Raw genomic sequence first — 144,179 nt, 5'->3', positions numbered from 1 at the left:
TTTTTAAACGAATGTGTTAATGTCTTTAATCTTCGTTTCAGGCAAATGCGAACCAGTAGTGACTTGGAACACTTACAGACTAATCACTCAAGATTAAAAGAACAGCATGAACAGATACAAAGAGAGAATATATCTCAAGGGGAGAGAGAAAGGCAGCTGACATTACAACTCAAGAGCTCCCAGTCCAAGCTTAAAAGCCAGAAAGATGAGGTGAGACATCCATTGAACTGCCATTCAGATGAGCAAAATTCATTGTTTTTATTTTCAATGTGAACATAGCCTAATGGTTTTTCATTTGCAACGAGGTTTGAAATGGAGGAACAAGTGGTGTTCACACTAAATCATTAGTTTGTAGATTGGACCATGCTGAAATGGCCATGGTCTAATACACTTGTGTAAAATTATGGGAAGCCAAAAATGTCAAGATTTTGTTAACTTTGTATGCCTCTTACAATATTGAAGTAAATTGATTCAGTTTTTTATTCCCAGACAGTTATGAATGACCTGAGTATGAGATGAGTTGATAATTAAAACTTTGCAATTGGCTATCCATAGTTAAATCATAATTTCAAACCAGAGTTCAAATTACATCTGAGTTCAGAATACAGGCCATATTCTTTAATGTTCACCAAATTACCTGCCAAGAAGCAAATTATGCAAAAAAAAGTCTTTATACATGTATACCAGGGGTTCTCAAACTACGGCCCGCGGGCCGGATCCGGCCCATGGAGCTTCACAATCCCGCCACGCGAGACTCTGCTGGGTTTTTTTAAATCACTTTTAAGTCATACTACGAAACATAGCTCAATATGATTACATTGTGTATTTATGTAGACCTAACCGTAATAAAAGTAAAGTGGAGTCTTTTCTGTCTGTGAGATATACTTTCTTATTAGATGACCTGCGCTGCTCTCACCATGTTTGGATCTACACACCTGTGCGAAAGTGCATTTTCCACAATGAGCATTTTAAAGAACTATCTCATATGGAAGTACCTTGACAGGGGCCCTGGTTGGTGGGGGGGGGGGGGCTGGCAATGCAAACAATTACACAATCATAATATGATCATTTTTACGTTTTTGCACATGGTTTTGGAAAAAGCCCCCCTTCCCGCTTCCGTGGCCCCTGCTTGACCAGTGAACATTTTCACCACTGCCTTCGTCTAGCAATTACACCTTTTAATTGTGCCAAGGTTCAAGTAACTTGTTGCTTACAGACTGTCACGTTTCCCATAGGAGACTGACACCCTTGTCGGAGTATACAACAGACATGCTCCATTATTCATTCTACTTTGACTACAAAAAATATTGATACCTCAAGACATTATCTGTCTCCCCCATACCAGATATGTATAGGTACAATCTAGACTCCTTTCAACAAAGTGCAACAATTTTGTTATCATTAATATTGACTCGTTGTATTTTGAAATCTTTTCTAATTTTGCCTGCGTTCTGTATGAAACTGGTATAAATTTGTTGGATTAAATGCTCCCAAAGTAAGGGCCAGATTGCACAAGAGAGCATCTAGGACCCCGACCGCAAGGTTCTCTGCGCTTCGTGCACATTTTTTTCTAAGTATCCACATCACCCTGGCCCTTTCAGGTTTACTTGGAGTCTCATCTGGCCCTTCAAGGAAAAAGTTTGAGAACCCCTGATGTACAGGTGTATACCTTTATTTTCAGGGAGTTTACACTGTTGTGAGTTTTATTTGATTTTTTCCTGGTGAGAATGGACCTAGTTTATACTTTCATGCACAGTCATGTTTGGTCTGTAATTAACATTGAATACACCTGTACTTGTGTGCCACAAAGCCACAGGGAATGAAAATAAAAACTCATCCTTATGGGTACTACATTAACAGCTTTAGGAGTCTAATGCATGTAGGCTTGGGAGAAATTGAATGCAAGTTAATATGAAAAATTTTTCAGTTGAGAAAAGCATACATGTAGATGCATGATGTGCAAAAAATACTGAATGTCATGATTAGTATTGAGAGGGTGAAAGAGAGTCTCTGACTGATAAATTAACTTTTTCTTGTACAGAATTTAGCTTTTAGATAGAGATAGTTAGAATTCAGGGGTGGTATTCTGGAACACTGTCATAAATTTTGTCATTTCTTTCCGAGATGTGACACCGCTATGATTGTCACAAATCGGTATTCTGAATCTTGTCTTTTCCCTGTCATATCTCTCAAAGTTCCCGCCCATCTTTTCGGAAGTTCCAAGTGGGAGCCCTTTTAGCCAATAGGAATGCCCCGTGGCAGGTAGGGCTTATCCCCAAAACAGTTTCTGGCATCGCGCAACTACGCGAATATTGATGCGCTTAATTACAAAGAGAGACAGGGAGCTGTGAAGGATTTTAGAGGAGAAGTAGAAAAATAAGGAAAACAGAGAAAAAAAGGAGAAATTAATATGTAGGGCCTAACTATAAATTGTAGCATGAAAAAATAATTTCAAAAATTGTCGTGGATGATGAGTGAAACTAATACCACAATCTAATCTAAATGATATCGTTATATGCTTGACATTCAGTCGGCAGGGTATCGGGATATTTGGTGCTAAAAGATATGACAAAATTTATGACTGCTACCCCCTGTCATAACTTTTCTCATATCTTTTGCTTGTATAAAAGGATTACGCGCATTAAAGCAGCGTATTTTTGGTGCGCGCCAAACAGATAAGACAAAATTTATGACAATTTTTGTGACAAAAGTTATGACATCCACCAGGATACCGATTTTGTCATATCTCTGAGATAAGATAAAATATGGAGATAAGACAATGTTCAGAATACCGCCCCTGTATTTCAAATCATAGCAATAGGACACACAGCACATAGGGGAATCATTTTGAGAGACATTCACACAGACATCCGAACAAAAAATGACTAACAAATCAGAAGTAATAGGAACCTGCAATGATGGAACAATAGACCAGGTCTGACTGGAGCAGAATTATTTTCAAACTTCATTTCATGAATATGATGGAAGCTTGGAGTAAATTGTATCATTGAAAAGAGCTCTTTCATTAGATTTACATCATCTCTTTTGTTTTCATTTACTTGTTCATCTTAATAATAAATTCAATGTTGGATCTACTAAGATTTTAAACAAATAGGCACAGTGATAGCTTAAGTCTCTGTTGCTTGTCAATACATCAAGGGGACCATGCATTGCGATGAGCAATGCATAAAACGCATGGCCGTTCTGCAACATTAGCATTAGACTTCCTGTGATCTCCTAGTATCTCCCATCATGCCCCCCTCCCGCTGTTACAAACCTGTTAGATGGGACATCAGCTGTGAGTGACTCAGGGTGCGTTTATTCGACACTTTTTTACCCTAGAATCATGATTAGAATCATGATTCAAATCACGATTCTGCAGAATCACGATTGCGTTTAGTCGAAAGTGGAAATAAACGTCTTTCAAATCACGAACATGAAACACGGAAAAAGGGGCGTTTGGAAAGACGTTTCTGTAGAATCACGAACGAAAAGGGTCGTATAAACGATATCGTGATTTGAATCATGATTCTATGACGTCATTGTGTCGTGCTTCTTCCGGGTTCGACTCAAAGGCGCGCGCTGTGTTTCGTGCAGGTTAATTTTCGTGTAGCAGATTGCCAGTGTACTAGTACCGGTATATGCCAATTGTCATGTGCATTTAGGAATTATCATTCTGTGTATTGTACCCCGGGGTTGTACTGTAGCGTCATTTGTATATTTCACTCAGGGTGACCAGATTTCACAAAATGAAATACGGGACAATTGACAAACGAAGATCAACAAAGAAGCCCACACAAAGTGTGGGCTTCGAATCCATAGTATAATAATAAGACTTTTGAAAAAAAAGTATAAAGAATCAGAAGGGAAGGTGAACGAAAGAATGAAGGAGAGAAAGAAAATAGATGATTGGGAAGGAAAGAAAATAAAGGAAAACAGAAAAAATAACAGAAAGTTAGAATAAAAGGATGAAAGAAATAATAAAAGAGATAAAAAAAGGTTTCCGTCATTCTTTGAAATGAATATAGAAAGAAAGAAAGGAAGGAAGGGAAGATTAATAAATGTCTCGCAAAATAAAGGAGACAATTAAAGGGGGAAAGGTGAGAAAAAGAAGGAGGAAAGAAAGAATGAAGGAAATAAACATGTTTCCTTCATTCTTTGAAAGAAAGAAACAAAAGAAAGACAATAAAAATAAGGGAAAAGAATAAGGGAAAAATTAAGAAAGGAATGAAAAATGGAAGGGAGGAATGAAGGGGAAGAGAACGAAAAAATAGAAAATAATGGAAGGAGAGAAAGAACGAAAAGAAACAGGAGACGAAGAGAGAAGGAAGCCAAGGTAATTAAGGAAAGAAAGAATGAAGGAAATAAAAAAGTATATTGGATAAAGAAGGAAAGAAAGAAAAATGAACAGAGAGAGAGAGAGAGAGAAAAGAAAATGTCGAGGAAAGAAAGATAGGAAATAAAGATAGATGGAACAAAAAAGGGCAAGCAGAAAGGATAGGGTATATATAAAATAAAGAAAAGGGAAAAGTTCAAACTTTTCCAAAACAAAAAATCCAATCATCTAATAAAAATCATAACTTTATTTGGTGTTTTTTTAAATGTATTTTTAAAATTTTAAACATAAAATGTTTTAGAAATGAATAAAATTTCAAAGTGAAACATATTGTCAAACTTAAAAATTAGATGAAACATCGTGGCATCGTGCACACCAAGACTCAAAACGAAAGCTGAAACAACTAGATCTATGAAAAGTCAATAACATTTTCCTCCGATTACATCTCCAAATCATTAAACTGAGAATCCATAGTATAATTATAAGAATTTCCCGCCGATTTTGCGATTATTTTTATTGGAAAAACTGTTTATCAGGTGAGGTGTTTGCACCATTGAGAATTTGCTTCGATCCTCCATGCCTAGCTAGTAGCCTGCCACACACAGGCAGGAGGCCAGTTCGTTTGCAATGTATTAGCAAGAAATCATCGCAGAACTTGCAAAAGTTTACAGTTATCGATTTAATTGTTGTCCCTGCTTCGTCAGCTGTTGGTTATTTAATGAAAATTCGTCACTTTTAAATGTATTAACTACATTTTGTTCAATATTCTGAAATACGGGACAATCCCGGGAAATACGGGACGTCTGGTCACCCTGATTCCCTGATTTCACTGTTTTCATCAATCATGTGTTCAAGTTCCAAAGGCACAAATTGGACTGACGACGAACTCAGGGCTCTGCTTGTGCTTTGAGCTCAGCCTGAAGCACAAGCATCCCTTACCGGGATTCACAGAAATATAAGACGATCTACGAGTCCCTTTCAGCGGCGCTTGCAAGGGAGGGATTTCAACGGAGATGTGGCACCGCCTGTCGAGACAAAATTAACAGAATTCGTGCCCAGTACTACGGCTACCGAACACCGTTTTTGATGAACCGACAAGATTGAATACAAGTAAACAAAAACAATACGAGGAACAATACACGGAATTCTGGAAGTAAAAGATTTATTTTTCGGAAGCCGAGTTGCACTTGCACAAACGATCGCGCCTTAGCTCCGGTGGCAGCAAAAATCTAGCAGCCGACGTGAAGTTAGAAACACGCGCGAAAATGTTGACCTATACTTCCTGGGTCAAACTGCGCACTGTGATGCGCACTGGATCGGCCCGAATTCAGGGAGAAACAGCGTTAGAAAGATGGTCGTATAAACGCTGATTCTGTCGGATCGTGATTCATGTTGCTGTTTTGAATCATGATTCAAATCGTGATTCCAATCATGATTCTGGGTTGAGGTCGCATAAACGCAGACTCAGTCCCCCCAGAGCAGTGGGGGTTGACCACAAGGGAATGGTGCTCTGTTTTAACCCCTTCATTACATCATGGGGTATTGAATGTTCCCATTGTTGCTGCTCCTTCGTCTCACATTCGGTGTAGTATTTATGTAATAATTGTACCTAATGATGGTTGATTGAATAAATTGAAAGTGAAATTGAATAGTGTATAGAAACATCCTGGCCCGTATTCTGAACTTGGGTTTGAATTTAACCCTGGTTTAAAGGTGTGGTTTACATGTAAGTATGGAAAGCCAATTGGAGCACAAATCCCTGACATTACACATTCAGTTTATTAAATGTAAATGCTAGTTTTGGTAACGATATCAAAATGAGTTCGTACAGAATCCAATGAAAGTGTCTGTTTGTAATGAAACGCATGTGCCAAAGGATTCTGGAAGAAATTGTGTAATTGCTGAGAAATCAGCAAATAAGCACAGGATTTGGGTAGAGCGTCGGGCCCAACGCTCTTAGCAATAATTACAATGTACAATGTATACATTGTCCCACGTGCGCTTATCTGTGTAGGGGATCTTCTGTGCGAACATTTTTCAGCGTAGATATCAAGATTTCACAAAGTTCAGTTAATGTAACTGTACATACCAGATCTAGATCCTCGATGATATACTGACAATTAAGCCTTGTTTTACAGACTTTCTCATGAAATCAGTGTTTACTGCAACTACATGTACTGGAATTTCTCTTTAACTCATATGACACCCAAATTGTTCATAATTGTCTGGGAATGATATTTGAAGTATTTTTCTTCATTATGAAAGCAAAAGAAAACAAAATAGTAAACATAAGAAATATACAATACAAACAGAATTTTTTAACTTTTGGCTCCCCATAATTTTAGCACAGACTTAGACCGTGGTCTAAGTTTAACCTGACTTCAGAATATGGGCCTCTGTATATTGAAAGTGAAGCTTTTAAACTTTCCATTGATTTCACTTTATGGATTGTACAATGCACAGAAAATCTTTTTAAAAACGTAAAATGTGAATGGATGATTTGGTTCCCCAAATGAGACTACAAGGGAATAAGTAATACTTACATGTAGATATGGTTTTCTCCATTGTGCATGTAACTTTATTTTTCTTACACATAAATAGGTACATACATGTAGTGTACAGTACAACTGTACAAGCATACTGTAGTTCAGAAGTTTCGGAAGTTATACTTTCAAGTACATAATTCTCAGAAATACACTGTATGTATACAGGTTTCACAGAGGGAAATGTACATCAGTTTTATAATGTACAATTACTTTTTATTTTTTTGGTAACATTGATACTGTTTGTAGCAAGTAGTTTGAAGGATTTGGCTCACTATTAAAACTCATGCTGATATGTCTCAACTCCCAAGTGCTCGCGAAGCAGAGCAATATTAGTTAATGGACAAAATTGTTCAGAAATGGAAGTTTTAACAGCTTCTACAGTGTATGTCTCTTGGAAGATATGAGCGTTGTGGGAGCTTTTCATGGACATCTTTATCTGAAAAGTTGCCAGATCTGACACTTTTCCTTGATTTAGATTGGCTTAGAATTAGAGGCACTGATGCTATGGGAAATGTGAGATAAAACAGGACTTGTAAAAGTGTGAGAAGTCCTTTCATGAAACGCTCCCCAGGTTACCTTTGATACAAGAACTATTTTGAGCTTTATATACCAACCATTCAGAGTGCATCATTTAGAGGTCATTAATTGTAATATGTTTTTTTACTCTGCCATGCTCTGGTTAATTTACCTGTGTTGCTGCTGCCATGGTAACAGGGCTTACACTCGGTGCTTTGCAGGTGCTTGTACTCTGTAACACCTACCTGATTGTCTAGGAATGTTTTATGATATATGTTCCAACAATCCACTTCAAAAATTCTAGTTTGACAGCTTTGACTATCATAGTTCATACTACATGTATAATCAAAGCTTGACCTCTCCCCCTGGATAAATTGACAAGATTATTACAGGGCTAAAATGAGTTTTGGTTTTGGTAGAGATGGTTAAAATTACATTGCATGAACTTGTATGATTTGTAGATTATAGAAAGAGATTTCAACTTTAGTTGAAAAATTGATATAAAAGTGATAATTTTTTTTGCACTTTAATCTCAATTCTCGAACTGATAGCAGGAAAATGATTGCAAAATGGATTGTGCATATTTACTTTTGTTTGAATGTTGAGGTTTAGCAGCACTTTTATACTGTGCCTGTAAGTCTTCTGCATTGAAACAGTTACTGTAAATTATGAAATGTAATGAATGACTTCATATAAACATGTATTTTTGTTTAATATTTGACAGATGAGGAAACTTGAGGGAATCTTAAAACACAGAGATGTTCAATTCAAGCATGATCTGAAGAAGAAGGAAAGAGAAGTAAATAGATTAAAAGAGCGTATTCATCAGTTACTAGTCGATAAGAACCAGGAAAGAAGGATAGGTAAGTTTTTCAAAGAAACGTAAAATCCATTATCAACCTAATAAATTTTGTTGAAATATATCATGCTGATATAAATTTTGTAAAGTAGGTTAATATCTGTTCTTAATTTTACTAATTTGCTTGATTTTATTGGCATTATAATTTAGCTTTTTTTTTGTAGAAAATGGATTACATGTCAGAGTTTCAGGCCCATATTCTAAAGTCCAGTTTGACATGATAGACCATGGTCTAACTCTGTGCTAAACTTTAATGTGATGCAGAAAATGTGAACAAATTTGTTTAGGTTGTTATTTTCACTCTATCCTTTCCTCATGTTTTAAAGATGAAGAAAAAATATCATGGTTATTATTCCTAGTCATGAGTGAATTGAAATTGAATTGGGCACAAAATGTACCAATGAATTGAAATTGTACTTTTAGAGTTTGGTGTTGCGTTTGGCTATCCAAAGTTAAACCACAACTTTAACCGGAGTTAAAACTAAACTACATTTTAGGAATATGGACCTATGTCTACTGTTTGTGTTTGTCTAGTAACTACAGTTTTAATAGAAAATAACACCAATGTTGTCAAAAGCAGTCTAAGCCATCAAAACCAGTGAGGCAAGTTATTGCCATATTTGATTTACAGCCATTCCCTTGTTTACTAAATGCTGTAACATCTGTCAAATTCATTGAAATTCCTTTTTAATCTGCGCAATGAAACGAGATAAGCAGCATACTGTTAGGAGTAGCAAGTGAGCTTATCTACTGTTTTAATCTTCATGATTAAATTCAATATGTTAATATGTCACACCCTGTCCAAACTCTTTCGAGGTCAATGTTGTAATCTTATCCCACTCCACCCTTCAATGTGTATGTTATGTTTTAAAAATTCTTTTTTACTAATTCTAATCTCCTTTCTATATTTCATCTTTTCCCCTCTCTCTCTCTTCTGAATTAGTACTGTTTATTTTGATTTTTCTTCTTTGTCTTCTGTTTCAAATCATTTGCTGTTTACTTTTTTCTGTTCCTATGTTTGTGTCTCTTTCTTTGTATGGTCTCTTTGTTTTTCTTGTTTTTTCACTCTCATTATCTTTCCCTCTTTTCTCACCCCTATATCTCTCTCCCTGCCTCTCTATAATCTTTCCTCTTTCCAAGCGAATATATTCTTTTATTTTTGAGGGCTACTTTTCACAACTTATTGCATGTTTGATGAGCAGTGAACAGGGGTTTTCCAGGTTTTTTTTCAGGGCTCTTTTGAGCGTTCCGGGGCCCCTAGTGAATATTTACCCTGCCTCCCTCTCCCATCCCCTCCCCTTTTATCTCTATCTCGTTTTATCTGAGCATTTTATAAGATCTCATTGATTATCATTTTTCCATTTTCACTCTGTCCATGAGGCATGAAGTCCTTTCTTGAATGTCTTTCCATTGTAACACTTTTTCCAATCCCTTTTTTCGTTATTTATACTCATAGATACTCATACTAATTACTATGACATAAATTCGTGAACCTCTTTGCGTGTTTTATAACTGAGCTACGACTATATCATTTAAATTCATTGGACAATTTGGAGTGGTGACCTCTGCTGATAAAATCATGAATTTTTAGAGAAAATTGTTTCCCCAAGGATGTTGTCTTGCTTTTTTAACAAACAAATGAATTCTGATTGTCATCACACTTTGATGAAATTGTATTATTCATGATACCTCTATATGATTGTACAGGGATTGCTTCACATTCTGGGGTGTAGCATCTTTTCATTTGTTTTCATTTGTTTCATTTTGTTTATCAAAAGTGATCATGCACTTCATGAACTAACAGTGTGATCCACACCCATTTCTTAACTTAGCCTTCATGGAAAAAAAGTTTTGGTGATCAGGAATGCCACTATTTTAACAGAAGCCTGAATTATGATCAGCAAATAAATTTATGTAAAAAAATTTTTTCTTTCTTTTCTTAAGGATTACAGCCTTCTGACTTCAAATGGCACCCTGAATGAAACTAGTGTTGTCAATTCTTAATCTACAGTTAACTAAATTTGGAATGTTTTGTATTCAAACAATAACTCTTTAATGTGAGTTTGGGACAAGTACATGTACATCATTTTGTCATAATCATTTCATTATAATGCTCTCACCCCCCCCCCAAAAAAAAAAAAAAAATCTCAGGGCATCATTGTGCATGTATTTCCAAGTCTCATATTTCAATCATAATTGTCATCGTTCATTTCAATTTAAATTCTGTGAAACATTTGCATCATCACACACACATGCTTCTATCATTCAAAACAGACATTAGTAATGGAATTTATTTTCATACTCTGATTGTGCAGGAATGGATATACTCAATTCATTACAGAGGACAGATGGTAAAAGAGGGACGTGGAAAACCGATAAAAGTGGTATCAAGTAAGTGACGATGCATGCTGTATGGCGAGGGTGTGATATATTTAGCAGGATGTTTAACAGGGAAGGGCAATATCGAGAGAAGGTTTTGCTTTGGATTTTTATGTAGAGTTGGGGACAGAAGGAAGGCACTGACAAATATTTTTTGTTGTTTGACAATGTTTGTTGAGTGATGTGGTGGATGATGTATTTTATGGATATGATGGTGCTGAGAAATTAGTACAAATGACACAAGTATGAAAGGTGATTTCAACAAGGTACACTCTAAAGCGCATGGATTTGAAATAAATCTGAGTGTACTGTAGGGACCAATCAAATCAGGGATTCAGTTTGAATCCTATTTCTTTTTTTAATATCGAGGGATTCAAATATAAATCCTTTGAAATTAAAAAATGAATCTTTAGAATTAAAACTAAATTCACAATTTGATTGTTAGACATACCTGAATTTATTTTATATCCCTGCAATTTACATGTAGAATGTTGGTGATTGTAGTGACATGTGTTTTGTTGATCATTATTGTTTGACAGATAAATTTGAGCTGAATTCATATAGAACTCAAGATTTTATAGATATTCCTTATTAATAAGAAAGAAGAGAATTTGAAGATGATGTTAAAAGAAGGAAATCATGGGTTTTATTGAACAAGACATAAATGTTTATTGCTGCATCTATATTGGAAATGTCAAAGTGGCTTAAAAAAATAGACCTCAATCTATTCATCTCACCATATATCACTTCACAGTTTGCTCCAACTTGTGTTTTTTTTTAGAAATTTTCAACATATTTGATGTGATTCTATTCCCCTGATCTGAAAATATATGTTCCTGTATGGAAAGGTTAATGGCATTCTCCCCTGTTGTCATGGAAATCAACTAACAACATTTGGGAGGCGAAACATACAATTTCACTGCAAAAATAGGCCAGCCACTGCAGTGTATATTCCCCAAGTTGCCTCAAAAAATGCCATTATGAACAACCATTCATCTGTTGACATATAACTATGTATGTCTCAAATTGTAAATTTGATCAATTTTTTTTATTAATAAGTAATTACAGTACAAAAGATTTTTGGGAAAGGCTGTTGGTATTTCCAACTCGATACTTTTGCTACAGTTTACTTTTGAAATGTCAATTTCCAGCAAAGTTGAAAGAATATAAACACATCCTTTTCCGTTTACGCGTTAAGTTACCCAACAATAGCTCCACATCCACACTCTATCTACTCTTGTAGATGGAAATATCTGAAGTAAAATTAGTAGTAATCAACCAACAAGTTTGGGCTGTTGCACTACACTTGAGAATTCAGAACAAACCAAAAGGAAGTGACAGAGTTCATTCAGGAAATTCTTGATGGACATCTGACACAAAGTGATTTGAACACTATTCGTAGCAAAACAAAAGCTTTCCTACATCGTATAATCTTAATGAGAGTTGTACTTTAACCTTTTAGGATACTGTACACTCTATACACATGTAGGCTTTAATATGATTATGGAAGTGATTTTTGTTTGTAAAAGTTTAATAGACAGTATCTGTACTTGTTCCAATAGATTGTTTCATTTAATTTGTGAAGGATTAGCTTCCACGATCTTGAATGATGTATGATGGAAATGAAAAAAAATAAGAAGAATAGGGTTCTTGTGGCAGCAAAGAGGAACTTTTTTGCACAAAACACCTCAAATCCATTTCCATTTCTTTTTCATACAGATCATTCCTATCACAGGATAATTCTTGTTTTATTTTGACTTTCAATTTGTAATCTGATTTATACATTGAATAATACATATATGTAGACTAGATGTAGGGGAATGCAGGTTCTCACAATCTATTCATCAGCAAGTCTAATTTTCATATTCCTACATGTATTCCCAAAGGGGAATGCTGGTGATGCCTGAACAATTTACTCCAGGGACCAAAACACATCCCATCTTGTGCAGAACTTATGCAGATTGAACTGTGCGCGTCATTATCATTCCAGCTCGTTGACAGACAGATGTGAATTTTGACACCCGTTTTATTGGTGTTGGCTAGGGCAAAAGTGCACAGAACAATGAACTTTTAGGGTCCAGTCCCTCTGGGTTGTTGACGTATCTTAGGTTCACACCATTACCTGAGGGGATGGGTATTCGCTGCACCTCTGATACACCCCCCTACAATCTTAATGTGGAAAGTCATGGTCTCATAGAGAACTCTATTCCTTTAAGCCCCCCCCCGGCCATTATGTATTCATTTGTTTATACTGTATATTTGATATAATACTTCTTTGTCCTACAAATGCAAGCATATGCATGTAGGCCTATTGCAAAAGGAAAATCACATAAACAAATTCCCTTTCCATCTCGAATATGAGGGGCTCGGAGACAAACTTTGGAGAAGAGAGAGACTTTTAATTTAAATAGATGCACCTTGGTTGTTTTTCATTGAATGCTGTGTAAGGAAAATATTCTGTTCACACCCATTAACTTGTCACATGACCACCATGTCCACAATTTGCTTATTCTCTTTGCTGTTCAGAGTTCATTGTGTGAACATTAGGTGAGAAGGTTGGTAGTAGTATTGGTAGTAGATTGTCGGAGACTCCACGGACCCCTTGGACATCAGTCTGAACGTGGGGTAGGTTACCCTGATGTTATGAGAGTACAATGTAACTCCTGAAGTAGGTGTCTGTGTTTGTGTTGAGGGACCCAAGGTGTGTTGGTTTTACTAAACAATTGTTAAAGTCACTTCCATTCATTGTATCGAAAATGTCAAATACGGGGCACAATGTACAATTACATCTATACATAGAACAAATGCAATAACGATTTCCTGTTTAGGTTGTCATTGTCTGTTTGCAGGCTTGCATCAAATATTCAAGTTACTCATAAAATTGATTCAACTGGTTTGTTGTTTTAAACTGATTGTGCAGTGTCCCTTGTAGAAACAGAATCAAGAGCATGCACATCATGTATACCTAGTCTTGAGGATGCAATGATGACTTTTAAAATAATGAAATATACTTAAGAAGTGTATTTCATTATTTTAAAAGTCATCATCATTGCATCCTGAAGACTAATGTATACCTACATGTACATGTATAGTATAGTCACACAGGCAGGTAGGCCTACGTGTTAATTTATAAAAGGTTTTAGCTTCCTATTAAACCTTTTAAAAGTATACTACAATTACAATGTAATTGACAGGCCTGATAATCAAGAAATTATTGAAAAGTACTAATTCTATTCACACTCTGAATTTCATATATAATTTAAAAAAAAGGAACTTTTTCAGCAATAATTATTCGTAATTTAGAAATTAAAATAGAGATTTGGGACAAGAGGGTGACCCAGAAAGACAGAAAAACGAAACGGTCAACGAAAGAAAAGAAAAAGAGGGGGGTTATATGTAGAATATCAAGGAGGAGAGAGTGAGACATTGATGAGGTATTATTCTAAATGAAGGAAGAATTTCATTTCGGTCCATGATGACATCACCTCAAATAATGCATCCTTGTATAGAGCAATTTCAGGTAAAGAGCTTTATCAAGGAGCTGCCAGTGCTGGTAACTCCTTTGCTTTATGAAGATGGAGCCAAGAAGAAATTGATTGAAATTCTCCATCCTCTCCTCTCATCATCAATGAATCATCTCTTCTTGCTCACCTCCCCTCTGTCCTCCATTCAAGGGAGCAATCACATTCAAAAGTTCAGACTAGTACTCCATAGTGTGTGAAATGGGTCATGTTTGCATTCTAATGATATGTATTTTGCAGGGAAAGTTGTAACAGAAGGATTTTTTTCCTGTATATTTTTTTTACTGAAAAGGAAGCATATGATTAACAAATTGTACTTGTACAGGGATGAAATAAATAAAAACACCCAAAAAGAGATACAGCACAAATCTTTAAAACCCATTTTTGTCAAGAGTAGACCATCCTCTTCACTTCAGTTAATCACCAAAATCAACTTTGAAGTGATATGAATCTTTATGTAGATAGTAAATTTTCATCAGGTAGGCCTATGCCTATATCTTCCAGTATCCATTTGCCGACGGCGATGAAGGTAATAAATTTGTAATCATGCTTGACTTAAAATAATGCCCTAAAAGGCAGAGAAGTTAGACCAAGATCACGAATGTTAACTTTAATATTCACTTTTGACTGAAAATGAGACTGGGGGTTCACAACAGGTGATTTTGGGGATCAATACAAATGTGATTTGGGTTGTTTTGGCTCACATATTCAAGCTTTCATTTTAATTAACTGACAGGGATGTATCAAATCGCTTCACACAAAGTTGTCTGTCTATGGAATGCTACGTGTATAGGTCTTTTGTAGCAGTGATGAATAAAGAGCTTAATGAGGAAGTTATCTATCTCCTCTTCATCATGACTCATCCACTGTTGAGCGAGCTACGTCATAGATGTCATTTAGGTTCTAGCCTTGCTACACTGGCCCAGTCAGAGATAACGATTATCAATTTTCATTCATCTTTTTGGCTTCCCTCTAATGGAATTTCGCCCCCTTTTCACACTTAACAATGACCATGCTGTAAAATTTATCGAGAATTCTGGTATGCATTACTTACGTTCATTTAAAGCCAGGGTAATTATTACTGCATTACTGTAGAGAGTTTAAGGACTGAACTAATAAAGTTTTGTGTCAAGTGCTAAGCAAGTACAATAATCATTAATTGATCAATACTCATAATATTTTCAAGGTTCACGGTAGAAGTGGTGGGTTTCGGTTGGGAAATTAAAGGGGGGGGGGACATTCAAGTTTTAAAAAAATATGCCCCAAACTTTTCAATAATTGATGAAATATTTTTGGCATAATGTGCTCTCACTGATAGGGTGCCAGGGTGAAGGGCTATTTTATAAGCTTTTACAAGTTTAATATAGGAAGGAAATTGCTGTATCTTTCTTACTGCCCCCCCCCCTTCAGAAATACTCTTTCCTCTCCATCTCCTTGCTACCCAAGTAAAATCTCTTCATCCTTCCCAATAAAGAGAGCCACTTCCCAATCAAGTCTAGCATTCAAGGAGGAAGGAATAGATGCCTTCAAACTTCAATGAATCATAGGCCATCAAATCCAAGACTGTCCAAAGGATTGGTCACCTTTATATCATATCAGATCATCGTCTGTCATCACCAGTAATTGCTTTGCCGTGAATAATGTTCCCTTCCATAATATACCTTCAGGATGCTACTTTCCTAGGTCCATTTCTCCATCCTTTGATTTTGAATTGGACAGTAATAGACCAATTGTCAAGAGAGAAAGCCTACATGTATTTTCATCCTAAGAGTATATTTTCAATGGGTTTTTTTTTTACCTGCAAATACCTTCCAATATTGGGTGATTTTTGCCAGATATACAGAGTAATAAAAATTGTAACAATACGAACAACATGATTTGGTAAACACTTCAGAGGCAGATGATCATTTGTGATCTGGGGCCTGTTTCATAAAACTTGTTATAATCAATTTGCAGTTAAAAGCTACTGAAATCCTTCAATCTGATTGGCTGACAGTAAATTTGTTACAGAAACTGTGCATTTGTAATACTTTAATAAGTCTTTATCATGAAACAGGACCAATACGAATCTGAGATGTGCAGGAATGTTGTCTCTGCTACTCTGATGTAAACTGTACACCAGCCATAACAAATTATAGTGCAATGATAGGAATGATAAAAGCAAGATTGTATCACTTAGGCCTACCATGGACTAAAATAGCAGGAAAGTAAATGTACATACATGTACTACAATGTACCTGTAGTGCAACATGTTGTCAGCATGAATGTGTACATGCATGTATCTATAGTATGGCACTGTTGTATCATGGGGCTACTTATCATTTATTGTTCATCAATATATTGTGTAGCATACACCTGTCATTTCCGATTACCCATACAGTGCTCTACCCATTAATCCCATCTACTTCATTTATAAACTTCTTTTCATCCTATTAAGTTGTGCTTTTCACACTTGCATGAATTTATCTCATTATGGTGAGTAGGGGTGAACTTTCACAACCAATCCATCAATCCCTCACTAGGCCGATTTTGTGAATAGTGGAGCCAGTTTTCACAAAACATCATACATGTATATCAAGTATAAATTCCTTCCTGTGCATAAATATGGAAATTAATGTTTTGTTTACTTCCTTGAGAATTTACCCTTACAGATATTTTGGCTAATGCCGATATGTACATGTATGCCTACAAACATGGATATTAACTTTTTGTAGAGTGATATGTCAAAGTGCCACCAAAGATTGCCTGTTTCTACTTGAATATCTGAAAATTATGAATTGAGTTTTTTTTGTTGTTGTTAAACCCGTATTGAATCAACTGAAATTCATACTCTGTTGACAATGACATCAAGTGTTTTGATGTGTATGCTTTACAATATGAGTCACCAGTCAATTCTCTATGTGCCACAGGTACAGTCCCAAGTGTTTTCATCTTTTTTTACCTTGTTCTACTTGCCTCATTAATATTATTCCATCCTCACAGTCTTCTTCATGCCCTTGTGATTCCAGATCAACCAATATCACATTGATCAAGTGTTTAAATCTTACGACTATGAGTCACTATGCTAAACTCTATGACTTCTACAGGTACGATTCCTATCATTTTCTAAGTACTCTCATGTTTCTCAAGCCATCCTTCATGCATCTGCTTCATTTACTTTCCAATGCATTCCTCGCTAGCCATTTCTTCACACCTTAATGAATCCCAGTCATCTATTCATCAACTCTTTTGCAGTCAGTCATGCACCCACACCTGAAGATGTGTGCTGTCTTGTTTTAACGATGATATATTTTAGAAGTGCATTCAAAGTTCAAGCAAGGATCATTCTTAGTCTCGCCTTGATGAATTTAGGTGAATGAACTTTGATTGTAATCAAATGGGAAAATATTGCCCTTTTTACACAGGATTTTCTTAACCCTGGACTATCGCTAACCCCGTACTATTTTTAACCCCGTACTATTTTTTTCCTTTTTACACATGCCAAATTGTTATTGGTAACCCCGGATAAGGAATGCTTGCTTTTCACACACGAAACTCGCTAACCCCGGACTAGTGGTTTTTGTCGATCATTCGTAGTACAAGTACTTCACTCATACACTTTTTACACACGCTACAATTTCCTTAACCCCGTACTATAGGTGGGGCCAAATTGCCATTTAGCCCCACCTATAGTACGGGGTTAAGCTTAGCCCACTTTCGTTTTACACATGCCATCTTAACCCCGTACTATTGCTCTTAGCACCGCAATTGGTGGGATAACCCTGCTTTTTTGCAGGGCCAAATAATCCCGTACTATAGGTGGGGTTAGCCCACTTTGCAAAAATGCTGTGTAAAAAGAAAGTGGGCTAAGCTTAACCCTGTACTATAGGTGGGGCTAAATTGCCATTTAGCCCCACCTAAAGTACGGGGTTAAGGAAATTTTAGCCTGTGTAAAAAGGGTATATATGTTGCAATAGACTAGCCACATCAATAGTTCCAACAATATGCAAACCAGTCACCAACTTTGCTTTAAAAAAATTTGATGGATCCAAATAACCAATCTCTCAACTGATATTGTGTCCGGCCCAAAATATTGATGTTAAGAAGAAAAAAAGGAAATACTGATATAATTAAGTTCACATTTGTCTTTGATAAGTTTGGGGGTCAAACCCATATTTACCAACACATTGACCAGTTATTTTGACCAATAAAGAATATGGCCTGTATTCTGAAGTTGGGTTTCAAATTCAAACTCTGGTTTAAAGTTGCGACTCAACTATGGATAGCCAAATGTGACATAAATATCTTAACAATAGAAGTTCAATGTATCAGCTCATTTGACTCTCAAATCATTCTTACCTGACTGGGAATTATTAATAAGATAATTGTCTTCACCATTCAAGAACAAGGGAAGTTCATGGTAAACAAAAGAAAGATGCAAATTGCAATGTAAACCAATTTGTTTACATTTTTGGCTTCCCATAATTTCAGCACAGAGTTTGACCATGGCCTAGTTAACCTGACTTCAGAATACTGAACTTCAGTTGAAAATCTGTTTGGCTTTCTGTACAGGATCATGTCTCTATGCTGCATTTTATGAATATTAATGATTTTATCTTTATAATTGTAGAGTTTTGTTTGTCTCTATGGCATCGCTATACAACTTCATCAAAGTAGAAAGAGGAAGTCCCGGTATACACTTTCAGATAAGAATCCTTTTGATCATTAAATCTGACAGTTTGATTGCATCTACGTGTGAAATATACAAGATTGGATGATTAGGACTCAAATATTGGATTTTCTTTCAGTTGTTTGATTCTATTAGATAGAAATCTGGTATTAAAAATAGTTTGTATAAATATCAGATGTATACATTGCAGGCTTCTCAACATTAAACTGCAATTGAGTTCTTCACAACATCAATTCTTTTTCATTGACATTCTTCCATCTATGCCTACTTGTAATATGTGAATTCTCTCAGTATGTGAAGCCTCTGCATTATAATAGAAAGCCTTCAAAGTGTATTCATGAATAGACAACCTTGGACTTCCTCTTTCCTTTTCCTCCTCCAGAAAAGATCTCTACTTACCAATGTGTGATTTGCGCATTGCAAATGACTGGATTCACCATGGTGAATGAAAAAGATGAAATACTCTTCAATCTATAGAAATGGAACAGGCTTTGCATTTGAATATATTTGTTATAAGTCACACTAAAGCATCACATTTTTTACCTTTAAAACAAGGCTTTTCATTTTTTTTTAAATTGTGTTTATTATTGATACATTTGATTTATTTAATGTATTCTTTTTCATTTACCTTTTATATTTTAAGATACATGTACATAGATCTATATAAATTCACAATTTTTGTTATGTTTGTTCCTTAGTCATTCCTATACTATTAACACGTATTTAGTACCATTGGGTATACAGTTGTATTAAACTTGCTTGAATATAAACATACTTTTGTATATAGGCCTACATGTATGTCAAGTATGAATACTCTCAATTCAGTGTTGCTCCCAATTTTCTTTTTGAACTTTCGTGTTTTGATTTTCTGTTACCTACATGTTACCTACATAATGTGATATGACAACCATAACTCAATGTCACAGTTCACTATGTGGACTTGACATACCAACATTGTCCCTTAATCCCTAAGGTCATGAAACATAGTCCCCAAGATGATGGAAATATAACTGAATTTATGAGAGTCGACCTGGATATATAGAAATGTTGCCTGGGAATGACTCTGAGCTGAGCAGCAGGGAAATGTTGTCAGAAAAAAGTTTATTGCCATGGTTGCAAGAGCTTATTTACAAAATTTGTTTTGAAAAAAAAAATAGGAATAGGCCTATATATTATTATTTTACCATCATTCTATATAACCCATGAAAGTTTCCTGATTTTTTTTGTGTTATACACATAGTAGTGATAAATCCAGGGGGCACTTATGTATCAAGTAGTTCTGTCTGGTCAAAGTCAGAAGTATTCATTGGTATAAGCCTGGAGATCCGTCCTTCTCCCTCTCATGTCCATGTTCTGACTTTTTATGAAAGTTCCATTGTGCTGACATTCATGTACTACCTCTATTGTTACAGTTGAAAACATGTAAGAGCAAGGATTGATTGATGAACTAGCTCTGAAAATCTTAGAAGGGATCATTGGGAAAATACATACAAAATCTGATCTTTAGGGCAGATATATAATCCACCTCAAAATTTACTTTGACGCCGCTCTCATCTACTTTCTTGATTTGATTTCCCTTAACCACGTCAAAAATAAAAAAGAGCTTGAAAAATTTATAATTTCAGTAAATTTTTGTTAATCTTATGAAAATAATGATATGGTCTAAATATGTCTGCTTCACTTTTTTGACAAATTTTCCCCACTACATTTAACCATAGAGCTATCTCTGCTATCCATGATTTAACTGTTTTTTTTTTAAATCTGGTATGCGCACAACCTTAGGAGAGGAAAGGAAACAGATTGAATGGAGGGAAAATGCAGACATTCGGATTAATTTCTCTGTATGGAGGTCAACAAAAAGGGCAAAATAATTGAATTGCTCTTTCAAGAACAGTCAACAAACAGAAGGAATGAATGAAAAATACTTTTTGCGGTTTTTCACCAAAGGTCTTTTTGAATGACTGGCCTATGGGTTTTGAATATAACTGTTGGTGGAGTCAATATGATTGGCGACTGTTTGAATACACACCTTGAAGTGTACCATACACGCACTTTACTGGTGAATGGCATGAGATCAACTTACAGTTTTTATCTTTGCATGTCCATTTTTTCGTGAAATTGAACCTTGGACACTAATTATTGTATTATTTTTTACTGCCTTTCTATTATGTATAAATTAGGATTATTGAATATTGATATTGAATTCATAAGATTCATGAAAAACTTATGGAACTGGTAATTCTTTTATTTTGGTCTTTTGTCTTTACATGTATATCTTTATTTTCCTGTTGACTAAAATACAAAGTTCCAGCTCATATTTCCAATCCACTTTAATCCTCAGAAATAAATACATTGTTTTGAAACATTTAGATTTGAGATTTAAGATTCTGTGTTTCTCCTTAATTTTCAATTTTATATTTCCCAATAACTAGTAATACTCTATACAGTAACAGGTTGACAGTTACAGTCATTGTAAATGTTACGCTATTAATTTTCATGTTGATGGTCCATTGCTCAGCAAATAATTGGCAGAATGAGTACATATTTGTCAAACATACCACAAACTTAGTGTGGTATGTGTTTTGTGGAACTTAAACGGGAAGTTCACCACATCTATATTAAGTAGGTTCTAATATAAGCAGAAAAGTTTGAGGAAAAGTTGAAAGGTTTGATAACAATCCATCAAAGAATAAGAGAGTTATGAAATTTTAAGTTTTTTTTAATTTGTAATGTCATAATTATGCAAGCAGCTCCCCCTATACATGTTTATCATGTGATATCAACTCAATGAGTTCCATTTTTTAACGGAACTTGATGAATAAATAATATTATTCTTAGAATAGAAGGGGGTATGAAATTATGAGTCTGGTGATATTTTAAACACACAAATGAAAAAACTTCACACTATTTTTTGAGAGAGAACAGCATCTTTCAGAACTTACATACGTACATCACACAATATATAGTGAAGCTGGTTGTTTGTGATGTCTTGAAACCAAACCTTTAACAGTTCATTACTCCATTATTCTATAATGGATTTCCATCAAACTTTCACCAATCTAACTTTTCTGCACAATCAAAATCAATTTATTTATCAGGATGAAATTCCCCTTTAAATATTGTTGTCTGTAATGTACCTGTTCATGTCACCTTAGGAAGTTAGTTAATAATAATTTTGGACCACTGAATGTAACCTATCCTAGGTGTTACCCTCTTTTTTGATTAGTCACAGATGACTTTGCAAATGGGTGATCACTGTCAAAACTGCAAGTACATCAAGTATGCAAATTGGCAGCTTTAGGTCGATATGTTTCTGTCTGCTGAGGGTAGCTCAAACAGGATTGCACAGCTTTCCTTTTCATGTGAATTAGGGCATCGATCAACCTTCTTTTTAACATGTTTGAAAAGATAAAGAGCCTGTAGTCTTGAAATAAACGAATAAGAATTTATGTGGGCTAATACATAGTACTCCAAAAAGAGAGATCATGTTAGAACTTGTGAAAAACTACAATCCATATTAATAATCACCAACATGTTCCCTGAACACATATTTTTTTTATCCACAAAATTGCATATCTCTTCTAAGTCAATCTTTTTTCCCAAATTTATTCTTGAAATTTCTCTGGTCCTAAGAATTTCAATTGCAGAGTTACCTGTATCTGAACTGAATTTTTTTTAGAATATAAATAGCACAATACAGATTTAAATGATATACATTACAGCATTTCATGATAAATAGTTAAAAATATATTGATAAAAATTATAGCCTGTTATCAAGTTTTAGGACAATAATTTTCAGAAATTCATAATTTCTAACACCATAAGTTGCTCAGTACCATACAAGCATTGATTCAATACAGTCGTGACTCTTGAGACAATCATAAAGCAAAAAAGCATAACATGGGGGGGGGTGCTCAGGGTGATTTGGCCCCCGAAATAATTTGGCTTACAGACATCCCTGCTATAGATTGTGAAAAGTAGACCCTGAATTTTGTTTTCAAATATAAATTTTCCCTGCTGATCATGTGTGTACCCTAAACAATCACCTTTGCTGTGCAAACCTGGAACCTTTTAATGGTTGTTCCAACATGAAAACATAATTGACAGTATCTTAGATGTCATAACCAGAAGACCGTCTCCTGTTATAATTGAACTAGTTAAAAGTTTATTATCGATTCCTTGCCAGGTTTGTTCCAGTACATAACAATTCAGAGACAGGTTTTACAAACTGTAAAGTAAGGTTCAGATGACAGTTTAAAAAAAAGTCGAGTCTACCCAACATTAACTTGACTGAAATGAAAAGGGAAAAAAAAACATATACAATGTACATATTGTCTGAACATTTCATCAAAAATTTTAGTTCACATAAGAGATTTATGGCATTTAAAATTTCACTTAATATTACAAAACAATAAATAGGCATAGCACAGTGACATGGAAAATAAGAGAGACAATGAAGACACACACCCAATATTTCTTATTTTTATGTAAAATGATAAATTAATTGATATGTTACAGAAATCCATGCAGTCAAGTAGAGGTCAATCTCCTTTTTTACATTTGATGCAGTATTTGGTACCCTGGGGTACCAAATGATAATCCGCCATTTTGTTGAATTATTTATTTTATTTTTTGCGCTGTACCCTGGGTTACCAAAAATGTGTACAAGTATATTTAAATGTTTTGTACAGATTTTTTTTTCTTTTTAGTGATCTTATGTAACAATTAATGCATGCAAATGATAACTTTATTCTATTTGTTTACTATTATTGGCATAAGATTGTATCAAAGAAAGGAAATAGGCTTTGTGATCATTGCCGGGATCATTGTCCCCATCATTGTCATGATTGTCGCACCGATCGTACGACCGTGATCACAATGACAACAATGTAACTGTACACTATTACAACACAAGATGGCGCTGCACAACGCCGTACCCCGGGGTACTACGGTACCCCGGTGTACGGCGTGGTGCATCATTTGAGAAAAAAATAAATATTTATTATGTTTGAAATAAATGTGTACGATGTGTTACTTCATTTTCATGTTTCACGTAAATTGTGATCTGCATTCAAAGTTCTTGCAGTAAAATTTCTGAACTTTATGAGAGTGTGTCAGATTTCATTTTAGCTCACGTGATAAGTTTATGGTTTCATCATCACCAACTTCGAGTTCGAAATTGGTTTCATTGATTTCCATGTGAACATAGCTGGATAGCCTGTAACAAAGTAGCCAGACTGATGACTTCATTCCAACAAGTTCCTTCTTGTAGTAGAATCAGGAAATCACTCAAGTTTGCTTCCAGTCCACATCGACCAGATTAGATCCATTACAGCCAATAGTCTCATTGTTTTTCTTTTCAACTGACACTTTTTTGTGCCCCTGGACCCCACCCTGTTCGTAATTGGTATAATTAACATTGATCCATTCATTTTGGAGAACTTTCATCATATTTTTGGCCAAAGAATCTATATACTGACACAGGATTACCTGAAACGCAGTGTATCCACTTCAGTGCATGTTTACAAGAGTATACTTGATTTTGCACATAAGATAGCTCTTGAAAAATACAGAAATATTGGAAATTAAGCTCTGAAATTTGTTAGTGGCATCATAATTCTGAGAAGACTGACCATTATGAGCCACAATATGTTCCATGGTCCATCCCTGGTCAGAGGATGTGCATGGTCTGTGGACAGAGAGTATGTGACAAAAGTTCAATGACTTTTGACCTTTCACTCAGAGTAAAATTCACTCCAAAGTTTATGAAATACTTTTTCTAGTATAACATAAAACTAGAATTGAAAATCAATTGACTATTTGGTCATTCTTTTTCCAAATAGAGGTGAGTTTACTGAATTCAAATCTCTTTGGACCACTCTGTTTAACTTAATAAGCAGCACTAGGTCTATACAGTATCTATTCTTTAAACAATGAGAATGGAAATGAAAATTGCTTGGACGATTATTTGATTTATAGAAGATCTGCTTTTGAGCGCAGCCTTACAATACTGGACCAATTTTATTTGATTTTTACAGCTCTAGACAAAATAGGGTAGTTCACCAATAATTATTGGTTGCTTTGGGGTTCTTGATCAGAATTTCATTTTGTGTAGGTGATATTTTATTCAGGACAACGTTGATATATGGCATTAATTACTGAAATGTCACTACCTAAATGAACTTTTATTTTAGCACTGAAAATGAAAACCGAAACTGTGTTTATGTAGGTATTGCATATCACTATATGCAATACTAGCGTTATATTGCTAGTATGCTGACATTTCCTTGGAGGAAATAGTGTTTTGGCTAATGTAACGTCTAGGTGGCTTTATATAGGTTCATATTTGATATTTTGATGAAACTGTGCATTTAAACCTGATAGGCTGTCAGGAAGACAGACTTAGGGGGTATGATATGGGGATAAGACTCTCTTTGATATGGAGGTTAGCTTTAATATTTCCCTGAAAGCTTATTTTGAGAAAGGATTGGTTTGAGCATGGACCTACTACTCTGTCAGAGTAGTATCTAGTAGTAGTAGTATGTAGGTCCATGGTTCGAGGGAAGGGTTTAAGGAGGGGATGTTTAGGGAAGAAGGTGAAGGAGGAGGTGGAGAAGAGGAAGAGGAGGTGTGAGAAAATGAAAAGTACAAATTCTGTAGGACCGAGTACAGGTACATGAGGAGGAATTGTGAAGAACTGAGTGGGGAATATAGGGGGAAGAGGACTGAGGGAGGATGGGACAGGTACTTGAAATTCAGCAGTCATTCATTTGTTATCATATTCTACATAAGTAAATGTGTGTGTCAGAAGTTACATTCTATTATATTATGGAAAAAACCCAACAGATATAATATTGTACTACCATAATGAAACAATTTGATGGTATTCACCAATCATTCACTTTGGGTGTTTTTATTATTCATAACTGATGTACATCATCTTTCCTTGAATTTTGATTGATTTGTAGATGAAATCCATCGCACTTGCAACTCAGTTCTTGCTTTTGATCTTGTAAAGATAATGTCCATGTTTATGAAGGTTGGTTTGAGGAAAGACTTGCTCAAAATCCAATGCCAGATTCAGAGTAAAACAACTGATATGACCCATAAAACAGGACGGAACTGACTTCCTGACAATTATTGACAGTCGGTGGTCTTTGGTATGCAGTCAAACTGTACAATGAGAAGCATACATATGTGGATTTTGTGATGCATATTATGAAATATTTCATTATCGAGAGAAGCATCAGTCTATACAGAGTTTGAAAGATAACACACATTTTTGCATGGAGAAAAAAATCATGGTTTGTATCTCAAGTGGCCTTGCACTGTTGATTGCAATGCGATGAGTACCTCCCCCCCCCACACACACACACATGTTTCTCCCATTTCATGTTTCTAAACATGAATGCATTCTTTTGGGGACATGGGAGGGGTCAGCCTAGCATCACAAAGCATCTTGTTTACAAACATGACACACCTCATCAAATTTTTATAATTGAGGTGTAAACAATCATTGAATTGGAAAGGATTGTGATATTGATACATTCCTATTAATTCAGGGCCTTTTCTTAGTATTCAACATTAAATCATTCACCATCATCTAAGTCTTTGAATTTTCCTTTTAAATGATCTATTGTAATTGTTTTCATTTTGAATATCTGGATATAGTTTTTGTCCTTGTATTTTTTAGTCAGTATTGCTGGAAAGCAGTTTTGTAGAAGAATGAATAGCCATTTTCTTTCTTATCAAGAAAAGAGAAATATGCAAGATGCGAAAAGCATTTTCTTGTTGCTTAAAGTTAGAAATTTGGAGCAAACAATTATTTCATGAGAAAGTATTTTAAAGCAAGGTTAGATGTCACCATGTTATCATATATCTACATCTAGATCTGATACATTAATGTAAACGTACAATTCATGCCAAAAGTTGGTGGCCTCCCTCAGATTTAATAGATAATCATACAGAATGCTACATTCTGTAAAAGCAAATGTATTTCTGAAGGGGCTATTCAAATTGCCTTGTATTTCTACACAATTAATAAAAGTCAGTTTAGTATTAGCCTATTCATGTGTTGCGAAACTTTGGAAAGTTATTGACACCTTTAATTAATCAAAGTTAATGACACTGCTGTCCACTTTCAAGCCCTTGCTTTTAATACACACATGGCAAATAGATAAGCAAGCACTTCAGAAACATACAATAGTACATTACATGAAACATACTATACTTGCATAACATCTTGAACATTCCACATGGGCCACTCAAATGTGAGTGGCTGAGGGCACATTCATTTACAGGGTAGTTGTGTTGATGCCTGGGATAACTGTTATATCATGATGTCTCAGGGGCGGATCCAGGATTTTCCATAAGGGGGGGGGGGCAACATTTCCCGGGAAAATTTGACATGCTTAAAACATGAATGGTTTTCACCCCAAATTTAAGGTAGTTTCATTCACAGAAAATTTGACAAGCCTAAAGAAGAGTTTGACAAGCAAAAAAAAAGTCCTCCAGAGATGAGGGCCACATTCATGTAAGAATGGCAAATTTACATTACAAATTTTGATTAAGCCTCTCAAAAGGGGGGCACAGGCCGGATATGCCCCCCCCCCTTGGATCCGCCAGTGTGATGACTGCATAAACATTAAAAGGCCAAATGCGAGGGTACCGTCTCGTTCATTTTATCACTGCACATGGATTTAACATTTAAGCTGCTCTACATCTACGAGTGATTATTGATTACATTTAGTTTGTACAGAAGGCACATGTGATCTGTGTGATGTTTGGGGAGTCTGTGTTTGTTGTTTTAATGACGTCTGTGGTCTAGTTCTTTGCCAAGAGTTTGGCAATGAGAGAGATAGATGATGATTGATTTGTAAAGATTAGTGATGATGGTCGCATATGAATGCTTCATAATGATAATTAAGTTAGTTTCACTGTGGTAATGGTTGCCATGCAGTTAATGCAGTGTGCATTGTATGATAATTATAACAGTGATTACCAAATTTGGTTTTAAACTTGAACAGCCATCTCACACAGATTCATACGCAGTGATTGAAAAAAACATTATGCAATCTAAAATATATATATATATTTTTATTCTAAAGAAATTTTATTTCACCACTATTTTCTTAAATAATTTTATTACTTCTCTTAAAGAATAAGTGGTGCTCTTCCTTTTTCAAGTAGGATTTGGAGGATTTCTGATTTTACCGAAAATGTCCTGCATACTCTATATGTAAACAACAGGACTGTCCCTTTTCTATGTAGTATTGCATTGTGATTCCAAACTAAATAAGTTTGTTTATACCTAAACATATAGAAAAGTAGAAAAATGGTTTCAAAAGTATAGGTAGATATATAGTTTATTGCTAATGCCAGTTGATTTGAAAATATTCTAGACAGATACACAATACATAAAACAGCTTTATGAATTTTCAACCTCCAATTAATGAATAATTTGTCTCGAACTCATTCTTTCTTGATATGTTTGTAGGCATGAGGAAGACATGTACCGAGTGATCATCACTAACTATGAGGAGAGACAGAAGGAGGTTATGATGGAGAATCAAGTCTTGAGAGAATCTCTTAGCAACATGCAACAAGAACTGGTTAATCTACTCAACAGACAGGCAGGAGAAGGTGGAGGAGGAGTAGGAGGAGGAACCCCAAACAATGTTAGTATAAAGAACGGGGGTGGGGGGGAGGGATTTGGGGCAATTACACCCCCAAAATGCTCAAAAGAGCCCTGAAAATTAAAAATGAGCCCCAGAAAAATTCCCTTTCACTGTCATGTTAATGTTTATCCAATGTAGCAAGTTCAGGCAGTAGGCTGTAAAAAGTAGCCCTTGAAAATAGAAAAAGAAATAAAGATTTTTTTTTTTTGCATGGGGGTGTTTCACAAATTTTTCTAAGTTTGACTTAAAGTCATGTTGAGGTGCCAGGATTTTTAGTGAGTTGCTGTTTGTCATTTTAATGGCGTCTGTGGTCTAGTCCTTTGCCAATGCACACATGATACGTAATCTTGTTGAAATGGGAGAGTATGTCTCATGATCATAATCTGACCAATGTGGTGATGTGTTGCAGACGACATGTATCTGGGAATTCAAGTGTGATTTTTAGTCATACTTAACCTTTGTGAAACACCCCTCAGACCTATAGTATATACACTTTCTGCTCATTGTCTCTTGTTCACAAAGTTATCAGGGCCCTGTGTCATGAAACTTGACTTCATTAACAAAAAGCTACTGGTAATCATAGTATTTGCTTTGTTATGTGAATAACAAATTATGATAACTGTTAAAAGCTATTGAAATCATAGTTATTGATTTGTAGATTTCATTAACGAATTTTGATAACTGATAAAGTTGCTGAAATCATATTATTTTACTTATCTGATTTCATTTACAAATTATGATAATTTTCTTGAAAGCTACTGAAATCATGGTATATGGTTAGCTCATAGCAAATTTTCTTGGGAATTTTGCATTGTTATTGAAAACAGTGTTTATGAAACATAAACTTGTGTGAAGATTGCAATAGTTTTGTTAGCTGCTTTTATACTAACTTCTTGGAGGAAGGCATTTCTCTTGGCAATCATATGCTTACCAGAGGAATGTCGGACATAGCAACAGTGTCTGTAAAGAGTATCACATCGAAGGAGCCATCACCATTTTAAGCATTTCAAAGAATAGAAGTGTTCTTTATATGAGAACTGTGTGTGAAATCACATCATTTTAATTATCATCATTGCTTTTCTCTTAAATTTCTTTTCCTTTTTTTTTGGGGGGGAGGGGGGTTCTCCTTCATGAGATTGATGAAAAATACTTTAGCTGATACAGCAGTATACGGTATTGTAGAAAGCCTAAACATCTTGGCGGAGTGTAACAAGCTAGTACTGTGGAGGTCTGAATCCTAAAGAAAATAGATCCCTACTTTGGTTTAGGATTGAGTGGTATAATATTACTTTTTGACGTGGTCCCCTGATGAATTTCCTTCGCACAATGCTTCAGGAGCTTTACCTAGCTGCATGAGTCATATTGTAAATATTGGTTCCTTGATAATCAAATGACCCTCTATTTTTGTCCCTCTCAATTTGCTTCTTCTTTCACTCTGTATGTCTCTCTCCATCTCTCCCCCTCTGTTTCCATCTCTCCCATCTTTCTGTCACCCCCTTTCTCTCACCCCTCCCCCATATCCCCTCCGCATGGCTTTCTTCATATTAATCTTTCCTTTTCATCACCTCTCTCCATCTTTGTTCTGTATTTTTCTTCTCCATTCTTATTTCTCACTTTGTCTCTCATTCTCTATATTTCTTCCCCCTTCCTGTCTTCTGTCTGTCTATTATTTTATCTTTCTCCCCCCCCCCCTTCCACCCTCTTTTTATCTCCTCTCTTTCTTCCTCTTTCTCCAACATTGTAACATCATTAATTTTTCCACCCATCTACATTTAAATGATATTTTCCCCCTACCATTATTAATACAGTTTTTTTCCAGGACTTAAAAATATTATTTTTGTCCATGAATGGGTAAAGTTTTCCCCAATGTTTGAATTATCCTGCTCCTACATACATATTAACTTTCCCTGCAAGTTTTTCTTTTAACAGGAGAGTCTTAGAGACCATAACTTGTATTGTAAGCTTATAGTCAAAGATTAACTTCTTGTAGGCAGCCCTAATTATTTTATCAATAAAAACTGAACAAAATGTTTTTTTATATTATGATATGATCAACAGTTGCCAGTTTTTGTAGGAGTTAGCATTGGTCATAGGATGTCATTTATTCATATTTTGATCCTCTCTAGGAAATAGAAATTAAGTCGAAGGGAAGTAGTTGTGGAAATATGTAAAGAAATATTCTGCCAAAAGTAGGCAGCATGAGGGGAGGCAAGAAATGACCAAGTTAAGATTATATTCAGGGTTCGAATGATTATTCTTTGGATTCATTATTTGCTTGTTCTCTCATTTAACATTACTGATCTTCCTAGAAGTTTAGATTATCACAGCTGCTGTTATAGTCAAAACTGCTGGAAATTTTGAAATCATGAAGTCAGTGCCAAGTAACATAAGATATATAACTGTTTGTGTCATTAAACATAACTGTACGTCTATTTCAAACTATATGCAGAACCTTCCATTCATTTGTAAATAGTAATCTTATCTTGTTTTGTGTGTGTAATTCCCCTCTCTTGGTGAATATTATGAAATTTTGATCATGTATTAACATTCAGGATTATTATTACTTTTGATGATGACATAATGAAATGACTTGTCAGTTTTAAATCTTTTAATCATGGCCATTGATAGGGGTACAGCTGTATATGATAAAAAAGAAGGTACATGGAGGGGGAGTTATGTTGTTTTAAAACAATCATAATTTTATAACAAGCCAATCAAATTGATGGATTTTAGTAGCTTTTAACTGTTATTGCAAACTGGTTATTGTAACAAGTTTTATGAAACAGGCCCCTGGTTTGACAGGAGGAGGGCATGAGTTTGATAGAGAAAGGATATGATGAAGATGGCAGCATTAATATGTCTGCTTGGTAATCCCGTAGTGAGCTCTAAAATACTCTTGAAAAGATCGTTAGTCAGCCGTCTTTGTCAAATATTTCCAGGAGTGTGGCTGGGGGTGGTCGGAGTGTAAAACCAGACTTGTGTCTTTTAAAGGGAGGTGTAGAAATGTCTTGAAAGTTGAATATGAAATTCTTAATATTCAGTGCTGAATTCCATGAATGAGACAAAGTTTAATTTTCTTGAATGTATTTGAATTGTTGTAATTCTGTCTTTACATATCTCACAAAACATGCATATTTGTGTCAGTGATAGCTTCATGAATCAGGACAGACAGATTCCAAGATAAGTGCATTACAAAAAAAAAAATCTTCCACATCCAGGCTTTAAAGTTCAGTAGTTTTGGGGCAAACCGCTATTCTTTAGGGCACATTTCTATATTACAGCACTTATAGAATTGTTTTGTTAATGGCATAATATTGAATCTGCAAGGCCAAATAAGAGAGGAACATTGAGGTCAATCTAAAGGGAATCCACTTTATGGCCTCATATTAGTTTCAGCTCGGATTTGTCATTTCCACTACTGTTCAATTCAATTCCATTCATTTTATTCATTTCAGATGTTATAATACAAAACGTACAAAGATTAAACAACAAAAAACAGGGAACACCTCAAAAAGCTTACGCTTGTCGAGCAAGGTGCTCCCTTACAAAGAACATCAAGAATAAAAATATATCAACATAACATGAATAAGATAATTACATTGAACATAGACACATGAGACATTTATATTTTAAACCAAACTTGGAATAGATAGTAGTGGATAGGATCAAATGAAGCCTGGATATCTTGAAGCATTTCCCTCTACCTATTGGTACTACAGTCACTGCTGGAATTAATTGCATATAAAATATGCTGCTGTTAAACATAAACAATCCATTTCCTGTAACTGATGCCTGTCAGTGGATCATTTAAATGTGAACAAACACCTCAAAGTATTGTTGTGACCAGACCTACTTGAGAAATCTAGAACTGTCTTTCTACTGGAATAATATACAGGAAACAGTTCTTTACTTGTTATTCATGTCATCAAACTGGTAATTTCTCTCCTGCAATTTATCTCTGAAGTAATGAATAACTAAATAAATGAAAATAGTTGCTCTTACAAATCTTATTTTATATAACTCAACTGAGTCAAAAACCAGGGCGCGACAAACCCGCTTGCCCGATTGCCCGGGGCAAGTGAAAATGACGTGCGGGCAAGCACCTCTCAAAGTCAATTGCCCGATCGGGCAAGTGGTTGTTGCGTCTTTTTTTTCTGTACCGTACCTCGTTTTTCCACAAATCATCCAAAATCCACACTCAAAATCATGAATAAGCCTTAAAAAATAGGAGTAGCGCCGTTTCAAATTCCGAAATTGCGTTATTTTTTCTGTACCACGTATTTCCATACATGGTACGGTGTGGTACCAGGTATGAAAAAAATCAACGCAATGGCCGGGAAACAGTTGAATGTAGTATAGGGGTCCATTATGACTACCACCATGTGCAATTTCTAATGCACATTTTCCACCTTCCGATATCACAATTCTGTGATAAAATAATTAGAACTACACAGGAAATAAATCACAGAGTCTAGTAACTTCGCATTGGTGAGTTGTCATGTCATTCGGCTTTGCTTTTCAAAACGGCCTATATTAACATCCAAAATAACTTGCCGTATTTGTTAATTATAACTTAAAATTCATTTGTTTCCCTTTTTGAGGGGATGAGGTAAATATCAGACAATAAATCATCAAACAAAGCTCCATCTATTTTACAAGGCCGGCGGGAGGCTCACACACGTGCGCATACTAGCTAGCCAGTCTGAGCTCTGTCTCTCTGCCAGAGCTCTGGGGGACAATTCGCTCAGTAAAGGCCACAATGATGGTGATTTTCTGTTTCAGACAGAGTTTACATTTCGGGTATATTATTCAAAACTTCCAATAAAGTTTGATGATTTCTTCATTGTCATGTATATTTAAGTTATTAATGAATACATTCTCACCAAATTTAGACTCCCCCATAGAGAAATGCAATTTTCGTAGAAGTCTGCGTTTTCAAAGAACTTCAGGAAAAGTTAGGGTATGTGGGCCTTTATTACACGGCCGAGTACAGGTTATTGTACTGGAATAGGCGAAGTAGAAATTAGATATTGAATTCATTTATATCAAAGTTCAACTCACAGTCACACCCACACAAACACACGCGCACACACACACCCAAGATTCTAAGCATAGTGAAAAAAAATACTTAAAAATCATACAATATTAAACAATGTTACTAATAATTCATTAATAAGTGAACAGGTATTATTTAAAAAATTGGGCAAGCAGTTTTTTCTATCGGGCAAGCAAATTTTTTCATCACTTGCCCAACAGGGCAAGTGACGAAAAAATTTTTTGTAGAGGCCTGGTAAAAACAAAACAGTAAAGTGAGTTGATTATATACTTTTCCATTAAAATGATATGACAACAACTTTTCTTTCCATTCTCTAGAGACAAGGGTACATCTCCGACAGCGAGTACGGTGACACGAGATCCATCGACTCGTCCATCAGTGAGCTATCGACGGGACACTTCCAGATGCCGTTTGAGATGGTCCGAGAGGGCATCGAGACGAGTCTCCGCCAGAAGTGGCAGAAGCTCAGGGATCACATCCAGCAGATTGAGAAGGAGAATAGGGAGAACCAGGAGGGTGGGGGAGGAGGGAGCAGTAAGGATGGTACAGGGAGCACTGGAGATGAAGGGAAGGGTGGAGGAGGAGGAGGAGGTGGAGGCAGCTCCGGTCCTAAGGATGCGGAGATAGAGAACCTGAGGAGAAAGCTGGAAGCCTATCACGATATCATTGTACAACAGGAGCAGGTCTTACAGGTATTTTTGAAATCTGTGTGTCAATTCAAATTGTTAGCTGTGGATTATTTGTTTTATTTTTTTCAACACTTGCAGTTTGTGTTCTGATATTTTGAAATATTTATAAATCACAGTTCACATTGAAGGTTGATTTCATTTTCCGATATATAAAAACAAATACATATAAAGTAACAATTACAACACAATGAAATACATGATAAAATAACAATGGATGGATCCCTCTGCTCAGCTGAGCCATTACAGCACAACTGTTCTGCCAAGGGGCCCAGTTAAATTAAATGAGCAAGATGAAATTTATATCACAAAATAAATGGTATTAGGAACTATTATATCATATTTGCATTGTTAATATCACTTCTACTTTTTTCTACATTTTGATCAAATCATTGAAAATATGTTTTTCAAATACCTAGTCTTGGTAGTGAGATATTATCTTAGCACATATTTAGTTTGCAATAAGCACTTTCATTATAGTGTTGTGCATTATTTGTTTACATTTGAATGTTTATTGTATTGAATCTGTTGTTCAGCATGAATTGTTTCTATTTTGAAGTTGCATTATATTCTTTTATCATTGTTGAGCAGTATTCTGTTATTTCATTGATTGATTCAGTTGTGTTTGTGCCTAGTTCTTGTAGTGATAGACATTGCATGCCATTTCACCCCGCCAGGCCGTACAAGAAACCGGTATGGATGGAGACTTTCTGGGGTTCATCAGGGAGTCTACGTTGCTAGATGAGAAGGAAAATCTAGCCACAGAACAAAATAGGTTGTATGGCATGAAACACAACTTTGAAAAGGAGCAGAGAAATTTTACCGATGCTGCGATTCGATTAGGCGAGGAGGTAACGATGGACTACTACTCTATTACACTACAATATCATCATTTTTTCAATCTCTATTTGTAAAGTTCATTCTCTCTCTAATTTTCTAGTACTTATAGCTTATGTAGCCACTTATGTCTAATGGCATTTTATTTTATTTCAAGATCATCTACCATCATGGCTTGGCTAAACCCATTCACCTTGTAATCAATTATGTCTAAATGCCATTAAATGCAATCTTCATTTCATCTAAAACTATGCATGTAGCTAGTTACTTTGTCTTGTTATCATGTGGTCTAAAATGCCCCATCTTGTTCCTTTTTTTGCCTTCTTAAATCACATGACCATTTGATCTGTCATTAGTAAGTATATAAATCAGGGCCCCATCTTACAAAGAGTTGCGATTGATCCGGTTAAACGCAACTATGGACGGCCAGCAACGTCAACATCTATTATGTATGTTTGTTCAAAATATTTTCTAGCTATGATGCATATATATGCATTTATTGTTTTTTTTTTATTCACTGCGCTTCTCTTTGCATACAAAGGACATTGTTCAATTTTTTGTAGGACAAAATTATGACACTGATGGATTTTCATAGAGTTACGATTGTTCGGATCAATCGTAACTCTTTGTAAGACGGGGCCCAGGTAGACTAAATCTTGTGAGATGAAGAGGATGTTTGAAGGGATGTAGCATAACTGCAAATTTGAGGACAAATGCTGGCTATAAAAATGCATAGTAATATTTTAACAAAGTCTTTCACTTTCAGGGTTGAAAGCATCCGTGTATAGATATTCATTAATTCATCTCATTGCCTCTATATTGATACCTGTCCATTTCTCTTTCTCCATTTGTAATTACCGTACATGAATCTCCTTCTTTTCTTTTTGATCCATTAAAAAATTTCTTTTACATAACAATGCATTCTCTCTATTTCTTTCAATTGTCATTATCTTAGTTGTCTGTCTTGTGGTCATTACTTTATGATTATCTCTTCCCCCACCCCCATTCTTATTAATACCTTTTATTGTTTATTGCTTGGGCTGCTCTCATGGTGACAAAACATTTGCTCCTTCGACAATGTTTCTGTGCTTAATTCCGTCCAAGATGTAGGGTTAGGGTTGCAATAGGGTTTTATGTTAGGTTAATGGTAGGGTATAGTGTTAAACCCAGGGTTGAAGTTGGTCATTTGATTAGTGTGTGGAATTTACAGTGATGCGAATGTCATGGAATTGTTTTCATATCTTTTTTATGATGATGCTGGTGAATGGCAGTATATGTATGACACCAATATATCTATTTGAAATGTTTAATTATTAACTGTCTTCCTATTTTCTTTTCATCATTCCAGTAACATAGGCCCTACACATGTAATTCTCAAAGGTGGTTTTTAAAACCATCGGTTGAGACAATGGTTTATAATGATAAAAATAACAATAATTGGCATTTATATAGCGCTTTATCAATCTACGACTGTTCAAAGCGCTTCACAATTATTATCCGGTCACTGGATTCATAGCAGCCTGTTTGTGCACACTTGCTAAACTAACCACATGACGGTTGTTTCCTACCGGTACCCAATTAGCACCTGGGTGAGAGTGGCAAAGTATGGATTGACGCCTTGCCAAAGGACGCTAGGCCATGGTGGGATTCGAACACATGACCCTCTGATTACAAGGCGAGAGTTAGAACCGCTACACCACGGCGCTTCCACGGCGCTTATGCAGATTTCCTGTTTAAATTACACTTATTTACCACGTACATGTATATTAAAAAATGTCCAATGCTAATGCACGCTTTTGCCTTAGGGCACCAAATTGATGCCTGTTGCCATGGTGAAGTATGCTATTTTATTCATGAGTCCACTGTTTGAAGAGTGGACTCATTAATTCAAAACATGGGACCCATGAATAAAATAGCGTGGATAACCACGGCAGTTGGCGTCACTTTGGCGCACTGTTACAAAAGGGCGCATCAGCATTGGACTTTTTTTTAATATACAAGATAAATAAGTGTGATTTATACAGGAAATCTGCATGATCCATAGGTTTAACCGATGGTTTTAAAAAGCACCTTTGTGAATTCGGGCCATAATGGTTTTAAACAGCTCTCATTCTTTATTTCCTAATTGTCTATCTTTCTTTCTGCCACCTGCCTCTAAATCACATCTCCACTTGATTCATTCATTGTTGCACCTGCCGTTTCCTTAGAAGGCCAAATCGAGCTTACCATTTAATCCTTCTTCCAACAGAATTTCAAAGGAACTAGCTGTCGCTCTTCTTCAATTGCATTAATTGATTAATCAGTTCTTAAATCCTTTTCTTTATTGCACTGCCACTAACAAGAATATTTTAATTTTCATCTGCATGCATGCTCAGGGTTTTGTTGTTGCTGCTGCTGCTGCTGTTGTTGTTGTTGTTGTTGTTGTTGATGTTTTCCATTTAAACTGAATGACATAGTTTTCTCTTCCATAATGCTTATAATTTCATGCATTATTCTTTGGAGTAAATTACTGACATTTAATGCAATATTCTATGCTGTATGATTTTATTTCTGTATAATTTGATATCAATCTCCCCCCCCAATGAAAGAAAGTGGAGAATAAAGCATTATAATACACTTACATTTTAAATTCTGAATGCATATTTTATTTGACTTGTGAACTACTATCTCTTTAATATTTTCCATTCACATTTCCTGTTCCCATTCTTATAGATAGAATAATCAAGTGGTCAGTGATACAAAAAAAAATGTATTAATACATGTAACTTTAGAGAATTTGATTATTATTAGCTTCAGATGACTTTAAATCAGGCAAAGAAATATTTCTTTTTTTATTCTTGGGTGCTGCTTTTCACAAGTTAGTGCCTTAATCTGCAACATTAGATAAGCTTTTAATTGCAATGAATGAGGATTTTTAGGGTGTGTTTTGAGCATTTCACTCCCAGCCTCCTTGTAATTATTGTATGAACCTTACTGGCTAGCCGCTTACTACATGTTCAGTGCAAATTGTGGTAAATTCAAGTCAAGATATCCTGCCTATAAATGATATCATTGAGGATATATCTGGAATTGATATTATTTTGAAATATGTTGCCACAATTATTTTATTATTATATTTTTCATATCACCAGAGGAAGAAGTTTGAGGAAGAGAGGAGTGCATTCCTCCAGGAGCAACTGATGCTGACGCCATTGTCTTCCCATCATGCACCTCTGCTACGACCTCCGAGGTCAATCAACAAAGCAACAAGTAATTTTTTTTCCTCTGTTACATAGTTTCACCAAATCTGTATCTGTTGGATGTTTGAGTAGCTAGGTAATCTGTAGATTAATATTACCAATATCATATACAATATGCTTCCCTGTACCTGAAACTATGCAAGTATCATGAGCTATAGTTTGAGTAGTTATGGTAGATACTGATATGTAATATACTTCCCCACAACCGAAACATCATAAATCATATCAAAGGTTATATGAATGATTAATATTAACTACTCATTAGCTGGTTCTCGGTAATAAAAAACCTCATATGCATAGTATTTTATTTGTATGAATGATGTAGCAAATATTGCATCTTGACTTAACATGTGAAAATTCATGCACTTTGATCAGCGACCATTCCAAATGAAATAACAGTAGATATTCAAACAATACTAGATTATTTATTGATAAATATATATATTAGAACTTGATATGCTTAGAGAAAGTTTTTTTTTAATCCATTTTGTATTGACAATTTATATATACTGTTCATATGATTTTTTTAAAGTAATGGACCAAGGATTGGTCCCTGAGGAACTCCATTTGTTACAGCAAGTAGATCAGTAAAGTATTTCATAGTGATTCAAAAATGCATGTATTCTAATCACTAACACCATACTGTCCTCTTACAGGCCCCAGCCTGAACCCTACCAGCCAACAGCCCCTTAACCAATCCCCCTCACCCCCACACCACACCCCATCGGGATCTCAGAAGAGAGTCCAGACCCCTTCCACGGTGGAGCTCTACAGGGCTCTCAAGTTATTACCAGAGGGAGGAAAATACCTTAATGTGTAAGTCATCAAGGGGTTTATGTGACATGCTGCTGGGTATACAATGGGCGTTTTTCTCTCTTTTCCGAGGCTCACCTGCCAAAATTTGCTACATTGATTTTAATTGTATATTGGACCCTATGCAAAGTTTCAGGGGGTATTTAATGGCTTCTGTAAGTTTACCCTTATCTCCTGTGTAATTTTTACCCCTGATAAACTAATTGCCTCTGTTGTGAATGATTTGTATCTATTGGTCTATATTCTGCAAATTTAGTTTACCGTAACTGAAATTGGATGTAAAGTCGTTAAATGATAATGTCGATAGGACCTGCAACTTGAGTTGACTTTGTCCAAAATCAGTTCTCAGTCAGAAATGATTTTGGACAACACCTGATATTTTATTATTGAATTAGAATTTTGCAAGAATATTATTTATCACAAATTGTTATACTATTTTTGTTCAAAGATGAAACTCTCTAATTTTATTAATGTTCATTCATCTACATTTATGATAGAAATCATGATTATTCGAAGAATAATTATTCTGAGTTGTTCAGAGTAAAACAAAATTGATATAGCTCTGAAATATCTCATTTTCCTTTTCCCTTACAGCTCGAGGGAAAGCATTCATTCGATTGGAAGCCAGAGCCTTCTCTCGGATTCAGAGCTGTCGTGCCACTCTGGTGTTTCGACTCCCCGCTCGTCCAAAGCGCCATCCATCATCGCAGGGCGCCCTCTATCGAGCCAATCGGGACACAGCAGCCACGGCAGCACAGACAGCCTCAACAAGGTGGGCACCAAGTCAAGAAGGACTGAGGAACACAAACATAACCTGAGAAAGACTATGGCTCACAGGCAGCGAAGAGCAGACAAGGGGGCTCACAAGAAATGATGATGGTGCAGAACTCAACCACTATCACCTTTCCTTTTACTGCTGTTCCTCCTGCCTCAGTTATTCTGTTCTTGAGAAGTTGCTTATGTTAGGAATACCAAAAATCAGCCTTACCATAGTTGGTCACAAGAGACGATTGGTTCGTATCTCTGAAATCTCCTACTTTATGAAGACATTGCCTTGTCTTTAAAATCTTTGAGATGGTGCCTGAGTTAAAAACGACTGCTGCAGCAATAGTGAACATGCTGAAACAAGTGCCCTTAAGGTCTAGAAGATGCCATTACTTCATTGTAGAATTCAAACAATTGTACCATATCCCTGCATTCTAACTTTGCAATGTGGAGGGATTCCTTTATGGAGATGTTGGATATTTTTGATATGCCGGATTATACATTGTAAGTAAAATTGCAGTGTATCACAGTGAATGAAGTTAGCTGCCGGGTTGTTACCTTGTTCTTTGATGAATTAACTACCTGCTTTAAGAATGAAGCAAGTTTTGTATCAGGTGTCCTGTACTTGAGCTCAAGGGAAAACCCCTCATCGATTCAGCACCAAGTCCAAAGGCTCATGCATAGTCATCAAGAGGCTGGCACAGCAGTTTGTGAAACCAGAGGCAAGAAAGCGTAAGGAATACAAACTTAAAGAAATACCCTGCCGATCCTGTAATACTTAACAGGTTTATCATCGCATCAGATGACACGCATTTTACCGAGTGACTTAACTTGATATTGGATTAAATAGCCGGTAAAATGGTGAAGAAAACCTACTTAGTTCTGTGTTGAATTGTTCAGCTAAAGTACTTATAAGTACCTTACCCATGTGCAATGGAAATACTCGCATCTGACATGCCTTCTATGTATAACTTTTCTTTTGTACTTGTTTTGTTGATTGATAGACTAATTTGTAGTGACTTGAGCTTCCCTTATAGATTATCAAATATTAGTTTTCAGTAATGGTTTACTTGATATTATTTATCATCTTGATTCTTGACAATCGCTAACAAGGTGTCACCTCACTTCATTGTAAAGTGAGTATAGTGATTCGAAGAGTATTTTTCATATGAGGTCGATAGCATCAGACTTTATTATTTCTGGAGAGAATAACAATGCTGTAAAGACCGCACTAGACATAGAAACTAGAAATACAAGATAAAAAGTGGTTCATGTTGGCATTCCATACTTGATAGTTTTCATGGAAATAGGATGTGTAGTTATTATGGACAGGGAGTTGCTGTTAAAGCAAGTTTGATCTTTGATAATGCCATATTTATATTTGAATTTATCTCCATATTTTTTCATCCAGAGTTAAGTGCTGAGAAGTCTTGAAAACAAGAATTTAAAATGGAAGTTATTTTTGTATTTGTTTTTTGTATAAGTTGGTGATTTGTAATTTTGTCTTTCATGTGAAAGCACAATGTTCAGTTTATCTGCTGCACAATTTATGTTGTGTGAAATCCGGGCCACTTGACACAAAGTTTGGGATTGATCGTAGGGTAGATTACTAACAATTGATCACATTGATCATTGTGTACAATAAATCATACAAATCAATCGTATGATAATCGCTAGGCTTTGTGTTACTGGCACCTGCTTGTTTTATGCAAGATTAAAAGCTAGTTTATGATTTAGTGCCTTTCCTGTCAATTCGGGCCCGGTTTCATGAAACTTGTTATTAAATACAAATGCTAGAATTCAACAAATGGTTATGCCTTCAGTCAATCAAATGGCATGATTTCTGTAGCTGACAACAGAAGTTTATTGTTTTCCATCAGTTGAAAAAATTGTCATGAAATAAAGGCAATTTGTTTAATTTTATCAGAATAAATGTGTCAATGAGATTTTGGAGATAATTTAATTGGTCTTAAATTGTACGTTTAGAGATTGAAATCTATTAATGTTTGAATAAATATGCCTTTTGCAGTGTGAATATGTTATAAAAACAAAGAGCTATTTTTGGAATGTACCTATAGATAGAAATATGTGTAAATATCTCTGGTATAATATATATTAGGTATATGAGAAGTGAGAAAATTACATTAGAATACAAGGAGATATTACATAGGGGTTCTTCTTTTTTTTTAATCCAGATTGTTTCAGTCTTCATCTACATGTATTTGTACTTTTACTTAACATTTGTTGTATCAACATACTTGTTTCTAATGATGCATTGCATTTCACAGAAGAAAATACGCATTTTAAAGTTTGAAATTGAAAGTGCCTTAAAACAGTTTATATGCAGCAAGGATAGATATTGTAAAGAAATCTTTTGGGGCATTCTTGGTCATGTGTGTGACCAAAATTATGACAAATCTTGAATTTAATTAGTTATGAATCTAATTTATTTAGAGATTTAGTAATTCAAATGTTATAGAACATTAACATGTTTAGTCAGCTATCATTTAGAAATATTCTTTGCTGTCTCCAATATACAGGTTCAAGGTCATAGGTCAAAAGAAGTGGGTTATGTGTGTGACTTCATGCAGAACCATGATTTTGAAAGTTTAATTTCATTTTGAAATTCCTGTGAATTTAAAAATGAAATCGAACTTTAAAAATCATCATAATTAGCTATAAATCTCTAAATTTTTAGATTCATAACTAATTAAAGCCAAGATTTGTTCAGTCACACAATGAACTAGATATGGGAATGATATGTAGACATTCATTATTACAGAGAAATATATTTACTAAATTCACTGTTGAAAAAGATAGTATTGTATGCAGTATTTGAGACAGCGATTGTGTTATATTAAAAGTAACGATATGAAGGTATTTATGATAGATCTATCTATTTAATAGAGAGTGTATTTTGAGTTGAGATATATGTTGAATTGACAGTTAAATTGTCATGTCCACATTTAGGTGAATGATTTTTTTTTTAGTAGAGTGCTATGTATTGGATTAAATTGGGCATTTTATATTCAGGCCCTACAATATTCAACAGTTGGATGCTACAAAGGGTGTGGGGTTATCTATTGCCAGGTCCATTTGAACAGGATGATTTTGAAAGTTACTTTAGTGTCGCTGGATTGATTACAAGATCACTACTGCACCAACAGAGCCATTTCACTGATAGAATTGTTCACTTTCAAGCCTTCTTCTTTCACTTACGCATTTGCCAAATACATTTCATCTAATCAAAATTAATGTGACTTGTAGCTAGAATAACAGTGTCTTCAGCTAATGATAATGTTGTTGAAGGATTTTTTTTTGCTACTTAATACTTGTATATTACTATCTTAATACCATTTTTGTCTGTAATTGATTTCTTTCTGGGGAGGTAAAATCTTGCCAATTCACTAGCCTATTAAAAGCACTGAACACGTTCATATTGGAACCCATGTACAAGTATGCTACTGAAACTTAAATTGAGCTAGCTGTGCCCATTCTCTTTCTACTACTATCATTTATGATGATATTTAACACTATGCTAAACATACTTAAACTCTGTATCACGTAAAAATAATTTCTTTACAGTTATTATTCCTGGTGCAATTTTGGTAAAGATTCTAGTATATACAGGAGCCATCTTTATATGCCTAGTATGGTGAAACATTCCAAAGAGAAATGAAAATATTGACAACTTAAGATCCAATGCACTGAAATTAGTGATTGATTTATCGTATTATATCTATGTTTGTGTAGCTGATTAAAACTGATCAATACCATATTCCTAATTCATTAAAAGACATGAAACAGATTGAGCTTTTGTTGTATTCTGCAAAGCAGACAAGTTTCTATTTCTGAAAGCCAATTTTTTTTTTCTCACTATCACGGTTGTATGATTATGTAAGTAAATGATGATATAATATCAGGTTGTTACTAGGTAAGCCTTTTTCCAAGATTTGAAAGAAATTATTTATGCACCAAAATAGTTTAAAACACAGCAAATACAGCCAACAAATTAGGGTCCATCATCTCCCATGCATTAAAATAGTTCACAGCTAATTTTAGGTCTATATACTTATGATTCCAGGACCCCGCCTTACAAAGAGTTACGATTGATCCAATCTATCATAACTCTAAAAATCCATCAGTGTCATAATTTTTTCTACAGGAAATTTGCACAATATCCTTTGTAAGCCAAGAGAAGCAGACTGAATTTTCAAGAAAAACAATGAACGCATGAATATACATCATAGAAAGTATTTTGAACAAACGTGCATTATAGACGTTGACGTTGCTGGCCGTCCATAGTTGTGATTGATCAGATCAGTTGCAACTCTTTGTAAGACGGGGCCCTGGAGGGTGTATCACAAGGAGTTAAGTGTTACTTAACGTCATGCTTAAATGCACCCATGATTTGTAACACGTCTTCTTATTACCACATTGATGATTATGCAGTAGCGTGTGTCTGCGCATGATCTGACCAATGTGGTGATGTCAGATAGACAGCTTGTAACTAGAACTTTAATTGTGATTTTTACTCTCACGTAAATGTTTAACACCCCCTGGAATATGCATCCGCTCACAGCCAATGGACTGTTAGACAAAGAATTCATTAAGTTTAATTTACCATTTGCGTGAGAGAAACAACACATCACATCATTGGTCAGATCACGCTAATGAGAAAGGCAATTCCGTCATAACCATCCATGAGAATGAGATTGCGTGTGACTCTGTGAGCGTTGGCACTGGTGCACAAGTTGAAGTGTTCTTAATTCTTTGTGACACAGTCTTCGTTGTTGTAATGTTGGCTTACTGATCACCTAATTTATTCATCTTTTTGTGTGTTTTATTGTTCTTTTTCATATTCCCACTCATTCTTGCATTTACTAATGAGTATAATATAAAAATTGTTTAATGTGAGTCCTTGTTACATAGTTAAAGATATTTCTACCTTGTAATATTTTTCTTCCTATCCCCTTGCCAGAGAATGAAGTAGTGTTTGATGTAATTATACACAAATTATAGTGCATTATTTAGATTTGCAGTGGTGATTGCTTTCATATGAGAATTATAACTTTTCGGCTTTTATCTTTATATGCATGGTTCAAAGTTTGATGATGTAAAGTTAAATTGCACAGCATGTATATATGCACTATTAATATGGTATTTGACAGAATAATTTGAATATTAAACTTAGGAAATTGAATATTAAAATTTATATTTTCAGAGAGGGTCATACCCAGATGTAATAAAGATTAAATATGGCATGTATCTGAGATCTAATTATTAGGTTCACTTTTTTGTAAAATGAAATATTGGTGAATATACAGTTACCAAATGTTTATGGAATTTTTTGTGTATCCTGGTTGTTCAAAATTTTGTTGCATATTTTAAAAGCCATCCTTGTAATTCAAGAATAGTGATAATGATATGATATGATTTTCGTCAGGTTAACATAGTGTTGCCACTCAATTTTTCTTGATGTAAGTGGTAAAATATTAAATATATCCATTGATTATAAGTATGTTGAATGCATACGTTATTTATTTTTGTGTATGACAGTAATTCACCGGACAGAATTCTAGTGTGGACATTGGATGTTTGTCCAAAAACTGCAGTAATGCTCAAAGGATAGAGTGGGCTTTGATCCTTTGCAGCACCCATTTGAATAGTGATGTAATGATGAATGATTTTATGATAATATTTTCATCTTACTACTTCAAAGTGAATTAATTATAATGCAGAGAGGGAAAAGATCAATTGATTTAATAGTCATACATTTGAAATAAATTTGTTTCTGGCACTCAGCAGATACTATGTTGCCCAAAATTATTTTGTCTTTCTGACTTATACTATAGTTTGTATTTATGTCTTTCTTTGTTTCCACTCCAAATAAAAAAAAAATACACTTATCTCATGGAGATCTTTTAGTTCCATATAAATAGATTTTGTATCCTATGAAAAAGGCCTGTCATATAATGCTGTGTAATGATACCTTGTTAAACAATTTTCATCAGATAGTTTTAGATGGCCTGAATTAGATTTGATATCTCTCAACATCTGTAGACCGGCTGAAGAATGAGTTTTAAAAGTCCAATTAATGTGCATAGTTGTTTTTCATACCATATGGTTAGACTGTAATATGTGTCAAGGCCCTTCATAAACTATATAACAATCAATTATTCATTGTGTTTGGTACCACTGAAGGAATGTTTAGTGAAACCCATAGGCAAAACAGAGTCCCGACTCATAACATGAATTTCAGCAATTGATCGTGGGCTGACTTTTATAATTGATCATGTACAATAATCAATGCAATCAATCATAGGAATCAACCACACAATCAATTGCTAAGGTTTGATATAATGGGGCCCTGAATGCTTTATGTTTGTGAAGGGTCTAAACACTACTCATTCCCAATATGTGATTGCTGTGTAGTTCTGTGATGGTGTTCAAACAGTGATGCACTTTATAGTATACTGAACACCTTTTAATGGTTTGCATCTTATTTTCTTTTTTTCAGTGGTCACTATATCTTGGTTTGAAATGTTGAACTTTCTGTATATTTTGATTTATACATTTCCCAAACACTTCTTTCTGTTCTGAAATAGCTTCTTATTTTTGTCTCAAGTTCTAAGTTTTCTGTACTGTACAATGAAATGGTGAAGGGTCCTAGTGAAGATATTTTCCATTTGAGAATTCTAGCTAGATGTACATACCTTTAGTTTTTGTCTTGCACTCCTTCAGATACGATAAGAATTTCAGAAGATTTTTTTAATAAATATAATTTCACTATTGCATTTTTTCGTTTGAATATTATAAACGTACATAACAATTTTTAATGTGGGCACCTTGTTCATTAACAGCCTCAGTTCATCTGTTGCAATAGGTGGTTGAATTATTTTATTCACTTTCCATTTTCCTTTGCTCTGTTTAAGATACCATATACAAACTGACATACGTTTTCCTGTCATGGTACAGGGAGCATGTCTAATGCCAAATGAGAATACTGAGTGAATATATATGAGAGAGTTGTAATATTTGAATTGTGATATGAATATATTTAAAGAGCTGCTTCCAGCAAGAAGTTGAATAATTTGTTGTGATGAAAGGATTTTATGCTTCAGTAGAGAAGTCGCAGTGGCATTGTACTTGCTGTTTGCTTCTTCTGTATAAAGTGACTAAAAAAAAAACCTTATCATACTGTTTGTGTGTGAGAGAGTATGATGATGTCATAATATGTGCAGAATTTTAATAAATTGCCTCATTACGTTATACTCGTCTCTTCATTTTCATTTGTCTCTCTTCTTGTATTCCCCTTACCCCTGCATAGCATCATGGTCATATGCAGAAAAAAAAGAAAATAACTAAAGTTATTAATTATTATCTAAATAAATGAAAAAAAATAAATTGATATAGAAATAGTTAGAAAAATGGGGACATCCCGAAATAGAAAAAGAAAACTCCTTTTTGCAAATAATTGCCCCCCCCCAAAAAAAAAAGTAGGATGGGGGGTCGGGTGCCCGGACACTTCGTATTTTTGAAGCCTTCTTTTTTGTCTTCAGATTACACGGGATTCAATAGTTGTAATCATCTTGTGTTTCGTTCTGTATAATATTTCCTAACATTTTGTACTAGAAATTGATGAAACTGCGCTTGTAAAATTTCCAAATGACTTTCAAAAATTGATCGTCCGGACACACAACAACAACTGGGTAAACAGCAGCTAAACCACACACGTGATTACTGCTGAAAAGTTTATTCCTTTAATCAAGAGGTGGGTAATCCTGATGACTACCTCCAGTGGATCAAAATTAGCAAAACTCAAGGAAAAGCAGAATGTAATGATCAACGGACCCTGAAAATAGTAATCAATTATTTAAACAAATGCAAATAAATTGTTATAAGTAGCAAACTCAGAAATTATACAAGTTTCTTGTTTGGCAGGCTAACCTCTTACTGATAGTAAGAAGTTAGAATTCCATTGTATTGTTGAATTTTTGAAAATGCTTTTATCTTTGGAAATAAATGTTGAATTGATTTTATAATAGCCTATATCCCCACCAATATTTTTTTCTAGCTCTTTGTAGAGGTGAATGATGTATGATGAGGATGATGTTGATGTAGTCTACAAATGTAGACCCACATCTGCAGTGTGTGTACCTTAGCTGATTCAACGAGTCTGCATAGCAGACTAGGTCTACTGCTGCTACGCTCGCCCTTTCATATGCAGGCTGGTTTGCTTCGCAAACCAGTAGCAGATCCCACCTCATGAGCCATTCAGAGTCTGCATAGCAGACTAATGTTGATGTGGGTGATGATGATTATTGATGATGGTGGTGGTGGTGATGATGATGATGCTGATGGTGATGATGATGCTGATGATGATGATGATTATTGATGATGGATTGATGGTGATGGTGATGATGGTGGTGGTGTTGGCCTGGTGGTGGTGGTAATTAACTTTGATTTAAGTTCATCAGATGCAAAAAAAATATAATGATCATGATAATCATCATCATTTCGAATGCAAGAAGGTATAATTCACAATCGGTGCTATATGCAAAATAATATTTTAAAAGAGATGTACTAATCTTTTTTGTAGAACAACTGTCTAGTCGCGTCGGCATGCGGCATTCTCTGCACCGTGCACCTCCACTTCTAATTCTAGCTAGCTTAGCGCTCCCATAAAAACCATAACACAATCTTCTGTACTAGCTGTGGCGCTGTATGTTTATGGCGCAAGTGCACTTCGCTGTCTGCTATAGAAAGTTTACTTCATCGTCGGAAAGAATTGAAATTACAAAGTAATATTTTTTTATTGAAGACAGTAAATGTTGATGGCATTATGTCACTATTGGAGTATGAAAATGAGATGTTTCTGAATGCATTTCACGAGGATGGATTACTTGTGGTTGCGCGGTAAGCCTGATTTATTTTTCAGTCATTTATTGAAAATTCATTATTTCAGTCCCACATGGTTATAAAATATGTTGGATGTAAAGGATTCCAGACGATGAACAATACAGGTACAGGGTGACCAGATTTTACAAAATGAAATACGGGACAATCCACAAAAAAGATCTACAAAGAACTGAGGCTACACAGTGTTAGAGTTGTGAAAAAAATAAAGAACTGGAAGGAAGGGTGGCCGAAATAATGAAGGAGAGAAAGAAAAGAGATGAATTGAAAAGAAAACATTACGAATGAAGGGGAACATGAAAGAAAAAGACAAAAGAACGTTAGATTTAAAGAAGGATGAAAGAAAGAATTAAAAAAAAGAGAAAAAGGATTCCGTCATTCTTTGAAATGAATATAGAAAGAAAGGAAGTGAAGATGAATAAATGTGTGCAAGATAAAAATAAAAGAAGGGAAAAAAGAAAGTGAGAAAAAAGGAGGAACGAAAGAATAAATGAAAGAAAAAAATGTTTCATTCTTTTAAAGAAAGAAAAATAAAGAAATAAGAGAAACAGGAAGGGAGGGGAAGAAAGAATAAGGGAAAAGAAGTAAAAGGAAAAATAAACTAAAGAATGAAAGAAAGGAAGAAAGCGAGTGAGGAAATTAGAATTGAAGAAGGCGAGAATTAAGAAAGAAGAAAATAATGGAAGGAGAGAAGAACGAAAAGGAGATGAAGGGAGGGAAGAAGGAAGCAAAGGAAAGTATGGAAATAAAAAAATAAATTCAATCAAGAAGGAAAGTAAGAGAAAGAAGAAAAAAAAAATGAATAGAGAGAAAGGTTCGAAAAGTAGGAAATAAAGATAGATGGAACAAAAAAGTACAAGCAGGAAGGATAGAAGGATGAAGAATAAAAAGGAAAGAAAGAGGAAAAGGTTCAAATTCAAGCAAAAAACACCCCAAAATTCCAATCATCTAACAAAATTCATTAGGATATTTGGTGTTTTTTAAAAATATTTTTGAAAAGGTTTTAGAAATTTCAAATAAAACATTGTAAAACTTAAAACTTAGATGAAACGTTGCGGCATCATACACAACAACAAGACTCAAAACGAAAGCTGAAACAACTAGATCTAGTTATAAAAACTCAATAACTTGTTCCTCCGATTACATCTCCAAATCAGTAATCTGAGAATCCATAATATAATTATAAAAATTTCCCACTGATTTTGTGATTTTTTGGTGGAAAACTGCTTATCATTGTTTACAATAGCTTATAATTGTTTCCACCATTGAGAATCTGCTCTGATTCTACATGTCTAGCTAGTTGCCTGTCACACACAGGGGGGGGGGGCATTTTGTTTGCAATGTATTGGGTTAGCCAGAAAATCAAAATTTACTAATTTACATGAAAATTTGTCACTTTTAAATGTTTTAACTACATTTTGTTCAATATTCTGAAATATGGGACAAATAGGCGTCCCGGGAAGGGTTTGTTGGGACGACAGGACAAAGGAGAAAAATACGGGACAATCCCTGGAAATACGGGATGTCTGGTCATCCTGGATCAGTCATCAATTCAATACAATATAGTGTTGTTCATTAAGGTACGATAATACGCCAGTGGCGGACTGTATCAGACTGGAAGAAGAAGATATTTAGTAAATATATTTTGTGTTTTATTTACTAGAGTAACTCCATATGACATTTAAACAAGTCTCACTGCATTTAATGAAAATTACAAAGCGATCAAGGAATTAAATAATTTGTAGTTCTGAAATTAAGTGAGGTCCCAGTTTGAACTTTGATATTTGTTTTTAACAGAGGACTTGGTATTTCTCGTCTGATGCTGAATTTTCTCAAGCTTTACTGTGATCCGGGCAATTTGGTCCTCGTTATTAACACCACTGATTATGAGGAGGTAAGTGTTTTCTTATTAATGTCATGTTTGAAATACTTCTTATAGCCAATTTGGACTACAAAACACAAGTTTGTTTCCCTCGAATAACTTTCAATAAATCTAGATCTATTAGAATATAACCTTTCCATAAAGACCACCTGCTCATAAAGACCACATTTCTTGTCTTCTTTATAGATGGTCTTTAAATTAAAGGCAGACAGATTTTGTAGTATTTATCTTTTTAGAAGTCTTGTACAGATAATCTCTCTTTGTTGTAGAAATTGCAGCAAGAAGAATCATGACATTACCATTGGATCAAGTATTATTGCAATCATTTCATTTTTTTAAATCAAAGTTTATAAACTAGTATTGATAATTATTCACCATATCCCCTATTTTCTCTTTAGAACTATCTTATTGATGAATTGGATAAGGCTGGTGTCAAACCACTCCCGAAGGTCATCACTAATGAGTATGGAACCAACGAGAGGTATGGTGTGATCGGTCCATATCAGGAGCCCACTGCAGAAAGGGAAAAAGTCCCAAATGCGCGCTTTTGATTGGTTAAAAATCAAGTTGCAATTGATATTTAAAGTTGTGTTTGATTGCAACTCTTTCTGCAATGGGCCTCAGGTGGGTGTTTCATAAAGCTGTTTGTATTAAGTTAAGAGCCACTTTAAGAACGACTGGTGATCCTTTCTTATGGTAAATGGTATACACCTAAATGTTCTTTGGCGATGGTTTAGTGTGTAAGAAAGGTTCACCAGTTGTTCTTAAAATCGCTGTTAACTTACGAACAGCTTTATGTAACACCCAAAAGGTATCAAGGAAAGTTGGCTTCTCATTATAGCTCGATGCAAGTTCTGTAGGTGGAATTTGAGTTTAGTGGCCTTGAGCTCAAAAGTTTGTTGAATCGAAATTTATCCAAAATTACTTTTGACGTTATTGCATTTGAAACCTGTTTGATGGGTGTGTTTTTCTATTAAGATAAAACAAACCACTTTCTTAAATGAAAAATGAGCTAGCAATATTAACGGAGTGCCTGTATATTTGTTTTTATTTTAAAATAAGATTTCATATGAGATATCATGGTTTGTTTATACAAAACTTCTTTCAGTGGTCATAAAAATATCACATTCCTTGATCTACTTGAGAGGGATATCATATTCCCTGTAGATGTTGATGCTCTATTTTGAAGAAGATTTTGTTATTATGTGTTGTTTAAAATCTTTGTCATCTTCATTATCATCAACATCATCAAAACACCAATGTCGTCACCATCAACGTTATCCTCATCATCCTCATCCTCATCATCATTGTCTTGTTATAATCTTTATAATCATCATCATCATCATTTGTACCTGAATGAGTTTCTTTAAAAAAAAAAAATTATTTTTGTTTTGACAATTGATATTGTTTTTATCTCCTGCAGGCAAGGTGTATACATGCAGGGAGGCGTGTTGTTTGTATCATCCAGAATACTTGTTGTTGATCTCCTCACGCAGAGATTAGCCGCTCACCTTATTACAGGCGTCATCGTCAACAAGGCTCACAAGTGAGATTTATTTCATTCAAATTTACAACACAAGACAATTTCATTTGTTGTTGGCAAAGTCCACAAAGTATGTACTTCCAAACTTTCGTAATTATGACCATACTGAACTGATTTCATTTCATTTTATGGTGCATGTGAAAGGACATAATGCTCTTCTTTTAACATACATCAAGTGATTCACAGCATGAAGAATGGGGAAAGTGGGATCAGATGTACAAAAAGTTGATTATTTTACAGATTGTGCACGATTCTGGCAGATATCTCACCTTCTGGGTACCAGCAGGAAGTAATTCCTCAAAAAGCTGTGTGCACCTAAATAGGTAGCCTAGCTTAGCTTGGGTGATAATAATAGCAGGGCCCGCTGGGAGAACAGTTTTCGGAACTGAATTGGCTACCCTGGGTAAAAATATTTTGTTATTGTTGTTATTATTATTATTATTATTACCTTAAAGATATTTTTGGAAGAGAACTACACTGTATTGTTTTTTATTGCATGATTGTGCACCTTTCTACATATAGAGTGTATTTGGCACAGTTACACAAATCACTGCAAAGAGCTTGAATTGCAGCCCTGGAATAAACTTGTAAATTCATTTCAACTGTAACCATACCAATGTAGAACAAGGTGGAGGCTAAAATTTCCAGAATCTGAGTTGAACCCATACCAAAGCAGATCTAGGAAACAGCAAAGTGTAACATTTACAATAATGGAGACAAAAAATATGTGAACATTGGATGATGATGCCCTCTGTATGTTAGAGATTAAATAATCATTTTGGGGATTCAGGTACAGTTTCATTCAAAAATCCTTTAAAAATGCTGTATACCCAGAGGTTAGAACCAAAAAAAGGAACTTTATGAAGTCTTATGAATTACTGGAAGGTCTGAAGGTCTCTCTTTTTGTATTTTCACTCCCACTCTCCCCATTCCACGGCATCTGTGTATTGATTAAGATTGTGAAAGCCTCGTCATTTTCTTTGAATCTCAGGATCATAGACTCTTGCCAGGAGGCTTTCATCCTGCGTCTATGCCGTCAGAAGAACAAGACAGCTTTCATCAAGGCATTCTCGGATCAACCGCAAGCCTTTGCTGCGGGGCTTTGTAAGCTGGAGAGGGTCATGAGAAATCTCTTTGTCAAGAAACTGTTCCTCTGGCCAAGGTAAGATCCTTGAGGATTGTAACATTCTTTGGTTGGTGAGGTCTTCAAGCACTTCTGGGGCCCCATCTCACAAAGAGTTACAATAGATTTGTATTAAACTCATTTGCAATTGATTTTAAATTCCTATCTCTTAATCTACATAAATTTAGATCAATCGCAATTTGATATTGATTTTAATCTATCACAGAAATTTGTTAGACGGGATCCAGGTATTGTCCTTGAACTTCCTCCATTGAACAGAGATTCGAATGATGTAACATTTGTACTCACGAAAATGAACATATGACTCGTAGGCTAACCACAAAATATTGACTACTGCATTGCCAACCTCAATTTCCTTTGTTAGTAGAGCAGTAACGTCTTGACCCAGTGATTGAAGTTGGAAACTGAGTTGATCCATCGTACCCTTTTGAATCCATTAATTTTGATGAGCAGGTCACTTGAAGAATATTGATCCTGTTTATTGAAATGGTGAGCATTGTAAATGACTATAAGGATTTCCTATTCTTCTTACTTCTTCAGGTTTCATGCTTCAGTACAAGCCTTGATGGACAAACATAAGGTATGGTATTTTGATAAGAAAGATTCATCAAATTATTCAGTGTAACAGATTATTTTGCCATGGTGTAATTTCCTTCAGCAAGAAACTGATCCACAATGTGCTGCACTCAACCCAGGTGAGGTGAATGGGTACCGGTAGGAAGTAATTCCTCAAGAAGCTGTGTGTGCTATGAACGCCTAGCTTAGCCGGGTAATATAGGAGTGCCTTGAGCACCTAACAAGGTGGATATGTGCGCAATATAAATACCCTATATTATATTTATACAAGGAAGATCTTTGTGTATGTTAAGTTGTTAATCTCATATTCTACCAAATATTTGACAAGAGAGTCAAAAGGGTCCCAAGCTTTCGATCCTAGCAGAATCTTCGTCGGAGGCAAAATGACAAACATATAAAGTGGAACAACCATAATATAGACCACAGACATGCAACACCAACACTAGAAACAAGGAGACAAAAAGGGCAAATTTTGACAAATTTTCTGGAAATCTCTGTATTTATCTGCCATTTGGCAAGACATAAATGTACATTAGCTGATCTAATCCATGATGTAAGTACGACAGAAAAAAATATTTTATCTACTGACAGCACTGAGATTGGTAAAGTTGTTGAGCTGTAGTGATATATGAGCACCTTAAGCACATTCAGTGTATTGGCCCTGTAAGCAAACTGTTAGTCTGTTCTGTAGATAGTGTACTGGTAAATCTCTTTCTCTATTTCCATTTCTTCATAAATTATGCTTACTATACAATGGAGTCTACTACTATAAGAAAAGTATATTAACAATTTTCCCTGTTCTTGTCCAGCCTGATGTGATAGAGCTTCAGCTGACGATGACCCCTGCTATGGTATCCATTCAGATGTCCATCCTTGATATCATAGGAGCTTGTATCAAAGAGGTCAAACAGGGAAATCCATCAGTAAGTCATCCTTGATATCAACCCTCTTTTTCTCACGAACAAGATCAAGGGCTTGTTTCATAAAACTTGTTATGATAAGAAATTTACAATAACAGTTTCAAGTTATTGAAATCCTTCAATTTGATTGGCTGATAGTGAACTTGATATAGAAATCATGTATATGTATTTATGAAACGGGACCCAGGTCAAAAGAAGGCACAGTAGGCAATTCTATGAAGTATATTAGTCCAACTACCTATATCTTGGACTGCCCTAAAATTGTTAATAATAATAATAGCGGCATATTTACCCAGGGTAGCCACTTCAGTTCCGAAAACTGTTCTCCCAGCGGGCCCTGCTATAATTACTATTATTCTTTTATTTCTAGTTCATTTGAAAAGTAGCTATGCTCTTTTGCATTATCATGGCTTCAATGGTTTATGAACTTCAAGTAAATATTGAGAAAAAAATGGGGAGCAAACTTACTACAAGGTTGATTAGTTCATGGCATCGTTCACTGTGTTAGAGTGTTAAGCAGTGATCATGTGACCCAGTTTATTGTGTTCAAAACCAAGGTAGTATCCTTTCATTCAAAGGTGTCAATCCTCAATGCTAGGTCCCTTGGACAGGAACTATGGCTGTTCATCCTATGAGTGTTTACTTACAAGCCTTCCTGGTTCTTTGGCTTTTAAGTGGAATAACCATCACTAAACAGATGAAACCATGTAATTTGTTAACTATTTACAAAACATGGAAACATCAGTGTATCTCTCTGATTGTTAGAAAGTCTTTCTTTATGTATGAGGTAGAGGTGTTGTGGCTCAGTGGATAAGTCTCTGAACTATGAACCACAAGGTCAAACCCACTGCAGAACTCGCGTCCTTTGGCAAGGCTTTTATCGACAATTGCCACTCTCCACCCAGATGTAGTAAATGGGGGCCTGGTAGAAAGTTATTCCTTGAATGCTTTGAGCACATGATGAGGGTAGCCTTTTCTAAAGACAGGGTAATAGTATGCAGCATGGTGTGCAGCATATAAATGTTGCATATTATTATCATTATTCTATGACACTTATGACCTATGAACATAGTCAAACCTACTTCAGCAAGCATGCTCTTCTGATAATTCCCCTCATGTTATTCTTTTTTTTCTCTCTTGTAATAGTTGGATTCTGATGACCTGACTGTTGAGAATGCGATTGGAAAGAAATCTCTGGACATTATAATTAGAAGACAACTGGATCCTATTTGGCACACCCTGGTAAGTGTAATTACTCCCCTCCCTTGGCAATGATTTAGTGCTCCCATGGTTCTAAATGGGTTGGGGGATTGTTTAAATACACTTTCCTTGAACAAAAATGATTGCTTGGATAAATTAACATGGTTAATTCATGAATAATTGCAATGCAAATTTTGAGAGTACATGTAATTGATTTTGCTTTTTGCAAATTGTGTATTAGACTGCTGGCTTGTCATTTTTCATCATTAATGAGTCGACAGCCGAGACCTTGTAAAGGAATATGGTCTATTTTTTTCGCGTTGAACATGATAAAACTACTCACCAAAAGTATTTTCCTTTTAATTTCACTCAGTCATCGAAGACGAAGCAGCTGGTCAGTGATTTAAAGCTTCTGCAGATGTTATTGTTGTAAGTATCATTATGTTTGGATTTGTGTATAAATTGAATTTGATTTTGTCAGGATATTAATCTATATACTGCAACACTATGTGTATGCTTTATGATATACTTTTACATGATGTATATTTGTGAAGTGGAAAAGGAGAGCAGTGGCGGACCATGACCCGGAGGAGGCAAAGCATTGGAGGGGCACAGCATTGTTCACCAACAATACATTGCCCCTCCAATGCGTTGTCTCCTCCGGGTCACGGTCCGCCACTGAAGGAGAGCATAGTATATTCTTGGATCTGAGAACAAGAGTAATAACATTTCCATGACAGATTGTGTTTCTTAATGTTGGCAGTTTATAACTAGATGTACCTTTACTTTTTTTTGTATGGTCTGATTGCATTGAACCATATGTATTTGACATGCCTATTTTTAAAGCCAACTGATATTAAGATTTTTTTTAAAATTTCTTGCAGCTATTTGACACAATATGATTGTGTGACATTCTACAACTTCCTCAAGACTCTCAGGTAAAATCGGGAACTCAATAATAAATTATTTTCATTTAATTCACTTTTTTTCTTATCTATGTATAATATGATTTTTACATTGTTATTACTTTTTGCCTTTATTATGCACTTTATATATTTCTAGAAAAAATGCTCTAGAAATGTCAGTAAAATTATTGTTATTTAAGCCATTAGCCTGTGAAGGATGATAAAAGAAAAGGGGGGTTTAATTCCTTGAATGCATCAAGTGATGGAAACAGCAGTCCAAGCTGAAGTCAGGGTAATAGGAAAATATGGTGGGAACAAGAAGCAGCAATTAAAAGGAGAAGGATTTCTGAGCTACTTTGTTGATTTTATCTAAATCATTCATAATGAATTTTTGTGCGTATTGAATATTTTCATGAGAGAAATGTTCTAAGTTCATGATTTACTAGAAATGTCTTGCATGTCAGTCAATGGAGATTTCTACATCAAATAGAAAAGGGAATGGGGTTAAAATAATGCTTAAATTTCAGGAGAATGAAAATGAAGATTAATCTTGTAGATCTTGAAATTCAAGCTATCCTGGAGCTAGCTAACTAAATTTGATATTTAGCTACAGATAATTTTTCAAAATTCATAGAATAATTTTCAAGAAAAAAGTAAAAGAACAATTTATGCTTATACTTCACAGAGGCAATGAGCGGGCTATGGCTAATAATACCGGCTGGTTATTCTTGGAAGCTGCTGAGATGATGTTTGTGGTAAGAAAAACCCTAACCCCATACCTCTGTCTTAACCATTTTATAACCATTTAACCATTGTATTGATAGTCAAGAAATAATTGTGTGTGTGTATTTGAGTTTTGTCAGACGTGTATCAATCAGATATTTGACCTTTAACGTCACCATCTGAAAGACGTGACCAGGGCTCAAACCTCTGCATCAATTTGTAACTTCCCTGCAGCTTGGATTACAGGCGCACGCCACAACGCCCAGTTAAGAAATAATTTGTAGATGTTAAATACATTTTATACATTATTTCAGTAAGCACTCTTTTTCATAGTGGCTAGCAGCTCCTAAGCTATCCCAGGATGAAGAAACGCTATGTATCTTCAGGGGGGGGACACTTCCAACCAACATCTAAACCGAGGAACTAGATTTTTACTTGCACAAACAGCACAATGTTTTAAAAGCACCAACAAGTATGCACTGCCGATGAGCACCCAAGATATTTCCTTAGCACTACATCCTGACTTATGGATCCTGCTGAGTATTGCCGTAGAAGTATGTTTTAATTGACAAACTAATTTTTTATATTGGCAAAATTGACAGCATGCTAAGAGGAGGATTTATGGTGACCCAACTGACAGTAAAAACAAGAAACAGAAGACGGATAAAAAGGAGACTGCTCCAAACACCAAACCAACAGAGAGAGGTACATATTATTCTGCATGGAATAGATTTCTTTAAAATAGCATTTTAGTCACAAATATGTTTCAAATGCTACAATTTTATTAATTTCTTCCTTCATTGTCTTCTTTTCATTCTCCTCTTTTCTTCTTGATTTTCTTTGTATCTCTTCTTCTATCTTCTCTTTTTTGTGTTAGAATTAATGATAACCATAATGATAAAAATACATTATAATATCTTAAAATTTCAGGGATAGACACTTCAGCTCTTATGAACTGTTCTCCCAGTGGGCCCCTCATGACATACTTTCTTTCTCTTTCTAGAGTCTCCCCCACTCTGTTTTTCCTCATTGTTTTTCTCTAATGAATCATATGTAACTTAAACATACCACAATTTCTGTATCAGTTTTGGCATTTTTACATAGAAAAAGTTCCCAGTTTTCTGATATACCCCTTATACTGCTTTTGTTGGAAAATTTAAAATTTGTGAACATTTTCATATTTAATTGATTTCTCTCAGAGCTTCTTTTAGAAGAGAATCCCAAATGGAGGATGTTATCGGAAGTTTTGGAAGAAATCAGACAGGAGAATACAGGAGGTATGTTTCAAATCTCTTCTAGAATTTTGATATTTTACTGGAATTTCACTGTTTGATTTCACATAGCTCCGATTCGGTGGATTAACAATACGGTGTGCCTTCCATTGGCTGCAGCGTACTGGCCAATTTATAACTTCGGGGTGGACATCCATCGTGCGCAGGCAGCGCACAGTGCTAGTGTACTGTAATGTGACTGATGGTTCACAAAAGTGGAGGAAGAATTCACCGAAAACAATCTAAATGTTGCGAATGAATATGTGGCAATTTTCTCTCCCACCTTCTCTGGACCCTGGTAGACAGCATCATTTTATGCCAGCCGACCGAGCCGCATCGGTCAGTGCAGCATATCACATGCATGCACCAGAGCGCGTAAGAAACAGACATTGACTTTTCCCCATAGTGCATTGCGTATTTCAGCCTGTGCGCTGTAAACAATAGGTGGCGTACCCTACCGTGAATCCACCGAATTGTTCCAATTACTTTTTTTTTTCAATTTATGTGGGTATGTTTTTTAATTCTAATGTGTTTTTTTTTTATAAAAAGATGGTTCTTATACTTTCTTGGATGTGGGAGTGATCCCCATTACCAAGTCATCCCCCTGAGGTGGTATTGTTGTAGCAATATTTTCAAAGATTTTTTTTTTGTTTCCCATATATCAAATAACTGGGGACTCTAACGTAGATTAAACTTGGGCAACGCTTTTATAGAATGGTAGGTGGCATTACATTCTCAAATACCTTTTAGTAGTCAAAACAGTTGAATATTGTGTCCAGTCCTAGGCAAAACTGGTGCTTGATAGTCTTCACCAAACTTGACCAAAAGTTTTGAGAGACTCTTAATCCCTTGCTTATTTTGAACAGCATATACATTTAGTATTTTCATGATTAATTTAATTGATTGAGATCAATTGTTCAGTTGAATCTAAACTGAAATAAGGCAAAATTTAAATTGATTGAAGTAAATTTAATTTGATTTGATTGAAATAAAGTAAAATCAAATTGATTGAAATGAAGTTGAATTGAATTTAACTGCTTGGATTAATGTTGAATCAAATTCAATTATAAAATTGAATTGATTTGAATCTTAGATACATCTGGTCGTGTGTTGATCTGTGCCAGTGATGATAGGACGTGTGCTCAGCTAAGGGAGTATCTGTGTGATGGTTCCTATACCTTGCTTCAGAGGCTATATTATAAAACACTAGGAGCAGGGCAGCCCTTCACTGCTACTGCTGCTCAGGTAAAGGTCTCCAGGAACTCTCCTAGTTTGAAACTTATTATTTTAGAACGTATCAGTCTCTCCAAAGACTATATGACCTTGTTGAGTACTGAAGTCTCTTGTTCAAATGGACTTTGTACACAGACTACCTGGTTCCTGTAAGGCCTATTTAAAATGGTTATTTTGCCCGCGTAAGCCTAATACAGGAGGGTTGATCAATTTTTGTAGCAGGTCCTTACCATAAATCTGACATTTTCTCACAAAAACAATACATTTGTATATTTGGGTTCTGCTAGAAAAAAAATTTTTTTTTTTTTGGTGGGGGGGGCAATGTATGGTCAGTCAGATGAGGGCATGATAAAGAAAATTTCCCCCTTGCCAACAGATTAAGCCTGACCATTTATATTATCCCCCCCCCCTCTTCAAAATGCATCAAAATCATTCCTCAATTATGCTCAATGAGTTGGAAGTTATTTTTTGCAGATTTTACAATTCAAACATCACTAAAATTTCCACATCTATAGTTTGCAGTTGGTGCTCATAGAAATCCTATCCAAATTCATGAAGAACTTTTAAATGTCCTGAATAAGTCACAAATCATGGAAATAACAGTGCACTAAAATGTTGGCTATGAATGTCAAACTGAACTTCTGCATATAATGTATCCATGAAGTTTGTTCTATCTTATATTTTTTGTGAAGATCATTTTCAAGCTAATTTGTGGTGTCCAACAATCATCGGTCTAGTCATAACATGATGTGTAAAACAGACCCAAGGACAAGCTTCCATTTGTACTAAACCTTGAAAAGCCTTGACAATGTGCTTCATTTTATTATTTTTCCTTATACTTCTTGTTATTAAACACTCCCTAGGGAGTTAGGATGTATGTCATGTGCAGGAATAACTGACTAAATGTGATGACTGTGTTAATAATGATGCAGAGCAATATTCGTAAATCTGTTCTAATTTTAAATCTTATGTTCACTTTGCTCAGTCATCATGCTGGCGAGAAAAACTGATTCAGTTATTATTAGTTATTAGTGACATGATTTAGAGATGAGCTTATAAATTGAATCTGGTGGGTGTTTGACAAAGCTGTTCTTAAGTTACGAGCAACTTTACCAGTGAATGGTGATCCGTTTTTCAGAAGCTAAATACTCCAGTGAGAATTTGCAGTAATTATTTACCCGAAGAAAGGATCACTAGTCCGTAACTTACGAACACCTTTATGAAATAGCCCCCCTGAGTCCAGAATACAGGCCATACCGTGTCTGACTTAAGTACTTTGTGAATAACCAAATTATTAATATAATTGTAATTACATCTCTGCTCATTACCCTTTTATCATCAGGCTTCGGGTACATCAAGTTCTAATTTAGGAGGCAAGGATGCAAGAGGAAGGGGTAAAGGTGAAAGGTCAAGAGGGGGAAAGGTCAAGAGGAAGCAAGAAGATGTAGTCACTTTGACCCAGCTATCAAGGAAATATGGTGGTGGTCAAGATGGCCAGGATGAGGATGGTGAAGCTGATGAGGTACATTAAAAAGGAAATACTGCTTCCTTCATTGTTAAAAATTCACAACCTGAAGTAATTCTTTTCTTTAATTAACATAATATTTTCTAATTGTTTTTAGGTAATGATAATCATTATCGTAGCTGGATTTATACAGTGCGTATCAAAAAAAACGGGACAGTTTTGAAAAGTCTATCAAAAAATTGTTTCAAAATATTATGTCTATATTTTGAAGTTAATAGATGCTCTGAGATCTTATCTTTGAAATGTCATATTAAAAAATATTTTTTGTTCATGCTTGAGCGAACACGGGAAGTTTTTGTCGGGGGTTCAAAAAGAGGCTTGCGCCAAAATGGCAGAAATTAGAAATTTGACAATAAGGCTTTTGGCTAATCAGCACACTTTCTCTTAATCTTTTCATTGTCTTTGCCATAATTTTCGAATCATACTGTCAATTTTCATTACAATTTTATTTATTTACCTGAATTATTTTGTTTTTCATTTAAACTTCTTTTACCTTTGAATTTTCCTTCATACATGTAAGTAAGAAAATAAGACTTTTTGTCAACCCAAGTAGGAAGATTTTCATTATTAATTGGGAGAATTTGTAATTTTTCAAATCCTTTTATTATGTGAAACAAATCATGTTATGGTACCTATAAAAGACATGAATCCTATTTTCAAGGGGTTATTGAATCATTCACCAAGTTTAATTATGTGCTTGACAGGGCAAACAGGAAAGGACCCATGTCTTTCAATGGCAATCGTTGCTCCTTCAAAATTGACTCAATAAACCATTATGGTTTATTGAGTCAATTTTGAAGGAGCAAGATATGGCAGATCGAGTAAAATGTATTAAAAAGTTGTGAAGCGAGCAAGCAAAAAAATTTCCACCATTTCATTAAAATATCTAATTTTGCGATTTTGACATAATATTCAGAAAGCGATATCATATTTCACTTTCCATGTTTTCTGTTATTTTCTTTCCACTTTTTTTTCTTGGTCATGATTTTTTTTTTTTTTTGGGGGGGGAAGCGAGCACCCCGAGCCCCAACCCATCAGTATGCCACTGTTCAAGCACCATAACCTTTGTAGCACACAATGAAAGGATTTGAAAAAAAAAAGTTCTCTCATACTTCGGTTTAAAAAAATTGTTCTTGCCTAAGCTAAAGAAGGAAAATTCAATGCTAAAACAGGATATTAAAAAAGGAACAACAACAGAAATATTTGAGCAAATAAGTAGATTTGGAAATGAATTTTGACCGCATAATACAAAAATTATGGCAAAGATAATGTGAAGATTAAGAGGAAGTCTGCTGATAAGCAAGAAGTCCGATCATCATGTTTATCATTTGATGACATTTTGGCGCAAGCCTCCTTTTTAACCCCAGACAAAAACATTCCGTGTTCGCTCAAGCGTGAACGAAACTAATTTTTTTTAATAACATTTGAAGGATAAGACCCCAGAGCATCTTTTGACACCAAAATATAGAGATCATAATTTGAAACAAAAATTTTATAGACTTTTCAAATCTGTCCCGTTTTTTTTTATACGCACTGTATAGTGATTTTTACCAGAGGATACAAAGCACAACTATTATTACCTCGGCTTTAGCTTAAGCTACTTAATTGTCAGCGGCGCTCAGTGCATTCAAGGAATCAATACTACAGGGTTCCTATTTATATCACCTGGGTTGAGTGCAGCCGCATACATTCGTAATTCCAAAGCTTCGTTATTCCGAAGGTTCGTTATTCCGAAGGTCCGTATTTCCGAAGGTTCGTAATTGGGAAGGTTCGTTAGTCCGAAAACGAAATGATTAACGAACCTTGTTTCTTTTTCGGACTAACAAATCTTTGGAATAACGAACCTTATTTTGTTTTCGGATTAACGAACTTTCGGAACATCAAACCTTATTTCGTTTTCGGATTATCGAACCTTCAGAATAACACGACAAATGTTCGTATTAAAACCCTTTCACATTTTCGGATTAACGAACATCGAGGTATAGGCAATTTTCGTGTTTCGGAATTACGAAGTGTAACCGAGTTTAGTACAGTGTGAATCAATTTATTGCTGAATGAAGGTACTTTGTTTGTTGCAGCATGGTTTTTTTCCACTTTCCCTGTTTCATCTACTTTGATATTCTTTCTCCCAGGATGATTCCCAGAGAGTGAGGTTACCAAGCACCAGATCAATAGATGTTGATGAGGAGATAGGGATATCATCAGTAGAAGCGTACTATGATGTAGAGACCACACCCCTCACGGTGATACACCCCCTCCATGGTTGTAGGTAAGACCACACCCCTCACGGTGATACACCCCCTCCATGGTTGTAGGTAAGACCACACCCCTCACGGTGATACACCCCCTCCATGGTTGTAGGTAAGACCACACCCCTCGCTATGATACACCCCCCCCCACTCCATGGTTGTAGGTAAGACCACACCCCTCGCTATGATACACCCTCCCCCCCCCCCTCCATGTTTGCAGGTAAGACCACACCCCTCACGGCTGGAGGTATGGAATACCCGTTTTGGCTAAGAAATTTGACTGTGGCAGAAAATAAGACAAAATGCTTGGATTTCTTTACTTAACAGGGGTGTGAGAGTTCAGATTTTTAGCTGATTTCAGATTTTTTTTTTCTCAGCTTATTTTTTATTTTCGTCTGTACAAAAAGTATGGGAGCTTTTTCTATTTCAGACTTTTTCAACACTTCAGATTTTTCCGATCTTTTCATTTGTGACCACTCACACCCCTGCTTAAGCATGCTTACCTCATTTATGGAATACAGGCCCTGGCCTTTAGTTTAGGGACAGTATGTAGCACAAAATATCACACACTGTTTATTTTCTTTCTCTGTCATTTCCTGACATTTTCAGGAGGTAGGAGAACATGAGTGTTTGGCTGATGTAAAGGTAGTAAACATCCATATCTCTCTTTGTTTCCTATCATTTCAGAGATCCTTATAGTTTAACGAAGACACTACATGAACTGAAACCAAGATATGTAATCCTTTATGATGCCGAGATCCAGTTTGTCAGACAGTTAGAAGTGAGTAAAGAATCTACCCATGTCTACTTCTGTACAATACCATTCCTGTTACTAATATATTGATATCCCATGAAATTTATTCCAGACAGGAAACTGTATTTAATTTCTGTCTCGCTTGCATAGCAACTATAGGCGCCGCTTTTCCAATGGTGGCGGCGACAATGGCGTCGTCTATATTGAAATCTTAACCTAAGGTTAAGTTTTTGAAATGTCATCATAACCTAAAAAGTATATTGACCTAGTTCATGAAACTTAGACATAAGAGTAATCTATCAGTAAATGTCCTGAGTGAGTTTCATGTTACATAACCAAGGTCAATGAACTTTGGCTGTGTTTGGGGTATTGTTGACTTAAATTATACAGTTATCACAGTTGGATTGTTTCATAGGTGACAGATTCAGGAAATTATTCTTATGGCTTGGCAAAATGAAATTTGTTATTTATTTTGTAAGATGTGGATCCTTGTTATTTGATAAAACTACCTATATCTTTATCTCAAAACTATGACGTGTCATTAAACTTTACTCATTATCTATTTGTGTTAGGCCAATTCAGTGACTGTTTGTGTGTGTGCACACCCCATCATATAAAAATGATCCACTTTGAAAATATAATGAACATTATTCAGGCTAAAAGACATGAAAATTTAATATATAAATATTGAATTATTATTTAAAACATATGTTGATTATTTATACAGGTATTCAAGGCATGCAGACCCGACCATCCTCTCCGAGTTTACTTCCTCATCTACTCTGGATCCACAGAAGAACAGAAGTACCTCACCTCACTCAGGCAGGAGAAAAGTGCCTTCGAGAATCTCATCAAAGAGAAGTCTGTGAGTTCAAGTTCTCTTCTATTATTCTTGGATTAGCACAAATTGAACAGTAAGATGTTTAACCACTGCTGGTCATATAAAACCCTGTTTTGGGGGCATTCTCATAGTCATGGTTTTGTTGACCCTGGGTTAACTTCGACCACACTTTGGTGTGAAGTGGCAGTTGCCAACTCATTTACCAAATACAAATTATTATTTAAAACATAATTTTGCTGCAAAACTCTGTCCAAAAAATCATTGTGTTGTGAAATGAGAAGAATAGGAGTATACAATGAATTCCAAATTATGAATTGGTATGTTATTATTTGCTATGAATAATAGAAGAAAGATAAATCTCCAGACATTTAATCTCAAGATCTTAGGTTCAGATCCCATTGCAGCACTTCCCTTCTTGGTAGGGGCATTGTGGTCAAGTGGTTACAACTCTTGTCTTTTAACCTTAGGGACATGGGTTCAGGTCCAAGCTGTGGCATGTTTTCCTTCAACAAGAAATTTACCCACATTGTGCTGCACTCAATCCAGGCGAGGTGAATGGGTACCAGTAGGAAGTAATTCCTCAAACCGCTGTGAGCACCGGAATCGGTGTACTAGCTAGCTTGGGTAATATAGGAGCTTCTTGAGCACCTAAAAAGGTTGATATATGCGCTATACAAATCCTATATTATTCATTATGTCATTCTAGGGAAAGGTTTTCATTTACTTCATTTACCACTCTCCACCCAGGTGTAGTAAATGGGTACCCAGTCGGAAGAATTCCTTGAATGCTCAAGCACATGATCAGGGTAGCCATGTGTAAGCAGCACTTAGAAACATCATATTAAAAGCTTTGTAAATGTTGCATATTATTGTTTCATTTATTGTTATAATTTTTTTCAGACTATGGTACTTCCTGCTGATATAGATGGGAAGGATGACACCTCCAGTCAGCTGTCACGTGACCCATCATTACCATCGGCAACCAGTTCTAGGAATGCTGGGGGTCAGGCGATGGTGACGCAAGGCCAGAAAAAGGTTGGTTTGCTCAAATTTTGCATTAAGCTCAACATATGGCCATTATAAAAAGAAATTGGAAGAAAAGGGTTAGTGTTTTCACATTTAGCATTTTATCCAAACTAAATCAAGAAATGAGATTAGAATTTTCTTATTGTAGTGCTATGTCCGATTTTCATCTAGTGATATATACATGGTTTAATAGTTCATTTAGATATTAGTGCGATACTTTCACTCAAATATAAGTTAAAAAAGGTTGGTATATATTAATCATTAGGTCTTTGTGAAAGGATTATATTTAAAATACTTAAAACCTGCTTAATTTGCTGCTTGAGCTCATGCTTCATTATATGCAAATAAGATAACATGTTTCACAGCAATATGGATTTTTATGAAATCATTAAGCCCTGCAAAATGTTTGTAAACAAATTTTTGGCATTACTCTTATGTGTTTAAGATCGCATTTTCGATATGTAATGAAAATCATAAGTCAGAAAAAATTTCAACCAGTGGGATTTATTTTTTCATAAAACTTGTTAATGAAAAATATTTGTTGTTTATTTCAGGTGATTGTTGATATGAGAGAGTTCCGGAGTGAGTTACCATCGTTGATTCATAAGAGAGGCATTGACATCGAACCAGTCACTTTAGAGGTATGTATATTCGATCTCAATCATCTCATAGTTCTTCAGAATTGACCTAAAAACATTTCTTTTTCAAAATTACTAGTCATTCTTTATTTTCTTCTTCAGTTAAAATTATCAACATATATTTTTTCATTCTTTTAGTCTCATCATCACACTTTGATCATGTAGTCAGATGTCGGTGAGTTTCTATCTATTAGAATTGATTTGATAACCATTTCTCTGAAATGCATTTCGATAAAATGAAAAAATATCTAGAAAAGAAAACCAGGATTTTAATTTTATATGTTGGACATCCTTGAAGTCTTTGTAAAAAAAGCTGGTGAACCAGGACAGCTGATCATCTTAAGATTCTGAGCTGTTAAAAAATTGCAAATATGTCAGTTGTCCAGAGTCCAGGTGGGTGTTTCATAAAGCTGTTCGTAAGATACGAATGACTTTACGCATGACTGGTGATCCTTTCTTATGCTATGAGATATCTCTATGTAATTGAGTTATGACCTAAGAACATGTTCCAGTCGTGCGTAACTTACGAACAGCTTTATGAAACACCCACCTGGAGGGAACTTCTGTTTTGATTCACCAATTATCGACGACGGCTTTGTTGTGAAAGATTTTTACAATAGATTTTCTGTCTTGTTGAATCCATCCCTGTCACAATTGCGCAAAAACTCTCTCATTTTCATAACAACAAGCCCTAAATCTTTACCATTGCTAGGTTGTGAAAAGAACTTGAAATTTGTTTCCCTTTTTTACTTCCAGGTTGGAGACTACATCTTAACCCCCGACATCTGTGTAGAGCGTAAGAGTATCAGTGATCTGATTGGTTCGTTGGCTAGTGGTAGACTCTACAACCAGGCTCTTTCTATGACTAGATTCTACAAGAGACCCGTACTACTCATTGAATTCAATCCAAATAAATCATTTGCTCTCCAGGTATGTGTTCACATACTTCAATCTTACTTTTAGAAAATTAGTATGATTTGAAATCATTCAAAATCATTTGTATTTTTCTTGAATTCAAGGCATATCTTCTATTACTATCATGATGAAATTTTAATGTTAAATCTTTAAACATTAAGTTTGATTTTTTTTTATTATTTTCATGCATTTTGTAAATGGTTACAGAATTAGGTGCAGAATGAACCCTTCGTTGTAATACAAAGCCATTTTTTAAATCATTGTAATTTAGCTTGAGTCAAATGCACATCTTGGATTTATGTGACAGATATGAATTTTTGAATTTTTTCAATAAACTTTCAAATTACTTGTTTTGCATTGTATCACAGATTACAGAATGAGCTTTTACAATTGAATGCTGTCACAAGGCTTTACATGTTCAATATAAACCATGTAACTTTTCAGGGATGCTTATTTGAATCTACTGCCACATATGTATTGCCGTATACATTTATTTTCAACAGTATTTTCTTTTTATTTCACTATATAAAATTCCCATTTGTGTGTGATTAACAGTACTTAGAAGATGTCATTTCATCTTTGTCTTTAAGTACTTTAGAATGAATTAATCAATTAATTAATTCCCTTAACCAAGTAAGACATATAACAGAGCTGTACATTTGCTTGGTATAAAGACTCTATTGAAATAGCAAGTTTTGCTAGTGAGATGTTGTCGGGTACTTGTAGTGAAATATATTATAACAGATTCTATCTATTTTTTTTTAAACATCAGACTCAGTCTACCATGTCTAATGAGATCTCCTACCAGAATCTATCATCCAAGTTGACCTTACTAACGCTTCACTTTCCAAAGCTTCGCATCCTCTGGTGTCCAAGTCCTCATGCTACAGCAGAACTCTTCGAAGAACTCAAGGTACATGTAGAAACTCACAACTTCATATTATTCTCTTCCGTTGTCCTTCAGAATGCACATCTTCAAGATCTATCAAAGTTTGCTTGTCTATTTCTCACAATTTTGTATCCTCTCCCCCATCCCACCTATGTTTTTCCCTAAGTTATGTTTGTAGATGTGATGTATGATTTTAACCTAACATTTTAGGGTATGCATTCAACTTGCATTACACCTTATTTCCTGCAGTATAGAGACATGATACTTGGCCGTGTTCCTACAAAGAAGTGAGATTGATCCAATTAAAACCAACTATGGAAAGCCAGCAACAGCATAATTCAGAATGAATATGCCCTTCCAAATCATATCCTCTAAATATTTCATTTTTTCATTTTTCATTTATTGGTTTCTGCAACACTTTTTCATGAACATATTAACAAAGAAAATACAATAATAATATACATATAACTGACAAGCAAAACATCCAAAAAAAATAATGCATTTTCTATTAAAACGTCGATTATTAGAAGGTTGCAGGGGTTGCCACTATAAGCTGACAAATATAATATGACAAATACTGACACATTGTCATTGCTTGGTCAATCAGTGTCATAAGAAAGCACTTTCAAAATTCTACTGCCCATACAGTTATTACTATTTTAAAGTTGTATCTATTTCATTTCATCTTTATTTCACAAGCCAATCAAAATAGGCTCATAGAAACAACCTAAATACAAAATAACATTTCAATTACAATGTACATAATGATCGTAGCTCATCACAGATAATGGTAAATAGAAATATAGTAAAATTAACTAAACATCACAATAGAAAGAAAATATAGTTGTGTTCTAAAGTACAAGGCTTGTGAGGTACACCTAAAAGGGCCTGCAGGCAAGGTAGCCTGGAATAAGACAAGATAGCAATAAACAAGAAGAACACAAGGATGGAGCAATATACTGAGAAAGAGATCAAAAGTACAGATTATAGAAAAGCGTCAAGAGAGATAAAGTGAAAAACAGAAGAATAAAATATATATTCAGAATATGTTTAAAAACATCTATAAAGTGTCCTTTCCCGATTCGGTGCAAGGTCTCCAAGACCTACCAGAAAGGGCCTTCCACTTTCATCATGGATGGCATAGGCCCCATACTTCCTGCCATATTTGGAAGTCTCGTCCGTTTCTATGGTTGTTGCCTTTTTACCCGACATTTCCTCTGTTAAGTTTGTCTGAGCAATCAGTAGTCGTCGTAAGTTTATGGTTCATACCGTCGACTTTAATACTTGGAAGCCAATTGGCAGTTTTTCCTGCCAATTTAAGGACCTCACAGATGACATTGCCTATTCTGTTTTTGTGAGAGCAACTCATGGACTCATTTTTGAGTTGTGAAAGTAAATACCTTGTTGTATTCATCATACATTTCAACAATATTCTTTGAGCTTTCTTCTTTTTATATATCATACTTGTATTGCAGCTCTACTTCTTGCTTTCTCATTTCTTCCATCTTCTCTTTTGAAGACTCTGTCTGAAAAAGTTGCTTCATTTCCTGAAGCCATTCTGTGGTTTTGTTGACTGTTGGTTTTTCAATTTCTCAATAATTAACCCAATACTGATACCTCCAGCAATGAAGATGAATAATCAAAATCACAGTCTCATATCCTCTAGTTTGTTGAGCTCTTTTTTAACTTTACGCTCTTCCTGAAATTCCTTAATCAGTGCAGCATATACAATGTCTGACATCAGCAAAAAAAAGTTTCAGATCTACACTTTCATCAAATGTGTACAAAAGTGAATGCCTTCTGAAGGGATAATAGGAAAGCTTGCATAACAGGGTACTCTTTTTCTGTACAGTTCTTCATTGATTCAATGACAGCAAGCAATACCTGTTTTTCCTTGGAGTTCTTGAAATCCCAAGACTAAATAATGCAACATCTGAACTTTGCAATTTTCCTCTAACTTTAAACAGTCTTTTTAATAATATTGGCCATATCACCCTTTTTACTTGCCAAACAATGAAATACACTTATACAATGATAATACCAAAAATTGTATCTCTCAACTTCAGATCGGTAGGTCCGAGCCTGATGCAGCCGTGGCAGCTAGTATCACTGTTGAAGAAGAAGGAGCAGGAGAAGGGGGCGATGAATCCTCCCCTCTTACCAAACAGATGTACAACCATGGCCCTTATGATATGCTCCTCAAACTACCAGGCATCAATATCAAGAACTGCTGGTAAGTTTGGAGAAACTGTGACACAGAAAATATTTAATTCCAATCCAATCCCAAGGTCATTTGATATAGCGCCTTTTCATTTCGGTGACAAAGTGATGTGCTGTTGCTTTTTTATGTCTTTGTGTTGTGACAACTTTGCATTATGAAGTTGTTAGGACCATTGGCATTTCCCTGTTATAGGCAAAATCCAAGTTTATCCGGAGTGTCTCTTAAATGGGCCCATATTTGTAAATTTACAGTGTGTTCCAAAAAAATGAAACTGAGAACTACTAATGATTTTACCATGATTAGATATCAAATGCAATAGACACATTACCTATCAATGTAAAGCTTAGAATCTCGACTTTCACCTGATATAAGTATGAGGATATTCTAAACTTAACAACTATAGGTGATGTGTCTGTTGTATTTGTGATAACGTTATGATAAATGATCAATAATGCTCAGTTTTATTTTTCTGGGACACACTGTACAGCAGCCTTATGATGCAGAATTGGGGAGTGTATCACAAAGATTTAAATGTGACATGAACTTAACCAGTCTTAAGCATGCACACAGTATATTGAAAGCATAATCTTAATGATTAATTTTGAGATGCACAACAGCGCATCATCAGAGCGTGATATCTAAGTGATGCATACATGTTATACAGTGCGTATCAAAAAAAAGTTTACACTTAGAAAAAATCCTGTAAAATTATATATTTGTAATATCCTGACGATTTTTCCACATTTTAGCATTGGTACAGATCCATTTAAGCAAATGACGATATAACTGTTGAAAAATATTTCCGCTTGAGTGAGCACCACTTACTTTTGAAAAGTTGGTGAAAAATGATTTGCGCAGAACTTTGAAATAGTTATGCGAATAAAAGTAGACCTTAATCATGAAGAACACGTGGAAATTAGCAAGTAAAAGTGATATGAAGATATCTTTTACCCTTTTAAACTTGTTTCCTTGCCCAAAACACTTCGACGAGTGCATTGCGCCCCATCCCACTCCCCCACACACCAAGTCCATGGTGACGACATTTGCTTTACACTGAGCTGTGATTTACATGAAATGGCTTAGGCTTGATTTTTATTTTGTTAATCATTGCCAAGCTTGGGAAAAGTGTAGAGAAACAAGTATTAAATGAAAATGAAATGTAAACCAACTTTGAATGATAAAAACTTAGTGAAAAATGCTGGAGATGTGTGATATAAACTTTTGTTCAGATTCAGTTATGTCCTCGGATCCAGCTGGCACAAAAAGAGTAAAGGTTGTGCTTACTAAGTGTTGAAATCTCAAATTTGGGCGGCAAAATTGTTACAAAATGCTTGAATGTATCCGTTTTATTTCAATTGGCTAAAAGTGCTTGGGAAATTTATGAGAAATGCATTGCAGGGTAAGTTTGATTTTGCCCTTTCCCCTTGACACAGCGTGAAAACAAGCATTTCTGCGCAAACAGATTTCTGCGAGCTTTACAAAAATGGACAGTGCTCACTCAAGTGTAACGTTCTGACAAAACTTTTACCTTCATTGGATAGATGAGACCCAAACCCATAATTACAAGTGACAAAATTACCCACATGTTGTATATTTTTTAATTCCCAGGGCTTTTTCAAAGTGTAAACTTTTTTTTGATACGCACTGTATACTGCACACAATTTGGAATTTAAGAGTGATTTATAACTACTTCAATCTTTATGTAACCCCCCCCCACCCCCTTTTTATTAATAATCTTTAATACTTTAATTTCAGATTATTGAATATTTATTGGTTGATTTTTTTAATGTCTTTGTGTTACAGGAGGATCATGAGGAACGTTGCTGACATCACTGAACTTGTTTCACTCTCTCAGGAACGACTAGCCGAGATCCTTGCCCACCAGGGCAATGCCAAGTTCCTCTGGGATTTCCTCCACAAGGAAGGAGGAGGGGAGGCAGAGGGTTCCACCAGCAGACCAGGAGGGGGAGGGAAGTTTGCTGGGAGGGGCAGGTTTGGGAAGGGTGGTAGGGGGTTTGGTGGGGGCGGTAGGGGAAGAGGAGGGGTGGGGCGTGGGAGGTGAGATTTTTGACAATCAGGGAAAAAGACAAATACCTCTGGGAGTGCCTCCACAAGGAGGGGACACAGAGGGGTCCACCGGCAGACCAGGGGGGGGGAAGTTTGCTGGCAGTGGAAAGTTTGGGAAGGGTTGTAGGGGGTTTGGTGGGGGCGGGAGAGGAAGAGGAGGGGCGGGCGTGGGAGATGAGATCCTTGAACGTTGGAAAACTGCCAATTTCTTCGGAGAGTAGGGTTTGATTCAGGATTGGAAATGGTGTTTAAAAGCAGGAGGGGGGAGGCGAGATCATTTCCGAATGGAGGGAGTTAATTTATTTCTTATGACTGGAGGAGTATTTATCATCTTTGACGAGTGATTGATCTGTTCAACATGGTTTTGCTTCATCAACTCAACTGTATCTCTTTCCTTTCATCAAATGCAAATTTTTACTATCACACAGATAATTTTGAGTGATTTCTTACTCAATCCTTGCGAGCAAGTCAAATCCAGCGTTGTTAATTACGATGTATAACACATTTGTTTTATACATCACCTCACAAATATTCATCGCAATAAGTTGAAATTTGAAGAAATCCTTCATTATTCTGCATTAAAGATTTGCAGATGCTGTGCAACTTTAAGGCTCAAAATGTAGGAATGGGGGGGGGGGGTTGCTCACAGAGGCTTGTTTTGCAACAAGTTGATTAGGCAATGTACAGTATGTTTACTGAGAAATCTATTCCAGAAATGTATGATTACAGATGCTGTGTTGTGTCTTGCACATACAATCTACGGTAATTTGCAGACAGCTAACAAATTGGAAATATATTTGTAAATATTTTGATCATTGTAGGGCATGAAATTGAATATAAAATGAATTTATGTGGAGATTGTGTATATAATTTTTATGCTTATTTTTGCAATAAAGACAAATCAGTAAGCATTTTTCTCAGAATTGCAATGTCATTTGTACATTGTTCCCCAATTTCAGTAGAGATTTAACTCATTGAGTGCTTCGTGCACGCTACGTATCCTACTATAACATGCCACACTCGTGCTCGCACGCCTACTATTGATTGCTTTGTGCTTGCATTGTTTCCTACCCTCGCCTGCTTCGTGCATGACTGCGCACATTCGGAATTACAATCATTGTTACGCCGTTTTGCATTGTATTGCGCATCGCATGCACACCGTAATTAGCACTATTGTGTGAGGTGCGAACTCTGCTTTCTGACAGATCAACTTACTCACGCGGTTTACATTCGACTTTTTCGAGTATTTCTAAATTTTTAAAAAGATATGGCTCCGCCTCTGAGAGGGAAGAGACCTAGGTTTTTTTATCCATACAAAACACTCCACAAAATGGAACTACTTGATACAACTCATATTTTAGCGGTGAAGATAATAACCAATCCATATGAGGACACCATTATAAGGAGTATGAAATTTCCTACAACTTTACTACGCAATATTTTGTGGATAAACTAATCGTTAGAGTTACAAGCAATTGTAATCATGACTATTGAAAGGAGTGAATACGACTTGCGATCCCAAAATCAATGTGGCACAGGGGGGTTTTGTGGCTGGCACAGGGGATTAGCATCGGATTAGCACTGTGGCATTGGGTTAGTAGTGTGTGTGGCATGTTAAGAGTTAAATAGGAGGGACTCCATAACCATGGACTGTGCTGATTTTTTACACATAATTGCATGTATTTTAGCATTTACATTTTAAAAATCCCAAGGGTAAATAAGTCCTCTTGGCTAAAGATGCTATATTCATGCCTGATGGAATGCGATATACAAACAATTTGCATAGTCCAGGCATAGTGTTTCAAAAATGTTTTTGCTCACCAGATGGAAAGAGAAATAAGAAAGAGTTTAGGGCCATTCTTGGTCATGTGTGTCACTGTAATTATGACAAATCTTGAGTTTAATTAGTTATACATGTAGATCTAAATTAGTAATTCAAAGGTCAAATGGCATTAACATGTTTGTCAGGCATCATTTGGAATATTTTTGCCATCACTAATATGCAGGTTCATAGGTCAAAAGAACTGGGTCATGTGTGTGACTTCACACAGAAGCACAATTTTAAAAGTTTAATTTCATTTTGAGATTCCCGTGAATTTCGAAATGAAATTAACCTTCCAAAATCACCATAATTATTTATAAATCTCTCAAAATTTTATTATTTATAACTAAATCCAGATCTGTCATAATTTTGGTCACACACGTGACTAAAAATGGCCCTTTTGGCTTGTGAAAGAAATAGACCAATAGAGAGATAAAGATAAAGAGAGGGAGAGAGATGGGGAAAGGGGGGGTCAAGTAAAATGCAAAACAAACATTCACTCAAACATATGTTCAGCATGTGTTCCCTTTATTCAGTAATATCACTCGTATCACGCCACCCATACATTGTTGGTCAATACAATACACTGCTACAGGTCATACAGAAAAATATAGCATTTACTCCTCAACAACTTAGAGTCAAATTTCAACCTTAGGCAGGCAACATAAAGTTAGATCTCCATTATCTTCATTCAAAACCACTCCTATCATTCCAAAAATACATGCTTTCTCGTTTTCTAGGGGTTTTTCTTACTAATACGATGGTAACACATGACATTCTTACAGCTTGGATACATGACACACTTAGAAGCTTCTTCATAAACAAAAATCCTTGTGATTAAATTAAGGTTATATCATTAATTACACTGTCATATTAAAGCAAACTGCATATTCTGATGAATATTTTATATCCTGTCATTTCCCCATACTTTAGCCAGTATAACATCACCACAAATTTAATATCAAGAAAAAAAAGATCAAAGTCTGAATTAAAAAATAAGTTATATTAATTTATGAGCTATGAAGGCACCATTTCTGATCAAATACCGAGGCCAACTACAAAATCACTTTGCAAATCAGTTGAATTACAACACCGACATGCATTCCAATTGATCAACATCACAGCCTATCAATGTTAACATCTATGAACTTTCTCATATCTCCACATTCGAACTTACTTTGTTTTTTTTTAGCACTGGGCTTATTTCTTGAAACAGTATAAGTTTTACTTACAAACCGATTAAAACCATAGAAAAGTGTTACCCATAAGTGTGTATGAGTGGCAATTCCATGAAATAATTGACCCTTTTCTACGTCTAAACCCCATATTTCTCTATTCTTCATGACATTAACTCAGAGGTGCCAACCTGAACAAGAACATTTCAGTTATAAAAGCTGAAAATCAGTATTTTGGTGAGGAAATCAGTATTCTCATTTTTCAGTACTCAATACAGAAAAGCCATACTACTAGGCAGCTCTTAACTCAGGAAGTCTTGATAATTTGAGAGCAATTCAAAACTTCAAAGTAGAGCAAGAAAAGCTAGAGATAAAGCATTACAGGAAGGTTTCTCATATTGGGGGGGGGGGGATTTGCCCTTAGATGTTAATAAACTTGAGTTTTACCGTCTCAAAAATGCTCCAGACTGATAAGACAAGCTGAGAAAAAAAAAACATTCAAGATCTGATGCAAAACGTCTTGTGGCTTTAAAAACAGAAGTCTAGATTCAATTCTACAATTTGTCCCCTACATATTACTCATGTCATATCAATAACATAATTTTGCACAAGTGGAATGTACTGCTAATCAAGTGACAAATGTGGACATTGATACAAGCTTAAAAAACATAACCAATGAAGTGCTTAAAATAATGAGTGGTAGACCAGTTAATATATAATTTTTATAAAAACGAATTGTGTGCAACCCATGCTTTTATGTTCATAATACTTTTTGAATTATGATGAATGTAAGTTTACAAACTTCTTTTCTTTCATAGAAATTCAAAAATAATGAAAAGATATCTTTCAATTTTAATCTGTAAACAGTATTTCTCTGCCAATGCAGAAGCGATTTCTGAAGAAAAACGAATATCACAAAATTTGTCCTTTCTTTTTCTTTTTGGTTGCCTTACTTATAATACATGCTTAAATCTTACTTCTAACATACTATATCTACTTAATGAAAGAACAGTTACCATAAATACAAAATGAGTTTACTGATGAACAAGTTTCGACTACAGTCATAATCATGCACTAACAATACAATAGGAATTACATCACTACATAAATTATTTACAGATGTAGACAAAATTTGCTTGTACCATGAAAAATATGAAATCGACCCATTTCAAACAGAAACAATATAGTATTCAACAGGCCTGTGTTAAGAAAAAAAATTGATATATGATTACTTCAAAAGAAATAAATGATTAAGCATGGTCACGAAACTAGCTTCCTGTTCCAAGAATTTCTTTTAAGGTATGCAGCTAATTTTATCAATTATCATAACTTATTATAGTAATATTACCTACATTAAATCAATATTTTCTTGTAGCGGGGATAGGCATATCTACATGATGCTTGAGAGGGTTTTTTTTAATACATCTGTATATCCTACTCATTACTTGCTTGGTTAGTTCTAATTGCTTGTTTGGCGTTTCTTGCCTGGAGCGGGGGACGCACCTCTAGACGAAGCCCGGGACGTATCTGGAGTGTTATCATCAGTGTCTGAATCATCCTGTATTGTTAGAAAAGAAATTAAAAAATTGATGAACTCAAAGACAATCATTGAATTCAAAATGTTGTACACAATGGCAAGTCCACGAAGCTCTTAAATGAGGTGACTATTCAGAGAATATGGAAATTTATCTTTTTAATTGTGAAATATGCAAAGGGAATGCACGACTAGGGAGGGATATTTTGTTGTTGGAAAAATGGCCTTAATATTTCTAGCAAGCGGGGGAAAGTTGGAGTCTTTGCATATTGTGGTGGTTAACATCGTCATCATCATCATCGTCACCATCCTCATCACTATCAACACTATCATTACCACCACAACAACAATCATCATAATTCACTTCATACTCACATCATCACTTTGTTGTTGACTATCCTGATCAGATTTGCCATCATCGTCCTCATTGTCGTCATCGTCATCATCGTCGTCATCGTCATCACTGACGACGGCCTTGCGGGGTGGGCGCCCCCTCTTGACAGGTTTCTTCCCCTTGTCTTCTCCTTTTCCCTTTCCACCTTTGGCCCGGGGTTTCTTGGTCTCAGCTGTAAAGATCAATTATCATCAATTTATAATAGTAATATTTTTAGGATTATATGGTCCAAAAGCAATCATATAGTAGTAATGCAGAGCTGCCAACAAGAACATTTCAGTATTTTTAAAGCTGAAAATCAGTATTTTGGCGAGGAAATCAGTATTTTCAAAGAAATACCACAGGACAACACAGGAAACTGAAACTTGAGAAATCAGTATTTTGCATGAAACCATCAGTATTCTTCTCATTTTTCAGTACTAAATACAGAAAATCTGTACTACTTAGCAGCTCTGCTAATGGAAAATACTACCAAATTTATTTACCCTTCTTTGACAGCCAAAATATTAGTTGAAAATTACAACAGTAACCTTTCAGTCTAGTTTTCTCAGTGTGATCATAGAAACTCAGAATAACATAAAAACAGTTGAATTAATCTCAAACATTAACTTAAACAGAAAATAATCAGAAATTTCTGTCTAATTTTCTGTCTAATTTTCTCAGAGTGATCATAGAATCAAAACTCAAGACTAACATAGAAACATTTGAATTAGTATTAAACGTCAACTTCAAAGGAAAATAATCAGAAATTTCAGTCTAATTTTCTCAGAGTGATCATAGAATCAGAACTCAAGACTAACATAAAAACATTTGAATTAGTATTAAACATCAACTTCAAAGGAAAATAATAAGAAATTTCGGTATAGTTTTCTCAAAGTGATCATGTAATGAAATCTACAACTTAATACAAGGACAGTTAACATAATCGCCAAAATTAACATAGACAAAAAATAATCGGAAATGTTGAAAACGATTATTTTTTCTAACTGAGCCAAAATTGCTGTAATTTTTGTTACTTCATTATTCTGAACATTTTTCATTCCAACTTGCAGGAGGCCAAGGGAGTGAAAATGACAAAGCTTTCCATCCATAAACCAAAACTAGTAGCTTATTCAGTACCTGATCTCCTTATGAAGGAAATAGGAATTAATTTAGCTGGACTTACGTTCTTCATTGTCATCACTGTCGCTATCACTCTCGCTCTCTGACTTTCCTCCTAGCTGTGGGGGCAGTCTACCGGTCTGTTCCAAACATTTACGAGCCGTCGTGAAGACTGAATGAAGAACTATGGAATCGTCATAGATCTGTAAGGAGGGAGTGGGAACAAACAAATCATTAGTACATCATACAAAGAATAAAATGTATGAACATAGCAAAGAACTAAGAAAATCTTTGGAATGGAGCCATTAGACGGGTTAATAAGTCAAAGGAACATGTGTCGTGCCTGAATGCTTGGAGTCCCTATTGCCAAATATTCTTACTCGATAACCCGAAAACAAAGTTTTACAGAAAGTTTATTTTTATTGTGTAACATTCAGTATACTTTTTCCTTTTTGACAATGACCAAAATAAAATCAAGTGCACAAAAATTTATCTTATACAACGATTTCTCAATCATGGAATGGGCTGAAAATTTTAGGATATTTAGAATTGATTTCTGACATGCAATTACTGAATTTGTAAAAACAGCTAAGTGTCGTAAGTGCCCTTTTAAATGTGAAATGAAAATATTCACAAAGAATACTTCAAACGAATAAGTATTCCACAGTCACTACACTCCTGTAAGATTAGAATGTTAGAAGATACTCCAATAATAATTCACTTTATTGAAACCTGACCAAACCTTCAGGCAGGCTCTAAACATGAATGATACTTAAGAAAATAAAAGGGTCTTAAAAATCATCTTGCCCTCATAAGCTGAGTCAGAAACTTAGGTCAGTTGTACGTTTTAATTGCCTCCACAACAGCTCTTCACAAAGAAGATCGCACATGGGGTAATTTATTTTAGCAGTCATTGAATTCAAATTCAGGCAAATTTTTTTTCTCAAATCTGACATTTTCTCATAGGCTTAAAAAAAAGCTGCAACCCTGTTTTTCTCACTTTACATTCGGTCCAACAAGGGCGACATAACATTGTTTAGGCCTTAAGTTTACCTGAGAGCCTTCCAGATTGTATATCTGAGCATTCTGGAACATGAGAACAGTATCCTTCTCAAGATCATCCAAACATCGATACTTGTGCAGCCTGATCCTATCCTTGACCTTCTTTAGATCCATGGGTTTGGTGATGAGCTCGTAGTAATCAGGGAGGATACGCTTGGGAGGAAGCTGCATGAACGGGTGGGCCAGGGGACGGCCAGTACTGAAAGGATACAAGAGAAAAGTTTAAAGGTAAAATAATGTAGTTGCAGCAACAATAATTTCATAAGTCTTAAAAATCAAAATTAATTGTTAACATAAAATTCTAGATCTGGAACATTAACATAAACTTACCTTTGCAAAAGAATCAAAGCTTCAGCTGAAAGTGGATCAATTCTGGGGATCACTAACGCAGAAAAGCATATATAGAACAGTGCATGAATTCTAGGAAAAAGACCCGACATTTTATGGAATTCTGTGCTTATTTGAATGATTTGAATGTCAAAATTTTAGACCAGAGTTTAAATTACACCAGTTGGACACTTGGATTACTTGGTTGTGAACAAGAAATTTTATATACCTTGTCATGCATCAAGGTCAAGAGGCATATATTCTAAATGTAACAAAGTAAACTAAGTGAACTTACTTGTCTTTATACTTGGACATGACCTCTACCAGTTTCTTCATAAGTTTGGTGAGGTGCGGAGGATTAGGAGTTGGCTTTTCAGCTGGAGGGCGCCCTCTACGTTTCTTGGGTTTCTCAACCTCCTGATGATGCTCCCTCTCCGGTTCTCTCTCTACCTCCATCTCTTGCTCATCGTCATCCTCAATGGGACGCTTACGTTTGTAGCGACGCTTCTTCTCCTTCTTGATCTCTTCGATCTCGTCCAAGTTACCATCTTGGATTGCCTGATGATGAAAAGATTGAAATATAGAAAAAAATGAGCATATCCATCTGTTCAGTCTTAAATTTGCTATGGCTCTTAAGCTCCTGATGGCTCGTGATCAAGAGCAGAGGTTTTACAATTTATTCGTTTGTGGGCATATGTTGGTCCTCGAAAAGAATGCCCGAACTTGACAACTCAACAAGTGTGTTCTTGTCGTCTTGAATTCATATGATGCACTAGTATCTTACCCGCAGGAATTCCTTCTCTGTGAGTGTATCACTGTAGTCCACATCTTTCCTCTGCCTAGAGCCACGTCCAAACAGCTTCTCCTCTTCCTCCTCGAAGGTCAGTCTCTCAACGTCCTTCTCATCCTTGACCAACCAGCTGGGGAGCTCGTTCTCCTCCATCAGACGCGGCTTGCGGTTAGGGTCACGGGCCTCGTTGCGCCGACGCTCGATGTCCATGCGCTGGTAGATCTCAAACTCCTCTTCGGATCGAGCGATCATCTGGTTGACGGTCTCGTCATCTGGAACTTCATTCTCCTCCTGCAAATGGAGAAAGTAACAAGATGTAAGTAATTGTTCTGCCTCAACTCTTGATAAATACTAACTAAACTTGCTAATAAGAACACTTATCATTCCTTTATAATGCAGCAAAATTACCCGCGCTGTTACTGCATCTGCATTTCAAAGTAAATACCAGGGATTCGATTTTAAGGCGCGCGAGAGCGATCGCGCGCTACATGCGCGCCTTAATCCATTTTTGGTAGCGCGATTAATAGCGCGCCTCGCGATCGTTGACCTGCGCGGAAATGCCTAAAGTCGCCCTCGAAATCACCCAAAATCATGCTTATTGCCGAGTGAATAACAACTCAATATGCTCGAGCTCCGCTTACCATTTAAAAATCATCCAAAATCCAACACTCAAAGTCATGAATAATCCTTAAAAATAGCGAGTAGCGCAGTTTCAAATTCCGACGTTGCGTTATTTTTTCTGTACCACGTATTTCCATACACATGGTACCAAGTACGAAAAAAAAATCAATGCAACGGTCGGGAAACAGTTGCATGTATAGGGGTCCATTATGACTACCACCATGTGCAATTTCGAATGCACATGTTTCCCCTACAGATATCACGATTCTGTGATTAAATAATTCGAATTACACAGGAAATAAATCCCTGAGACTTGTAACCTAGCATTGGTGAGTTGTCATTCGGCTTTGCTTTTCAAAACGGCTTAACTTCCAAAATAAGTTACCTTATTTATTAATTACAACTAAAAAATCATTTATTTTCTTTTTCTAGGGGATGAGGTATTATATCAGACAATAAATCATCAAACAAAGCTCCATCTATTTTACAAGGCTGGCGGCAGGCTCACGCATTGGCGCTTTTACTAGCTAGCCAGTTAGAGCTCTGTCTCTGCCAGAGCTCTGGGGGACAATTCACTCAGTAAAGGCCTCAATGATGGTGATTTTCTGTTTCAGACAGAGTTTATATTTCATGAATATTATTCAAAACTGCCAATAAAGTTTGATGATTTCTTCATTGTCATGTATATTTAAGTTCTTAATGAATACATTCTCACCGAATTTAGACTCCCCAATAGAGAAATGAAATTTTCATGGAGATCTGCGTTTTCAAAGAACTTCAGGAAAAGTTAGGGGATGTGGGCCTTTATTACATGTACATGGCTGAGTACAGGGTATTGTACTGGAATAGATGGAGTAGAAATTAGATATTGAATTCATTTATATCCAAGTCCAACTCACAGTCACACACACACACACTCACCCACACACACACCCACATCCACACACATCCAAGATTCTAAGCATGAAAAATAACTTTAAAAATCATACAATATTGAACAAAAAGTAATAATTCATTAATAAGTGAACAGGTATATCCAAGTCCAACTCACAGCACTCACCCACACACACCCACATCCACCCACACACACATCCAAGATTCTAAGCATGAAAAATAACTTTAAAAATCATACAATATTGAACAAAAAGTAATAATTCATTAATAAGTGAACAGGTATATCCAAGTCCAACTCACAGTCACACACACACTCACCCACACACATCCACACACCCACATCCAAGATTCTAAGCATGAAAAATAACTTTAAAAATCATACAATATTAAACAAAAAGTAATAATTCATTAATAAGTGAACAGGTATTCCTCAAAATACACAAAAGTAGCATTTAAAAAGAGCCCCCGAAATGCAAAAAGTAGCCCCCGAAATTTGCCAAAAAAATTTAAAATGGAGCCCCTGAAAAAAAAAATTGTTAGTGACTTAACTTTAAGCCAAAGTCAAAACCTAACTCAAACAGGTTTTGATAACACACAATCTAATTACAAAACATTGTAAAACAATTACAAATACTTCCTTTGGTTGTTGATTGTAACTTTATACATACATTTCCTCCATCTGTTTTGTTAATTGGACAAAAAGCTCCCCTTGTATGTTGAAGAAGAGCTTTTTGCAGTGCTCCTCTACCGCTCTCCTTAAAAGATCTAGGAGAGCTATTTATTGCTCCCCTCATAATTATAAAACTGAGTCCCTGAAATACCAATCAAATTTGGGTAATTAACTGCCTGGATTAGCGCAAAGTTCCATTTTATTTGAAAGCTAAAGAGCTCTCTATAACACAAGTGCTTGCTGAATGATTGACTGGAAAACTATTCATGAGAATAGATCTAGTAATGACCTACAAGGCTTTTACAGCTTCAATGAGAATGACCTTCATCAGCCCACCCACATAATTTCCTCTCTGTCTTATAACATGGAATGGGCTGGGGGAGGGGGGGGGCTCAGCAGCCTGTCTATGTGGTCATGCAGATCAGAGTCCCATTTCATAAAGACAATAATGCTAGCTTCGTAATGGAGACCTTGATTGTGATCAGCTACTTAGCCCTACTACCATGGTGAATGCCATAGTATCAAAGATACAGTTATCGTAAATCTTCATAAGTATTTTGTGAAACAGGCCCTGAGTGTCCACCATAGCATCGTCTGTGGGAATTGAATTGGACCCGTCTGGCCAAACTGTGGACAGTTTTGCCTCAGTCCCCTTCAACTTTAATGTGTAGTAACGGATCATACAAAAGAATATCATTATCCATGTCGCAAAGCGATCTTACCTCGTCTTGATCAGCTTCTGTCTCCAGCAGAGCTCGTAGGTAAGCCCTTCTCTCTGAGTTTGTAGACTTCTGATCGAACATACCAGCCTGGATGATCTTACTGTCCATGCTCATCTTCCACTTGGCTGCAGCAAGGATCTTCTCCTCTACGCTCTGGACGGTCATCAGACGAAGGACACGCACCTCGTTCTGCTGACCGATGCGATGGGCACGGTCCTGGGCTTGCAGATCCTATGGATAGAACAAGAGATTACCATCATCATTATTGGCTTGCAGAAACAGACATGAGATGTTCATCATTATCATCCTCATCATCATCATCGTCATCATCATCATGGTCACCATCATCATTATCATCATCATTTAATCCCTTTCAGATCTAACACACCAATAAAAGCAAAACATAATGAGTATATCAGAAGCAAACTCTGAGAAGTCTTATAATATGCTGTGATATTTTTACAGGATTACACTTTCACAATTTTTTTTTCCCAAGTTGGCAACAACTTATATTTCCAATGCTGATAATGGTAAATTCTTTCAGGTTAATCTACATGTAACTCAAAATATGTGGAAGTAGCAAATCGTGAATCATGAACATACATGCGACAACCCCAAGACCAATCCCAACACTGAAATAAACGCATGGGACTAATGTACCATGGTTCCAGTCACTGCCAAGCAGCGTTACCCATCTGAACAACAGAACAAACACTGTTCACTAGCGTTGATACTCGACATGAATTATTATAAGACCACTAACAACATTAAACTGAATAAACTGGACTAAAGTATAACCATACCTGATGAGGGTTCCAGTCACTGTCAAACAAGATGACAGTATCAGCAGTCTGAAGATTAAGACCTAGACCACCAGCCCTGGTACTCAACATGAAGATGAAGTACTGGCAGTCTAATTCGTTGAAGGTTTGCAAGAGGGTACCACGATCATCGGCCTTCGTTGTACCATCCAATCGCAGATATTTGAACCCTGTCACAAGCAAAAATCACTAGCAATTATACCTTGGGACTTTTTAAAAAAGGATTGTCTAACCAAGAGAGGCATAGAGGCTGCACAACATATGATAATTGCACATGGCAAATCTTATTAACATGAGATTTGTCCTGAAATATCAGAACATCAAAACCACCCAGGAAGTTTATCATGAAGGCCATTTATACTTCTTTCTACTGATTGATGTAAAAATGTTATGTGTTAACTTTGCACCAACAGAGGTTTAGCGTATTTACTATTATTATATTTTTCAAATTTGCAAATGATCTATCAATAATAGCAAAATAATTTACACTGTCTGCTGTATGGTGACCAGCAATCAATCTAATATATGCAAAGTTTCTGGCAGCACCCTCATAGCAAGACAATATACAATATCAATTTATTTAGCCCTCAGAATTAATTCATGATTGATCACAAAGTTTTGCAGCAATAGCACTTTACCCGTGTGTATTCTATTGCTGGTCTCTGGTGTTTTGTGATGAATAATTTAATTTTTTTTTTTACATTATTTTCAAAGGTATAATTGGGCAATTCCAAAAAGTCAGTACGCCACACACTTTAACAAGCACCAACCTGAAATGATTTCTCTGTTTAGTAGTTCAAATGAAAAGTTATAATGCTCTCAATTTATAACAGAGAGTTTTCCCCAATCACTACACAAACACTTTCTGGAACGTTGAGAATCTAGTGTCAAAAGCCCTTTATCACAAATGGCCTTTGTTGAAAATCAAAACAGCAGTGTCCTCGTGGACTCTAGACAAACTGCAATTTTTCCTCCGCTTTGAATCTTAGGATGATCTGCTGTTCATAAATGTTCGACAATGACATCTAATCTGTTCAATGTGATTTGATGGGCATTCTTAATAGATTCTCAAAATTCCAGAAAGCGTTTGTGTAGTGTTGCAAAAACTCGCTAATGACTCGAGCAGTTCATAGTGAAGTAAGTCTGGATATAAGTAGAAGTTGGAAATTCAATTGGGTAATTACTTATGGAACTGGATAAAAGTCGAGCAGCCATTTCTTCTGTAATGACCTGAGTGGTTCATAGTGAAGTAAGACTGGATATAAATGGAAGTCGGATACACAAAAGGGGAGATTACTTATGGAATTGCACAAAAGTAGAGTAGCCATTTCTTCTCTTACCTCTGTAGACAAAGAAGTCTTCCAAGATGGTCATCAGAGTGGTCATCTGACAGAAGAGCAAGATACGATGACCGGTAGCCTTCAGCTTGGGCAAGATACGGTCAAGCAATTCAAACTTTCCGGCCACTCTGTACAGGTCGGGGCCAGAGATGATTCCACCGGTCACCCCAAGATGCTCAGAGAAAGATTCCTGAGTAAAAGATGATATTAATGTTTCAATACCATCTTATTGCAAAGCTAGTACAGCAGCGATATGATGCTAATCCGATAATTCAACATTGGGCAAAGAAATTCATGCAAAGTTTAATTTTACCCAGAGTAGTTAATGAATAATGTGTACCTATATTGTCACATGTGTATCTGATAATGATGATTATGCATCAAGGTATTTACATGAGAAAACAAGAACAAAATTCAATAACCTGTATTATATACTAAAAGAAAAAAAAAAGATTTGTATATGGGGTACACTCTATGCCTCTCTCCTGAAATGACTATCTTCTTTTTCATTCTTCCTTTCTTTGTTGAAAGTACTGAGCTGATTTTATAACTTCCTAAAGGAGTCATCTTGTTCCATTATAAACAATAAAATTGGATTCTTAACAGAAAAAGAAAAAGAGATTAATAGTTATCTGAAGAGATTGATGGATTTCTTACCTCGATATGTTGGAACATAAACGGATGATTACATATTTTCCTGAGCTGCATGATAGTGTTTGTTAGAGCCTTGGTACCACCACGTCCCTGGATAAAGAAGAACAAGCAAATCAAACATTCAATCAAACAATTCAAACACTCAGTGATCATCTGGGTGGGGTTTCACAAAGATTTAAGCATGACCAAAAATCAATTCCCAGTTGAGAGTTGAGTGTGGTATACAACACATTACCGCATTGGTCAGACCGTACTTAGAGAATGCATACTTCTGTGTATCAATCGATGAGGTTACATATCATGACTATACACCACATTCAACTCTGAAATACCCCTCCCACCCCTCCCCTCTGATCATACATAATCAAGTATCTATCTCTGACAAAATAGGGCTGAATTTGCATTTTCAGTGACTGATCAAGCTGCTAATTCATATCAAGACTAGTGGATAACCAGGCCTTGTTTTTCAAAACTTGTTATCAATAACTAATGCAATAATAAATGACAAACGGATTTTGGCTGCTCAAACAACACACTTCAATTTAATCATTACAGTCCCATAGAACTTCCAGTGATGCCAGTCAATTTTACTGATGACAATACACAAAAGAAACCCTCTGTGCTGTACAAATAAAGCCTGAAAAGGCATAGAATCCTAGCTAAACTTCTAACCGAATGCTCGTTTCAAAGACAAAGTTGTTTTCGACCAATCAAATGTCACTATTATAGTAGTTCTTAATAACGGCTCGTAACTGACTATTAGAAAGTACTATAAACCAAGGTGAATCCAATAAACCAACCTTCTTGTCTTTCTCGGAGCCATCAGTCAGCATGATTCCCTTGGTTTGCATGTGTCTGTACAGTAGTCGCTGTAGAGCTGACATGTCACATTTGATCACATACTCAACCTGGATATAAAAGGAGAAGCAACAATTTATTTATTTATTCGTTTTATTTCTGGCAATAGTAATGCAAGAATATACGAATAGAAGAAAAATGAACAACCCATCGACTGGTGGCCAGGGTAAGCCATGAGGACAGTAGTTCCTGTTAAATGTTCTCCCATCACTGGTTGATGGTTTACACACATAATTATAAACATAAAATCAAAATACAAAAAAATGGAACAACCCATGGACCGGTGGCCAGGGAAAGCCAAGAGGACAATAGTTCCTGTTAAATGTTCTCCCATCACTGGTTGATGGTTTACACACATAATTATAAACATAAAATCAAAATACAAAAAAATGGAACAACCCATGGACCGGTGGCCAGGGAAAGCCAAGAGGACAATAGTTCCTGTTAAATGTTCTCCCATCACTGGTTGATGGTTTACACACATAATTATAAACATAAAATCAAAATACAAAAAAATGGAACAACCCATGGACCGGTGGCCAGGGAAAGCCAAGAGGACAATAGTTCCTGTTAAATGTTCTCCCATCACTGGTTGATGGTTTACAAACATAATTATAAACATAAAATCAAAATACAAAAAAATGGAACAACCCATGGACCGGTGGCCAGGGAAAGCCAAGAGGACAATAGTTCCTGTTAAATGTTCTCCCATCACTGGTTGATGGTTTACACACATAATTATAAACATAAAATCAAAATACAAAAAAATGGAACAACCCATGGACCGGTGGCCAGGGAAAGCCAAGAGGACATTAGTTCCTGTTCAATGTTCTCCCATCACTGGTTGATGGTTTACAAACATAATTATAAACACAAAATCAAAATACAAGAAAATGGAACAACCCATAGACAGGTGGCCAGGGAAAGCCAAGAGGACATTAGTTCCTGTTCAATGTTCTCCCATCACTGGTTGATGGTTTACAAACATAATTATAAACACAAAATCAAAATACAAGAAAATGGAACAACCCATAGACCGGTGGCCAGGGAAAGCCAAGAGGACAATAGTTCCTGTTAAATGTTCTCCCATCACTGGTTGATGGTTTACAAACATAATTATAAACATAAAATCAAAATACAAAAAAATGGAACAACCCATGGACCGGTGGCCAGGGAAAGCCAAGAGGACAATAGTTCCTGTTAAATGTTCTCCCATCACTGGTTGATGGTTTACACACATAATTATAAACATAAAATCAAAATACAAAAAAATGGAACAACCCATGGACCGGTGGCCAGGGAAAGCCAAGAGGACATTAGTTCCTGTTCAATGTTCTCCCATCACTGGTTGATGGTTTACAAACATAATTATAAACACAAAATCAAAATACAAGAAAATGGAACAACCCATAGACAGGTGGCCAGGGAAAGCCAAGAGGACATTAGTTCCTGTTCAATGTTCTCCCATCACTGGTTGATGGTTTACAAACATAATTATAAACACAAAATCAAAATACAAGAAAATGGAACAACCCATAGACCGGTGGCCAGGGAAAGCCAAGAGGACAATAGCTCCTGTTAAATGTTCTCCCATCACTGGTTGATGGTTTACAAACATAATTATAACATTAAAATTTGTAAAAAAATACATAGATTCAAATACCACAAAAACACATTTAGATATAAACATGTATAGAAGAAACAAACATTGAAGCAAGGAGGAGCATGTGAGAAAGAATGAAACCAATTAGATTCAAGTAAGAGGTATTTCCAAATATAAAAGGTATATTTATAATTATAGTTATCATCTTTCAATCCGTAAATTTTATAATGTGTAGAAACAAAGAAAAGAGTTGAGTGGAATAGGAGGAATAATTCTTAATTTTCAAAGCCCCCGTTGGAGATATTTCCATTCTCTAACATCTCATATGTTTTAATATCAATACTTGAATGTGATCTTCATTGAATAAATACAAAAGTGAAAATAGGCTTCTTTATTCATCTTTTTATTTAATGATAAATCTTGACCAAAACCTGCCCATAAAACCAACTGATGAAAACTATTGTAGCGACCCATGTGTGATCAAATCAGGCATTTCTCAGCAGCATCATGAATGAGGTTTATGTCAAACAATGAAAGCAAAATCCTTCAAAGTCTGCATAAACTAAGAGTAACTAAGTAGATGGTTGATAAACATAATTTCATATTTCTGATAAGATAAAATTGGCCCCACACTAACCTTCTCTGGGAGTTGCGATTCTACTTCCTTCTTGAGACGACGGAGAAGGAATGGTCTCAGAACCTTGTGAAGACGACGGATAATCAGGATCGTCTCTTCCTCATTCAGCTCAACCTAGAATATCAAATAGTGAAGTGATGAGTTGGAAATTTTTTTTTTATCATCATCATCATCATCACCACCACCACCATCATCATCACCATCATCACCACCATCATCACCACCATCATCACCATCATCACCACCATCATCACCATCATCACCACCATCATCATCACCACCATCATCACCATCATCACCACCACCACCACCACCACCATCACCACCATCATCACCACCATCATCATCACCACCATCATCACCATCATCATCACCATCATCACCACCATCACCACCATCATCACCATCATCACCACCATCATCATCACCATCATCATCACCACCATCATCACCATCATCACCACCACCACCACCATCATCACCACCTTCATCACCACCATCATCATCATCATCACCACCACCACCACCATCATCACCACCATCATCATCACCACCATCATCACCATCATCATCACCATCATCACCACCATCACCACCATCATCACCACCATCATCACCATCATCACCACCATCATCATCACCACCACCATCACCATCATCACCACCACCACCACCATCACCACCATCATCACCACCATCATCATCACCACCATCATCACCATCATCATCACCATCATCACCACCATCACCACCATCATCACCATCATCACCACCATCATCATCACCATCATCATCACCACCATCATCACCATCATCACCACCACCACCACCACCATCATCACCACCTTCATCACCACCATCATCATCATCATCATCACCACCACCACCACCATCCTCATCATCATAGAGTGACATCATGTATTTATGTCCCCCATGGTTACCATAGATGTGACTCTGCATGAAATGGGCCCCTCAACAAGGACATGAGGATATCTTACCTTTTCTCCAGTAGCTGCAAAGGGAGCATTGAACCATTGCTCAAAGGTACTGCAGGATTTGAAGATACTCGGCAACAAGAAGTTCATCAGGGCCCATAACTCTGGTAGCTTGTTCTGAAGGCAACAATGGAATTCAGAAAACATTTTAAATGCAGGTAAATATGCCATCCCATAAGAAAAGGAACACCTCTGCCAAAATAATTTTTCTGCCACAACACAGCAATGATTGAAAAAAAGTACTGTATTAGTATATCTGGAATGCCCCTTCAAGCTGTTGTAAAAAGCAATATATTGCTATCTCAACTAAAATATAAGTTGGTAGATAAGTCTGGAATATATCTGCAATTAATATACCTTTCTATTTTAACTAAAAGTAGTAAGAATTCTTAACTAAATAAGTGTTTGGTACCATAGCCTTAAAAACAAACATACTTTTGCTTTTGGATAATATGCACTCATTGGAGTAAGATCACACGAATGAACAAAACGCTAGGGCAAAACAATATATAGTAGAACCGAAAGAGACAATGGCTGCTAAATTATGAGCTGTGACTGGCTCCCGAGGTAAACATATTAGGCTTAGTAATAGCTGTAATAGCAAAGCAACTTTGTATGCTTGAGTCAGCATATATTCAGCTAACTGACCCCATTCTGTGTCTCCAAAAGCAGTTCTTAAGAAAGCTTAAGTATGTCCGTTTTTAAGGTTATATTCTTATTTAATTTTAACACAGGCAGCCCTCTGTTATTATCAATAGTTTTACTGAAAAATTAAATGAGACATGAGCATATCTAACCTGCAAAGGAGTACCAGTGAGTAAGAGTCTATGATGTGAGCTATAGTGAGTGTTAAGAATCTGAGTCAGTTTACAATGATGGTTCTTCATACGATGGCCTTCATCAACAATCATGTGCTTCCATCGGATCTGAGAAAGAATGGATGCAAAGAAGAAGTGGAATGAAAAATGGAATATCCTGTCATTTGGAAGAGTAATATACAATGAGCAAGTGCAAAATGGAAAACTTAGAGAAGATATACACCTTTGTCATTCACATTTTTATTCTTTTGAAACAGAAACACAAATACAGAAAATACACAAGTACATAAAATATCTTTCAATAAAAAAATTAATGTCAGGTGGAACATAATGCTTCCTAAAACTATGTTGGAGTATAGCGTGCCCCCCATAATGGAAATAATCCTGGCCTAATATTTCAGTATTTAGAAAAATTCAGAACTGATAATAATGTTATCCAATAGAGAATGAGGCCATTTGAAAATTACCTAATTGATTAGAATTATTGGAAAGAATCCTCTAACAACAGGTAAGTAAATATTACCATCAGATGTAAATGTACATATGAATATACCAATTTTCCTCAGTTATTCTCACACTAGGCAGCTAGCTGATAATTGTGGATACTAAATTTGCATAGAATAGTCACAACAACTTTCCTTTTATTTACCCATAATTGTTTTAAGAATAAATTTGTCATTACAAATTCATATCGAATTACCGTTCAAACCAACTCAGTCTATTAGAATTAGGAGTTGATGATTTTTCCAAAATATATACATCTTTTCCTAGCTTTACAAAATTAATATCATATTCGCATCATCATCATGATTATACCATAATAAATATTTAAATGAGTATATGTTTTTGCAATTTCTTGATTATTTTGTAATGTTGCTTTATTGTTTATTTCATGTGCATTTTTTACTCTGTTTTGTAAAAAAAAATTGCCTTTTCAACTGTAACAGGCTGCAATCTAATGTTTTAATAAATATTTTTTTTTAAATAAATCTTTAAAACGTAGTGAGTACATATTTCTCCATGAGTTACCTTTGAAAGGAATCCCTTATCCTTCATGACATACTCATAGGTGGTGAGTAGTACGTTGAACTTGGTTGATCTCAGAGTGAGTGCTAGGCTACGGCGGACCTGAGGAGAACCTTTGTAAACAATCTTGTTGACGGCTGGTCCCCACTTCTCAAACTCAATGTTCCAATTGGAAAGGGTCCTGCTCACAAATGAAGTAAAGTGGGGATAAAAATAAAAAGTCAATGTTTACATGATCTATCATCATCCATCCAGGAACTCTTCTTGCAATAATATCATCAAATATGATTAGCAAGGACCGTTAAAATATCATTATTTAGAGAACTTGTTTTGCATCGTTGGTCAATACACCAGCTCTACGTAATACAGAGGTTAGCGATTAATCGCCAATTTGAAAGAACAATTCTGATTGGTTCCTATTCAGTCTACTGAGATAAATGCACATGCAACAAAGATCCTGATAGGCCATTTCATTCAGCGATTAATCACAAGATGATTGTGTTATGGAGGCCCAGGACAGATGTACATCCTGTTTCTGAAGCAAGGTGGAATTGACAAGCATTCTTGTATTTGTAACTTCCATCTTCCATGGCGAAAAAGAAGAAGGAAGGCTGTTGAGGTTCTTCTTGTTGAAAAGTTGAGTTTGGGTGGTCATTTTCAGGACCAACACATGCTCACAAAGAATACATGGTGTACCGTGAAACCACTAAACTCATTCTTGTAGCCATTGAATTGCAGACTAAAGGATGGACCTTACTGGCATAAAATCTGATTCGACAAAAGCCACATGTCTTTTCATACAAGGCTATAGATCATAAGGAATGGCAATACGGCTGTGGTCAATAATTTCAAGATTTTTCTTCTTCTAATCCATGCATATGAATTCGATTCAAAATGGTGGTTCAATTTTATCATGTAGATATGAATCAGTAATCAATATCTGGCAAACATTGGATTTGTGTAAAAAGTAGCATTCAGTTGACATTGTTTTGAGAATGATTGATGGTTTGAGTTTTACTCCCAGGTGGGTGTTTCATAAAGCTGTTCGTAAGTTAAGAGCAACTTTAAGAACGACTGGTGATCCTTTCTTGTGGTAAATGATATTCATCATTAAGTGTTCATTGGTGATTATTTAGGAGGCAATGAAGGTTCACCAGTCGTTCTTAAAATCACTCTGAACTTAAGAACGCTTTGTGAAACGGCCCCCAGGCCTGGTACATACTGTATGGAATTGCCCACTCTAAACGTATTGAATAATGTGAGCTTACGAGAGTGGTACTATGATGAGGAATGGTCCATTGACTTTCTTCCTCTCAATCAGATGGCATATAAGAGCAATGGTCTGGATGGTTTTACCCAGTCCCATCTCATCAGCTAAGATTCCATTCAGATTGTTGTTATAGAGAGACACCAGCCACTGAAGACCCTTCACCTAATAAGTTACAAAAAATGAAAGAGAATGTAATAAGCCAGTTCACGATTAGCTCATGATCAACTTTTCTCAAATGACCTTTGTGATTTTTCATTAGGATAAGCACTATCATTTTCAAATGTAGATTTTGCGTACGCTTTACCGGTAGAGTATTCAAATTCTAAGAACAATAGGCATTGTATAGACCAGGTGACTAGAATAGTACATCAGGGATAAAGTATAGAAATATGTTTTATTGACTGCCTTTGGCACATTTGACTTTTGTTTAGGCTACTGTGAAATACCAGTGTTTATGAAGGCTCTATTTATTACTCTTCAGCTTGGATGTGATAAAATGAATATTTTGAAAGGAATACATGAATAATCATCAAATCACTAATGCCTATGTCAGTGAATTTGAAAGCCACCTTCATGGTTTATCTCAAATGACCCTTTTCTGCTCGTGCGCAGTTTACAACCGTGAACAGGCTTATTGAGTTGAGTGTGTGGTTCTATGACGTTTGCTCTGGCGACAATTGGTCCGATGGAAAATCTGCACGCTTAGCCAAACATAATAACTAACCTCCAAAACTCATTTTTACATTATTCTGAACGAAAAACTCTATTACAATCCTAACTCTAACCCTAGCCCTCTGAGATATTAAGACCAGAGCAACTGTCACAGAAGCAAATGCTGTGTCACCACATGTGGAGCTACGGTAACCCGAATGGTCAAAGGTGCCTGCCTAGAAACATGAGAGTCGGGGGTTCAATTATCAAACATAATGCCTTGAGCAAGGCATTATTGATTTCATTATTAATACCAGTTTGTGCATGTATCAAAGAGGATTCATCATAAATGGCAATAATGAGGATCACATCATCTGTAAATTTCCTGATCTTTAGTGACTCTTTACTCTGTAATTATATATTTTCCTGAAAATTGTTTTGCATTATCATTTATTCATAATTTTTATAATCCTGCATAAGATTTGTTCAATGCTGTGAACACTTTATTATCTGTCGTTAACAGATTTCATCGTTAGCCCTAAAACTATAGGATCATACAACAGCACATAGGCAAGTATTAAAATGATATGAACTAACCTGGTATTCTTTGAGTGTTCCATTGACAAGCATATCAGGTTGTGAGGTGACAATCTCATTGATGGAATGGGCCATGTTGTAATAGCCTGCACCACCAGCTTGCTCTACAGACTTGTATTCATCATCGTTCACTGAAGATTCCCTGAAAAACGATATGATTCATGTTACAATAAAACATAATTCAGAATACGTTTAGTTTTCAGGCATGGGGGCAATGTGGTTTAGTGGTTACGACTCTTGTCTTTCAATCAGAGGGACGTGGGTTTGAATCCCAGCCATGGCATGTTTTCCTTCAGCAATAAATTTACCTACACTGTACTGCACTCAACCCAGGTGAGGTGAATGGGTACCCAACAGGATTAATCTTCGAATGCACCGAGTGCTGAAAGGCGGCTCAAGCTAAAGCCAGGGTGATAATAATAACAATGCGCCTCGGAAAAGATTATACAGCTGGCACTATATAAATGCCTAATATTATCATTCTCATTGTTGTTGTTGTTATTATTAGTATTATTATTATTATTCATTATATTCAGTTGAGTTTTGAAAAAACAACATGAATCATAGCCCTTTAATTCATTATTGTTCTTTTCTCATACGTAGACCTTCGAGCATTTGATTTATCATATTAAATGACTCAGCATTAGGATCATTTTTATAATCAGTATTTTTAAAAAGAATAAACATTAAATCTTGTAGTGTACTACTACAAAATATGCTACTCTCAGGTTCAGTTCTGTACATCACCTTTACATTATCCTCATTTTCTTTGTGCATCAGGGGCCCATAACACAAACCTCAGCAATGATCGTAAAAAAAAATTTCACGACAGATTGTATTGACTACAATGTACAATCAATCATGAAAATCAAGTGTAAGATTAATCAGCAATTTGTGTTACAGGACCCTGAACTGTTTATTACTTTTTTTTTTATGTAAAAACTTTTTTTTTGGAAAGATAAAAGTGTGTGAACTTACTGTATGATCTCCTTAGCTGATTTGCCTGTAAGGTCAGGTTGTTTTGTTTCAATTGGAGCTGGTACCTCCTTCTCCTCTTCCTCTTCTCCTTCTTCCTCTTCCTATCAGATAAAAAAATCATATCGAATGTTTGTAAGTTGAGCTGGAAGTGTTTTTCAGTAGCCTAACTCAGCCTGGGTAACATAATACCTTAAGCACCTTATAAGGTGGATACGTGTGCAATAATCATCCTGTGGTGGTTTGGGGATACGGTCGATAAAACACGATTACAGTCATGCAATTCGCGATTTTCGGTCCAAACTTATTCGTAAAGTATGCGACTTTCAATGCAAATTAAAATTGCAAAGTTTACAACGAAAACCACAATCTTCACGACAGAAATTGCAAAGTTTGCAATGAAAATCGCAATCTTCACAATTAAATTACAGTTTGCAAATAAAATCGCAAACTTCATGACTGAATTTGTGTATCATTTGCATGATCAAACATACTTCAAAGTCACCATACATGCCTTATATAAACATTATTATTATATTTTAGCACTGTCTAGTACACTCAAGAATTTGATCTATTTAAATTAATCGCCACTAGTCAAAGCCTGTGATGACATAATTCATATCGACATAGAGAGAACTCCCGCTTATGCATAAATCTTTTAGCCAATAAGTGTACACTGTTTGTATTGTTTTCGTTACTAAAAGAGAATGATTACACCTTTTGAGGCTTTATAATGCAGATTTTTTTCAATATTTGTATCATATTCTAATTGATTAGTAAAGTATTTTCAGTGCCTTAGAGTAAAGATATTGCAGAAGATTGTGTAAAATTTCAGGTTGAGTCACACTAATATGTTGTGCAATTAAGATGAATAATCTCATACCTAAAATACATTAATGGAAATGACTTTGAAGAAGGAAACCTTCTTGGAAACAGGGACATTGAAAAACTGATGAACTGAAACAATGACAAAAAAATTCATTCATTGATTTCCTGACAAATTCTGACCAGACAGAGAGAAATTCAAAGAGGGAGACACTCCTTATAAAAAGGGAAGGGACAGTCCCCAGTTTGGCTTAAAGAGGGCACATTCCCCCACCCCTAGGTCCCACCCATCTTACCTCTTCTGACCCGCTATCCTCCTCATCAGATCCCTCATCTCTAGGAGCTACAGCATAGCCAGGATTCATCTCCAGCCAAGCCTCTAGCTGACTAGCCCTGGGTGCAGCCTCACCCGACAGCACTTGACCCGTCTCTTGGTTCATCACAGTCACTGGCATGTCACTTGACTGACTGCTCTCATCAACAAGCTAACATAGCATCGGGGGTGTAACACAGAGATATACAATTGATATTTGGGATTGATTATAACTTTGTGTACATGGTTTGGCATAGGATTACAGTTAAGCATAATTTTACGATCAATTTTATATTTTATTTTATAGGGCTTAGGAGTGAGAGCATGTAGGTTTCCATTGAATATTTACAGAAGTTTAGTGAAGACCAATTGAGATTAATTTTCATCATTATCTGATGATAAATTTTGTTGGTACAATGTGAGTTTGTGCCTACTGGTTTCTGCAGGCTCCCCCAGACTTGCACTGACATATTTTGCACGTCTATTCCAATATCTTTGAGCTTTTATTGCTGAAACCCATGTATTATGAATCAATGTAAGTTAGAACAACATTTAAAAATAATGAAGGTTGCATATCAATCATATAGCGAAAACGAAAATCATTTGCAAAGGAGAGTCAGTTAGCCTGAAGAACAAAGCAGGCAAAATCTCACACTAGAGAAATTGATAGTAAAATGATGAAAATTAACCAGAAAATAATTACAAAATTTGTTAATACAGATTAATTAGCTTTAATTCAACTTCAAGGGGGAAGCTTTCACCACTCCTGCAGGACCCGATTTCATAAAATTGTTGATCAGGATAAATGAAGAGATTCAAGGGCAAACTTGCTCTCAGAGGGACGAAAAATCCATGTAGTGAAATTAATATTCCAATCAATCACCTTAATTTTTACATGCATCATTTTTCTACAAGGTAGTTCACTTATAATACATCATGGGGTTTGTTAGTTGACAAATAGAAATGATTAATTAAACAGAGGTAAATTGGGATCATTGAGAAAGGGTCAAAGGAGTATTTCAAATGTTTTAAAAAGTTACAGGTGAATGAAACCCGAGGAACGAGATAGCTTGTGCAGAAACAGAAAAGTCAAAGAAAGTTTGATAAAAATTGGACAAATAATGAGAAAGTGCAAAGTATTTGAATATTAGGATCACTAAATGCTATGGAGATCCTCCTATTGGCAATGCAACAAAGATGTGTGATGTCACATGTGAACAACTTTCCCTTTGATGGACTTTGAAATACCCCCAAAATGTCTGTTTTCGCTCTTTCTTATGGTGATACAAACTGTTTTTATCCATGCTCTCCTCTAAAAAGAATACATGATCTATTGATAGATGTGATAAAAGAGACAGTTTAAGTGAAATATACAAAAGTAATGAGAAATCGCACATAAATGACGCATGGGAGGATCTACATTATAATAATGATCTTAACTTAAATGCTCATAGCTTTCTTATAATTTATTCATTTTTTTCTCAAACTTTCGTTAATCTGTTTCTTTGATTTCTTTTGTTTTTGAACAAGCTATCTTGTTCCAAAGGTTTCATTTTCCTTTAAATATAAACTAAGAAACTAAAAAAAATCATATCAAGTACGAAAATGGATGAGGTTAGAGGTTGATTCATGTAGAATCAATAATAGCAAACAATGGCCAATATCATAAAATGATATACATTGAAAAGAGTTCATGAACACACACAGCATAAATGAAGGGGATAATGATGAATAAACAGAGTTTATAGTTCTGAATAATCATGGGTCATCCACAGATGTATTCAATTTATTATCAATTCAGTTTGCAAACGATGGTTTGAGAAAACTGATTGGTGTTGGTACACTTTGCTTATGAATCAACACAAACTCCAATCCAAATAGAAGACTCAAAAGATACTGTAGTATTAAAAGGCCGAAGTGTTCTTTGTTGCTTTATTCATGCAGGAATCCAGCAAGCTACTTTTCATTCTTAATCCTTCCATTTCAGCATAGACCAGGGGTGTGAGTGGTCACAAATAAAAAGATCGGAAAAAAAGCTGAAGTGTTGAAAAAGTCTGAAATAGAAAGAGCTCCCATACTTTTTGTACAGAGGAAAGCAAAAAAATAACCTGAAATTAAGCTGAAAATTGAAAAAAAAATCTGAACTCTCACACCCCTGATAGACAAACAATGGGCAATGCATGAGAGCCAATGTGAAAAGATCCATATCACCTTTAAGCCCACACCACATGATCTGCTGCAATCCCATTGTTATGGCATTTTCCATGAATACTCCAACCCATAAATTTTATCTATTCATCTATTCATTTCGATCCTCCAGCAAAGCAGATTTCCAATTTTAGTATTCCTAATGTCATGCCAAACTTGAAAATCAAATAATTTTACTTCTTGAAATTAAAAAAAAAAAAATTTAATGCAAAATGAGATTTGTACGAAAATCGTGTAGTGTGAGGTAAACTTTACTGGGATTCCTGCTGAAATATGCTGCACAGACTTTTTGTACCATACCTAAAAAGCCAGAGTGTTCACACATTAAGAAACTCATGGCCTTTAAATAATAATAATAATAGCTAGTTTTTATATTGCGCTTTTTCCATAATAGTGCTTTAAAATTGGGAATATTGAATACATCTGCATGGAAGGGAACAAGAGGGAAGCAGGATGAGACTGAGTTTGTCTGTATGAACTCACCCCTTCTTTGAGGGCTTCACTGGTAGTTGGTTCCTATGGTAACAAGGGGAGGGGTGGAGGAAAAACAAGTGTGGATGTGTTTGTGTGCAAAATGCTATCAACACAACATGAAATGAACTCGATGTAAAAGCCTTATTCAATTAGCAAATTTTTTAGATGTAAATTTTGAGTTGGAACCCAAGAGAATAAATTATATAGTATCAAATTCTACTTAATTAGAGCATTGAGGATCAATGTATCACATAAACTGGGTTCTTTCAAAATGGAAGAACGACAGATTTTTCACTGTTTTTGTTAAACTATATATCTAACCATCATCACAATTTATTTGAACAAGAACAAATACTAAACAAATATTTTTGGCCCAAAGCAATCTTGAATTTTGGCATAAGAAGAAATTTTAAAAAGATGAACAGATATTCAACACATTCATGAGATTCATTCAAGAGAAACACAACACAATTTTAAAATCAACATCAACAAGTGTGCAAGTGTAGCATGCAAACTTGGATTTGGAAATAAATGAGTAAATGAATAAACAATTTACAACATAGGGATATCATAAATATAGGGATGCTACATCATAAGTAATAAATCCTGAAAATATCTTCCACCACATACAACAATTAAAATCGAGAAAATCAGTTCTATCCACATGAATTTCTCAGGAATCAGTATGTCATGGCAAGTATCATTATATGCAATACCAAAAATACAACTTTCAACAAATTATTGCTGAAAGAATCAAGAGTATGTTTAAAGCACATCTTTTTATGAATAAACAACAGTGAAATAATCATAACGAATCAGAGCATGCAAGAATAATTACCTTGTATTACCTACCACAGTGTTAACACAATAAAACAAAGAAACAGAAATTCTGCACTGTCTGAATGGATGGGTTAAAGTACTACAAAATGGCAATGGTACAGGAAAGGGTCATTTACCTTCTTCTTCTTCTTTTTCTTCATCTTTTTCATGGTGTCTTGATGTTGTCTGACCAGCTGGGTCAAGCTCTCGATGTACTGGTCAGTCTGGGTCAGCAGGTAGGCAAGACGCTTGTCTTTCTTCTCATCGATAAGCTTCCTGTACCCTTCTTCATCTTCCGCCTGTTGTCAGGAAAGAAAAAATAATTAGGGGGTTGATAATAAAGCGCTGCAATAATTTATGTTAAAACCGAGACTTGTATTTTTTTTTGCATTTAAATTTCCTAATTGAGAGCCATTTATGTTAAATACCAACAATCTGTCGTATCACACCAAGGGGAAGCATAATATCAAGAAGAAATAACATAAAATATTCTGTGATGTTTTAAGTATTGGTTTTATTTCTTTTAAATCATGCAAGTAAGTCCTTGTGGCAATTCCATCTCCTATAGGCCTATGTTTAAATTTCATTGTAGTGAAAACATCACAGAATATGATTAACAAATGTTGTACACTGAGTGTAGTTCAGCCATTTGGCTGCTATTTTCAGTATTTTATTGATATAACCATTGAATGAATGAATAAATAAACAAACAAATAAATAAAAAAATAAATGAATGAATGAATAAATAAATAAATTAAATAAATAAATTCAACCATCATCTGCAAGTAAATGGAGAGATTAATGCATCTACCTGTATGCAAAGTTTAGGGTTTGAAAATTATCTTACCATGAGACGACGCATACGTTCTTTCTCGATCCGCTCATTCTCCTTCTTCTGTTCTCGCTCCGTGTTGGCATGGTACATCATAACAGCCTTGTTACATTTAGATATCTTGGACTGTATGCCACGATGGAACTCACGGAAGTCCTTGGCGTGTTGGATCACACTGCTCAAATATTCCTGTCAAATCAGAGAAAGGATGGTTAATTTCCTTCTGCAAGAAATCTATCCTCGTTGTACTGCAATTGACCAAGAGAGGTGAATGGGTACCCGAAAGGATTTATTCCTTGAATGCTAAGCGCTCATGTGGCAGCGAAAATATAGCCATGATAATGATATAATACTATACACTATTGCTATTGCCAGCCTCCTCGCTGACAAAGCAAATGTGAAGTTGATTCCAAGTTGCAATGATGTAATATGCTGGGTGGGTGTTTCATAAAGCTGTTCGTAAGTACGCGCAACTATAAAAGCAACTTTACAAACAACATGTGATCCTCCCTTGTGGTTAAAGATACACACCAGATCTTATTGATGTTAATGTTAAAGGCTCACCAGTTGTTCGTAAAGTTGCTCATAACTTACAGCTTTATGAAACACCCATCAAGACAGATTACATTACATTTTGAGACTACGCCTCAAAATGCAATGGAAAAGTCGATCACCCTAGTTTTCTTACATTGTTGATTGCAGGAATAGACCTTATGCATTTGATATCACAGTCTCATAGCAATCTCCCTCCGAGGATATAGGAATACATGTAAGTGGAGTTGTCAGATATGCGCCAGCTGCAGATCATCAACACATACATGGCATAGGCTTTATCCTCTAAGGTGGCGGCTAAAAAACATCAATGCATAAGGTCTATCCTATCGGCATTCTCTTATAGCCGACTATACATGAAATATGCAACAGAAAATTTGACCTGTACTAGGTATACTCATGGTGCTTGGTTTGAAGTCAACACTCAAAACTAGAGGTTTGGATCGTTGAATTTTTAATGTTATGATTCCTTACATTTTTTTAAACCACTTAAAAGTTGAAATTTATGTAACATATGATTACAGTTGGACTGAGCGGTATACCGCAAGTTCAAGACAAGTCTTATCAACAGCCATTTGAATTTGAAGTCATCTATAATTTCCTATATCCTACAAACCTGATGTTTCTGTCTGCGCTTGCGTTCCAACTCCATCTTCTGTTGTCTCTCCAGCCTCTCTGTGATTCGGGCCTCTCTCAGGGTCTGTTTCTTGGAGCGCTTGTATGCCTTGATATTCAGGGCAGATTCCAGGGTGGTGTCCTTGCGCATGCAGGCGACCACGTCCTGGCGAAGCTGCTTCTGGAAGTTGAGGAGCCGGAGGGCTCGGAGCTCGATGGTGGCCTTCACACGGAGATCCTCGGGCAGATTGCCGGGAAGGGTTTGCAGCTCTTGGACACGGTAGGAAATGCGGGCAGCAACTCTGAAAGAAATTTACGGAGAGTTCCATTTCAATTCTTGCATGGAACCGCAATATTCTGTTGCCATACACACAAACGTTCTAATATATATCTAGAACAAAATCTGATACCATGAAAACAGAGCAAAGATAATCCAATTCAAAGATAAATTTGATAACATTACCACAATACAGCTTGGTGTCAAAACAGATATGCTGAGTTGCCAAATTCACACAATGTTCACTATAAAACATTAAGAACAAGAATAAAGGATGCACTGCTTCTAGCAATTATAATAAAAACAAAGAAATCATTCACAGCTTTACTAATGAAATGATAACCTCATCTCAAAGTATATTTAATACGTAAACATATTTTTTACTGGCAAAAGATTAGTATTTTATTCACAGGGGCTACTTTTCATAACCTACTGTATTTCCAAAATCTGCAAAATTGGATAAGTTTTAACATTGCAGTAAATGAAGACTTTCCCATGCTCTTTTCTTATATTTTAGGGATATTTTGAGCATTTCAGGGGAAAATTGCCCTGAGCCTCCGTGTAATTTTGTTCTTGATTTCTTATCACATTTAGCACTTTTTTTTTAAACATCACATTTTCTAAATTTTCAGCTGCTTCCAGTAAAATCTCACCGATTCTCTCTTTCCTGGAGGATCTCTACAGGATCCAACCCCTTGGGTTTGTTGACAGGCACCTGACGATTCTGCTTGGCCAGGAGCATCCCGACGGTGGTGATATTGGAATTGGGAGGAGGGAGTGGCTGCTGTGTTTGGGAGCTCCCACTGGACTGCTGTCCAGGGAATGACCCTGGAGCACCAGGGAAGGAACCTTGCTGCGACTGCTGCGGTTGTTGCTGCTGCTGCTGCATCTGATGAGGCATCCTGGGACTGGATAGCATGTCACTCATGTTTGACATGCCCTTGCGATGTTGGTTACCTGGTTGTTGCTGATTGCCCCAGTTGTGAGATGGCATGTGCATCTGGCCTTGCGGACCAGGCATAGGGCCTTGACCTCCTACATAATCCATAAAGAAACATTCTATATCTAATGTCCCAATTAGTTCATTAGTTTGTGCACTTTGTAAGGTTGTAGACACCATATTACATCGTAATATTGTCAATTGTAAAAACATCAAGCGTTTCTCAAATTCACTGTAAGTGCAACTTCTCCAACATCCAAAATCTCAAGAGTTTGAAAATAAAGTCATGTTACCCTGAAATATCCAAATACCTGGGTTAAAAATTGTTTAACTGGCCCTATTCAAATGTTTCAAGAAGCATTTAACGAAGTACAAAAATAAATCCTAGTCACTATGTGTAAAATTTAGCCTATTTTTTGTGCATGAGTTTCTCCTTGAATAGTTAAACACTTTTGTAGAGTTACAATAAGATATTCATGCTATTGTGATGGATGGTACTATGAATACCAACTTTTACTGGATAGTGAGGTTAATTAATCTGATATTATAATGTGATTATAATGAGATATTCAACAATTAAACAATACGAATACTGAAATAAAAGTAAATAAAATAATGTTAAATTTAAAGAAAACAATACAACTACTAATAGAAAAGTAACTATGAATTCATTATTGTTATTTTTTTTCATCTTACTCATTTGTGATTGATAGCCAGGCATCATGTTTGACGTGCGTCCCTGAATGGCCATTCGTAGATGGTCAGGCATGGGTTGGTTACGGGAGAGAAGCTTGTAGCCCATGATCTGTGCCTTCAGCTGCTGGAGCTGGACCGGTGTGAAGGGGCTAGGCCTGGACCGCTGGGGACCATGCTGCTGGTAGCCTGATGGAGGCATGTTACCAGAGCCCTCCATATAACCTACACAAACAGATAACAAATAATGAATGATTGAGGATGACATAGAGTCATGGGAGCTGGAAGTGGATGGCATCACAGGAAGTGGAAGACTGAAGAGTATGTGGCAAGACATAGGGTGAAGAAGAGAGCAGTAAGGTGGTTTGAATGAGGAGAATGCTGAAGACAAAATGATATAGGAGTGTCACCATCATGCAAAAGTCAGTAAATCTTTGTGAGAGGGAGAATACTGAATGAAACATATATTTTCATAGTGACATAAAAATATACTTATGCCCATGTCGGAGAAGCCACTGATTAAAAGCAGCTTCCTTATGCAGTCCTTCACGTTTATAATTTCGTGGAGCTCAATAAATCGCTCTCCTTATTTTTTTTTTGAGGAACTCAATTGAGCTCCTAAGAATCGCTCTCCTTGAGGAGCTCAAATCAATTCAATACAATACATGTATGATAAATTGTAGATATTTCATAACAGAAGCTATTAGGGCCTAATTAATCTGTGGTGAAACTAGGCCTGGGTCAATATGTTTAAAATATCGCGCTCCTGCTCATAAAAAAAAAATTGCTAAAATTTCGCACTTAACAGGTACTTATTATTATCCAAGCCATCAGATCGAGGCATGCCCGCACACAATTTATGCACTTTCTCCATTCCCTGGGAAGTATTCCAACAAGAGTTCCAAGACTCAAATTCTAGGTATTACTACAGTATAGGCTTTCATGAACTCACCATGATTTGTGAAATCTCTTATCAAATGTACTTGTATATGGATTGGGCAAAATGTTCAGATATGAAGTTTTAAAGAAATGGCATCATTTGTTTAGCAGAGTAGCTAATGATTTGCAAATTTCTTTCTTAAAAATCAGAGATCAGAATTGTCAATCCATGGAGAAAAAAAAATTGTCCCCGTATCACAAATAATAATATCAAAGTTTAAAGGCTGAATAATTCCTTCATACCAATGTGGATGAACAAAATTTTAAAATAAGTCATTGTGCTGGTGCCCTTTGGTAAAATACTAATCCTGATAAAATAAAATCCTTGGTCAGAACTTGGAGCCATCTATCCCATGGTTACTAACAAGCAAACATGTCCTCTCCTAGTAATCAGATAAAACAAACAGACAGTGAAGCTGAATGTGTGTTAAAAAAACTAGAGGTTATGTCTCCTGACTGTAGCTCAAAAGGTTCAGGTTCTATTCCCGCCAAGACACTAACATTCTTTGACAAGATGTTGGTCTGCATTTGCAACTCGACCAGAGTGAGGTAAAAGGGTACCAGGGAGCAATTCCTTGAAATACTAAAGGGCCTCATTGGCGGCTAAGCTGAAACCAGGGTAACAATTCATGCAGCACTAAGAAAAATCTGTAAGAAGTGCTATATAAATATTATACTTGCCTCCATTTCTTCCCGGTGGTCCACCCATATTGCCAGATGGTGGCATGTTGGGTTGCTGCATATGGGCATACTGCTTCGCTTTGTTAGCCATAGCTACAATCTGAGGGTAGCGAGGGTCATTCTGGAGTCCTTTCTCTTGCATTGTTTCCAGAGCCTGCACAAAAGATAGTAAACATGGTACAATAAAGATCTCTTCATTGATTTTCAGGTATATTTCTTCATATCTTCATATTTCATACTAAAAGTAACAAGCTTGAAGGACCTGTAAATGCCGATAAACCCCAAATCTGTCTGTCATGACTATCAAGCAAAAACTAAAGATCCCTACATAATATGTAATTCATGACAATGTTCCTTTGCCACCCTCATTTTTCTTCATTGAGAAAGAGCACAGAAATTAATGGTAAAAGTATAAAAGTAAGGAGGAAAGAAGTGAGAAAAACCAAACAACTCTTACTCTTTGCAGCATGGTATAGTTGTTGTTCGGGTTGAAGTTCTGATTAGGCATCATCTGTTGAGACTGTGGTCCATGTGGTCCTTGCCCTGGCCCAGAGTTCTGCATAGGGAAGTTCTGCACTGGGCTTGGACCTCGCTGCCCATGCTCTAGCTGGTTCTGCATAGGTCCATGACCAGGCATGTTCCCTTGGCTTGTGATGGGCTTGGAACCTTGGTGTTGTGGTCCAGAGTGTGGACCAGAAGGACCGGGTGGTGGTCCTCCTTGGTGAGGGACAGATGGTCCTCCTTGGTGAGGACCAGAATGCGATGTCGGAGCCTGATGAGGTGGACCTTGATGACCGCTGGTTGGATGTTGAGGTACCTGGTGTTGTTGCTGGCCCTGTTGGCCCTGCATGGGTGGTCCTTGATGGGGTGGCCCACCTTGGTGAGAGCCACCTTGGTGTGGGGGTACCTGATGAGAGCTAGGTCCCTGGTGAGGTGCACCTTGGTGTGGAGGGCCCTGATGTGGCGGGGGACCCTGATGGGATGATCCTTGATGGGGAGGGCCCTGGTGAGGCCCGCCTTGATGTGGTGGGCCTTGGTGTGGAGGGCCTTGATGCTGGGGACCTTGGTGTGGGGGACCTTGATGCGGGGGACCTTGATGCGGTGGACCTTGATGTGGCTGTCCCTGATGTGGTGGGCCTTGATGCATAGGTCCTTGGTGGGGTCCTCCTTGATGCATTTGGCCTTGGTGAGGTGGGACCTGGTGTGAGGGACCTTGGTACTGCTGTCCGGGCCCCATCATGCCATGTCCACCCATTGACCCACCTAAGACAGATAAAGCACAACACACGAATCATATCAGAAAAATTACATATTGATATATCACTGAAACCTCACAGTTGATTATTCTGGGCATGTTTAATACAACTAATGATATCAAATTCCTCTTTGACAATTACAGTGTTTCAGTAACTCATAGTGAGAGCTTAAACTTACCAAAAAGGGAAATTACTAAGCAATGATAAAACAAACATTCACAGAAATAAACACTGAGGGGGCATTTCATGAAACAAACAGTGAGCTATAGAAATCCTTGTATTTCATTGGCTGGGAGCAAATGACAAAATGCTTCTCAGGTAACAATCATAGATTTATCATCAAACATCAATGGAACAAATAATCCTTCCATCAATCCCATTAATAAATGGATACCAGGGTCAGAGAAGTTCATGAAACAAATTGTCAGCGATTCTCACTGGCTCTTGTTACAATCTACTACAAATCCTTGGACATGATTGGCTGTGACCCATTACAATCAGTGGAAATCACTGAGTGAACTTTCTGTGAAACTGGGAGGAGATGCCAGTATCACTGACCTGTATTCATTCCCTGTCCACCATGCTGACCACCATGTTGACCTCCGTACTGACCTCCCATGTAGCCCTGATTGGGAGGGGGCATTGGATTGTGACCAGGACGGGGACCTAGATGTAGAAGGGTATTATAATATAGGTGTATTATTTCAAGCATCACGACTGGCAAATACGCCTCACATGACATCCAACTTTTTTTGTGCATGCACGGCAGGTGCGCAAAGAAAATTGACATTGACATCAAGCAGACCAGTGCGGTAGAAGTCCCGGGAGAAGTCCAACAAAACTGTACTGTAACTTTTAAAGAATTTGTTTCTGTGTTGCTATTTTATAAACAAATAGTGCACTTACTCTGTCGTGCGTAAAAGTAAATGCAGAGAAAGCTTGGTTTCTTCAGATGGTGCACACTGGGCACTCGCCACCAGCGGCTCACGAGTGCAGTGCGGCACCTATCTAAAGAAACCTTGCATGCTCTGCATTTCCACTAACGCACTTGGCTGCATGCATTGTTTGCATACAGTATCACCAACCATAAGAAAATATGCATGTATTTAATGTTAAGGAGAACGAAACCCTTCAAACCAGCATAATTCATATAAGAGAAAATTCACAGAAACAGATCAATGAAAGTTTGAGGAAGATTAACAAGAAAGTTAATCTTTTCATATTGAGATCAGCAATGCATCCATTGGGAATGCAACTGATCTGTGATGTCACACATGTACAACCTTCCTATTACTTTAATACATGTATATTTCACTTCAATTTTCTCTTTTATCTAGTCTTCGCAAGTCCAAGTGTTAATTTTCTAACAGGACATGTTATAGAGGTTTTTCACAAAATTATATCATAAATGAATTGTTTGTTAATCATTAGAATGAGCAAAATAGAGATGTTTTGAGTATATTTTCAGTACAGAGTTTTCGCATTTACTACGGAAGCCGCTCTCTGCAATAACTATATCACTAATGCAATCTCTTGACTCTGGACAAAGACCTTTTTGCAATTGTTTATCCGGTGCAAATCATTGGATGATCTGATGTCCCGGTCCACCTACTTTCGACAAAATTACCGACGATGAAATTCTCATGAGTCAACGCTGATATATGAACACAATAAATTATTTCTATAGTTCAAGAGATTGTGATGCCAAGAACAAAAATGACATTAAAAAAATATTCCCTTTCAGAATATTACATCAACTCTATCCTCGTGGGTATTTCATACATGTAAAGCTGTTTGAAAGTAAAGAGCGATTTTATAAATGCCAAACCTTTCTCACACGCTAAATAACCAATGAACATTAAATGGTAAATATCAATACCACAAGAAAGGGTTATCAGTCATTCTTGAAGTCACTTTTAACTTAAAAACAGCTTTATGTAATGGCCTTCTGCAGTAAAAACTGGAAATACATCATTTGTACAAAAAATCATATAAAAAAACAAAGCTGGTGGGGATGTTTCACAGTTAAGTGTGATTTAATTCATGCTTCAATGCTGACGCGTACGTAATATGTAACATGCAATCTTATTGATTGGTACGCAGTAGTGCGCGTCCTCTTAGTATGATTTGACCAATGCTGTGATGTCTTTTATATTGTGCAAAACTGGTGACTTAAGTGTAACTCTAAGTCACAATTAACTCTTTGTGACACACCCCCTTGGTTGGTACAATGTAATGAAATACATGTAGCATCCAGGTGTTCAGACGAAATGTGAAGAGTGTAGATGTTTAAAAGACACTGAGGTCTGTCTTCATAAAGGTGGCTTTGAATCTGTGGTTTGAACCAATGGTTTACTCAAATTTCATACATTGATAATGCTGAATTCAGCACATATATGATGTGCGTTTTTATCTCAACATGCTATATTGAGGCTTGTTATTTAGGTACTAGCATTAATTTCTTAAGCCCACTGTCTTGAATTAATGAGTCCACAGATAATATCTATCAAATACATATTTTGCTCATTAACACGCTGTGTACATCTACACATTCCTTACTGGAGGCTTTCTCAGTCTATGCACTGAATTACATGTATAGATGAAATCTGCACGGGTCATGGTTTCAAACCACAGATTCAAAACCTCCTCCATGAATTCTGGCCAGGGTCTTCCCTGATGAATGATACAACAGTGATAACATACCCTGATTCATCATCTGCGACTGGTACGGTGGCATAGGTCCTGGACCAGAGGAAGGCACATGACCTCCCATGGATGGTGGTCCCTGTGGGGGCATCATATGCCCCTGACCCCCCTGCATGGGGCTCATCGATGGTGGCATCATATTATTATCTCCCATGGGGCCAGGCCCTTGCTGCATAGGACTGGGACTTGGTCCGGACATTCCTGGGCCTGGACTTGGCGTCATCATGGGGCTGTGGCTTGGCCCTCCCTGCATGGGACTAGGCATAGGTCCTCCTTGTGACTGCATACCAGGGCCTAGAAAAATGCAACAATTTCAAGAAAAGATCATTACACATAAACAACTTTAAAACAAAAAATTACAAATTCTTTTGTTTACATAACCAGTAGAACCTATTGGTTTCAGATTTTGGTGAAATTGTTTTTGTTCATAAGATTTTCATAAGATTTATTCACTTTTACTGTTGATCCCCATTTGCATAAAATGTTCTCATGTAATTTTGAAAATCATACTTCATCATCAATAATAACTCCACTAGGCCTGAGAGTAAAACTTTAACAATCGATTTAATCGATAAGGTTACCAACAATTGGCTACCGAATACTACATGTACATTTTACAATAATCAAATGTTCGGCAGACATGGTTACTGATTTGAGACATTTGATTATCAAGAGTATGTGGCTGTGATTTTTTACATTTGACAACCAAGTGCAAGATTTAATGAATTTCAAACATCAAGAACTATTTCAAGTCACGACAATGACCGTCATGATGGTGATCATCCATGATTCAGCTGTGTTGATTGTGCACAACATGTACTGTACTGGGACTTTCTACCTATGGTAGGTCATATAAATTAAATAGGTCAACATTCTGGAGATTTCTGATAATCCAGGAATCATGATAGTCCAGAGTATTTGATTGTTCACCCTGGCAAACAATCAAATGACAAAAAGAGCATTTGTCCCAGGTTTAGTATCCACAATTCAATTTGTATTGTTGTATTTGACTGTATTAGTTGAATGTCTTCATGGAGAATGAAATAAAACTTGGGACTTGAAATAAGGAAGTAAGAAACTGTTTATTAAACAATTTAAAAACAAAATAGACCTGAATACTGTCTTAAGGAGTCAAGAAATATTTCATTAATTTATACATGTTTGTAGTGTATTGTAAACCTGAACTTAACCTACAACTTCACATTGAAACCCTATACCTAAGTTGTCAGCCACAAACCAAAGCTACAATATAGTAGTTTTCATATGTAGTAATCCTGAGGATGTAAAAAAAATGGATAGAAATCAGTACCTGTTCCTCCTTGATCATATCCCTGCACTGGTCCTGTTCCTGATGGACCACTAGGTCCTGTTCCTGGGTGATTCATGTCAGAACTCATACTGTTGTCTTGTATCTGGTTTGGTGCAGGCATTGGGGCATCAGCCATTGCTCAGCCTAAACGATGGGTAATGAAATGTTATTAGTGGATTACAGAACTGACCAAAGGTATATATGGGGGTTTCCTACTTAAAAGTTTGATAAACAATCTTCAATTTATACCCATATTTAATGGCATAAGCGACAGTGGAAACTGGAAGTAAAGAATCATGAAGGCCTACATTCCAAATTGAGAATACACTTGGCTCATTAGTGTTCCCTTTGTAGCAGTCTTGATTAAGCCTGAGTCGAATCGATTTAAAAATCGGTGTTCGATCGATGTCATCGAACACCGGTGCAGATTTTGCAAAATCGGTGCATCGAAAAAAAAAAAAAAATACGTCGGCCGGCCGATTCGTTTGGTTTACACAATCAATCATCAAAATATCAGTAATGTCCAACTTTACTACTACTAACTTGATTTTTATTGCCCCCAAAATGAAACCGATTGAGTAATTATGATGCTATTCACCATTAATTTGAAGTTTATTTCGATCATAGTTCGAGTCTTACTCGTCTGCTCGTGCCGAGATAATTTATGCACGATGAATTCATGAATGGAAGTCATGGCCATCGATCGTGCATGCGCAGTACTGTTCTTTAATCAAACCAGAAAATGGCCGGAAATTGACGCGATCAACGTAAAATAAATCTTGCTTTCATGAACAATATAATATCATGACCATAGAACATTATTCAATCGTAATATTTAACAATAATTTGCATATGATAATCATTAATACGAATTTAGAGCTTGATGTGAAACGTTTGTATTTCATTACAATTTTCAATGGCGGACATCTCATGACGATCGACTTGACTTCGAGCTATAGTGCACTTGTCTAAAAAAATAATCATCACATCAGGATTGATTCTCGACCATTGTCTACATGCAAAAACTCTGTTCAAGTTCGTAATATCACCATATAATAACATTTTACATGAAAAAACAGAGAAAATTGCGTTTGATTTTTTTTCCCATCAATTTGAAGCTAGTTTGTGCCCAACTTTGGGCTCTGATTTCATGAATGGGAAAATATGTCATACATCATCGAACACGCATGCGCATTGTGCTTATATTCTCGGAGCTTGGAGGAGACGTCCAGAGATGGAATAACAATAGAAATAATCCGGCCAGTATTAATTCTTCCATATGAACATAACATACTTTGCTGACATCGTCAATATTCTTAGTATGACCATAAAATCTTGTTAAATCGTAATAATTTAGATGAATTTAGGGCTCGATTCGAAACATTTGTATTTATTTTGATCGCATGCTCAATTGCGTCTAAAAAACTGGATTGTCATTATCAGGATTAATTCTCGAACATCGTCATAACTCATATTCCACAATCTTTCCTCACAATCGTTATATCAGCATTGAATAGCAATTCAAATGACCATCCAGAGAAAATTACGTATTTATTCCCATAAATTTATTTGGAGCTCATTTTGGATCCAACTACACAATCTCAGGCAAGTTACAGCGCTCTCCGTTGATTGCACTTGTTTGCTGGCGCTGACGTCAAGCACGCCTGTCGTTTCGGGAGAGTGAGTGTACGGAGCTGCGGACGGGGCTGGTGAATGGACTGCGAATGCTAGTTGACCGAAAATCATTCGGATCGACTCTGCGTGATTCATGTCTTTATTATTGTTTCATTTTAAACTTATATGTTGTCATCTGCAAATATCATTGTTGAAGATATTTTGGGAAGAATTCTGCTTTGGTCCCCGGCCTTTTTTTGTGTGTTTTGTGATCATGGAAAATACAAACGAACTTTGCTGTCATCTGCTTGTGCAACGCTCACCCGGCCAACGCCAGCGCATACCGTCAGTGCGTAGTGCATATGCAAAGCGCATCGCATCGACGCAAAAACAAAAGACTAAATTTTCCCCGCCTTCAATCTTCGATGTTCGATCGAATTAGAGCTGTCGAACACCGGTTTTCAAAATAATCGATATGACTCAGGCTTAGTCTTGATCACTGGTAAAATGCAGATAAAAAATGATAGCATTTCTAAAGATTTGAGTGCAATAAAATGAAGAAAAGTGATGATAAAAAAAATATCAAAATTATTGATAGTAATAATCAAAATTGGAATTTGCACAGCAGATTCTCACCAACTAAGCAATTATTTGGGGGATTAGAGCACGATTTAAATAGCCAAGTTTGATCAGAGTGTAAAACTTTATAGTCCAATATTTGGGGGAAATAACTTGCTTCTGGTAGTTAGTAAATAATTTCCATTTACTTTCTTTTGCAAATCTTTATTTATGACATGTTAATAATAAACATTTTGACCAAAATAATAGACTTTTATTTGATTCAATGATTTTATTTTTTGGGGTCCCATAATGTTAAGCAAGGCTCGACATTAGCGGTGGCCCGGTGGCCCGGGGCCACCAAAAATTCATCTCGGGCAACCATTATTGAAAAAATGTTAAGTTTTGGTGGCCCGAATCGGGCAACCAATAATTTTCAAAGTAGCGCAATTTTTCTCCCGATTTTGCATGCATTTATCAACCTTCTACAGTTAAAATTGCAAGCCAATTCATCATGCGCCTTTTTTGTTAATCTACACACAAATACACACACACAAAGAGTGCATAGTCATGACAGTATGTAGGCCTACCGCTAGCATACAGTACCTATTATTCAGCCGGCCGCGCCGGCTGTCTGGCTGAGCTTTGCATGCATGAAACCAATGCAGCTAGCTAGCTGTGCACGAGCAGACTATTCAGACCCAGGGAGCTGCGATACGAAATGTTACTGCTAAGAAATCTTCCCCAGAACTTTGGAAATCTACGTCAAAGTCACATTTTACACCAATGAAATGCCCTTCTACAGTCCATATTACAATATGATAATCATTAATACGAATTTAGAGCTTGATGTGAAACGTTTGTATTTCATTACAATTTTCAATGGCGGACATCTCATGACGATCGACTTGACTTCGAGCTATAGTGCACTTGTCTAAAAAAATAATCATCACATCAGGATTGATTCTCGACCATTGTGCAAAAACTCTGTTCAAGTTCGTAATATCACCATATAATAACATTTTACATGAAAAAACAGAGAAAATTGCGTTTGATTTTTTTTCCCATCAATTTGAAGCTAGTTTGTGCCCAACTTTGGGCTCTGATTTCATGAATGGGAAAATATGTCATACGTCATCGAACACGCATGCGCATTGTGCTTATTTTCTCGGAGCTTGGAGGAGACGTCCAGAGATGGAATAACAATAGAAATAATCCGGCCAGTATTAATTCTTCCATATGAACATAACATACTTTGCTGACATCGTCAATATTCTTAGTATGACCATAAAATCTTGTTAAATCGTAATAATTTAGATGAATTTAGGGCTCGATTCGAAACATTCGTATTTATTTTGATCGCATGCTCAATTGCGTCTAAAAAACTGGATTGTCATTATCAGGATTAATTCTCGAACATCGTCATAACTCATATTCCACAATCTTTCCTCACAATCGTTATATCAGCATTGAATAGCAATTCAAATGACCATCCAGAGAAAATTACGTATTTATTCCCATAAATTTATTTGGAGCTCATTTTGGATCCAACTACACAATCTCAGGCAAGTTACAGCGCTCTCCGTTGATTGCACTTGTTTGCTGGCGCTGACGTCAAGCACGCCTGTCGTTTCGGGAGAGTGAGTGTACGGAGCTGCGGACGGGGCTGGTGAATGGACTGCGAATGCTAGTTGACCGAAAATCATTCGGATCGACTCTGCGTGATTCATGTCTTTATTATTGTTTCATTTTAAACTTATATGTTGTCATCTGCAAATATCATTGTTGAAGATATTTTGGGAAGAATTCTGCTTTGGTCCCCGGCCTTTTTTTGTGTGTTTTGTGATCATGGAAAATACAAACGAACTTTGCTGTCATCTGCTTGTGCAACGCTCACCCGGCCAACGCCAGCGCATACCGTCAGTGCGTAGTGCATATGCAAAGCGCATCGCATCGACGCAAAAACAAAAGACTAAATTTTCCCCGCCTTCAATATTCGATGCATCGATGTTCGATCGAATTAGAGCTGTCGAACACCGGTTTTCAAAATAATCGATATGACTCAGGCTTAGTCTTGATCACTGGTAAAATGCAGATAAAAAATGATAGCATTTCTAAAGATTTGAGTGCAATAAAATGAAGAAAAGTGATGATAAAAAAAATATCAAAATTAATGATAGTAATAATCAAAATTGGAATTTGCACAGCAGATTCTCACCAACTAAGCAATTATTTGGGGGATTAGAGCGCGATTTAAATAGCCAAGTTTGATCAGAGTGTAAAACTTTATAGTCCAATATTTGGGGGAAATAACTTGCTTCTGGTAGTTAGTAAATAATTTCCATTTACTTTCTTTTGCAATCTTTATTTATGACATGTTAATAATCAACATTTTGACCAAAATAATAGACTTTTATTTGATTCAATGATTTTATTTTTTGGGGTCCCATAATGTTAAGTGTCCGATACGTGCATTGTACATGTAAGGTCCCCTGCACACACGCATATCTGCATGACTCTAGTAAAATGCATCGACCACAAAATTTACACTTGCAATGCATAGACGGTTATTTATTCATTGAATAATCTGACTCAAAATGGTGGAAAAATACTGAATTTCAGGCATTTCATGTGACATCCTCAAAATGCAGCCTTTCACATCAAAATCCCAGAATCATGTGTGAAGTGAATGGTTGCAGAGACATGGAGTACCACAACTACAACCTTTTCCTTCAATCTGGAATGACTGGCCCAGGAACTTTTGAAGAAAATTTTACATTTCTCCCAAATTTTTATGAGATCTTTGCACACTTACTTATAAGAACATAAAGAACATTATCAACTGAAATTTTCTGTGGAATAGAATAGGTGTCACTTTATAGGGGGAATATAAAACTCATGCAACAAAATGACCTTACAATTCATTTATAACAACTCATCTTACATGTACATTTCACAAAGTTTCACTTTTTTTCCACACTTCTATCAGTTTCAAATTTGTGATATAGAGCCAGTATCGATTTCCTCACACATATTAATTCACTGCCGATTCCAACATCTCAAACACAAATTGGGCATGCGCGGAAATCACAGCTCAATTCATGAATATCCATGGGTAGGACTATAGATCAAGATCTGATGCAAATGCACATGCGTGCATTCGGAACTTGTCGGATTGATTGGCCAGGATATTGAAAATTCTAATCGGAAAGCCTTCATGAAAGCCTAACTCAACGAACGTACAGGGCAGCAACACATGGCTGCCAGTTTTTCCTCTTTGACAGAAAAATAAAAAAAATACGGAACAAATCATTGGTAACATATACGCAGATACGCGTATGCGCAGACAAAGGAGACTGCGCAGACTCGGGGGGACTTGCCATACCAATTTTGCCTGTCAATTATGTCTGCCAAACTAGCGTACCATGTCACAATTCATAATGCACCAGGCTAAAAGTGAAAAATTACACACAACTAGGGTGACCAGATCGTCCCGTATTTTGCTCCTTAGTCCCGGCAAACCCTTCCCCGGACGCCAATTTGTCCCGTATTTCTGAATACACGTATTGAACAAAATACAGTTAATACATTTAAAAGTGACAAATTTTCATCAAATAACCAACAGATGACGAAGCAGAGACGACAAATCAATAACTAAACTTTTGCAAGTTCTGTGGGGATTTTCTTGCTAGCGCAATACATGTACATTGCAAACAAACTGGCCTCCTGCCTGTGTTCGGCAGGCTACTAGCTACGCATTTAGAATCGGAGCAGATTCTCAATGGTGCAAACTACAAACTATGACATGATAAACAATTTTTCACCAAAATCATCACAAATCAGCAGGAAATTTGTATAATTATATCATGGATTCTCAGATTACTGATTTGGAGATGTAATCGGAGGAACAAGTTATTGAGTTTTCATTTACGAGATCCAGTTGTTTCAGCTTTCGTTTTGAGTCTCGTTGTTAGGGACAGTTATTTTCCGTTTCAGAAAATCATAAATTTTGTTTCAGCATGTCAGAAAACGGAAATTCTGTTTCCCCATAGACTTTGTGTACACGGAAAATTGGCAATTCCGTTTACCATTCAGTAGCAATATATCACTCGTGCTCGTCAAAATTTGTATCCCCCACTGTACCAACAAAGCAGAAGAATCCGCTCTAATCAGATCTATGCGGGTACACAAAATATTTTTACAAACACATCTTACATTATTACATCCTTACCTTTCACATTATTAGCATTATTTTTTTGTTAACTTAAATTTTATCGATAATTTTGTGGGTTTTTGGACATCGTTTTGACCAGTCAACGATTTTAGCCTATCTGCCATTTGGATTTCAAGACCAGAATATTGTGCTGTAACATCTTGAAACGTAGAGGGCAGCAACACACGACCGTGTTGTTTGCATGTGAATATTTTTGATACAGCCGACCCAGCCGCCGGCCAAGACCCGGGTATGATCGAGAGTGATGGAGTCAAGAGCCGTCACGATGTGTGAATTGTCATACTTTGTAGTGAAGTGAGATCGTGTTTTGTGGCCATTTAATATCCGTATTTTGTTGAGACTTTGGAGTAATTACTGCCGCTGTTCTGTGTATTCTGAGGAAAAATATGTTTTCCGTGTTTCTCCATTTGAAATGCCACTTTCCGTTTCAAAAGGCAATTTCCATGAATTCCGTCCCTAATTCTGTCCCTACGTTGTGTACATGTATGATGCCGCGATGTTTCATCTAATATTTAAGTTGACAATGTTTCACTTAGAAATTTCATTCATTTCTAAAACATTTTAGTTTTTTTAATTTTAAAAACATGTTTAAAAAACACCAAATATCATTATGATTTTTGTTAGATGATTGGATTGTTTTTGTTCGCTAGAAGTTTTAACTTTTTTCTCTTTCTTTCTTTCCTATCCTTCTTTCTTCATCCTTGTTCTTTTCTGTTCCATCTCTCTTTATTTCCTATCTTTCTTTCCTGATCAATCCTCTCTTTTCATTTTCTTCTTTCCTTTTTTCTCTTACATGTACCTGCCTTCTTTAATTTCCTTCAATCTTCATGCTTTCTTTCCTTAAACTTTTCTTTGCTTCCTTCTCCCTTCCTCTCCTTTTTTCATTTTGTTCTTTCTCTCTTTCCATTATTTTCTTCATTTTTACTCTCTCCTCCCTCTATTTCCTCCTTTCTTTCATTCTTTATTTTTCCTTCTAATTCTTTATTCTTCCTTCTAATTCTTTATTCTTCCTTTTCCTCACTCCCTTCCTTTTTCCTCCTTTCTTTGTTTCTTTCTTTCAAATGAAGGAAACATTTTTCTTTTCTTCCTTCTTTCTTTCCTCCTCAATTTTTCTTACTTTCTTTTTTTTTCCTTTCTCTCCTTTATTTTGTCTTTTGCATCCTTCTTTTATTCTAACTTTAACTTAGTTTTTTTTTTTTCAATTTAAGTTCTTCCTTCATTTTTTTCTTTCTTCTCAAATTTTCTTTTGTCTTTTCTTTTTCGGTCACCCTCCCTTCCAATTCTTAATTTTTCACAAGTCTAACACTGTGAAGCCTTCTTTGTTGATCTTTTTTGTCGATTATCCCGTAGGCCCATTTCATTTTGTGAAATCTGGTCACCCTACACACAAAAATCATGTCATCATACAATCACGCAATTTGCCAATGCACAAGCCAAGCTCTCGATCGGTTCCTCGTCATACAAAATTACATGTACCGTACCGTACCGTAACGGTACACGACTCTAGTCTTGCCTGGCCCTTGGCCTGGACCATTTTCGAACAAGCACCACGAAAGATCCTTGTACAACACATCCACAAAATGTCTTAATTTGAATTCAAGAATAAACATAGCTATTTATCAGGTGATTTAGATATGAACAAACTCTCTCTTACCGATGAAAATCGACTTTTAGCTTTCGGCGACCCACTTTTATCGCACACAATACTCCGCAACAAGCCTTTTGTTCAGTGTATTCAGGAAAACTGAAGAAGCGCAGCATATATGCAGCGCATTTCGGTCGGTAATTTCCGGAAATAATCGGAATTGTGATTTTCTTGCCCATCTGATGATCTGTTGAAAAAGATTTTTATTGATTGTTCTGTACAAGAAAATCCAACGTAAAGTTAATTCCACTATCCGAAAACTTTTAAAAGAAGATGATATTATTGAAGACGAAAAAGAAATTTTACAAAATATTAAACACTTTTACAGGCAGCTGTATACAAAACAAAACGTTAACATAACAGATGAGAATGCAAATAATTTTTTGAAAATAAGAGGACACAAACTCTCTGAATTTTCATCCAAATCATGTGAAGGACTCCTCACTGAACATGAGTGTAAGAAAGTATTGACGGATATGAAATGTGGAAAGTCCCCGGGGAATGATGGACTCTCCAAGGAATTTTATATTACTTTTTGGGACATTGTCAAGGATCCCTTACTTGTTTCTTTGAATTTTTCTTTTCAAGAAAATGAATTATCAGCAAGTCAAAAGCAAAGTGTCATATCTTTAATTTGTAAACCAAATAAAGACAAACGTCTACTAGAGAGTTACAGACCTATATCGTTGATAAATGTGGACGCAAAAATATGTTCAAAAGCATTAGCCAATAGGATAATCGATGTTTTAGATGAAATAATTGACAAAGACCAATTTGCATTCCTCCGCGGAAGAGCAATAGGGGAAGCTATCCGAAACGTACATGACGTATATCATTTTCTTAGGGCGGAACAGATAGCAGGATTCATTGCTTCAGTAGATTTTAAGAAAGCGTTTGACTCGCTAGACCACGACTATTTATTTGAATGTTTAGATTCGTTTGGTTTTGGCGCATCGTTTATTAAATGGGTTAAAACCCTTTATAAAAATTTAGAAGGTTGTGTTCTGAATAATGGTAAATCTACTGGATACTTTCAAATTACGAGAGGGGTAAGACAGGGGATCCTCTCTCCCCTTATTTATTTATAATATCTCTAGAAACACTTGCTATACGTATTAGAAATTCAATTGATATACGAGGTATATCAGTTGGTACCAGTGAATTAAAACTGTCTTTATACGCAGACGATTTTTGCTCATTTTGTTCAGATGTAAATTCTCTTAACTCATTATTTGATATTATGCAACAGTTTGAGAAGTGTTCAAGTTTAACAATTAATTTAAATAAGACAGAAATTTTAAAGATTGGTAATGTATCGAATGCAGTTTTCAGACATAATTTCAATTGGTTGGTACTTTTGTGGGTACTGGATCAGATACTGCGCAAGTTAAAAAAGCAGAAGAAATATCATCAATACAAGTTACTTTAAACATGTGGAAAATGAGAAGCCTAACTTTATTCGGTAAAATTCAAATAATTAAATCATTTGGAATATCCAAATTCATTTATTTATTTTCATCCACTCTTTTACCCGATTGGTTTCTTAAAAAGTTAGAGAGAGTGTTTTTCAGTTTTATTTGGAATGGACCCGACAAAATTAAAAGAAACGTCATGATCCAGGATCTATCAAACGGAGGAATTAAGATGGTAGATGTGTATTCGGCTGTTAAAGCCCAGCAGTTATTTTGGATAGAGAGAATTAAACATGCGGATAAACAAGGATGGTTTCAAATTCTTCAATATTACCTTAAAAAGAACGGGGGATTGTTTGTATTCAACTGTAACTATGGTCTTAAAATGTTGAACTTTGATATTCCTCAGTTTTATAAAAATATTTTACAATGTTGGGATTCTCTTAATGTGAGAAACAGAGAAGATAATACGAAGTTCCAGATCATCTGGAACAATAAACAACTGAAAGTTACTCGAGATATAATCTTCTTTCGAAAATTGTTTTTAAAAAGAATTGTGTTTTTTAATGACATCCTTACTGAAGGATGTACTTTAAGACGATTGGATGAAATGAAAAGGTTATTTGATTTAAATGCCAACGATTACTTTCGATTAGAAGGAGTGTATTCTGCTCTTTTAAAGACAAAATTTTCTAAGATCATATACGGACTCATTTAAGAATGCTGCTATATCAAATATTATCCTTCCTGTTGAGTTGGTACAGCTAAACAAAATAAAAAGTAAACAATTTTATGATCTGTTAGTAGCAGAAAAATATGAGCGTCATGTAAGTACGTTTAGACTTCAAAACAGATATCATGTTTCACATAAAGAATATTAGCTCGTTCACTATTCTATTGAACACTATTGATGTAAAATACAGAGAATTTCAGTTCAAAGTATTGAACGATATTTTAAACTTGAACTATAAGTTGTATAAAATGAAAGTCATTACTTCACCTTTATGTTCTTTCTGTAATGCAGAAATTGAAACGATCGAACATTTATTTTGGAATTGCCCATTTACACAGTTATTTTGGAATCAGCTAGGAAAAGAACTCACTATGTTTGATTTTTCATTAACCGAAAAAAGTGTAATACTCGGTATTTTGTCAATAAAATGTCTTCTTTTTAATCATGTTTTAGTTATTGCAAAGAAATCAATTTATCTAAGTAGATGTAAATCATGTAAACCAACACTACAGTTTCTGATTGTGTTGATTTGTTAACTCGATCGTATAAAATGGAAAAGAATATAGCAATTCGAAATAACAAAATGAGTGTCCACGAACGCAGGTGGCGAGACATGGTACAGTGGCGGTACAGTGGTTATCCACTTATGTTATGTAACTGTTATGTAATTTCTTATAATGTATCATTTGTATTTGTTCAACTGTATTGAATGAATGTACCTTGATGTGACCAATAAAACATCATTTAAATACAAAAAAAAGAAAATCCAAGACTACAGTCATTACAAGATAGAAACATCTCTCTTATGTGATTCCTCCACTGTTTTGGAGATTCCAACAGAACCAACAGAACAAATCCAAATCCTGTAAGTTAGAGATTTAGCATCCCGGGTTTAGCATCAAGTTCGATCATGGATGGAGGCAGCGGCGTACCACGGGGGGCAAAATCGTCCACAAAAAGAATTACAAAAGAAAGGTCTGCAACCACAAATAAAGGATTTCGTGCCAGAAAAAAAATTGTGACAAGCACAAAAAAAATCCTCATGGAGCGGTACCGCGGTTCAGTCATGGATTTTATGGAGAAAAAAGAGAGATGGATCGACGGCGCCCCTGCTGCAAACCATCTTCTACTTTGTTTAATTAATGTGGCTTAAAAAAATCTGACATAGATAAAATCCATGCTGAAAATATTAATATCTCAATAATTCACAGAGCAAAATGCTGAAAATCTAATCAAAATCGGATAACAAATAACAAAGTTATTGAATTTTAAAGATTTGCATTATTCTGGTGAAACAGTTCTAGGCATGTCTTTATGAATATATTCATTAGGTGAGATGAAGTTTGTCATATCCCCACTTCTTTCTTTTGTATATAAGCTAAATTTTTCTTTTTGGATTGATGTACATTATCAAGTGCATTAGTTATTGCTGCAGCCTATTTCGCTATAATGGAGACACATCATTTACACATGTATGATAAAAATGAAATAATTAAAAAAAAAAGGGGAACTGTGGAGAATTGACATCATCAGCCCAACCTAATTCATATTGACGCGCATACATGCATGTTTTCACAAAATATTGCTGAACTCTAAATTTCGATAACTTTGTTACGTGTTATCTGATTTTTTATGAAATTTTTAGCATTTTTCTCTGTGAATTTTACTCCATTTATTTAGATATGAATATTTTTAGCCCGGAGTATGAACATGACTTAATTATTTATTTCTTATCTTTAATTTTTTCTCTATATTTTTCAATTTCCCCCTTTTTTCACAACTTGAAAATTATAGAGCCCCCCCCCCCCCCCTCCTTCCCCAATGTTTAAACCCCTCTTGTTATCTTCATCTTTTCTGAAAGAAGCGTGGGGTGGGGCCACCGTGGGGGTGTGTTTAATACGAGAGCTGTATATTAAAAACTATCTTCAAATCGACAAGCCATTGCAAGACAATTATAAAAAAAATTAAGCGAAAACTTCAGCTGGTAGGATTGCTATTTCACTTTTCAGTCGCTTCAATATGTCCCTGCTCATACATTTGTCATTCAAATGCTGCAAAACAGAAATAATATGATAACATTATTTGTAAAATTATAATCAGTTTATTCTTTAAGAACAACATTATTATTTCTGTACCACCGGGGAATATTAAAGCTATGATCTCAAGGATCAGACTATCTTGTTTGTATTATATTCACGCGATAGTTCCTTGAAGCTGTCCTACTGGTCTGCAATAAGACTGTGCTCCTTTCTTTATTTACATTTGTACACGTACGAATGTGTTGGTGCCCTTCATGTTACGAATCGAAAAACTACAATCTTTCACGTGGAAATGTTGACAAACCACATAATTTTTAATATTAGTACGCTGTCAGATATGGAAATGTCGACAAATGACAAACTATCTAAGGATGACGTTATATATTGGTTGAAAAGAGCAGAAGAGTGGGCTTCAATGAACCAGAATCATCGAAGATCAACGCCAGCGCTGGAAATTTCGCAAAACAGTGAACAACTTCAAGCCTTTCTCTCGGCGGTGCTCAACCGACTGATCGCAGTGAGTATTGCGAGGGATGCACAGGGCGAGGGATGCATGCATATCTCGGATGACTTCAGGCTTCAGTGATGCTAGTAACATAGCTGCCACGCCCACTCCCCAGTCAAATGGCGAAGTGATTACTAGTCGTCAGGCAATGTCAATTCAAACTTCAATTGGAATGCATTGCCATATTTCAATTTAACTGGCAGTGGCATCATCATGGAAAATATGACTGATATGAATTCCATGCCATTAATAAGCCATAATAATAACATTAATCATGTTAATACATGAATCTATATTAATATTATAATTTGATCAAAATCCTGATTCTTGTGTGATATCAAAGTTTTTAATTAACTGACTACATCTATAGCTTATGTGAATTATGTCTGTCAATGTTTATTATTAGGCTTATTAACTATTCATTTATTCTATAGTAGTAGATAGTAGTAATTCAATATTGGACAGGATATCTTCAATGACCTTTGGAGATTATATGCTTAAAGGGATGGTCTGGGCTGAAATTATTTATAGCTTAATAAATACAGTAGAATTCAGAGCAAAAATTTCATCAAAATCAGATAATAAATAACAAAGTAATTGAATTTTAAAGTTTAGCAATATTTTGTCAAACTACTCGTCATGAATGTTCATTAGGTGGGCTGATGATTTCACATCCCCACTTGTTCTTTTGTATTTTGTTATATGAAATTAGGTTTATTCAATTTTTTTCCTTCAAGAACTATGATGATTATGATTTTATGTAATAACGTAAGAAAACGGAAAGTGGAAATGTGACATCATCTGCCCACCTAATGAATATTCATGACGACTGCTTTCACAAAATATTGCTAAACTTTAAACTTCAATAAATTTATTATTTGTGATCCGATTTTGATGAAAATTTTAGGCATGTTGCTCAGAGAATTCTACTCTCTAAATATAGATATTTTCAGCCCGGACCATCCCTTTAAGTGTGCAGAGTCTCACTCTTGAATTCTTCAATAATTAATAGTTATCTGAAGATTTAAAGGGGAAGTTCACCCTGAAGAAAAGTTTGTCATAAAACTAACAGAGAGAATAATAAAATATATTGGTGAGGTATTGAGGAAAATCTGGAAAAGTTATTAGAATTCAAAATTTTGGATTTGTGATGTCAAATGAGCAGCTGCCCATATGTTATTCTAATAAAATGCATAAATTTCCTCTCTCTTTTTAATGGTTCCTGATGACTTATTTTTGTTTTCTATTCATGATCACATGTGAAATGTTTTGTCTTTTGATATAAAAATGTACAGAAAAAAATCATTTTCAATTTTCTGAAAAAAAAGAAATTTCATTGATTTTTTTCACCATTTGTTATGTAGGAATGCTGCTCGCCTATGACATCAAAAATCAATAAATTAAAATTCTAATAACTATTGAATTCTTTGATGGATTTTTTTTATCAAACCTTCGGCAATATTTTTTATCATTTTTTCTGCTTTTTTTACAATAAACCCTTTCTCAGGATGAACTTCCCCTTTAACTGATAAGAATATGAAATGAAATTTAAGTTCAGTTTTAATATTAATAAGTAAACAAAAAATTAATGAAATGTGAGTTGACGCGTTGGACCTATAGCTACCTCCAATCGAGCACTGAAAATCTGCCTAGAACAAAATCTCAGCTCAGTCTGCCTCAAAACAATCGCATTTTGTCTGCTGAAATGGTATCTAGACCAACAACTGTTAATTGATTTCATGATTTGGCTTTTTTTCATCTTTGGATTTGCCCCTTTCTAACCAAGCCCGTATACATATTGATGGCATGTACAAAAATCCAGAATCAAAGACTTTCACTTTTCATTTTGTTTGCCCTTCAGGATGGCATATCACCAGTTTTAAAGAACCATCCCAAGTTAGGTCACTTACTTGGCCGTCTCTGTTCTTGCCAACATCTCTTAGCTGAGGGTAAGTAGGTTTTATTCTTTGTCTTACAATCTCTCGTAGCATGCCAGATAATCTGTACTCTGTTCTGCAAATTCATGATCTACTTGAGTTTTCAACACTTAAAAAAAGGTATCATTCTCATGAGAACAATCTTGAAAAAAAGAATAGGTAGAGGGGGACTTTATTTATGTGTGGTTATTTTTTTTTATATAGGCCTAGTAGAAATATGCACATCTGAGTAAAGGCCTTGGCATTGATAGGGCACCATTTAAAAAGTAATTAATGTAATGGCAGTGCCCCCCCCTCCCGAATGGCATCGTCATTGCCGACAAGCTTTATGAAAGGTTCCCATTAGGAATTGAATTGATGTGTGTGTTTGCGCTTCATAATCCTTAAGACACAAGATACATGTAATCAGTGGCATAACTACTGGGGGGGGCATGTGCCCCCCCCCCCCATCGGCTGACAAAAAAAAAGGGAAAAGGAGAAAAGAGGGAGAAAGGAAGAGAAACGTAGTGGGAAAGAAGACATTATTGTTCATTATAATGTTATATTATATCATAATTATGTTATATTACATAAGAAACATTTTTTTTCATAACTTTATGAAACATAATTTGCATAGGGCCTATGTCTTCATTGTTCCTGGTGCTCGCATTGTCTGTTTACCGAGATATATAATCCTGTTATACTAAAACCTCCCGTTTTCAAGTCAATATACACCAAACTGCCAAATATATTTCCTCGCACTTCGAGTTATTATTGTTTTATGTACAATAGTATGCTTCTTTTTCATGACTACTTAAAAGTGATTGCCCCATTTTAAGTTCTTAATATAAAACATTTCCTGTCCGTGCTTACGTTCGCAGTAGTGGATTTGTGAAATATGTCTGCTCTCCATGAATTCCTAGAATCAGTCCTTAAAATGTCCCTTTTTCTGATCTGAATATAAAAAATTTTCAGCTCGCGCTTCGCACTCGCATCATTTGGTTAGTGAACTACGTATGGTCTTCGTGAATTCCTACAAACAAGCCTTAAAATGCCCCCTTCAGGTCTGAATTTCCTAAATTTTCAGCTCGCGCTTCGCGCTCGCAAGATTTGATTAGTGAGATGGGTATGTTAATCATGAATACAAGTGCTTTATGTGCATGTTTAGATGTAATTCTAACAAAATCAGCAAGCGCTTATTGGCACTCGCATTAGATGACTAGGGTGAGATGTGTATACTCTTAATGGATTCCTAAAATATAGTCCTTAAAATCTTCCTGTTTGGAGGGTCAATATTTACAAAAATTTCAGCTCGCGCTTCACGCTCGCATTATTTAGCGAGACAAGTACGTATCATGATTACAAAAGATTAATTATAATGTCCCTATTTAGGTCTGAATATCAAAAATTTTAAGCTCGCGCTTCGCGCTCACATTATTTGACCAGTGAGATACATATCCGTTTAAAGGCACTGTCCTTAAAATGTCTCTATTAGGTCAGTATACCTGGCAACTGGGTGCGCTTCGCGCGCTCACTAAGTGACTAAAAAATTTTGCTAGTGCCCCCCAATGCCGTGACCCACGGTACGCCACTGCATGTGATAGTATAATCAATAATAGCTCTGGATATGTAAAGCATTTTTTGTCTGAAGATAGGGTCCCCACCTGGGTTGAATGCAGCAAAATGTGGGTAAAATTACTTGCTGAAGGAAAAGACGCCATGGCTGGGAATGGAACCCACGTCCTTCAAATTGAGAGATGAGAGCCATAGCCACTAGACCAGGATGCCGCCAAGCTTTGAAGGCATTTTACGTTGATTTTGACAGAAATATGTTCCATTGTTCTATTTCCAAGCAGATGAGAAGGTTTTCAGCAAGCTTCTTAGCTGTGTTCATGCACTCAGAGCTCAGCATCCCCAGGATGGAATGGAGAAAAAAGCAAAGGTTTGGGCAGAGGTATGTATAACTTCTTGTACTTTCCCTCCTTCTCCCACTGACTTTAATTGCATTGTAGACTAAACTTATCAGTATAGCAAGCTTTCAAGTTGCCCAACAATTTATCTTATAAGTATACACATAATTTGAAAGGTAACTTATCATTACAGCGTCATGAAAGTTGTCCTATCTGCAAAAAGTATTTTTAGCTGACAGCTCCAAGAACTGGACTTCACTGCCAATCAAAATCAAGGAAAGTTTTGGGATCTGACGTCTTGTCTGACACAAAATGTTGAAGGGAAATGCTCTCTAGTTTTACGTGTTTGTTGATATTTTCATTGATATGATGATAAATACTTCTGATGCTTGAAATGACACCTTTTATATATCAGAAACCATATCATGATGTCATTGTCAGATCATCAAAATAAGATTGAAAAAATCGTTGATAATCTGGACCACTATACCAATATCTGTTAAGGAATAATAAGGATAATATTTTACTTTCAAATTCTTCTAAATTTGTTTATTCTAATGTAAAATTTTGCAGCCTTACATCTTCATGTTTTTACCTTTTTCATTATGTTTGTACCTTCTTCTTTTTCTGACTTTCTGCTCCACTCCTTCCCTTCACTCCCCCTCTCTTTCTCTCTATCCCTTTCCACCACCCCCCCCCCTCTCTCTATCTGCCTCTCCTCCCCATCTCTCTCTTTTCTTTCTAGAATTCCACAATGCAAGTAGTTTCAATAGCATACGTTATCCATATTATTTATTTTTTAATTATCTGTGTTATCATTTGAATATTTTTTGTGTCTTTATTATCTTGTGAATACATTCCAATTCGGCCTTAGCCGCGATGATGTTTTGATTTTTATGAATAAACCATTTATCTATCTATCTACTTAGTCTCAGTTCAGGTATACAGCATCATACTTCCATCAAAAGAATCCAGCTTCTGAAACGGCAGAGGCAATGGGATACACAGCACTGGAATACAACACTCTCTCATCTAACAAGGTACAGCTTTCATTTCATGAATAAAAGATTAGGGGATTATGAAAATGAATACTATCTTTATGTACTCAGATTGAGTTAACATCTATTTTTGTTGATCAGGCATTACAACTTCCCATAGCTTGGATAATCACTTTCATCAGATAATCATCTTAGGCTGTGGTATAAAATTCCAGGGGGGCATGTCTCCCCCCCCCATTGCCACCTGTGTTGGTGCTGTATGATCTTGGAATAGGTATGGTAGTTGGAAGTATGTACTTCATCAGATGAATAGCTGAAATGTGGTAGAATGATCTTTATTTTTAAGACCGCATGTGTTTTTATTTCCAGTTGGGAATAAGTTGTTATAATTATATAATATTGACTGGCCTTGAGGGGAACATCAAATATATTGCCAGCAAATGAATCATATTGGCCCGAGTCTTTAGACGAGGGCAATATGGGTCATTTAAGGGCAAGATATTTGATGTTCCCCGAAAGAAGAGCCAGTCAATATTTTTATTATCATCCAAATCAGATATCTAGAGCAAAAATCATGATAATGGGGATATTTCTTTTAAAAATAGAGTTCTATTGTGTCATGTTAATATCGGTCTAGGCTCTGCACTTTACCATTATGACGTACTTGCAAGCGCTCGGATTCAGCGTTGTCTTTATTATGACGTATATTGTTGGTGGGCGGATCCTTATGAAGCGTATCTCTTTATACGCATCCACAAATTCCCGGATGTGAGACCAGGGAAAATACAAAGGTATATTTTGCTTCGTCTCTGCATGCAAAGTAAATACGCGCATTGAGACCGAGGAAAATACAAACAATATACCTACCCTTCCCGATATTCAGAAAATGTAGGGCAATACGGTTTTGTAAATGACCAGCTCAGATGTCTGATACGGGTGATAATTATGAATATTAAAGGTGGGATTTAAACAATTATGTTTAATGTAAAGGTCAAATCATACATTCTCTTAATGGTTTTATTATGGGAATTATTGTGGGACTACTCTATGTGTTGATTTTATGTTAGGTGTATGAATGAAAAAAATAGGAATATATGATGATAGTTGAGTTTCCCTTTTCTGGAACATAGATTATAATTTTTGGTTCCAAATTTGATATCCTGAATTTACAAAGGTTACGTTTTTTTTTTTTTTTTTGGTCAATAGTTGATTGAATCAATTCAAAGAGATCTTGATCATCTGATAATGCAACAGCAGAATTATATTTATGGGTGAGTCAAAACATTAATGTCTCTTATGGGGTGTTGCAAGAAACTTGCGATCAATTGCAAGTCTATTTTTGGTCCCTAAATCAATCATATGTCTTGCAGTTAATTGCAAATTAGTTATTTATCGCTAATCTGCTCCTTGAAACAAGAAGTTTAATATGATTTGGTATAGCTAACATTGATCTGTCAGTTGTAAAATTGCGACAGAATATTTGCAATTGATCGCAAATATTTTCTTGCAACACCCCCTTAGTGTTCTTTCCAAATTACCAATTATGATGATACACAGCAAAATGACAGCATAATGTGATATTTTTATCTGTATATTCTTTCATTTCATCTGAAAATGAATGTCAAGAGTTTATTCTTACCAAACATATTACAGGTTTTCTTCAGGCATAGAATTTTGTTATCAAGTCCAAAATCTTAATGATCTATAAAAACAGTTTTACTGCACATCTGTGCAGTAAAGTTTTAATCTGTTTATTTCTTTTGCATTCTTCAGACTCTGAGTCAATTGAAACGTGGAACGGTCATCATATAAAAATGAAAAAAATGTTGCACCAATCCCCTGTAGAATTAAATTCCTATAAAATGCATGTGCACTGTATTAATGGTTGCCAGGCTAAAGCCAAGGTAATGCGTACATGTATCTAATGTCCTTGGGAACTGCATAGAAATGATAGATGATGATATGGGCTTTCCATGACTGAAATATCAATTGTTGTTACAAAAAAGCTTGTAGAGAATACTTCTATCTTGACAGGAAGCATGAAAATCAGGGGCCTGTCGTACAAAGAGCTGCAATTGATCCGATCAATCGCAACTATGGAAAGCCAGCAAAGTCAACATATAAAATGCATGTTTGTTTAAGAAAATTATTAGATATGAATGTATATCCTTGAATTCACTGATCTTTTCACAATTTGGTGCGTTCTCCTTTGTGTACAAAGGACATTTAGCAAATTTCCTGTATAAAAATATGACACTGATGGATTTCCGTAGAGTTATGAATGATTGGATCAATCGTGACTCTTTGTAAGACAGGGCCCAGACCTCACAACTCTTTCTTCCTTATATCTTATGTTTTCCTTCTATTTTGTTTTTAATCTGAAAGCAGACTCCAGGATGAGGTCATGTGTGTAGAGGAGCTATCAGAGATGTGTCTTCCACTAATAGGGAGTACATCCTCCAAGGAACTGGTGGACAGGGTGCTTCTCCTGCACCCCCGGTCTGCTGAAAATCAGATCTCACAACACTTCCTGGAGAGGGTCACACAGACACAGGCGTGTGCTTATGCTCCGGGACAGAAAAATAGTAGGTGGTTTGACTCTTGTTCATAAAGTTGTAATTCAAAGGCTGCAAGACACAAAACAGTAACCTTGTTTATCTAGCTTTCATATTTGTCTCAGATCCAGGATTTACCAGAAAAGGGTTGGGTATTTTTTTCTTCCATAATTTTTCATGGACACAAATATTTCCCATATACAGATTTTTTACTACCCCCCCCCCCCCCAAAAAAAAAAATGGAGGGGCTGGGGGCAATTAACCATAAATGCTTCAGGTTAACTTTTTGTATTCTATTTGAAATTCTCATAAAAGTGTATAGTGAGTACATTTTTAGAAAAACAAGTTCGTTTGATTTTTGTCAAGTACATTCATCGATCCACTTCCTTGATATTGCATCATTCTATCAGGACAATTTTGCCATTAAGGTAAAAGTCTTCTTTGAGGCTAAATTGCTTTGCACAGTGCAAGTTAGTTTTAATTTATCTGTAGGCACATGACTGTTACATGTAATTGCGTGGGGATCGTTGATAGGGTAGATAAAATCTCTTTGTTTTAACTTCATAGAAATATGTCATTCAAGAGAGGCTCTCATGTCATTATGGCTACAATATCTTCCTGCACTGGAGCAAGAGATTCTTCTACTTGTACAAGCTTTCTCCCAACATGTTCCTGACATAGCAACAGATGATGCTCTAAAGCTCATTCACTCCAGAGACTTGGTATGAACGATTTTCTAGATTTATGAAATCATCTTTTTAAAATTATTTTTCATTATGAACAAGTTGAATTTAGGTACAAGTTTGCAGGGTTTGCAAACTTTGTGCTATTCTTGTTTCAGTTTTAATAAATTATAAAAACGATTCATGGGTTTGATGTGATGTGTTTTTGCTGATGAGTTTTGCTGAGAGCTCTTTGAAAATTTTGAGAAACATCAGCTGATGATAAAATTATGCAATTCAATTCAATTTATTTATTTAACCATCATCAGGTACAAACAATTGCACAAATACATACCAATATTGATAATCATATACAAACAGAATATATAGCAAAAATTAAACAGAATGATGGTTTGGTGACCCTGGAGAAAGCAGAGCCTATATAAGGGGGCCACCGAGTTAAAATACACACTGAAATATACAATAAATAATAATAATTACACTAAGTACACCGATGCAACAGCCAAAGAAGAAAAAAAAGGAGGGGGGACTTTCAATGAGATAAAAACAAATAATTGACTGAAGGGTGTTTTTTTTAACACAGGTTAATAATTTTCTGATAAGTCTGTTGAATCTAGAGAGAGTTGAACTGGATTTTATATCAGAGGGGAGGTTATTCCTTAACTTAGGAAAACAGGTTTTGAAGGAATCAATCAATTAATACAAATCAATTTTATTAGCAATCCTGATTTATGGCTTAGAATATTGGATACTGTGACTTTAGCATTTTTCCAAAAAGTACACTTATACGATCGCTGTTGTGTAAATAAACCCAATTATGAAAAATAAGTATCATGTGCTTTGCTTCTTTTAAAAATTTGGTTGTGCTTTGCTTCTTCTAAAAATGTGGTAATATGTGCAGATATAGCATTTTATATCTGTTTATTCCTGTTCTCTTTACCCATGTAGCCCAGAGCCTGTGCAAGGCATAGGATATTATATGAAGCTGTAGACTCGTGTGTCCAGCAGGTTCTCTGGCAAACGGATGGTTGCCACAGAGTGATCAGATTTGTGCATCTCTTTCAAGTGGCTGTCAATGAGGCTATACAAGAGTTACATTCTCCAGAGGTATATATTGAAACCATAGATATCTGGGCAATTCCATGAAATAATCAACCTTTTAGTGGTTCCATGGCATTGGATCCAGCAACGATTGCTCCTCTGCATGACGAACTTCAAACCTGGATTAAAGGACAAGTCCACCCCAACAAAAACTTGATTTGAATAAAAAGCAAAAAAATTCAACAAGCGTAACACTGAAAAATTCATCAAAATTGGATGTAAAATAAGAAAGTTATGACATTTTAAAGTTTCGCTTCATTTCACAAAACAGTTACATGCACATCTCGGTCGGTATGCAAATGAGGGAACTAATGACATCACTCACTATTTCTTTTGTATTTTATTATATAAAATATGAAATATTTTTATTTTCTCGTCAATGTCATGTGAAATGAAATTTCATTCCTCCCTGAACATGTGGAATTCCGTTATTTTAACATTTTGTGGTTCAGGCAAGAGGTCCTAACCGTCAAATTCATAGAAATTGAAATATTGTATAATTCAAACAATAAAAAACAAAAGAAATAGTGAGTGGGTGACATCATCGACTCATTTGAATGTAACTGGCTCATTCATAAACTATTTTGTTAAAAACTAGCAAAACTTTGAAATGTCATAACTTTCTTATTTTACATCCGATTTTGATGAAATTTTCAGCATTGTGCTTGTCTGATTTTTCTCTATTGATTCAAATCAACATTTTTCTGAGGTGGACTTGACCTTTAAATACTATGCCCTATCCTAATAAAGCCTAACCCTAAACCTAATATAACACCCTATTGCAACCCTAACCTGATATCTTGCAGGAGCAATTGTTGCCAGAGCAAATGCTGTGTAACCCTTTTATTATATTTTACCCCATTTTTGTCAATTTTTTAAAAATTCCCTTTACAAACGACTCAAGCCATGATAATTGAGTGCTTTTCAACTTTCATATGAACAAAAACATAGACAAATAATTTCAGAAAGGTCCCACATATCGGGAGTGTTGGACGTACAAACTTTGTTGAATTTCCCATCCGTCTAAGCAGACTTTCTTGCTTGAAGATGTTCCAGATGCTAAAAGTTAAAGTATTTAAATGTCATTTTACTATTAACATTAAATATGATATTAATATATAGCATTTATGAGGCGCCGATCTATCTATAATATAACCCCGGCTGTAGCTCCAGCTGCTAAAGGCGCTTGGTGCATTCAAGGAATTAATCCTGCCGGGTACCCATTTACCTAACCTGGGTCGAGTGCAGCACAGTGTGGATAAATTTCTTGCTGAAGAAAAACACGCCATGGCTAGGATTCGAATGCAAGACCCTCTGTTTGAAAGGCGAGAGTCAGAACCACTAGACCACGACGTGCCCTGCAGATTGCAGGGGAAGTCACAATTCTATCATGTTAATGAAAATGTTCACCTTTGGTCATGTGTGTAATGTCCTATGCAAATGGTACTTACCGTGTATTTCATCATGCCGTTCCAGATAATAGACGGTTTACCTTATGTTTGGCAGTTTGCAAACCATGTTGATCAGTATATCAAATTAATCTTGAGTGTTTTTCCAATTTCCATCTGTTCAGCTTATATTCATGATGCTGTGCATTATTTGCTTGTTTTTTCATTCTCCAGTATTCAGTGCACAGACTGTTTCTTCAAAGACTATGTCCTTTGGTGAATCTCCTGACAGTAGACCCTAAAGGTAGGAATTATTCTCTTAATTTCACACCATTGTTGAAGTAAAAAGAGACTCATTAGCATTGCATATGCAGTACAGGGGCCCGTTGCAGAAAGAGTTGCGTTTAAACGCAAGCCAAAAAATCAATCGCAAGTCCCAAATGCGCGCTGTTGATTGGTTGAAAATCAAGTTGCGCATGATATTCTAGAACTCTCAAGAACTGTACGCAGACACAGAAATTCATTCCTTGAATTCTTGTCAATCAAATTAATGAATATTATCTCCATGATTATTCATTTTATGTACACTCTTTGATTCAATTATAGATATACCAAAAGATATCTTTGGGATACACCTAACTGGCATTGATGCCACCATAAACACCTAGTAGTGTCCAACAATCCTCAAGAACTGTACTGAGTCTGGATTACTTTGAATATGATTTCTATCACATGTAATGATATGATTATAGATATACCCCAAGATGTCCATGGGATACACCTTACCAGCATTGATGCCACCCTGAAGACCACCATCGTTGATCCAGTGGTGTCCAATAACCCTCAAGAACTGTACAAAGTCTGGATGACCTTGGTCAAGTTTTTGCACTGGTACCACGCTGCTGTCAACGTCCTCATTCTAGACGATCATAGTGATGGAGGATTTACTACAGTAGATGCCTGTCTGGACTTCTTAATGTGGTTTCATTTTCCATTATCCTTTGGAAATTGTGTCGCTGTCAAGGTTTGTATCGATTATTGGAAAGGTGATAGTTTGGTTAACAACTTGCTCTGTCAGAGGTTTAGTGTAGTCTATAAACTTTTAAATGGATTCATCTTTCTGGTGGTAAATTCTATTCCAAACATGCATTTTGATGAAAAAACATCTTCTTGTGTTGTGAGAAGAGATTGAAAATTATGACTCATAAGAAATATTATCTATGAGAATTTTAGTATATTTGCGCCCTGTGGTGTTTAAGAAAAAAATATATGTAAGCCCAATCCCACTGGACATCAAATTGATTTGAATACATAAAAAAGAAATCAACAAACACAACAGTAAAAATTTCCTTAAAACTAGATGTAAAATAAGAAAGGTAAGATGTTTCATGTGTGCATTATTCCCCTAAACGGTGATATGCATATTGACTGTATGCAATTGATTGGTTAAATGTTCTGCACTTCAATTCTATTATGTGAAATTGAACTGTATTTCTCTATTTTCATAAAGCATGTTGAAACTTTCCATTGTATCCTTATAGCATTTGTTCACAAGATAATGTCACATGTTCCAGTAGGAACACAAAATGTGCTTTGAATTATTGGAGCAAAACATTAAAATATGTCCGACTTGATTCAGAGTTGGAGATCTACTTTACCAATGTACTAAAATTGGATTAAGTTCACTGTACTCAGTTTGTGTTTATGCATAAAGCTGTCTTGTAAAATGGATGTTTATACAGAGCAAATGTCTATTATTAGTATTGCAATTTTATTTTCAACATTTTCAGGAAAATTTGCTGCGGTTGATCAAAAGTCTTCACTCTTGCATCATGGAAGACACATTTCAGGAAAAAGATCTAGAGATGCTGTTCTCAAACCTCCGAGGCAGCAACTCTAAAAATGATGTACCTGTTGCACTCATCATAAATCTTGTCATGTCAGCTATCCTTCATGCAACTTCACTCACAAGAAATAATGTATTAGCAGTAGTAGATATGGTAAGATACATCATATTATTGCACATTACAGAATTACGTACCCATTTCCAGAATTTTATGTTTCATTACTATCGGGAGGGGGGGGGGTGGTGACTGGAAGACTTTTAAAAGATGCTTGTCATGTTTATAAATTTGATGTTCCAGAGTTTATTTAATGATCCATTTTGGTTCCAATTATGTGATATCAAGACTGGTATAGGAGAATATAGACCATACTTGTTGATATTGGTGTCGGCATAGAATTAAAAAGAATAATTGTATGATGATTGCTTAAACTCAATTCAGTCAACTATGCACAAATCAAACAATTACTTGAATCAGAGGTCTACTTGTACTTGAAACTTTAAATGTGTTCTGTTGTTCAGAACACCACATCAGTCAAATTTATTTTTTGTTTATTTCTGTAATCCCCATCAATACTACGTAGGTGTTGTTGATTTTGTGGTTCATATATGTATACCCCCCTCCCCCCTCTCTGATCCCTTTCAGATGTGGTCTCAGGGAATTGCCAGTGGAAGCCAGGAATGCAAGCTAGCTCTTCTGCGGAGTCACCTTGATATTCACCAGACATTTATGGTGTCAGGAGTGGGATTAAAGGAGCTGTGTCCTACACATGTGACTGAAGCCATTAGAATTCTGAAGGACAACACTTGAATGTTAGACTCCTAGTTCCAGTGAAGTCGGCTCTTATGTAGAGTCCCTTGACAGTCACCAGACATTTATGGTGTCAGGAGTGGGATACAAGTAGCTGTGTCCTACACATGTTACTGAAGCTATTAGAAACTCTGATGGAAAACACATGAACCCTACACTCCAAGGTCAAGTAAAACTAGCCCGTCTGGGGAGTCACCTCATTAACCGCTAGTCATTTTTGGTGTCAGGAGTGGGATTTAAGAGCTAAGTCTTACACATGTGATTGAAGGCTTGAAGCTATTAGAACTCTAAAGGACAATACATGAATGTTAGACTCCTAGTTCCATTAAAGCTAGCTGTTTTGCGGAGTCTCCTCGATATTCACCACTAGGTATTTATGGTGTCAAGATTTGGATTCAAGGAGCAATGTCCTACACATGTGACTGAAGCTATTCACTCTTATGTCCAGTAAAGCCAGCTCTTCTGTCGAGTTGCCTCGATAGTCACAAGATATTTATGGTGTCAGGAGTGGGATTTAAGGAGTCATAAATGACAACATATGAATGTTGTATTTGTAGGTCTACTATTAGTATGGATAAGGGGTGTTTCACAAAGAGTGAAATATGGGCTTCATCTGACAAAAAAGTTACGATTGATCCAATCAGCCTCAACTATATGGAAATCCATCAATGTCAATTTTTTTACAGGAATTTTGCACAATGTTTCATGTAAACAAAGAGATGCACACTAAATGAATATACAGCATATCTTGAAAATGTTTTGAACATGCATTTTGAGATGTTGATGTTGCTGGCATTTGGTAGTTGTGGTTGATTGGATCAATCGAAGCTCTTTGTAAGATAGGACTTAGGCTTGAAGTTAGATGGGCTTCAGATTCTATGGGGGAGTTGATAATCATTTACTGACCCCAGACTTTGTGAAAAGCTTTGGAAATACTTGTAACAAAGATGTCTTTTTTGAAGAAAGCAAACCTGGGCCCCGTCTTACAAAGAGATAAGATTGACCCAATCAATTGCAACTGTATGGAAATCCATCCATACCATAACTTTTCTATAGGAAGTTTGCACAATCTTTGACCATGAATTCTGGTTGATCTTTCAGAGGTCTCTCAATGATCCTACAATCGTCCTTGAGGTCTTACATGAGTCCTGACCGATCTTTCAGTGGTCTTCATGGGCTCCAAAACTTTTTGAAATGGTTCAAAACAGTCTTACAACGGTCTTACAGGAAAACAGTCTTTCAGTGGTCTTTCAGCAGTCTTTCAGCGGTCTTTCGATGAACTTTCAAAGGTTTGAATAGTCTTTCAATGATCTTTGGGCAGTTTCTCAAGACTTTTGTGGAGATGTCTGGAAGATTAATGAGAGATCATTGAAAGACCAGGCAAATTCCATGGAAAGAATTCTGAACGATCACCTGTTGCTTAAAAGATCTCTGAAAGACCCTTGAAAGATCTCTATAGGACTAGTCTAAGACCAGGAAGACAAGAAATATCCATCAGTCTTTCAGAGTTCTTTGAGGGGTCTTTCTGAGCCATTCCACAGAGATGACAAATTTCAGTGATCTTGAAGACCGCTGTAGGACCTCACCAATTTCGCATCTTTAAGTGGTCTTTCAATAGTCTTCGTTCTGTGGAATGCATGGTTTGTAGATGAATTTCATGTAGGATAAGGCGATATGGGATGAGACTAAATGGATAGTATATGATAAATAGATGTATTACTCTGCAAGCACAGACTCATATTTGACACTTCAATCAATAACAGGTCTAGAAAGAAGACTAGACTACAAAGACTCTGTCTGTGTCACCAGCCTCAGTACAGAGTGAATCTAGTCTCACTACTTCAGACTCTGCATTATACACAATGCAAATTGCAAAAATCAAGGGTCTGTGCCTGCAGACTAGATGATGCATGTTGTCATGTACATGTGTGATATTTGTCAGCGCATGAGGGCGCTTTTGCGAAAAAAAAGACGAAAATAGAGACAAAATTTGTAAAACTACCTGAACACTTTTGTTACGCAAAAGCGCCCTCATGCGCTGACAAATATCGCACATGTACATGACAATGTGTAGACCGATCAGAAATTTACCTTGCTTTCTGTCACCCTTTTCCCCAAAAGTGGTGGGTGACTCATGTAGCAGACATGTATCGAGCCAGATAAGACACAATAGAGGGGCCAATTATTGTTCACAAATATGTGCCCTGAAATGGTATTCTAGTTTGGTATGCATTTTCACGATTCTTGACTATCCAGGGCAGAAATATTTGTCATCATCATTACTACAGGCACAAACCCTTGGTTTTTTGAACTTGCATAGTGTATAATGTAGAATCAAAGTAGTGAGACTTGATTCACTATGTAATGGGTGATTTCAAGTTCAGTGTTGACCTTTTGGTGTTGGTGTTGGGTCAATTTTTACACGATTATAACACCAAACATAAAATGAGGATGGTCCCGAAAAGTCACTCACTAGTTGTAGAGATGTCAATAATGTGATCTGGATCAGTTTTACAAGCTCTGAATAGGTTTTGGAGCTAGGGAAAGCAACTGAAATTTCAACACCAACACCAAGGCCAACACCGAACTTGAAATCACCCATTGTGGCTGCCTCTATTTTACAGTTTGGAATCTAGTCTTCACTCTAGACTGGTTAGTGTGTTAAGTTTTAGTCTTCGCTCGCAGACTAGTCACCATCATCATTGCCGTTGTCCTCACTATCATCACCATCATCATTGCCATTATCATCCATCATCATCTTCATCATTTTCACCATCATTGTCATCGTCATCATCCTCATTGCCATTATCATCATAATTTTCATCTTCACAATCATCGTCATTGTCATCACCATCATCGCCATTATCATCGTCATCATTGCCATCTTCTTCATATTAATCATATCATCACCATCATCATCATCATTATCATCATCATTGCCATTATCATCATCTTTGTCATCTTCATCGTCGCCATCATCATCACCATCATTGTAGGGTCTGACTGTTTATTTCCTTAATTACTCTCTTCTGATAATTGCATCATTTTCCACAAACTCTGACTAGGGGCCTATTTCATTAATAAAAATAATACCAACATGCTTTAATAGGGCATATCACTGCCAAATGCATCCCTATGTGCTAAGTTGGATATTATTTCACTGGCTTAAGCCCAGCAGCCTTTTACAGCAGGGTAGCACTAATAATTCCTGCCAGGTATGCATTTACCTCACCTGGCTTGAGTGTAGCACAATGTGGATAATTTCTTGCTGAAGGAAATTACCCCATGGCTGGGATTCAAACCCACGAGAACCCTCTGTTTAAAAGTCAAAAGACTAATCAATTGGGCCACAATGCTCCACACAAAAGAATTTGTTTGTTAACAGCCAATAAAATTACCATAACCAGAATTACAATGAAATAGGCCCGTTTGAAGCATGTGTATATTTGTATTTCTCGTTCCTGTTCGGAATGCTGGAAGATCAACTGAATAATTAAATTATTGAATTTAACGAGAAAGACCAGAGTCGAATTTTACTTTAATGTGCTGTAAAACAGTCTCATAAGTCACTTTGCAAGTAATTTCATGAATATAAATTAAGAGCAGTGAACGAGAAAGGCATCGCAGTCGTCTGATCGTTCCGAGTCAATGACATCGTCTACCCTAGTTTACTAAAGATGCAAATATTTTTTTATTTCACTTGACTTGTACGTGAAACAGCATGATAACCAGCATGTCATGACATGCTGCCTGACCCAGAAGATCGGGCGTATCGCCTGGCAAACTGACCAGGTGATGCGAAGGTGCAACTTGTGCACACTTGCTTAGATTCCTTTTTACGCGAGTTAGGATATATATCAATATATATTTTGGAGATCAAATATAAACAATGTATCATACAACTTCATTAACTATGTGAGAAGTCAATGAAAACTGTTTTAAAAGGGAAAGGTTGATCTTCAAGCTGAGCTTGAGCGGTTAAAATAACGTCGCTCATGTGCACGTCGACTATGATTTACCAAGAAGTTACTTGACTTACAGCAAAGAAGTTACTTGACTTACAGCAAATTAATTTGCTTATTAACACCTTGCGATACCACAGACAAAATAATGAATCACTCGGTACAATTTTCTTTAGTGGCCCGGCTAGGCAATATTTTATTCTTTTGATTTATTATTCTCATATTTCTTTTGAAATTGACAGGCATGCACTGCACAAATCACAAATATTAAAACACACACTGTAATTCTTTTTGTCATTTTGTTTTGTTTACGTCAGCAACATTTTCAGCAAAATATATACCAACGTGCTAGAAAAGAGAAAGTGAATGAATAATGGAGAAATATGTTGAGAAGACAAGAAAGAGAAAGAAGAAAAAAAGGGAGAGAAAAGAAAAAAAGAAATATTTCAATCTAACTTTTTCCTTCACGGTATCTTCAGAGAAGATATTCCAGCTGCCTGGTCAAATGTTACCAACTTTTCACTTTTCCAAAGGAATGTGACGTCAAAAGCAAATTATATATCCTTCAACTACATAATATGAACTCCATGACAATGTTGTGATGTGTGTTTTCTGATGAAACCGAATACTTTTAGAGAGGAAAATCTTGAATACTACAATTGAGACATCGAGGTATAGCGAGAGTGAGTGTTAAGAGCAATACACAGAATACATGTACATTGAAGTCAAGCTTGAAATAAAGAGAAGCTTATTGTAAAGAGTACATGGGCAATGCAGACTGGTATCATATCTTAGTATGCTTTTCCCTGTGCACCTGGCAAGATCACATTAAAAGCTCTTGAATACAATGTAGTGCAATAGGAACAAGACTGGTACATAAAACATTCTTTTCTTCCACATTTTGGATTATTTACAGAGATAAGCGGCCCTTGAGTAGAAAAACAGCTTCCTTGCTACAGAACAACACACAAAGCCGTGTGTCAAAGCAATACAGGCCAAATAAATTTGATTCTATTATGATACAAACGTGCACGAGAGAGCAGGATCATATTCACATTTCACACATTGAAAAGCAAAGGAGATTTTTGAAGAATGCACAATTAATTTGCCAAGACACAAATATATTATATTTTCTGACCGCTGTACAGTAATGAACAATATTTACAAACGAAATCCAGGTAACTTGGCATTACAAATCATAGTGAATATCTCTATATACCTATAGAAATTGTCAATCGGAACATTGTGTAATGAAAATTCATATGACGAAAAAAATGAAATCAAAATGGTACGATCCCAACTTACAAAATGAGCATGCTTTGCATGTGTGTGATGTTGAAATACAAATTAACTGGGACAATTACAAACAATCCAACAGGATAAAAATAATTCATAAAACTACATCTGTGTTTCCTTTCCAGTTTGAATAGATGAGATACCATATTATACAAAAAAAAATAAAGTGGATGTAATGTTATTGTAGACATCTCCAACGGCTGATAACAACCAACATGAATTAAATGAATACAAGTTGTTATATCATCATATTTGTAATATAACAAACATTTGAGAGTACAGTAGAATCTTGTCAGTCATGTTATTTATAAATTACGAAATGCAGTACTAACATCATCAGTCATGCTTGATGAATAACTTCCTGAGGTCAGTGCAGGTCATTGAGTGATATATGATACACGAGTAGAATTATCTCTCCGCAATCATCCAATGCAATATATCATTCTTAACAATTCAATGGCCAGTATAAACAAGCATTTAAGTACAAGTGTGCTCGTCAAGAAAATTGAAAAAAAAACCTTCCCCTTTATTCTTTGTTTTTAAATCTACAAATGCTTCCCTTTTCCGCAAAATGTTCATGAAGTACTTAAAGATGAAAGTCAAGGTATAATTCTTTAAAAGGTCAGCTGGAGTCAGCGTTTTGTCAAGGTCATTTTGCAATATCTAAATGCAGTTTGTCCATTGTGTGTGACAAACCTGAGCTAGTGAAATGTTAACGTTTTGATATAAGTTATCGTTACTTTATAAAGCAAGCACATAAACACGCACATACACATTAAATTCTTGTAGTGTAGCTGTATATAAGGTAATACTGCCTTTTTTACAGAAACATATGTTTAT

General features: G+C 35.9%; 4 protein-coding genes across 6 annotated transcripts in view; 3 read left to right on the top strand and 1 right to left on the bottom strand.

Moving 5' to 3' along the window:
- Positions 1-43,610, top strand: part of LOC121423717 (afadin- and alpha-actinin-binding protein A-like) — a 59,515-nt gene extending 15,905 nt beyond the window's left edge. Inside the window, exons 5-13 of the mRNA XM_041619148.1 lie at positions 42-210; positions 8,123-8,261; positions 10,573-10,648; positions 28,323-28,503; positions 33,877-34,251; positions 34,923-35,096; positions 38,214-38,331; positions 38,978-39,137; positions 39,729-43,610. Coding sequence (XP_041475082.1) covers positions 42-210; positions 8,123-8,261; positions 10,573-10,648; positions 28,323-28,503; positions 33,877-34,251; positions 34,923-35,096; positions 38,214-38,331; positions 38,978-39,137; positions 39,729-40,008 — 1,672 coding nt within the window. The 3' untranslated portion in view covers positions 40,009-43,610. The remainder of the gene's footprint in view (positions 1-41; positions 211-8,122; positions 8,262-10,572; positions 10,649-28,322; positions 28,504-33,876; positions 34,252-34,922; positions 35,097-38,213; positions 38,332-38,977; positions 39,138-39,728) is intronic.
- A 5,049-nt stretch (positions 43,611-48,659) lies between these two features.
- LOC121424316 (DNA repair endonuclease XPF-like) lies at positions 48,660-74,249 on the top strand. The gene is made up of 24 exons (XM_041619950.1): positions 48,660-48,818; positions 50,616-50,712; positions 51,099-51,181; positions 52,124-52,246; positions 53,235-53,405; positions 53,928-53,967; positions 54,773-54,886; positions 56,030-56,125; positions 56,457-56,512; positions 56,968-57,021; positions 57,674-57,743; positions 58,314-58,416; positions 58,911-58,988; positions 60,076-60,227; positions 61,558-61,737; positions 63,873-64,009; positions 64,677-64,770; positions 65,471-65,608; positions 66,485-66,619; positions 67,165-67,251; positions 68,005-68,178; positions 68,936-69,076; positions 71,119-71,285; positions 73,077-74,249. Exons 1-24 carry the CDS (start codon positions 48,745-48,747, stop codon positions 73,333-73,335), a joined length of 2,823 nt encoding a protein of 940 aa, XP_041475884.1. The 5' UTR covers positions 48,660-48,744; the 3' UTR covers positions 73,336-74,249.
- Positions 74,250-75,669: 1,420 nt separating this feature from the next.
- Positions 75,670-120,302, bottom strand: LOC121424001 (transcription activator BRG1-like). 2 transcript variants are annotated; one of them, XM_041619561.1, is made up of 31 exons: positions 120,197-120,302; positions 112,137-112,280; positions 110,825-111,121; positions 108,680-108,787; positions 107,323-108,128; positions 106,866-107,019; positions 105,249-105,470; positions 104,266-104,647; positions 103,337-103,637; positions 102,184-102,357; positions 101,474-101,635; positions 100,527-100,559; positions 97,819-98,007; positions 96,701-96,801; positions 95,723-95,864; positions 94,473-94,636; positions 93,208-93,385; positions 92,158-92,286; positions 91,364-91,477; positions 90,366-90,479; positions 88,068-88,175; positions 87,271-87,357; positions 86,614-86,803; positions 85,256-85,443; positions 84,453-84,683; positions 81,540-81,836; positions 81,051-81,313; positions 80,420-80,627; positions 79,431-79,569; positions 78,247-78,437; positions 75,670-77,895 (listed from the first exon to the last, which is right to left on the bottom strand). In XM_041619561.1, exons 2-31 carry the CDS (start codon positions 112,270-112,272, stop codon positions 77,797-77,799), a joined length of 5,907 nt encoding a protein of 1,968 aa, XP_041475495.1. In that variant the 5' UTR covers positions 112,273-112,280; positions 120,197-120,302; the 3' UTR covers positions 75,670-77,796. The 2 variants fall into 2 exon arrangements, with proteins under 2 accessions (XP_041475495.1, XP_041475496.1); XM_041619562.1 differs by lacking the exon at positions 108,680-108,787.
- Positions 120,303-124,616: 4,314 nt separating this feature from the next.
- LOC121424544 (Fanconi anemia group C protein-like) lies at positions 124,617-139,307 on the top strand. 2 transcript variants are annotated; one of them, XM_041620267.1, is made up of 12 exons: positions 124,617-124,888; positions 126,738-126,825; positions 128,649-128,746; positions 129,632-129,742; positions 130,907-130,971; positions 132,089-132,285; positions 132,823-132,977; positions 133,887-134,045; positions 135,662-135,731; positions 136,180-136,451; positions 137,218-137,427; positions 137,917-139,307. In XM_041620267.1, exons 1-12 carry the CDS (start codon positions 124,664-124,666, stop codon positions 138,079-138,081), a joined length of 1,815 nt encoding a protein of 604 aa, XP_041476201.1. In that variant the 5' UTR covers positions 124,617-124,663; the 3' UTR covers positions 138,082-139,307. The 2 variants fall into 2 exon arrangements, with proteins under 2 accessions (XP_041476201.1, XP_041476200.1); XM_041620266.1 differs by having other exon boundaries at positions 124,618-124,888; positions 132,086-132,285.
- Positions 139,308-144,179: the final 4,872 nt, after the last annotated feature.

This window comes from Lytechinus variegatus, chromosome 11, assembly GCF_018143015.1.
Source record: "Lytechinus variegatus isolate NC3 chromosome 11, Lvar_3.0, whole genome shotgun sequence".
NCBI lineage: Eukaryota > Metazoa > Echinodermata > Echinoidea > Temnopleuroida > Toxopneustidae > Lytechinus > Lytechinus variegatus.
This window is presented reverse-complemented; position numbering and strand designations above follow the sequence as displayed.

What these genes read in the sequence shown, in the direction of transcription:
- LOC121424001 (XM_041619561.1), bottom strand. Translation starts at nt 112,272, where the DNA reads ATGGCTGATGCCCCAATGCCTGCACCAAACCAGATACAAGACAACAGT. An exon ending in AACGTATGCGTCGTCTCATG is followed by an intron (nt 101,636 to 102,183) that starts GTAAGATAATTT and finishes TCCTGACAACAG; the next exon opens with GCGGAAGATGAAGAAGGGTA. An exon ending in CAGTGATGACAATGAAGAAC is followed by an intron (nt 78,438 to 79,430) that starts GTAAGTCCAGCT and finishes TGATCTTTACAG; the next exon opens with CTGAGACCAAGAAACCCCGG.
- LOC121424544 (XM_041620266.1), top strand. Translation starts at nt 124,664, where the DNA reads ATGTTGACAAACCACATAATTTTTAATATTAGTACGCTGTCAGATATG. An exon ending in ACACTCTCTCATCTAACAAG is followed by an intron (nt 129,743 to 130,906) that starts GTACAGCTTTCA and finishes TTTGGTCAATAG; the next exon opens with TTGATTGAATCAATTCAAAG. An exon ending in AAGAGTTACATTCTCCAGAG is followed by an intron (nt 134,046 to 135,661) that starts GTATATATTGAA and finishes TTCATTCTCCAG; the next exon opens with TATTCAGTGCACAGACTGTT.
- LOC121424316 (XM_041619950.1), top strand. Translation starts at nt 48,745, where the DNA reads ATGTCACTATTGGAGTATGAAAATGAGATGTTTCTGAATGCATTTCAC. An exon ending in CACCCCCTCCATGGTTGTAG is followed by an intron (nt 64,010 to 64,676) that starts GTAAGACCACAC and finishes CTATCATTTCAG; the next exon opens with AGATCCTTATAGTTTAACGA. An exon ending in AGTTTGTCAGACAGTTAGAA is followed by an intron (nt 64,771 to 65,470) that starts GTGAGTAAAGAA and finishes TTATTTATACAG; the next exon opens with GTATTCAAGGCATGCAGACC.